Source organism: Argopecten irradians, chromosome 5 (assembly GCF_041381155.1).
Source record: "Argopecten irradians isolate NY chromosome 5, Ai_NY, whole genome shotgun sequence".
Classification (NCBI taxonomy): Eukaryota; Metazoa; Mollusca; class Bivalvia; order Pectinida; family Pectinidae; genus Argopecten; species Argopecten irradians.
The window spans coordinates 38,731,850-38,876,028 of record NC_091138.1 but is presented as its reverse complement, the minus strand read 5'-3'; the positions used below and the strand labels follow the sequence as shown (position 1 = coordinate 38,876,028).

The 144,179-nt window shown below is 35.3% G+C and overlaps 7 protein-coding genes across 11 annotated transcripts in view; 5 read left to right on the top strand and 2 right to left on the bottom strand.

The window, feature by feature from the left end:
- Window positions 1-7,343: 7,343 nt before the first annotated feature.
- Window positions 7,344-18,094, bottom strand: LOC138323795 (transcription factor SOX-9-like). The gene is made up of 3 exons (XM_069268643.1): window positions 17,565-18,094; window positions 9,693-10,036; window positions 7,344-9,148 (listed from the first exon to the last, which is right to left on the bottom strand). The coding sequence occupies exons 1-3, from the start codon at window positions 17,945-17,947 to the stop codon at window positions 8,466-8,468; spliced, it is 1,410 nt and encodes a 469-aa protein (XP_069124744.1). The 5' UTR covers window positions 17,948-18,094; the 3' UTR covers window positions 7,344-8,465.
- Window positions 18,095-48,987: 30,893 nt separating this feature from the next.
- LOC138323794 (Golgi apparatus membrane protein TVP23 homolog B-like) lies at window positions 48,988-54,191 on the top strand. Its single transcript, XM_069268642.1, has 6 exons — window positions 48,988-49,155; window positions 50,654-50,808; window positions 51,346-51,425; window positions 51,693-51,818; window positions 52,192-52,320; window positions 52,644-54,191. The coding sequence occupies exons 1-6, from the start codon at window positions 49,052-49,054 to the stop codon at window positions 52,683-52,685; spliced, it is 636 nt and encodes a 211-aa protein (XP_069124743.1). The 5' UTR covers window positions 48,988-49,051; the 3' UTR covers window positions 52,686-54,191.
- Window positions 54,192-54,657: 466 nt separating this feature from the next.
- LOC138323793 (pentatricopeptide repeat-containing protein 1, mitochondrial-like) lies at window positions 54,658-65,352 on the bottom strand. The gene is made up of 10 exons (XM_069268641.1): window positions 64,603-65,352; window positions 62,517-62,631; window positions 60,723-60,863; window positions 59,927-60,247; window positions 58,261-58,421; window positions 57,851-57,970; window positions 57,063-57,480; window positions 56,261-56,377; window positions 55,475-55,660; window positions 54,658-55,141 (listed from the first exon to the last, which is right to left on the bottom strand). Exons 1-10 carry the CDS (start codon window positions 65,070-65,072, stop codon window positions 54,992-54,994), a joined length of 2,199 nt encoding a protein of 732 aa, XP_069124742.1. The 5' UTR covers window positions 65,073-65,352; the 3' UTR covers window positions 54,658-54,991.
- A 2,512-nt stretch (window positions 65,353-67,864) lies between these two features.
- Window positions 67,865-75,119, top strand: LOC138323792 (proline-rich protein HaeIII subfamily 1-like). The gene is made up of 5 exons (XM_069268640.1): window positions 67,865-68,311; window positions 70,342-70,412; window positions 70,615-70,672; window positions 71,791-72,308; window positions 72,789-75,119. The coding sequence occupies exons 1-5, from the start codon at window positions 67,976-67,978 to the stop codon at window positions 72,892-72,894; spliced, it is 1,089 nt and encodes a 362-aa protein (XP_069124741.1). The 5' UTR covers window positions 67,865-67,975; the 3' UTR covers window positions 72,895-75,119.
- A 1,023-nt stretch (window positions 75,120-76,142) lies between these two features.
- On the top strand, window positions 76,143-108,152 carry LOC138323791 (WD repeat-containing protein 90-like). 4 transcript variants are annotated; one of them, XM_069268638.1, is made up of 43 exons: window positions 76,143-76,295; window positions 76,944-77,035; window positions 77,549-77,861; window positions 78,175-78,345; window positions 79,138-79,261; window positions 79,742-79,812; window positions 80,062-80,171; window positions 80,623-80,772; window positions 86,141-86,194; window positions 86,325-86,393; window positions 86,548-86,658; window positions 86,897-87,042; window positions 87,473-87,530; window positions 87,675-87,793; window positions 88,190-88,351; window positions 88,988-89,112; window positions 89,412-89,528; window positions 89,795-89,865; window positions 90,322-90,486; window positions 90,802-90,941; window positions 92,086-92,347; window positions 92,811-92,981; window positions 93,594-93,722; window positions 94,176-94,303; window positions 94,607-94,659; window positions 95,245-95,427; window positions 95,913-96,013; window positions 96,359-96,550; window positions 97,256-97,358; window positions 97,766-97,887; window positions 98,202-98,358; window positions 99,181-99,422; window positions 99,864-100,008; window positions 100,334-100,533; window positions 102,776-102,865; window positions 103,117-103,236; window positions 103,483-103,723; window positions 104,465-104,557; window positions 104,756-104,793; window positions 105,233-105,406; window positions 105,529-105,651; window positions 105,950-106,031; window positions 106,314-108,152. In XM_069268638.1, the coding sequence occupies exons 1-43, from the start codon at window positions 76,286-76,288 to the stop codon at window positions 106,466-106,468; spliced, it is 5,682 nt and encodes a 1,893-aa protein (XP_069124739.1). In that variant the 5' UTR covers window positions 76,143-76,285; the 3' UTR covers window positions 106,469-108,152. The 4 variants fall into 4 exon arrangements, with proteins under 4 accessions (XP_069124739.1, XP_069124740.1, XP_069124737.1 ...); XM_069268639.1 differs by lacking the exon at window positions 104,756-104,793 and adding an exon at window positions 104,662-104,699; XM_069268636.1 differs by lacking the exon at window positions 104,756-104,793 and having other exon boundaries at window positions 104,465-104,595.
- A 1,137-nt stretch (window positions 108,153-109,289) lies between these two features.
- Window positions 109,290-131,188, top strand: LOC138323789 (SEC14-like protein 1). Of its 2 annotated transcripts, none has more exons than XM_069268634.1 (14): window positions 109,290-109,448; window positions 118,047-118,196; window positions 119,537-119,668; window positions 120,201-120,329; window positions 120,926-121,166; window positions 121,546-121,679; window positions 121,920-122,109; window positions 122,308-122,396; window positions 122,704-123,081; window positions 123,347-123,484; window positions 123,805-124,053; window positions 124,451-124,596; window positions 125,045-125,149; window positions 125,533-131,188. In XM_069268634.1, the coding sequence occupies exons 1-14, from the start codon at window positions 109,386-109,388 to the stop codon at window positions 125,543-125,545; spliced, it is 2,157 nt and encodes a 718-aa protein (XP_069124735.1). In that variant the 5' UTR covers window positions 109,290-109,385; the 3' UTR covers window positions 125,546-131,188. The 2 variants fall into 2 exon arrangements, with proteins under 2 accessions (XP_069124735.1, XP_069124736.1); XM_069268635.1 differs by having other exon boundaries at window positions 125,045-125,163.
- A 9,222-nt stretch (window positions 131,189-140,410) lies between these two features.
- The window catches only part of LOC138324413 (zinc finger CCHC domain-containing protein 24-like), a 22,621-nt gene continuing 18,852 nt past the window's right edge, over window positions 140,411-144,179 (top strand). Inside the window, exon 1 of the mRNA XM_069269478.1 lies at window positions 140,411-141,149. Coding sequence (XP_069125579.1) covers window positions 140,889-141,149 — 261 coding nt within the window. The 5' untranslated portion in view covers window positions 140,411-140,888. The remainder of the gene's footprint in view (window positions 141,150-144,179) is intronic.

The window sequence follows — 144,179 nt, the reverse complement described above, 5'->3', positions numbered from 1 at the left end:
CCTCCGAATGTATATGAAAATTTATTCTCAATGAACGGCGTCAAAATAGACATGAAACATTGCCTCTCAAAGGACGTGAAATTGTACATCAACATTGACTCGATAGACGGCGTTAAAATGTACGTCAAACAATATTATTAAAATCATATCTTGATTTCTATACTCGGTCCGAAAACTACTTTCTAATTGCGAAACAGAGACAAATTCACGGAGCGACATGGAGAACAAGATTATTTCAAGTATTGACCCTCGATGGACGGCGTCAAACTAGTCATCAAACATTGAGCCTCTATGGACATCGTAAACATTGACCCATCGGACGTCGCCTGTTTGTCCAGACGTTCTTCAGGACGTCTCATGATACAGACCTTGGACACTCTTTAGTTGTCCGTCGGAGAGATGACAGACACCGGACATCCTGACGTCAGTTTCTGATATCGCGTCAGAGTCCTTAAAATGTCGTGTTACTGTCAAATGTTCAGTAGAGCACAGACAAAATAGACATTAAATAGCACATGTATAATTAATGACTTTCAAGGATTCAAAGGATTTATTACAATTGATACGTAATGTGGCAAGGAAATTACTTCCACAACAGAAATCTGTGTCATTCAAAATTAATCGATATGAAGTCAAATTTACAGATTAATATATTTGATTTATATGTTAAAACACAGTGATGTTCTCAATAGATGTGCTCTCTCCCTAGGTTAATGTATGCGGCATTACAAACGAGACGGAGAATAACAATTAGCGAGCTCGTGTGTACAAAATGTGACGTCACTGAGTTCAAAGACAGTCTTTATGATAATGTGCATTTCTAAATCATCAAAACCTGATTGATTTAAGTCATAATTGTCAGAAAATTGACAAGCATAAACGGAAAGTTTATGTTGCTTTCAACCTCAGACATAGTAATGTATAATATATGCAAGTACCGTATATGACGGATGAAAGGACTCGCTATACAGCGTGTAGACTCGGCACTCTCTATTACCAAACACACATGGACAAACATGTGAAACATATGAAATCAATTGTGGGGTCAGTCGGTGTGATTCGGCGTATTAATTGTAATTGATTAGATACGTTCTAATTAACAAGGTATAAAGAGTTTACTATGGACACGCCATCTACGGTACTCGATTCAAACTTAACATGGCACAGTCACGTGGTAATATGGTTTTGGGCAAAGTCACTTGGTAATAGGCAAAGACGCATAGTATTGGACATAATAACATGGTATTGAGCAAAGTAACATGGTATTGGACAAAATCACATGGTATTAGGAAAAATCACGTGGTATTGGGCAAAGACACGTGGTATAGGATAAAGTCAAAAGATAAAGGACGAGAATCACGACAAATGATATTTTGGCAAAGATGTGTTTGTTTGATTATATTAACGTCCTATTAACAGCCTGGGTCATTTCAGGACAGCAAAGACATATTGTATTTAACATGGCACGTGGTATAGGACAAAGTCGCATGGTTTTGTGCAAAGGACGCCTGTTCATCTCACCAACACATTTTGCTTGCACTGGATAAAGACACGTCATATATATAAAATATACAAGACAAAGAATACCATTGAGGGACTATACGTCTATTACACCAAGAAGAAAACAAATTGCAGAACACTACTAGCTTTATCATATACGTGGTTATGCAAACCATAACGGCTGATTTCAACCATGTCGCTCTGCCACATTGGCATCGCAGAAAAACGAAAAACAACTGTACCATGCAGCAAAAGGAATGTGTCAGTTATAGTGCTATTTCACTAAAGTATGCCACCAACGCCACACGGAGGACTAAGAATAGCACCTGCTGTCCCTTTTGCATGATCGTATAAGGCGACTAAATTTAGAATATCTTTTCTACCTTGACACCGCCTCACTTTTGACCTTTATTTGGTCATTCGCCATTGTAAGAAATGTTTATCTGGCCGGGGCACACCATAGTCTGTGTAAGTAGAAGTGACGGAAACTACCACTTTTATAGACAATGGTATCTCGGTCAGGTAACAAACCCCCATAGCCTCCCTCAAATTGGCGAACGCTTAATTCAAGTGAAGCAGTACGAAAGGAGATAATTCAAAAGGATATTAAGAATAGACGTCATAATCTAATATCCCTTTAGTCGCCATGTATGCCCGGTAAGATCATAAAGGCGACTAAATTTAGGATCTTATATTTTCTCTTCGTCCTAACGTCTGCTTTGACACCGGCCGAGACACTCAGCACATAGAGTCTACTGGTTCCTCATTGTTAATTTACTGTGACCGGTGGATGTGCTGTCCAGTGGCTTTGGCCGCATGCTTCAGTATGATAGCGCTATAAAAAGGGCAAGCGTCTTACTATAACAAAGACAACCAAACAAACATACTGCAGTCTCCCAAAACACACAAGCAACGCATTGTGTATATGGGAAGTCGTCCTTCAATGATCAACCAAACGAGGGCTTTGATGAGAGACATATGGGTAAGAGTCCCACTTTTACAAGGAAACACAATATCAGACCACTGGCTCCAGAAGAACACACGCAAGGACTGCACATAAGTTGAGGATCTAGGCCGTCCTAAATGAGCAATATGAATCAAACAAAAGTGACAGTCATCCGCACTGTTGCAATTCGAGTAGCACTTTATGTAGTATCATGCACAGCCTTACTGTTGTCTTTAAATATGAAGGATACCAATGTCTAAATATGAAATCTGCCATATACTTTGTCGACAGATCTATAAAGACTGGAATTGCAAACGCGTGCTTAACAGATATCATCCGATTATGTTACTCTAGTGTTCATAATCCGATGTCTCTGCTCTCGATTTATCTGGAGACTGAAAACTTGGATTAAGAATATATATGTTACACCTAACCCAAAGCTGTAGAATTCGATAGGGCTGGTGAAACCGTTAGCCGAAACACGAGTAACGCTGTCACCGTGTCGGTATTTACAAGTCGTGGGAACTCTGTCTTTGATGTGAATGTCCATGTAATAGTATCGTCTGGTTTGTTACGGAGTACTACCCCGTATTTCTTGGGCCTGTGTGGGGTAGATGTGATGGCTGGTTTAATGGGTACATTATCTTTTAATGCGTTCATTTACATTTAATTTAATTTCTAGTTCTGTAAGTGTACATATTTTATAGCCGTGATCTTATTTTGGTGCGCTTTTATTTCTGCGCAAGAAGAAATGTTGCGTTAAAATAGCATTACTCTTATTGAATTTTTTGTTTTTCTTTAAAAGTATACCAAGTAATTTCCATTGCTTATCAATTGGGGGCAAAGCTTATAGTGTGCCAAAATAAAAATGTGTTGTATCCAATGGGCAGACTGACCACCAGTCTCTAAAATATTTAAAAAAAACATGTTGTCAAGATGTCACGACATATTACCACAAGCCCTCTACCTCTGGGTCGCGAGTTCGAATCCCAAGTGGGGCAGTTGCCAGGTACTGACCGCCGTTCAGTGGTTTTTCTCCGGGTACTCCGGCTTTCCTTCAACAACAAACCTGACACGTCCTTAAATGACCCTGGCTGTTAATAAGACGTTAAACTAATAAACCAAAAATCATTAAAAAAAAACATCATTTAAATTTGGCTTGATATTTTTTGTCTCTGCATCATGCCTGATTCTTATTTCTAGCTTGGGAGATATAATCTAGTATTATGGTTCTACTGAGAAAATCCTTTCAATAACTTAAGGTCTGGTGGCCAGTCTAAAATGTAGCATACCTTCTTAAGTCTGTATGGTGACGCGTTACACTATCTATGACGTCTAGTGTTTTGCAATGGTCCTCCATCAGGTGAATGCGAATTAACTGCACTTTGCACATGTATGTTCGAGTGAGCATAACATGGAATTAAGAGCAGATCAATATCTAACTTCAGACATCCGAGAGTATCCCGTCTAAAGAGGCTAAAAGTGTTTGATATAAATATTGGCTATATGAAATATGAAAGTTATTCCGTCCTCGCACGAGTTGTGGTGATTAAACCAAACTTGTTTCAAAAAATGTGCAGTCGAGACAAAACAAATGCAAACAGTTAAATTGATATCCATGTATGCTGTTAAGATTAAATTGTATTTGGAGGAATTTCCTTCAGATTACACGAGCTATCTGGGCTGAAATACTTGATACTCGTATCAATCTCAAAGTGTATAAGTTATTTAATGCACACATGTTGAGTAGGGACTTGTATTTATTTAGATTTAACTCTGATATTCGACCTCTGCTGGTCCCGATTCCCGTGTTATATCACGAGCTAAAATCGATCGCCTTTTCTTATACGAAGACATTACGCAAGATACAGAAGAAGTGCGCAAGTTGCAAGCACTGCGCAAAGTGCCGGAAATGTGCTCATTCAAATATAGACATAGCGAGTAGGATATTACTGTATATAATGTAATAAGCCCCACGAATGAATTCCGATCACTCTGTCTAAGGTGCCACGATGGATACACGTAGTAGATTATGTGAAATTTATGAGGACTAAAAGGGAAAAACAACTTACAGATTATACGCAAGAAAGAGACGAGAATTGTTAGCAAGAGGTAATGACTGTTAATACGAGACATTTGTTTCTTGCTACCAATTCTGCTTTTTAACTAACAGACTTGTCACTTTCTAACAACCATTGTCTGCTAACAGTTGTCTCTTGTCAACAATTCTTGGTAAATGTCATTGTAACTTGCTAACATTGTTTTCAAATTTGTTAGCACTGCTGTGTTTTAGCCCTGCAGGTAGGACATTAAAAAGTGCTTGCTGCTGTCTATATTGCATAATCTTAAAAGGCAACAAAATTTGGGATCTTATCTTTTCTCTTCCTCCTAAATAACTTTCATCTTTATACTTTTTGCATTCTGTTGAGCGCCCCACTGTGAGGTAAGGCTCTGGGTTCGATCCCCTGGCCGAAACACACCACAGTCTATAAAAGTGGTAGTTTCTACTCCTGCTTAGCGCTCAGCATACAGGGAGTAGGACGACTGGTTCGCTCGTTGTCAGTATAATTTGACCGGGTGGGAATATGTTGCTTGGTGTCTTCGGCGGCATTCTTCATTGATATTGCACTATAAAAATGGCAAGTTCCACTTTACAAGCAGACACAATACGAGTATACCGCAGTCTTCCAAAATACGCACTGTACACTACATACATAGGAGTCCGTCCTTACATGATCCTGCCTTACATAGCATGTCGTAAAAGGCGACTAAATTTAGGATATTAGATTTTCACTTCCTAACTTTCGTTGTTCTTCCTAACGTCTCCCTTGACACCAGCACACTTTTAGCCTTCTGTTGAGCGCTCGTCTCTATGAGGTAGACTGTGGGTTCTGTCCCCTGGCCGAGACACACCATAGTTTTTGAAAGTGGTATTTTCTGCTCCTACTTAGCGGTCTGCATTAAGGAAGGTGGACGACTGGTTCGCCCGTTGTCAGTATAATGTGACGGGTGTGCGTGTTGCTTGGTGTCTTCGACGGCATGCTTCGGTGATATAGCACTATAAAAACGGAAAGAGTTCCACTATACAAAAAGACACACACGAATATACCAGCCTCCCAAACCACGCACCTGGCACATACGGGAGGCCCTTGTTGTTAATAGGACGTAACCGTGATCAATCACACCTAGCTAACTGAGCTATTCTCTTGCAAATTGCGAGTTGCCCTTGTCTCTTGCTTTCAGTTCTTTTATTTTGCTTACTTACACAATATGCAACACCACACAAACAGCAGTGGTAAAGGGATGGTTTCTCCCTCCGACGTTTCTGCCTTTAAAACCTGGCTTATCATTTTGGCTTCTCATAGGTAGAATAATTTGAACCAAACTTAATAACTTAGACTTTGTGATAGCTCAAACTCAGTAGCTGACGTCATAGGTAGAATAAAATGAACCAAACTTAATAACTTAGACTTTGTGATAGCTCAAACTCAGTAGCTGACGTCATAGGTAGAATAAAATGAACCAAACTTAATAACTTAGACTTTGTGATAGCTCAAACTCAGTAGCTGACGTCATAGGTAGAATAAAATGAACCAAACTTAACTTAGACTTTGTGATAGCTAAACTCAGTATGACTTAGGTAGATGAATATAGCTCAAACTCAGTAGCTGACGTCATAGGTAGAATAAAATGAACCAAACTTAATAACTCAGACTTGTGATAGCTCAAACTCAGTAGCTGACGTCATAGGTAGAATAAAATGAACCAAACTTAATAACTTAGACTTTGTGATAGCTCAAACTCAGTAGCTGACGTCATAGGTAGAATAAAATGAACCAAACTTAATAACTTAGACTTTGTGATAGCTCAAACTCAGTAGCTGACGAATCCGTATCACTTGGTGGTGACTCATAACCTGGTAACATTAAAACAGCGGTTAATTGGTGGAAACCTTTATAAACTAGACAGTTGAACACCGATACCGTTACAGTTCGAGCTAAGAAAGCATGTCAGATATCAATCCCACATCAACTCGAACGAAAATGTCATTTACCGTTTAAGCCGACTGGGAGAAGGGTACCAAGGTCAGGGGTATCATCCATCCATCAGACTCTACACACAAAAGACTACGGCAACAGTGTTCATACGGGAGTGATACACACCGTTAGTCGTCAATATAATTACAGGTGTCAGATCAAGGCCTCCTCGCCAAGTGATATCGGGTGAGCGCCGGGCCGGGATCCTGTGTGGCCCGGGACACGGACCACTGCGCCCTAAAGGGGACAGGCTATCGCCTTACATTGTGACAATGTTGAAGCAGACTTGCACCCTACGCCACACATAAGAGGTTCGAGTGCTTGGTGACGTCATATTTACATGTTATATGCACATAACAGATGTGTATCGGGTGTTCTGCTGATAAGATTTTAAATACAATGTCTGAGATTCAACCGAATTTCTTTTCCTCAAATGACAATAGCTGTCAATAAGACGTCAAAGATAGGCAAATTACCTCCCATAGTTTTTCGTACAGGTATATATATGCTATGTAGCCTTAGAAGATTCGCTTTTGTGGATGGCCATCATGCATATTTTAACCAATTTTGCTGTAATTTGGGGACAGTGGATGTAGGTTAAATAACGTTTCCTCCGACCCTATATTGATGTTTCCGTGTCCCCCATTTGTTGTCGACCAATCTGTCCTACTTAAGATAGGGGTTTCCCGTGTACACTTCCTAATGACGTCATACGCATGTTACCTGATGTGTGATGACGTCACGCCTTTTATCTGCCATCTCGAGTGGTCATCGACAGATAAGACATCAACATCACAGGGTCATACAGATAGCCTTCCAACCTCTTTCTTGCTTATCCATAAATAAATCAAACACACGTGTCAATTTATCAAAAGAATTTAATGCATACATCAATATATGTACAAATTATTTACAAACATTTTATAATGTTATGCATAAAATTGCATAAAAGGTGTACATGTCATGTAATTATGTAATTCTAAAATAAACAACCATTAGGTTTTCTTAGTTATTGCTGTAAAAGGGATAAAGACAAAATTTATTTCATTGTCCTAGGCTGGACATGTTTATAAAGTTTTAATTAACCAAATAATTAAAAAAAAAAATTAAAAAAAAAATAAACTTTTTTTTTATTCCTATTAGATCTCTACCAGGATATAACCCGGATACAAAAAGAAAACTGTGGCATTAGCTTATGTATTAATGGTTAATCTTAGGCCAACTTCTCTCTAAATAACAATATAAAACTACTTTGGTCAAAGGCACATTGTGAAATACAGAGACAGTTTATCAAAGTCCGCAGATAATTAAAAATAAATCTAAAACTACATCACTAAAGTCATTGTAATGATGATGAGTATATGTAATATAAATAACAATGCAAAAATGATTTTCTGAAGAAGGCACCCAGTGCTATAGACTTTCGCCATCTTGTAGCACGTGATAGGTAAGCACCAATCATGTAAATTAACATTGAAGGATGACGAAAACAACAAAATATGATGACGTAACATGTCAACACCGGTTACGAATGCTTCCATCAGAACGGGACTGTGTTTGGATACGCCATACTGTGAGTATATATAAGACAAAGACTGCTCACATACATACATACTTCTCTTTGAGACCTTCATATATATAGATAATAAATAGAGACATACAATGAGAAATGTTTGTAGAATATTTTCGTTGTGCAAATCATACACCCATCCATCTGACCTACTTTCACTTTGGACATCAGCAGGTTGATTGTAATCTAATGGTAGCACAAACCCATCGGGAACCTGTCTCTCCGACATTCATGTATTTCTGTCTGGTCGGTAGAAAAGAGTTATTGTGCATATTCCAAAACGAAAACGATGTCCAGTTTGTATAAAGTTTGCTCAACACGAGATCACATAGTCAAGTCACATACACAAGAGTTCAGACACGCAAAACCAGTGACGTCAGGAGCTAGCTGCACGTTCAAATGATGTCACTAGTTATGTGAAGCGATTCCACGTCTGATCAGTTGGGACGGCGGCAGGGATTGGGTTGAACATTTGGCGGGATACGCCCATGTACTGGTATGGCTGGGCGGTGGTGCTAGCCGGAAGGAAGCCATGTTGAGAGGTGAACTGGCTCCCATGGTGGTTACTGTCGTATCGTGGGGGAGGGGAAATGTTGTAAGTGTCAAATTGTCCCTGTGAAGAAGCCTGGGATTGACGTGGGGCTGATCTGGCACCCAAGGGCTCTAGCTTGACAGTTGCCTGGTCCTCCTCACCAATGTACTTACATGTCCCTGTACTTCCGGTTGAATTTGGTTGGTATGAAGGACTATGCATGGGAGGAGACTGGGATGAAGCATTGGTGGCCGACTGTGGCGAATGGTTAGACAGATCGTATGGGGACGAAACGTCATTGTTTTGTGGCAATGGGTAGGAGGGTAGGCACATGCCGGAAGATGATACGCGATAGTTGGACGTCCATGAAGACGATGTGGTTGTCGATGAAGAAGCTGTCCCGTAACAGGAAGTGTACTGTTCTGGAGCATGCGTACCAGGCATGTGGGATGCTGTTGTTGGTAAATATTGATCCAATTCGTGGTCGTCGAAGTTGTCGATGGGAAGGACCATTTCTGAAGGATATGTATGTAAGTCCACACTCCGGAAGTCGATCGGATGACCTGCCAGACAAAAGACAACAGATTAGATATCTTTACAAGTCTACAAATGTTCTCAGACGTGCACATTAAGTAATCTTTAATGAGAATTTGTTTGGAAACATGATATACCACAACTGACTAGCATTGCCACCAGCCCAAACTAATGGGCCTGAATATGACCTTTTTAAAGGTCACGCGCTAACAGAGACAATTAAATTCCCAAACCCTTACATCTGTCAGGGACCTAGACGTGAAAATAGTTTGAAGAGGGGAACCGCTATCTCGACACTCTATCTGTATGTTGTGTAACAAACTATAGATTTTGTGATAGTGGGTTACGGTAGCACGACACTAGGTATGTATCATCCGTGGTATCAAACCGGATTACAGACTACCGAAAGGTATGGGATCACCTGTCTAGATTTGTCACGCAGAAATTCATGAAGGAATTTTAAAAACTGAATTACTCTAACTTAGGCCTAATCCACGTATAATGAGTTTAGTTGTGATAAAATATCATAACGGGTTTAGTGGCGTAAGATTCAGAACACAGGAAGTGACGTACCAGGCATGTGTGGGCGATGGCGTAAACGGTCGGGCATGCACTTGAGAGTGATGAGGTCGTGTTGGTTGGGTGTGGTTGGGGGAGTTGGTGGACCGTTAGGGTTGTGGTTGGAGCAGTCGCTGCCCGAGTCTCCGTCACTTATGGCGGAGGGCGAGTGTTCGTTGAGACCTTTGAACATGAGACCTGGAGGGACCTGTCCCCCTTCCGTCTGTCCACCACTGGCACTCTTTAAGGGCTTTCTGCGTCTCGGTTGGTACTTGTAATCTGGGTAGTCCTTCTTGTGCTGAACACGCAAGCGCTCTGCTTCGTCAACAAATGGACGTTTCTCTTCCTCGTTTAGAAGTCTGTAAAAGACATAATGAGAGAATGATAAGTATTTTTATTGCAAGGCAAAATTATTTAAATTGCCCTTTGAAGAGCAAATTTGTGAGAAAGGTGTATTGTGATATCAATTATGTTATGATTTAATTGGTATCGTCGGCCGAAGGACAGCAACAATGAATTCAAGTACGGGTAGGGACGATATGATAGTTCCTTACACCAAATTAGACATACCATACAAATGCTTTATTTCCAATATTTAGCCCCGAGGTTTAGTATTCTAAAGTATATATCCTGTTTTATCGGGGTACTTGTAATCCGCACTGATACCCGTGTATTAAGGTTAAGCAGGAGCGTGAGCACGCTATCACGAGATACCACAAAACCCAAAATACTTTAATAGGTTTACGAACAATTAAAACCGTGATTTTGAGGTGTGCACTCCGAGTAGCAGACAGGTGCTCGGGTTCTGTAACTTTCGTTCTTTGTATGGGACAAATGACAGCTAGTTTTCGGTTATTTTGACATATTAATTTATCTGCGTCCATTGTCGCTGGAACATTTAACTATCGTGTAAATAAATCCTGATTTCCCTCAGACATGAAAGCAGCGTTTTTACGAAACGTTACATTTCTTTAGGTGACGTGTTAACGGGTTTGAACTTGTCGTTTAAGAGTTGTCATTTAACGGGATTTATGTTCATGAAATACCTCAAACCAATTACAATGAAATAAATTGCTTTCCATCACGGACTGTTAAATCAGCCATTTGCCTAACGTCATATATACATAATGCCCGAGTAATGCTTCATCAGTCATTTCAAAACAAAAATACAAAACTACTCGAGTAATGCTTCATCAATCATTTGAAAATAAAAATACGAAACTAAATATTTGAATTGAATTCATATAATTAGTAATGGTTTTAAAAACATCCTAATTTATTACGAGGAATTGGAACGTCGGTAGAAAAAATAAAGTTTATATCGACTGGCTCAAAGGTACAAAACCCTGCCACAAATAATCATGAATGTGAATGATGAGAAATTCAGCAGAGGTGTAATGTTGTGTATTTAAGCGTTAAGCGGATCACCTGTGGTATGAATTATTCCTGTGATTCCAAAATATGATGTGACCTCTTTATCTTGTCACGTCAGGGTTACGTAATGATTTGTCGTTTGGTAAAGTCTAAAGAAGACATCGATCCGTGTCTCTGTATCTACACGCCTTTCTGACATGTGTCAAATGATGACGTCACGACATATATTTTACGTAGCGGGATACTGTTCTGGTGTCGACTGTTAAGAACCTATCGATATATTTTTGACCAGGAAATAATGGAGGAGAAGCGAACTTTTATGACAAGGAAGGGAGAGAGTTCAACTAGTCTCGCCCTACCCTAAGTAATAATCTCCCCTGGTTGTTTGCACTCTACTATAAATCGTTACATTACACAGGGACTTACACGAGAAAAATAAGTTTATTTACGATATTCAACATTCCGCCGACTAGTGGCTAATTTTGAGCGATACCAAAAGTACAAGTAATAAAAGATATTTGCTAAATATAAAATTAACCCCGCGACGTCTTTTACTGTTGCACGCTGTGCCACCAAACATCGGTAACTCTCCGTGACCTCCCCAATACATTGTCTCAGTGCATGCCATACAACTCTGATTTTATAAGAATTGTCAGATATGTGTTTTTCGGAGTAAATATGAATGGAGTAGCGCGAATGACCGTGTGACTGACAATAGGACGAACGCTACACAGTTTTGTGTGTACACACCAATTCTTATCCGAGATTAATTAACACTTTCAGATTTACACACAAGACTTAAAGTTCAAAAATTCTAAAAGTGGTAAAAAGCAAATATGGAGAATGGTTGTGGTAAGGGGTTAATGAGGCCATTATCATGCTGTACTCGTCAACCTTCGATTTACAATCAGAAACATGTAGAGTCAGGGACACAGAAGGTCTCCCTGGCTAAGCCCTCTAAAGTTTATGTCTCTGGCAGAAGTGCTGTCATTGTGATCAAATTATAAACAGTTGATATTTACGGAAGTGACTCGAGAATATAGTCGTCAGAAAGTGCTCTAAAGTACTGACCGATGTCCATGGCTGGTCATTTTCACACGGTCATCACAACTGTGTGAATTACCTTGACAGTTCCCCATCAATCCTGTCGATACTTTGATGGATTGAGTGCCGGTAACAACACAATGTATAACAGCCCCTCAAGCCATTGGCTTACTCCAGGGCTCTGCATCCCTGGCCCTTATATTTTTTTTTTATTTTTATGACAATGATTCCCTACCCAACCCCTTGAAGTCCCTCCCCCGGGTTCAGCCCCCCCCCCCCCCACATCCCATTTTTGTACCTCGAGATCCCTATACGTTACCCAAAGCAGACTGATAGGTATGGAACACAGAGATAAAGCAGATCTCGAAGCTTTGTTTACATTTCCATTCGCGGTATGCAATAAAGTTCCCAGTGCAGTGAAACTTTCCCAAATTCTTATCTTATTTCTCTCACCAATTTAGTGCTATTTTCTCCGATAAAAATTCATTTCTTTCTTTAAGAAAAAAGGTTGACGTTTTTCCGTGTTACGTGCGGGAATATAAACAATGCAGATGGTAATGTCAGGATGACTTTGTTCACAAGGAAGGAGAAACATGGACCAACGTGACGTACGCCGTGACGTTGATAAGCGGCGTGGTGATTCACACGAGCGGCCGAACTAATGGCCGACCCGAGGCGATCAGACAGCCCGCGAGGACACCTGTCAAAGTACGGGACACGCTGGTTTCGTCAATGAAAAATACCTGCTCTTCAGCAGAAAAAAAGCTATTTAGCAGAAATAATCCAATGACAATATGAAGTAATGTTAACGACTACGATTTCCCGTTATGATTTGTCGTGACGAGAAAGGTTTGTGTGCCGGTAGGGGTAATTAGCCCACCTATTCCATGTGATTGGTGTCGAGTCTTTGCTAATGAGTACCACCACTTACGGTGTGAGGGCACTCTTCTGAATGGAAGTTTAGCCCCCATACATTTAAGGCTATACTGACGTTGTGACCGAAAGTTTTTCCGACACGCCTTCTCCCCAATTAGCTTCAAAACATAATTGAAAATTTGTCACTTTTGGGAAAAATAATTCGATAATTATATTTAAATGTTTGACTTCATTTCCTCAGTAAATATTATCCATTTGAGCTATTGTTCTGCCCGCCTCTTTACGATTTCTCTCTATTCTTCCTTACTCACGAGACCAGGTATTGTAACGAGACACCATGGCCGATCGTTTGCTGTACTTGTTGAGCTAGCTTTGCCTTTCTGGCACCGGGTGTCCTATGTCCTGAATGCACATTTTGAGGACCACTTGTCAACAGTCGATAATCTTTAATTAAGAGATGGTTTGGACCAGATTGTACTAATCTGATGCCCATCATAGTCAGTTTTAGGGTTCTGAGATAAGACTCGGTCTAATTTGAGAGTGCGGTACCCGGGCCATTCGGGGTAGTGGAGTGTCCTCGCTCACCCCGCGTGCAGCCAGTCACCCGTCCGTCACGGTGATCTCACTGATAGCTCACCTAATCACTTAAATCACCGCCAGGACTTACACGCAGTTTACACACCTTATCGTCCATGAAATGATTTTAACACTTTTCACAGAAAAAACGAAAGTAACTAAATACTCTGAGTTTCAATGTCAATAAAGCCAACAGTTCCCTTTAGCCATCCCTAAAACGGTTTTGAACTTATTTTTTTAATTATTGAAATTACAACTAATGATGGATATTTCTATTATTATATTTTTCTGTTATGGTTTAAAATTTTAGGCTTTCGAATGTTAGCATTTGTGCTCAATTTCTAAATTGTCAGTAATATGCCTTAATATTACGACAGAAGCTGGCGACAGACGAGTGTCAAAAATTATCGCTCAGGAAATGGGTATTGTACTATGCGGACACACTTTCAACAAGGATATGAAATGGCGAACAGGAATGTCCTCTAACTCGGGGCTTATCGGCTGCTCTCGAGAGAATTAGCTGTACATCGGAAACCCAGCTCCGAGAGCACCCAACGGCATGTACTAGGACACTTAAAACACTGGCGGCCTAAGTAGGACAACCGCATGTGTCCACAATATTTAATTCACTTTATAATTAATGCACAACAATTTAGGCTTCACGAATGTGATATCTACATTAATCCTGTATTATATCATAATAATGTAGATAATGGTTATGTTTTTATGAACTGGATAATAATACTACATTGGTTTTTATATCAATTATGAAACTAGCATGCATCAAATTAGTATTTTTCAAGTGGTTTTTAACTATGAATAAAATTAAAAATTATATTTAGTGAATCGATGAAACTAAATGAAGCGTCACATAGTCATCTCGGTGTTTTAACAGGACACTCGGAATGTTACCAGGGAATATATAATGTTGTCCATCATACAATTAAATTAATGATTAATGGTTTTAATTAAAAAAGTAAATTTACATAGAATTGAGTCCCTGGAGATTTACAGCCTCGTCTAGTGTAACCACCGCCATACACGATCTGGTTCACGCTATACCAGACACCTGTTAGATTTTAGACGCAAAAAAAATTAAGAAATGGAACGTGCAGCAGTCGACAAGTATCCCAGCATATCACCCCTCCTCCCCCTCCCCCGGGACCCCCTCCTCTGTATCAGTCTCCATATATCGACCGTCTGGGATTTACGAGATTACACGACCAGTAATCCATAGTGTGAGGAATTCCTCCCCCTCCCTGCCGTCTACCCCTTCCGGTTCTCAGGTCACCCCGACATGCACGGCCCGACCTTGGGAGCAAACGGCGAAGTCGTCCTATGGGAAATATGTGTTATGGTGCCAGATTACGTATAGGTCTGATGTTGACATCGGGCGATAGAACTGAAACCTCACACGGAAATAGTGCTGAAATAGTACTGAAACCTCACAGGGAAATAGTGCTGAAATAGTACTGAAACCTCACAGGGAAATAGCACTGAAACCTCACAGGGAAATAGTGCTGAAATAGTACTGAAACTTCACATGGAAATAGTGCTGAAATAGTACTGAAACTTCACAAGAAAATAGTACTGAAACCTCACACTAAAATAGTGCTGAAACTTCACAAGAAATAGTACTGAAACCTCACACTAAAATAGTGCTGAAATAGTACTGAAACCTCACTGGGAAATAGTGCTGAAATAGTACTGAAACCTCACACGAAACTTGTGCTGAAAAAGTACAGAAACCCCATTCGAAAATAGTGCTAAACACGTCAATAGTATTGAATGAACCTTTACATGAAATTCCACCGAATCTTCAAACGAAAAAGTATTTAGTTTCTTTACATGAAAAGTATTGAATCTCTTCACATAAAATAGCACAGAACCTTTTTATACGAAATAGTGCTAAAATGGAAATACATGTAGTATTGAATATTGATGAACACAAAATAGTGCTTAGTAATACAGATGTTCCTCAATATATAGTACCGAATATTTACATGAAAGAGTTCTTTACATGGGTACGGAATCATTCCAAAATGTTGCGACTACAAGATGTAGCTAATGTTGGACAAGAAATCGTACCGAAATCGCTAACGCAATAGTACTAATAAACGAAAAAGTATATATAACGCGAATATCATTGAAGCCTCAATTGAAAAACACTTCACATGAATCATAAAATACGGTATTGAAATCTCACAAGATTTAATAAAAAATAATAGGAAATTATAAAATCACCAGATAAAGAACTTGCTGGTGTTTTAATGTTTTCTTAAGTACTTTCTACATTTATGTCATTTTTCTACAAGTTAGTAATCAAATATTGAATTAAAGAAAAGACAAGTTGATACCTATAATACTAGAGAAATCTCTGATTGTGTTATTTAAATAAATCATAATGTTGTTACATGCTTAAATTGTTTTTCTTCTTCTATAATTTATAATCTCCAGGACTTATTTAGTATATATCTCTGTAATTTTATGCAAGCATATGTTTTAAAGGAAGTTTTCTTTTTTTAATTGGTAAATTATGTTAACTAATTTGTAATTTCATACTATTTTATGTGATGTTTTTTACGCCTATATTTCTATACATTTCTATAAAAACTAATTATGAACGCGACAAAAATTATGAACGATAAGTTTAATTTCGATATTATTGCATGAAGAACTTATCGAATCTTATTTTAAAAATTATGAGCGAACGCTTGAACTACAGTAATTATGAATTGAACCGTCATATTTGAATTTCAAATGAAGAAAAAAATCATATCCAATTGGTATAAAAACATGTTATGAAATATGGAAATATATTAGTGTAGTGGTCCATGAACTGTGATGAAATGAAATAAATATCTATATATGTCGCCCCGGGCTGGCAATCAGAGTTATCAGTAATATATATTACACTACAGAGGAAAATGTCTGTAAAATACCTCAATAAATACGAAACTAAGAGATACCCATCATCACCATTGCCATTATCATAGGTATTATTATTCGCAATTTATATTCCGTATACTATAATATATTGAATCATGCATGAAAGGACACAGAATTAGGCAGGTAACAATATGATGGTAGTAAAGTAAGATGGTGTAAGATAGTAATATCATCGTCACGGTCTGTTAAACATTTAGGTAAGAGAGGCATACCCTCTTAAGGGACAACATCCCTTTCTCTCAAAAACACATCTGTCATTTGTTTCATTGAAATCATATAGTAAACTTCGCTAAATTACATCCGTAAAAGTTTTCTCGATTTTCATGCGAGTCAATTAACATTTTCATTATATCTAATAATGCTCATAGTTTCCTTTATAGACGATGCCGCGATATCAAGACATGCATATTAGGCAAGCTAATTAATTAAATGCATTTGAGTACCAAACTAAGGGACGGTAGGGTATTGAATCTATATGCGACCCCTCGGAGGGGCTGATTGGCGATTTTTGACGAGAGCTGGACCCGTTTGACGGGCTGATACCTTAGGGACCTGGGCGCAAATTAAGTACATCTACAAATTAATTGTTGCAATGATGCTGACATGGGTTAGACATTGGTGATTTTCGCTTTCTCTTAATAGGTGTAACTTATGGAATACAAATTCGATTTGATTTGAAATTCTTTTTCTGACTTAAATCTAGATTTACAAATGTATTCTGATATCGTCGCTTTATACCACATATATCATATTGATTTTTCTATCGCTTCTAAAGTTTGCCCATCTCGAATAAGTGTTTACATGGAATCTTTGCAGTCCCTTTAAAGGTTAACCCTGACATTATAACAGTTGATATATAAAGGACTTTGTTCTGGCCCCGCGTATCGGTTTTTATCAATTTTCAATCGTTACTTTACCTGCAAAAGTGAAAACTTCAACATTTGCATTTGATTAAAAGGTGTTTTACAAGAAAATTTCCGTACTTGGATGAATGCATATTTAGGTGTTTAGATAATCAAGCAGGTGATTTGATAGTTCAATATCCCCCAATATCAGGTGAAAACCTACCTCCATAGCTTGCCAAGGGTTTTGCTAAGTTCAGCGTTGTGAAGATGCGGATACTGATCGGCCAACTTCCTACGGGCGGCCTGGGCCCAAACCATGAAGGCGTTCATTGGTCTTTTAATATGGGGCTTCCTCTTCTCGCCATTTGGGCCCCTTTGAGGCATTGGTACTAGGGACCAGTCATAACCCTTTAGTACTTGAGACACAGCATCCTGAATTTGTTTGGGGAATTTATCAACATTAAGTCCCTGTGCGCTAAGTTCCGCCGGACTGAGTTTGTCATCTTGATGGAGAAGTCCGGCTCCGGCCCCTCGGACAGCGTCCAGTAACTGTTCTGTGGATGGTTGTTCCAGAGGGGATCCCCTGCTCTCATCAGAGTCACTCATTGTATTAAAGTAATTAATCCGAGATAATCCTATGCAATGTCTAACGTGGTAATAACACTATCAAGTCTCACACTGTATATTTATGAAGCTTGTTATAATATTGTCCCGTTCCTTGTCATTCCACAAACACAGTAATTGTTTGAAAGGTTTTACGTACGATATAAGCACACCGTCGTGGACTTGACATGCCGGCTCAAGTGACAGACCACGCCCCCTCCGCTCGAGACGTGACGCACAGAGCAGGCCCACAGCCAATCGATGTGCGCGACAGCGAATCATAAAACACTCTTGCTAATTCTGACATCACAATTAACGTAGCTCACTTATGCTGTTTTTATTTCAAAACAAAAGAACACTTCGCAGTTTTCATTGGCCGCTGAAACATTTTGCTCCTAGTTTTGTTTATGATAATTCCTTTAGACTTGTAATAACATGATCTAACTCTCAGGAAATGTAAACTTTGATTTCAATTCATACTTTAAAATGCATCTATTTACTCATATCATGATTCATTTTTGTTATTGTATTTTTGATGAGTTTTATTAATAAATAGTGAAATTTAATTAGCTGTACCATCCCTATATGATAATTCCTTCTCTGTTTTACTGTATATAAAAGACGGCCCTGTTTTGTATGTACAAATTCGAAAGTATCCTCATACGATTTGTAGCATGAAGAAGAGGGTGCATTTTTCCATACACCAGTTTCTGTCGTAAAGAGGGTCGGGCTTTTGGAGAGATGCTCCGTCTCTCAGACGGTATCGGACATATTGAAAAATGTTTCCCGTGAAAACTAACGAAAAATTGAATGGTGCTTACTGACGTCACAGTGGACAGTCTACATAGAGGTTGTATGACGTCATCCGGAATGGACATTCTCCTATGTCCAGTCGGAGGGTCCGTCTGGAACTTCCTCTTATGGTGGAGGCAAGTGTTGTAAATCTGTCTTTTAGCGTAATTCCGATGTTTAACACTTTAAAACTGTCTTATATTAGTTTAAATGTTTTTAATAAATTTATAAGTAATTCAGCTGAAACGATACATGTGATTTCGATACAGTAAGATATCTAGTCCTAATTTATACTACAACGCTGATAATAATGATATTATGATGAAATTATTATGATGAATATGAGAAAAACTTGAAGCACATTTTCACTACCCCTCTTGTATGATGTCGAAAACATAACCGCTACAAACTTTGATAGTCCTGAGTCAATCACTTAAGTGAAAACGTCTCAAGCTTAAGAATATTATTTACTCTAATATCTGAGTATTCTAAAAAGAAAAAAAACACACAATCGTATGAATCTGTTTATAAAACAGATATCCTGATAAATGTTATTCAATCTGTATTATACTTTATACTGAGTTGGTATCATACACGCACATATTTTAGTTTCAAATGTGTAATTTTTGATAATGTTTGACTTTTGTTAATCCTTCTGTTAATTAATGCGAACAAGATTAAATAGTAGAAAATAAAAGTCAGCAGGTTTCTAGAAAACCTTAACGCGGGTTAAAATGATAGAGAGTACCGAGACGGAACAGACAAATGTAAGAACACATTTAATATATTTTTTAAATTTCTGTTAGTCACAAAGATATACTATAATACAGAATGCAATTAAAAAATCAAAGGATAGGCGAAAATGATAGATTGGGGAATATTAAACGGAAGTAATTTCCAGTTAAAATAATGAATGTATACAGTCATGTGTATGTATGAATTTAAATGAAATATAAAAGTATGTCGAATAGGCATAAAAATTGGAAAGCAGTTTCAGCCATGTAGGATTCATCAGTAAAAACATTAGGACCTACAGTAAATATATTATATATATGAATTAATTTTATTATACAGCGCATACAGTAAATTTAATAAGCTCGAGATTATTCTCACTCAAGAAAATAAAACATCAAAAGTAGTACGGGAAAATAGATATTGTATTTAATTTACGCAAATATAGCTATTAGCTAGTATAAATGTAAAAAACGATTCTGGCTAATTCCTTTAGTTTTATTACATGACTTTAACCGATGAATATCCTTTTTTTCCTTACGGAAGCCGTTTTTTCACATTAACGACTTCTGTCAATAGTATTACACGACTTCGGTGCTGTACTGGGCGGAATGACAGCCAACCATTGGTTCGAAGTCACTTAAAGCAGAGGTAGTACAGGTGTTTAAGGTAGTGATTGACAGGTACCTATAGGACAGACCACGCCCATCTGTTCATTCATAAATTCTTCCACAGGTACAGCTTTACAGACAGTGTAGTATGTACACCTATACGGTAGGTCTACAATTGTATGATAACTAGGTCAAGAGGTCCGATAACGAAGTGTAAATATAAACATCACTATCTTATATTTCTTAAATGAATCATTTGTTCTCATGGGATATTTTTCGGGTACATTATGACGAGATCTAAAAACTCCTGTTTGCCACCATCCACATTGAGATTTAATATGACAGGACTCTGTGATGGCAATGCACCAAATAAATAAATAAATAAATAAATAATGCTATATACATTATCATAATGTATTATTCCATATACAGGTTTTGTAGGCTTTGCCTGATGTCAAATCCTTTTGCATATGCAATAAAATTTGTTGAAATAAAAAGGAAATAACTTCATTGCACCATTTTTTCACAACGCAGAATTTAAGTATTATCATCGGACCACATCAGGCAGAAATCTCGTCCAATTTATGTCGAGTTGAACAGCGAAACCGTTACAGCTGTTTATTGTAGGCCCAGAGCCTATATACTGTATACTAATACAGTCTCCGGGGTAAAGATGTGGCGGTGCTACCACATCACGGCCATTTAAACTTTTGATAGGTTTTGTAGATTTATTTTTTCTGAAATTTGGCTCAAATTCCAGGTACTGGGTATGTTGGTCACTTGACACCGACTAAAGGCGGGTACTGTAGGATACCCGACACCAACGGGTATGCCCGGGATATATATTCCGTTAGAAAACGAGTCGGAACAGGTTATAGTTTTTACGGAAACTTCTGATGGATTAGATTGCTTTACGTCCCGACAGGGAGCATGCAGAGAGACACACTGTTTCAGCTATAAGAAATGTTTCGATAAATGACAGATGTTGTTTAATTTTATTGTTGTGTTTTTCTGAAAATATTGCACTAGATAAAATGAAATCTTCACTTGAAGATTAAATGAAAAAAAATCGATTAACGAGTAATTAAATGAAAATCCATATGACGCATTCTTAACTTTGGTTTGATGTTATTTAAAATAAGAATTATTACACCATGTATCGTCAAGTAAAGGAACATATTCACTTCATAAATCCATTATCTTATTTCATAAAAAATTAAGTATATAGAATGAAGTGGATAACTTGCCTATCTTACATCAACTAGTGCGGTGGAACGTATGCTTGGTCTATTGTTTACAGCATTTATTTGTTTTTGTGCAACATTATAAAAATACATCAAAGTTTCAATATTTCAGAAAGTATTTATTATTTGCAATTTTTAATCAGCTGATTAAATAAATTGACAAAGTATGATAAAGTGTAATGCATGATTTCCTTCTCAGTAATCAATATTTAGAACAAAATAGATTTTTTGCAGCGCTTGCCAGGCACACGACAATTTGTATAAGTATATATTATATTTACATTATTTTATTTTTTATGGGTATGATCGAACTAACTGAAGACAATCCAGTCGACTTGGTTACTATCTGTCGTCATGGCGACACCTACAGCTAGGAAACTAAGTTGTCGTCACGTTAACTACCTGTCGTCAAGGTGATAACCACGGTCTAGAGATAATTCAGTCGTCACGGGGACTACATGTCGTCATGGTGATAACCACGGCCTAGAGATAATTCAGTCGTCACGGGGAGTACCTGTCGTCATGGTGATAACCACGGCCTAGAGATAATCCAGTCGTCACGGGGACTACCTGTCGTCATGGTGATAACCACGGCCTAGAGATAGCCCAGTCATCACGGGGACTACCTGTCGTCATGGTGATAACCACGGCCTAGAGATAGCCCAGTCGTCACGGGGACTACCTGTCGTCATGGTGATAACAACGACCTAGAGATGATCCAGTCGTCACGGTGATTACACCTATCGTCATGGTTATAACCACGGCCTAGAGATAATTCAGTCGTCACGGGGACTACCTGTCGTCATGGTGATAACCACGGCCTAGAGATAATCCAGTCGTCACGGGGACTACCTGTCGTCATGGTGATAACCACGGCCTAGAGATAGCCCAGTCGTCACGGGGACTACCTGTCGTCATGGTGATAACCACGACCTAGAGATGATCCAGTCGTCACGGTGATTATACCTATCGTCATGGTTATAACCACGGCCGAGAGATAATCCAGTCGTCACGGTGACTACCTTTTGGCATGGTTCTAGTTAGTCCATCGTTTGATCTTGTAAGGACATATACAACACTATGGCGTTAATGGGGTCGTTGGCCTGATAATGTATGCGGACAATGGCGACAAAAACACCGGCCGCAACATCTCTAGTAGGTGTAAACTGTCTTACAACAATTCGAATACATGATGCAGCCAACCTTGTCAAATAAGTCATATACCGTGACAGTTATTACAGAAGAACAGGTTACATCGATCTGGGACAGCCATTTTACATCCAGTCAAAATATTTTTATGGACCAGGGATTGTGTTTCTAGTTGGTATAGTCCGAAGTAACAGTTCTTTATCGCTCTGATAATGGCGCACTAGTTGAAAAGATCCACATAGTTACTTACATCTGTTTTCTACGTATATATTTCGCCAAATGTCAATTTATATCCAAATATAGATAAATAATTGAAGTTTGATTAGTTTAAACGTTCAAAGTAACGGACCATCAGAATTATCTATATACAAACCGAATCTTTGCTGAGATAAGATTTAATCTTTTTCCGTGTTTGAGGGGACAACATTAGTCTACGAATCCTTCAAAATCGGCCAAGTATCGAAATACCCGTATCCGATATCCTTTTACTCTCTTTTATAACAAAAAGAGCAATTGGCCTAAAATTCTACACTCGAGACACCACGGCCTTAGTTTTATCATGAATTCTGTGAATTCAATATAGCATAATGTTTCTTATATATTGGGTTTTCGTTATTATAGTCAAACTTATTAGTAAACAATTATTAATAACCTTATATCGTTATAATAGTCAAAGTTACAATGCATTAGTAAACAATTATTAATTTACCTAAATTATTGTTCTTGTAGATACGCAGCGAAGTTGGTGGATATGTAAGGAAAAAAAATTTCAGAAAATTAAAGAGAAGTTTAATGTGTGACGTCAAATGCTTTGAAAATATAGATCTTCACGTAGGCTTTCTTTCTATATTTCTATAGCACTCTCTGGCCCCAAACGGTAAAATGTAAATACGATATTAATTATGATAAACATATACACAGGATATGTGTAACAAAGTTTGAACTATGAGTGTCCATAGTGTGGTTATTTTTGTTTACAATTTATTTATAACGCAAATGTATTATTTTGGTCCGTGAAAATAATCTGCCATTGTTGAGACCTTCTAAATTTAGACATTGTATACATTACAGCCATTTATACAAGCATTCCTTAAAACTGCTCACCGAACCTGTTGGTGTTACTACTAAATTCCTGTGTGGTAGACATGATTACATTTCGATCAAAGCCGAACACAAAACTTCGGACATTTCCGGCCACAATACTAAATCACGTGACATCAAAGACTCCGACGTCACGGCGATGTGGGAGAAAGTTTGTGTCTCATATCTTGTTCAACACTAAGATATGCGGTCCTTAGCGCCATACGGAAGTCAGACGGAAAACGGGACTTAATTTCTACCGCGCATCTACTTAATAAACATCAAACTTTAAAGCGGCATGCACCAGCGCCACCTAGCGGGAGTCGAGCCCGATCCGGTGACGAACAGGTTGGAGCGTACGCCTGGCATGCTGTGACGGTCCCCAGCTCCCAAAGGGCCAGCGGTCTGGATATTTACTGGTTACTTGTCATAAAAGGGTTTGACATGTCCATACTAAAATTGTTAAAGGGCCTGGAACTAACTTTGAAATGTTTCTAGACTTGCAAGCGTTTGACGGAATTAAACACAATTAACAAATTGGTTCGACAAATTATCTTGGTCCATAGGTTTCCATCACACTACAATCAACGCCCACAATTAGCAGCTCCATACTATCTACGTGTAATATAAATACTGTAACTTCGCACAGTTGTAAATTCCAGTATTACTATCAGAGAACTTTGTATCATCAACGACTTTAAACAAATTGAAATGAAACATGAACAATCAAAATCCAACCTGAATGCTACCAAAACTTTACCAGAACCAGAAAAAAACTAATGCGCCAAAGTAGTGTGAACCGATAAAAAAATTGTCGACGAACGGCAACAGGAAGAGTGGTATTTTTACAATAATGATTTGGTTTGATGCCCTCATTTTATGATTTCCTTTACGTGTAACCAGTTCGTTTGAAACATCCCAACCTTGGTTTTTACAAATAGACAAATGAACAGTAAATAAAGAAAACATTTTCATGACTTATTGTTAAATAACCCGTTAACAGGAAACCAAAATCCTCTTGTTTCATAACCGTTATAGTATAGGGCGACACCTGGTTTTGGTTGATATAGTCTAACTCGATATGCTGTAGTTCTGATACGCTTCTGGAAAATCTTCAAGGGAAAATTTCTCTTCTTAGAAGAATGCAAATCAAGTTGGCATCGATCAAAAATTTGAGAAGAAAAAAAAAGACAATTCGTTTTCAGTATCATAGGACCATAGAACTAATCTAATAAATTATATACATCCATGACAGGGCAGAATTAGAATATTGTTACTAAAATGCCTAAGCGGAATCAGATATAATGTACACGAAGAGATTGACTTACTAAAATTAAAATTTTACGATTTGTATGAAATTATTTTGGAGTCTTTATATGTGTGCCTGTTTCTTACTATGGTGTATAATGTTTAAAACAGAAAATAAAACGGATATAAGTATGAAGATGTAAGCGTTAGAAATACGATATCCTGTGATGGTGGTTTGTAATCTCGCGGGTGTACTTCCGGTAAATAAACCACAAGTACTAAAACATCGCCACATTCTACAACAAAGCCACGACACTGATATACTCACAGTAAATGGCCATAATATACGGTTAAAAGTCACCTGAATTAGGCTGTCATGCTAATTGTTGACGAGGTACAATTTGTAGGTACAATGTTTTGGTCGAGTTAACAAAACTCCCACCTCAACCCAAAACAACCACAGTCAGCTACTTCCCACGGCCGGGTCACGGTATATTTGGGAAGTTCATTGGTACCTATTGGCGAGTCCAAGACAATACACACGGCCGACATCTTTGATTTCCCTACCTTTCCTGTCTCGTTAGCAAAACGATTATATTTTTTACGCTGATTGGTTCGGTCGGAAGTTACTAACATCCATGGAAATCACCAATATCCCTACGCCTACACTTAAAACTGTGACAAGCAGAATCCCTCCCTGACCAAACCTTAAACTCAGGTGACCAGCACTCCGGATCAATATTCATAATTAATACATCTATGTGGCTGTTTTGTTTTTACCCGATACAATAGATGCATTGTGATTATGTAACTTGTTTACGTTCGGAACATCTCCATTGTTCCCGGAGTCCATCAGTCACCAGCCACATGAGCCATGTGTAGGTGGACCGATGACACGCACCTTCGAAAAAAAATCCAGATTTTCTCAGAGTTCATAATTTTTTCGAAAAACAAATAGTTTTAGAATAAAAAAATACTCAGAAGTGTGTTCAGACCTTCGTTAGTAAAGTAAATTAAGTTGACCCATGTTTAGTCCTGTAGTTTTGAGGTATTTACATTATGTGTACAATGCTTATATGTAAATCTATATATATTTTTTTTAAAGTTAATGTTAAAGAAACACAAAAGTATGAAAAGTATATATCGTTGTGTGTTGAATGAATCTCCTATATATTATGATTTTTTTTATAAAATTTGATTTTGGTCCCATGGATGTTGTTCTGTTCAAGTAATTTCTTAAATTTATGGAACATTGAGAACCTATATGAAATTTCAATTATCATTTGTACGAAGCACATTGTGTACACTTTCGGTGGAACGCCATCAGGACATGGATATGATAACGTTGGTGGTATAGGTTATTCTAATTTTGATTCTTGCGTTCAGCAAAACAATGTTATGGTACGCATTGTGAATTGATTTCCTTTGGGAAAAAACTATTGTAACAAATACTTCAATGTGGCATTTTTAAACCAACAGTTTACTTCTATTTGCCAAAGCGTTGTCTTAGTTTCCGGGGACACGAGAAGTAAGAACAATGGGACGGAGGCGAGTATGACATCTTTTGTTTTTGACGAGAATCAATTTATTACAAACAGATAACAAAGAATAAGTATTAAATATTACACCATAAGAGGGATTGACGTTTTAGTTTCGAATATTAGTCACCGAATCCCATTCAATATTCAAGAAAAACAGTTAACAATACACATGTATTGTAACACTACGACAACAAATTGTGACTCGGTAAATTAATCCAACGAACTTAAAAATATAACAACATTGTAAATCCAAAACCGGTCGTAGATTAAACTGAATGAAGTCGTTGACTTTATAACGACGAAAAAAACCTGTAGCTTAGTTTCTGAAGCCTTCTCTAATACAGTTACATGTATATTTATACGCCAACCTGCGATCTAGTTTATAAATAATTAGACTTGGTGTTATAATTACATTCATACACTGTATGCTGGTATATATCACTATAGAATGAAATCTTAGTAAGCATTTTTTTTTTCATTTTATCTGCTTTTCTTTTTATTTATTTATTTCTTTATTTACTTTCTTTTCATTTTTTATTCCACTATGTTCCATACTTTCAATTTTTTGTTAGTTTAAATTTCGATTTCCATGTTTGAAAACTTCAATTTTGCGTTTCATCATTTTTATGAATTCGTTTGTTTCGATATTTCTTTTATCCTTATTAAATAATTATTTTCTGTTTGAACAATTCATTTAAACCATATTTATTTCGGTTGTGGTTAGAGGCAATATAACAAACTTAATGCCGAATCCTCTCTCCGTATTTTTTTCTATTTCTTTGCTTTGGCATTCCTAGTTTTGTGTTTCTATTTTTTCTTTTTTTTCTCCCTGAATATATTTATTTACTTGATTCTGTTTTCATGTTTAAGTAACTTTTCCTGTTTGTTTTTAATACTTTAATAAAACTATTTTAGACTTATTTCAGCTGCCGCATTTATCCATCTACAATGTATCTGCTATATAGAGTACAAAAGAGGAATTGTCTAACACAGTCTTTATTGCAGAATTTTAGATATGGTGTAATCTTGCTTTTACAGAAAATATTACCAGTAATACAGTAACTTTGATAACTTCATTCCTGATAAGTCACATAATCCTGTAATTCTATCTGAATATAACTTCGTCTATCCCTTGATTTAGGTAAAACTCGCTCGCACTCAAGCCAAAGTCCGAATTCCACCAGTGTCCGAGAATAAAGTTCCCTTTAAACTAATTAGGTTTTTTTGTCTACTTACATCAACAGGACTATAAACGAAAGATCAACATTTGGTCAATAAAACACACAAATCTCGTGCGGTCACTGTATAGAACACCTACTGGTACCCACAAATTCAATATATCACCGTGACGTACAGATGACGTCACACCACGTGCATCTATTCGGTGGTCAGTTTAGTTCCGCGTGTCGCTGTAATAGACATTTGATTGGATGTTAATTGGAACAGAGGAGAATGTGAGGGAGGGGGTCAGTGTCAGTAATGTCCACCATATGCCGTATGTCGGGGTAATCGTCCGGACACAGGCTTACATTAAATTATCTGCTTTATCATTCAGGTTCCATCAATTAATAATACGAACTAAGCATCATCTCCGAAATATATAAGTATTTCAAAATTTATTTTGTTTTTAAACTATTAATAAAATGATGTGATAGCTGAAATAAGGAAAGCATTTAAAGTTCGTTTGTTTTTGAGTAAGTGGAATCAGGGAACTCAGATATTTAGATGGTAGTGTTTTAGTATCTTAAATATCTAGAGATCTTAAATATCTAGAGAAATCTGAACATTTTGAAAGTATGTCTTCTGATAATCAACTTATCTTTTTAATGAATTGTGATGTTTTACAAGTTAGTCTTGCTAAATATATCTTTTTAGCGATGAGGAGAAGGCGATCTCTATAATAGTAATTTTGACTTATTATAACTTTAACTGATAATGTTGTTTTATTCACATATGTTGTCCATAATTTTAGTGTAAGCCAATTAATGGCTGGGCATTTTTACTAATGAAGTATATTTTTTAATTGTAAATGTTGTGTAAAAATGTGTGACACGTTAATAAAATATATTATTATTATTAGTATATGATGTCATAATTTATTTCGTATTATTGAATCACTAAATTAATCAATATATATGTTAAAATGTCTGGAAATGCACGCATTTTGTAAGGTGTTTTTTTGCCCAAAATATGATTCGATATACTGATTCGTTTGGTTTATTGGTATACGCTTTTTGTGTGAAAATATTATAGAATTCAGACTTTACTTGTCCATATTTACCATTGTCCATATACATAATAAGTTTCTGGAGACCAAGCATGCGATATTATCTGTTCACTTAACTTTAGTTCTTGAACTACTTTACTTTCTTTCCCTATATAGGAATGTAGCAGTCGTAATTCCGTGGAGGTTGAGGAAAATTACTTCTTGGTGGGTAATACGGTTAAATTACAATTTCATATTGATTACCTATATAATTATAGATACGTCTATTAGTTTACGATTAACCAACATAAAAGTGACAAACATCAGAAATACAGAAGTAAAGATATTGGTCTATTTGTTGGATGACAGCTAGAAATACTGCCAAAAGAACATTTACTGGAAATATGATCCATCAATTAAAAACACATCGACATTTGTTTTCAAAGAAAATTACGTCTTGTTTATGAAGCAAATTGATAAAACGTTCTTGTCATGTGAGTTAAAGTGAACATGCAGTTATATACATTAACGAAAGTGAGTGAGGATACACATATGGAAATATCATGAAAGAAACCAGACAGATTTATCAGAGAAAATTATCAAATGCAATCAAAACAGGTTCATGTTTATATAAAACTTGCACCAATCCCTCGCCACTTGATTACAAAAACAAAAAGAAAAAGTATATGGATTGATCTTTTTCTCTGAATTTTCATCTAAATACCATGACCTATTTTTATTAAAGAAAAAGCTCCTTTGCTATAGGTTTTCCTAGAATCAAAAACGCATGTATGCTGCATATGATATTGTTTCTGCCACATATATAATGAGCTCTCTCTGTGGAAACCTATGACACTTGATTTATCAGAGTTACTTCCCTTCGGAAGGGAAGTAACTCTAATAGATGGAAATCAATATTTACTCCAAGCACTAGACAGACTCTTTACATTTTCTTGTTACTCTAGAAGAAACGTTTACATGCAGTTTGTTAAAGAACTCCATTCTATATTTTTACAGTGGACTTGTTTAGCTATGCTTTTCACACATAATTGGAGTTCAATTTTGACATCTGTTAGTTCTTTGGATAGTGGTGAAATACGATATAGGAGCGTGTAATTTAGATTATCCTGGACTTATTTAATGTTGATCTATGTTAATAAGAGGCTGCTAATTAATAAGACAATGATATAGTGCCTGAATAATGATAACGTATTGTACACAGGTTTGTTAACTTCCACGGTCATTCAAGCCTTCAAGCAAAGCTAAAATGCCCGAGAGCTAAGAACATTTGAGCTAAGAACATTTGAACAACGAGAGCACCTTACATAGCATGCAACTAATCTTTGGTAGATTCAACTTGTATGGACAGTATAAGTTAAAGGACATTTTTTGCTGATGAAGTATATAAAATGGCACTGTATGTACGTGTATTATGATTTGTATTACGAATGATTTATTTACATAAAATATTTTTCGTGTAAGCAATAACCAAGGGCGTAGTTTTCAAGAAAATAAATGGAGTCAACGAATCGATGGTCTTTTAATTTTTAATATTTAACTTTTAATTTCTATATCAAATAAGAGGTTTGATTAAAAAATGTCAATTGTATCATTTGATACGCATGATCATTACAAGAAGATGGCCGGGTGGCTCGAGGACAGCACCCTCAGGAACTCCACGCTGGAGAACTGTGATGCCACAGTAATAATACTGTATTTTACAATGGAAACAGGTGAAGATGTATTATTTGTCGGTTATAACACAGTGAACTTGAAAATAAATCGGAGTATATCTGATACATTCTATTTGAATATTAAAGATATTGCATCAATGATACAAAAAAAAAAAAAAATCGGCAGATACGTTACAGTTTTAAACATGTGCGTGCTTTATCTTTTTTTTAATCTGGATAATATATACATTCAAATTTATTAAATTGCCTGTGAATTATGTACATGCTTTGTGAATAGAAATAAGAATTAATAAAAAGGAATAAGAACATATAGTATTAAGTTACCATGAAAACGATCATAACTTAACGGGCTAGATTTTGTACCTCAACTTTGTGTGTAAGTAACGCATTTTCATTTTCTCTCGCATTAAACTATGTAACGCATACTTTATCATGATTTCTAGGAAGTGAAATCAACGGATTTAAGTTAGAAAAAGAAGGTGAAGAAAAGGAGAGGAAGAAAAGTAGATAAAAAGTAAAACTCGTTTCTTGTTCTTGATCATAATTGAGTTATTTATTTATAATGGACACAGGATCTTTTAATTTGTGGGCTTAGTGGAAAACTAGTCCTCCATATCAACATTTGTTTTAGTTTCTGTGTTTACTATAAAATCTCACCATCGTCTACAATACAATTTAAAAAAAATGAAAACTGTTAAATTGTGGCCTATAGAGTCCATTTTAGCTATACATTTGTACCTCCTGATCAAGATTTGTTTTTTAGTTTCTTTGCGTTACATACTAAAACCTCACAATTGTCTACAATACAAGATGGGAGTTACACACATGTAATTTGTCGATCTATCTCCGATATGATTTATCATAACAAACAGATCAAAACTAATCAACACGAAACAGAATCAATTACGTCACACGACCTATTTTTTTATGTGAGGCGCAAAAACTGAATTGTTCCTGTTCCGCATACATGTAAATGAGGAAGATAGTGACCAATCAGCGCGATTCTGCAGTACGTATATCTCACCTGTTATTGTATACTGAGTCACAGGTAATCTCAGGTGTATTGTTTTGTCTGTATATGTGTGACAATTAATTACGTTTGTTTTGATTAAAGTGTTTCTATCACATGACACGGAAAAAATAGTGTTTTATGAATACACACAATATATACATTTAATTAAGTACATATATGTAGTTCTTGTGATTTATACAGGTAGATACACATAATATGTACCTCTAAGTAAATAATATATTTAGATTTCGTGATTTATAAAGGTAGATTTGTTCCCTACATTCATGTATTTATCTTTTGGAAAATTATATATAATGTACATGATATTTATATTTCAGTTAGTGTCACGGCTACACAGATACACAGACTTACAAGTACATCTAAGATATTAAATGTTTAGTGCCATAGCATTCTTATCTATAATAGGCACTTATATATCTATTTCAGATAACACTTAAAGATAGCTTATATATGATATATAGATATACTGAATATATCTTACAATATTACATGTACACACAGAAGTATCATAGATAACATATTTGAATAAATTAGATGAAAAATATGTATTTGTCACATGTTTCAGCGGTAGACAACTTATTAAAACTGTTGTATTTATGTCAAAATTCCTTTCTTGAATTAGTTGAATTTAAACTTTCCAGTGATAAATCCATAATAGTTTAAAATTTTAACTGCTCTATTTAGAGTTCCACATTTGGTCGCCTTTCATCATACTACTTTCCACTTCTTGCAGGTTGGACGTTAGAATTGTACTTACTTTCCATACCTTGTATGATTACAAATGGCGACTAAATTTAGGATACATTTTCTCATTTTCCTTCCTAACGTCTCCCTTGACACCAACTAACTTTTGGACTCGAGTTGAGCGTTCGCTCCTAGGGCCCCTGAGCATACCATCAGAGATAGGGGACAGTACGCCACATCCGGCCATATTCACAGGAATCCAAGAATTAGTTACATTTTATATAATTATAGACCCACCAGAATGTCCATAGTCCATTTTAGATGTTTTATGGGTCTAGATCAAATATCGGTAAAAATCATATTCTACATTGTACATTGGCGGTATGCTTCATTGAGATAGCACTTTAAATTGGACAATAGTTTCCGAAAGACCGTCAAGCGTTTATGGGAAAATGTGTATATTATTTTACACTGAGGATAATTATAAATATAATTAGATTATGACATTCTCGGTCCATAGTCTGGAATGCTAATGGAGCCAAACGAAGGGAAGTAACTCTGATGAATTAACATTGAGTGTCTGTGAGGGAGAAGTGACGTTGACGTTTTACTAGAAGAGTTTTTATCAGGACTGAATTGGTCAAATGTGTAGAAAATGGTTCTTCTTTCGGAGTACTCAGTATCTTTGTGGTAAAATGCGAGGGATACCTAACGAGCGATGTAAGCGTAACCTCAGTTGTTAACATACATCCCCACAATTATACTATAAATCATTGTTTTGTCGTTACAAGGTTCATTGACCAGCTTAATGTGTACTGGACTGGTAGCCATGGCAACTAGTGTTCATTTCACGGTAGCATGGAGGTCCATGCGGTCTCTAGCTCGCGAGCAGTACCCGTCACCCGATATCATGTCCGTAAATAACGGGGTAGTGCTCAATCATCTGGACCACCAGGCGTGAAATTTCGTCCATCACCTCAAAAAGCCATATAATGGGCAAAGGTTAACTGTCTATCTACCGTTAACTGTCTATCTACCGTGAAATGATAGGTCGGCTTGGCGATAAACACAGTTGTTTCCCTTTATGAGTTTTAGGGTTACTTCCCTTGGTTTCCGCAGTATCCTGTACATAGCTTAAAAAATTACCAAACTATCCCGTGTCCCTACTATCCGACTATCATCTGTTCCTACTACCCGACTTGCCCATGACCCCTCTACTCGACTATTTTGTGTCCCTACTACCCGGCTACCCCGTGTCCCTACTACCCAACTATACCCTGTCCCTCTACCCGACTATCCCGTGTCCCCACTACCCGACTTTCCCGTGTCCCTACTACCCAACTATACCCTGTCCCTCTACCCGACTATCCCGTGTCCCCACTACCCGACTTTCCTCTGCTTCTACTACCATTCACAGCACATTGGAGCATCTTTATATTTCTAATCACTAAGTTTAGTAAGGGGACATGTCTCCCAACCTTCTTGCGTATCGTACATTACCGAACTCACGACAAACACTCAGTAGGGGACTTTCTTTTAACCAAAAACATGCCTTCTCAATTACTCTGTAACAAATTGTAATTGTTTCCTAAATCAAACGGCACCTTATGTGTTCCGTAATTAGTCGTTTAGTGGATGCATTCATCAGGTACAGAGGAGACGGCTTGACCTCTGACCTCCAGCAACAACGAACGAGCAATGTAACATGTCGCCATAATTACAATCATCTCATATCGATGTTCGCCCTGCACGGCCGCTGGGGAGACCTATAGAATTTTAGTTCATTCTAATTCCAAAATGTCTGTATATGGGACTTGAGATTATAGTTTTTCTGATGGCGCCGGGGTCAACGACGAGTAGAGTTAGATTTTGAGATACGTCATGTTAAAATCGTAACAACATTTATTATGCAATAACTTTCATGGATGCAGTCTGTATGTACATTAAATAAAAATTAATACCTTAAATTGGTTTATGCTGCTAATTATGCATTTGATTGGAGCTCGACTTTTATCAGCGCCCCCTGGTGTGTGGCTGTTCGTAGTCACGGCGATCAGTGGTGATTAGGCCGACACGCATGCGGGCCGGCCGATGTCGGTGGTACGACGTTCCCGACGGCCCCGTATGTCTGGTGGGGGGCGACACTTACCGGGGCGGGCGTGGTTGCTATGTCAGACTCGGGACCAGGGTTATAGCCACTTACGCTGTTTATTATCACGTATCTACGAACTTTATCACCATAATTGCCCCGATAGTTATACGAACCGTGAGGAGGCAAATCGACATTTGTCAACTCCCTATATATGAGAATCAGTGGACAGGATTTTTTTCTTGAATGTTAAATTATTTCTGTTTTTATGCTCACGCGAGTTTGAAGAGCATGTCAAATCTTTAGCTACATACGTAAAAAAAAGACCCAACATAATCAGTTACACTCAAAACTCATTGCCAATAGTTAGATAAATGCATTCCGAAACACGCCATCCAATTTACAAAGATTTTCTGTAGAATCTAATATCGCCATACCACTGTGTGCGTTACGTACACATCACGCAGACGACATGTTTGTCAGTAGTTACTTTCCCTACCTGATAAGGTATCCAACTTTGGCGAAATTACAAGACCCGATCCCGTCTGTCTCCTGGTGTCTTGGTAACGTGTATGGGGGACTACGCCCAGCCAGTAGTCAGTTTAACATATCGATAGGTTAATGAAATTTACATCTGGTGAAATTGTATCATTCGTAATGCGCAATAAATATATAAGTCTAGCGAAAATTTGTAATTGTTTGGGTTTTCCACGATTCGAGATATGGTTTACATTCATTAAGCGATATTTTAATAATTTGGGTTTTCCAAAATTGCACTAAAGCCACGCACAGGGCATCGATGCGATATTACAAGAGCTACGACACACAACACAACAATTGAAGACAATGCTCACTGCCAATTGCTGCAATACAAAAGTGGAAGAAACGCCAAACTGCAATAGAGCGGCAATACCCATTACCAAAATAGTCAAAACAGCATTCAAAGAGCAACTATACCCAATACCAAGAGCGGCGATCAAACATTCAAAGAGCAACGATTCTTAATGTCAAGAGCAGCAATACCACAAAAAGGAAGAATATCGATGGTCAATGGCACATCTGAAGAGCGGCAATACGTATTGCCAAGGTCGACAAAACAACATTCAAAGAGGAACAATATCAATTGCCAAGAACGGTAAAAAGCAGCAATGGCCAATACAAAGAGCAGCTAGCTATTAAATAACTACCGACAATGCTCAATACATAGAGTAACAATGTAATGTATGCAGACTAGTAGAGTTTAATGCCAAGAGTGACAATACAGTGAAGAGCAGTAATTGGTATTGCCAACAATGACGATGTAGCGTGTCAAGAACGGCAATGGTAAGAATGACGCATTTGACCAACTATGAGCCGCACAAGAGCGGACAATATAATATACAAATATCGAAAATACATGATGCACAGCACAAAGGATGACACCTTTTTATGTAAAGTGATTCAGTATGGCAAGTGAAGAGTGGCAATACAGACGTGAAGGCGCGCAGAAGGGCGATACGAAGATCGAAAACGGTCAACGCAAAGAGTGACGATGGACCATGCAAAAAACTCAACCAGCTTCAGTTCAAGCGTATATGGTCGTTTAGTTATGCTGTCTTCTTTACATGGCAAATTTGTGCTACGGTGATGGAATCACCAAGCTATCACAATTTTTCAAGGAAACAAGACATCCATTTTCAAATTTAACTATTAAGTTGTAACATGTTTTATACTTTCCCCAAAGTAAATTTATAAGTGGAAGTAGACTAATATACTGAAAGAGTTTACCAGTTAATTAACACTATTTAAGTTACGGTTGATGGGACAACAATGAACTGCAAATGCCCTCGTATTGTTAAAGGTTTAAACGAAACACCACGTCTATTACTTTATCGTGTTACCAGTTACCAAGATACAATAATATGCAAACCGAACTTTATAGATAATTTCTAACTCAAATTCAAAGATTGACTTAAAATAATGTAGAGAGATCAACGTTTTACTTTTTATCATTACAGTATTTTTGTAGATGTTTCTATAGTTACATTTTTCATACAGTGGGTTATGTCTATATGACCTATAATCCGTCAAAAGATAGAATAAACCCTGGATAAGTGTACGGTATGGAATAAACAGTAAAATTAATTATATAATACTTAGGATATAAATCTACACACTCTCGATCATACAAACATTTAATAACATTGTAGTTTATTTTAACTAACTCCACTCGATCGAAATTGACCTTTAGTAAAAACTTCCCATTAGGAATCGGCCGAATTAGAAATGTGATATATGTAAAAATAAGTTATAGATTTGCTGAAAGTTAGAAAATGATTTCACTCCATGACTTGTTTTAGTAGGTTTGTCAAAAAATAAACCATTTTACCTGTAGCCCTTGACCCCCTCCACATAACACCATTTTTTACATTTGTGTGTACGGTGTCAAACGTCATCAAGAAAGTCATCATACTATATTGGATAAGTTAGGAGGGAGTTAACGAAAAATAGATAAACAAATATTTCTAAAATATTTCTATATCTACCCGGCTGTCATTTTTTTCATTTTCATGGCTTCTTCTGATTTGCAAAATCCCTTTTTTTCATCTACATTTGTAATTTATTGTATTTTTTTTCTAAATTGAATGAGAAATAAATTAATAATACACAAGTTTAAAAACTTGTATTTATTTCTATTGCTGTATAATATTACATCAGAAACAAATGAAACAATGTTAATTAATCAAATAATTGTTCAATCAATTCAAAGTACCAAATCAAGGTCAGGAAATACTTCAAAACAAACATGTCCAGGAACGTATAGAGAATACGCAATATTGTTAGAGGACCCATGCATTGGCTTCATATTAGTTGATCAGACCACAAAAACGATTTTTTTTTTCAAATTTAAAACTTTCACTTAAATTCAAATTTAAAAATGGGAGACAGTTTGAAAAGGAGTATGTATGTTACATGTTAGAGTTTTTAATTAGAGTTTTTTTTTTTTTTTTTTGTTAATTGTATTGACGTGGTATTAAGATGTATTATAAATATCATTTGGTTTAATATTTTTATAGACATATACTATCTTAGTTTCACTTTAATGTTAATGCTAGACTTCAGTAAATGCTGCTATTGTACTCCGGCTGCTCTTGACAGAGAAATTTGAAGAAAATTATTTTCCTCAAATTGATATTAAAAATCATACACTGGTGTTAAATGGATTAAATGACAAGTATTTTCTATAATTTTTAAAGATGCTCCACCGCAAACAAATGTTATTTTTTCTCTATCAAAAACAGGAGCAGACGAGCAGTATTTTTCTTCAGTTACAAAAGTTACTTACTTTACACAATTAACACCATTGAAAAGTTTGAGCTTCTAATTTTACTTCAAGTTAAAAATATGAAAAATTGCATCCCAAAAACATTCTGTGGCACTATATTCTGTATGGAATGAAGTACTGATTGCGCATGCACCAAAGGCTATTAATAACATAAGCAAATTTATACTGATTGTCTTAGATGAGGTTACAACACCAACACATACGTAATCTATGATAATAGTGAATGATAATAGTGAAGATATATTTGCTGTTTTGCCTGCGCTGCAATTTGAACGACGACAGGAAACATTTAAAGACCTGTGTTTTGAAAATTAACATTCAATTTATTTTCATTATATTTGTTCAAAAGGTGATGATACGTATAATATTAACGGTAAGCTAATAAATAACTTTCACGACTTTACAAGATTGCTAATCTCGTTTTACATTCCCATTTAAAAAAGGACGTTTCAGAAAGGTAGTGGTAAGTGGAAATTGGATAATAAATTACAGTTGAAGTATTATGGTTACATCTGTCGCTCTATTCAAATGGCTTCATAACTTTAGCCTTTGCGACAAGTCGCAATTAATTTTCAAACTATGAGAAGATAATCTAGTTTTATAATTCTGCTGAGAAAATCTAATCAACAACCGATCAGTCTTAGTCTTTGGTTTAGTTCATTTATATTTACGTCCATCAGTAGCAAGTGGTCATTTCCGCCGTGTCACGGCCTCCCGGAAAGCTTCGTATCTACGACCAGTAGGTGATTAAAGAGATTATTTTTCCAGAGAAATTATCCTGTCAAAGTAGAATTGCTAAGTAAATTTGGGACTCGCATTTTGGCCATATTCTTACTACAAATTGTACTGAATATCTTCTTTTTATGAATAATGAAAAGATATTCAGCAAAATTTGCAGCAAGAATGGGACCAAAATTCGGATCACGAATTCACTCTCAATTTTACTATGACAGGATTATTATTTCCTTTATTCCCTCCAATATTGAAGAGTTCACAGAGAACAATAAATTGATAGATAAAGAAACATACACGCGTTACACACACATATATACATATCAATACAAGAAAATGTAATTACACACACATATATACATATCAATACAAGAAAATGTAATCGGTAGAAAGGAATATATTCAACTACATTTCGCCATTATCTAATAGTGAAGAATGCTTATAATTATTAGTTACAAATATACGAAGATGGAGTTGAGGTTCAAACAGACAGACTACCACTTGATTTACAAATTGTTATGTGTTACTGTCCAATGTATAGTCCATATACCAGTGAATTCATAATATACCTAAAGCATGTAGTAGACAATCTGTATCAGGAAAATAGATATAAGACATACGCAAATATAGCTTACATGTAATCATTATTATTGATTAACTAAGGTCATCCGCCATTTTGTCAATTGCCTTTGTAATATGTACAGAGTAAGTGTTGTTATGAATTTATGTATTTCGGAAATAAAATGAAAATCGGGGAAAATAGTCCTGAGCAAATAATGAGACAGAGAGAGGGGGTATTTTTGTTATGGATGGACAAAAAATACATACATGTATATATGTAATGTGCAAAATAATACAAGCAACACTAGTATATATTCAATAAAGCATATACTGTGTAACAAACAAAGGTAAATATTCTATTTGGCATGTCACAATGGTTACAATATGAATTTCTTAAAACGCTTTGCTGCCCTTTATAAAATGTTGAACACATATGAATAGTTCCGAATTGGTATTTGAAGATAGTTTTTGACTACTAAATAGCAGTAAGTCAAGATCTAAGGGAATATTCAAATTTAAATTATTTAATTTCTGAACTAAAATGTTTCTTTCTATATCAAAAAGGACACACTCAAAGAAAAAATGATAAGCATTCTCACAGAAATGTCCACACAAACAGCTCGGAGTCTCTGCAAGGTTCACTCCTAATTAATCATAATTTAAGGAACTACACTGGTGCCTGAGCTTAGTATGAATAATATCAATTTTGCGGTCGCCGATGCCAAAGAAAGGAGGAGGAGAGATATGGTTAATAGGTTTCAGAGAATTTTTGAAAATGGTGATGGAAGCTGACGATCTGATAGAATTGTGAAGGGAGTTCCAACTACGAAGTGTTGACGGTAAAAATGAAGATGAAGTTGACTATAATCTATAATATAGAATTCTATAATTAATTACATGGATATATCTGACATTGTGTTGAACAGTAAAAGGAAGTAGGGAAGAAAGATATTCTGGAGTTTGATCGTTATGCATCTTATACAAAAGTTGAAGTTTTCTTCTCTTTATTCTATCCGATAAAGTTTCTAAACCAGTTTAAATTGTAAGGCATGAACACTTGCATTAGACGGAAGACCCATGACAAAATAATATTCGGTGAATTTAAATATTCGGAACCCTTTCTTCTTTGTTTTCAAAACTAAATGTTTTTAGAATTTATGTGATCGAAAATATCTTTGAAATTGTGTTTTTATTTACTATATATTAATAATATAATTGAAAATTGAGGAAATATTCTAACTTGATCTTCTACATGTATAAATTTAATGCATATTTTAAATACATTTTTTCTTGACATTCAAAAATCATTGATGCTGTCGTTTGGACATCAACAATGCTGTCAAACCATTTTGTTGGCAGAAATGTTTTTTTTTAAATTATGTTTTTTTTTTTTTAACATATCTAATCATTATTGTTACGACTATCTATCCGCTACAGGCAAATGTCGGGTATGCATCATATTTCATCCCACCCACTACTTACCTCTCTCAGCGGTCTGCAACCTGTCTTGAACGGTCAATATTCCGTAAAACCACCATAATTGTAAGCAAAAGAAACATACTGTAATAGTTTATCATCTCTACAAAAGAAAAGACCTGCAGACCATCAGCATGGTCTAGTGAAAGATTTATAAATGGACAGAGAAGACCAGCACGAATCTCTTCATTTTATTAGGTTCTTTTGGCAATGTGTGTTGCACAGTGAAATGCAGTGTGTTGCGGAACAATTGAACATTATACAGCTATCTGGAATCGTCTTACATATGTAGTCCTCGCCGCGGCTCCTACACTTAACATCTGTAGCTCTCACTTACAGTCAACACAGGAGAAAGTTTTATACGGATTTCATTAAATTAACGTTAAATAAAAAGCATCAAAATGAAAAACTGGGCCTGACGTAAGTCGTATCCATGTTAAGTGGATTTGGGGAGAGTTTATTGATATAAGATAAGCGACGAGTGTAATAAAGTGTTCTGAAGCAGGCGACGGTGCAAAACTCGAGGTCATGTCCCGAAAACGGAAAGATTTGGAAATGGCCGGTTAAGGTACGAAATCATTCGATCATGGCTGTCCCAAATGCAACGTCATTAGTTTCAGCTGACACATTTTTTGTAAAAATAAATATTAGTTTTATCAACTGGTGTCATGCTGAATCTACCATTTCTGGTAATTGAATGTGACATGACAATTACAGCTAATGTCGTAAAACAAATGTAATAACGCACTTGACGGGATGAAACTAAGGGAAGTAACTCTGGTATTGAATGAAAAAGTCTAATTTTAAACATGTACACACGTATATCCTACGCCATCATAACAACCAAGAGCATCTTAAGATAGAGCGTAATTTAAGTATTGTTATAACTATACGTAGGATGACTTTATAGTGCCGTCATAATGAAATGACAAATAAGGGCAATAAAAGTACCACGACACCACAAGTTTCATAATCTCAAATGTAACAGAATCATCGACATTCTACCACCGACTGAGATATGATTCCTGTACATTGGCCTGATATATGATGTGGGGGTGTAAGAGTACAAGTGCACGTGACAATTGGTGCTGAGACTGGTCCGACGATTTATTCAATGAGAGGTGACACGTTGTTTACGCGTGACGTCAAAACTGAGCACGTTTTGGCCGATAATCCGCGCGCGCTGTCTGTGACGGCTGGCTCGCCTGTCGTCAATGGTATATCTCGGAATCACTGCTCTGTTGAAAGTTAATGGCATTTGTTGACTATCTACTTCTTGGTATGATTTACTGCTCGTCCCTTTATCACCGCCACTTAACAGTAAGCAGAAAGAAATACGTATCTTGTTTTTTAAAGAAAATTGTGTCTCTTTTCTCGCCACTGATCCATGCGACGGCGATGAAAGCTTCAACCATAAAATTAAGCGACATCATATTAAGATAACTCTTTGCATTTGTGTCGCTGCACATTTTTTTTCATCTTACCATTAATTTCGCTTACTGCAAGAGAGAGAGTCACGTGATTTGTATAATTGAAAGGGTGCTCGAATTTCTACAATAGTGAATCCTGATTCACTTGCAAATTTACAAAACGTCATTGAAAGTTTTTTTAAGATATGAAATTACGTGTGTGGCTAATTTGTTATGGAAAAGTGGAATAAAGTTTTATTCAAAACTTACCACACGTACAAATATTTCACGCAAAAAATGACGAAAATGGCGTGATTGCCGTCTTTGATGACACCGATACCTCCTTGCCAAATACCACAATAAATCCAATCCAGCATTTTACAATGTACATTCATATCTGTTACTCATTCATGATTGCGATAGTTAAGATGTTTTACTATTCTGTTTTAGTGAAGATCGGGTTGCGATTGAAATTGTCTTAAAGGGCTTTATCTCATGATTGGTATTAAGTTTATTAAAGATAAACATTTTGGTTTTTATAGTATCAAGGTATTCGGCGAAATTAACTTATATTATTCGCGATTTCTAGAATAATACGGTTTTAATGAAACCATCACTATGCGGTTAGGAAATCATCCTAAAATGTTCTGAGACATAGATAAGCACGTGCTAGTAAGAAGTGTGCCGGCTAGTGACCGTGAGAGATCGAAACGTGCGCGAGACTGGTCACAGGATCTATTTATAGATTTATTGAAAGAAGATATGTTAAACTATGATTTCATCAATGACATTTGTGTGGCTGTGAGATTGGTGTCATGGAGTCAATTCCTACAAGCGTTTACTTATCGTGAGAAACTAGTCACTTCGTCAAGCGTCTGAATGAGACCTACTCCCAAACCGATTCAAAGGTTACGACACAGTTCCCAGCCGCATGCGTCACGTTCGCGACTCACCACGTGGTCTAGTTGCATACTTCTGCAGATCACGGCAGGATTTATTTTTAGACAGATTGTAAACAAAAATAATATTTATTCAACAGAAAAAAATGAGTTATAAATCTCGAGTTAATTTGATTGCAAGCCGGGTGTCGGGTGATGCATGGGGCTCTCACGGGAAGTTCACGGGCAGGCGGGGCCACTTTCAAGGGTTAGACATGCTGTTTGTTAATTCACTTTATATACCTAAAAAATAACCACATATATCTATAATTCCAATATTGAACTGTGCTAAAATAGAGCGTAATTTCCCACGTGCTGGATAGACGATATGCACCGTATCCGTATATCAGAGAGCGTGCAGTGCACGTGTGAAGTTTTACAGAACCGTGCAGACATTCGGGGACGTGCAAACTTGAGTTTGTGATGACTTTTACATTTTACGAAGTCACGATTTGCTATCCTGGCCGAGAAAACCCTAGGCGCCATTACTGTTTATTGAAAGAGAGAGGCGTTTACCTAGAATTGTTAATTCGACATTTCGTCTTCATCAGATAGAGGTTGTGAACGAACACTATATGCCCGGGAATAATCACGCGTTTGTCTTTCCATCAGATACAATCCATTTTATTCTAACATTTATTTCCGGTTGAAATTTTCATAATCTTGTGATATCAAAATTGAGTTATTCTTGGAGTCTTGATTTATTTCTTAGGCTTATCTTGTAGACGGGAGCAATGTGGTCAAAAGATTAAACCATTTAATACGATTTAATTAAATCAACACATGGTGATGACTTCCGCTTCAATTTTCACAAACTTGGTGCTCTATCCCACCGCGGAACTTTTATCATATTTATAACTTCCTACCCCCCACCACATCCCACCCCTCCGTCCAATTTCCAATTTTCAGGTACACGATTTTGGCATATACAATAATTGCAATATGAATGCAGTCAAACCAGAGAACTTTTAGTCAAACGGTATTTATACAAGAGTTTAATTGTGTTTTAGATCCAAACAATGAGGTCTTATAAAGCAAGTGGTCATTATACGAAGGTGGTCGCTATGACAGGTTATACGTTCGTTCATTTTTATAGTGATTCGGGGAGAAGGATAAAGCATTCGATAATGGTATTCTTTCGAAACTACATGTATGTCTATATTGTACCAAATACAGATAAATAATGATCATCACGGGGATTTGAAAATTAATTATCAATTTGGACCCACCAGAGTAAAAGACCATTTTAGAAGGTTAATACAATGTATGTAAACGACTGAAAAGTGTGTAAGGGCACTTAACATGGTGGGCAACACAAATTGATACCAATTGTAACTAATACTCGAACCCACTGTACATTCATATCCAATGGTCATTTACAAAAAAATATTTACCATTCAGCGTCATTTCAAAATACATTCAAGAGGATTTGATTTCATTGCTTATTATAATTCTATATCAGTATGCTCTTAGTAGTGTTTGTGGGGTGTCGTATGTGTACCTTTTTGGCGACTAAATCTTACTTGCAACAGTACGGGTGTAACATTTCCCCCCAAATAGCGGTAACCCCTACCTGGGTCAGGAGAGCACTGTAGTTACCTGCACTCTTTATTGAAATTTATTGCTCTGTCGTTAGTTTGTGTGTCGCGTCTCATCAGTCGCCGACTCAAGACTTGCGACCTATATAAGATTAATGGAAATAAAACTATCTATTTTTTCAGAGAGTTAGGTTTCCTGAATGGAGGTAGTAATTTTATGGCCATAGTTGGTACACCCGAATGACTTCATACTAGCTGTATCCGTGGTGTAAACCGAGCATTGTAATTAACTAAAGTGGGGTCGGAGGGCCGATCTGTCTAACGTCCTAACGTAGTAGCACAGGCGTTTGGCTTTATAGATATTTTCTCTATATAGCTACATGCAGAGAAAAAAATATCTAGAGAGACAAACGCCTGTGGTTTCACAATAGTATTTAATCATTGCAATTATTGAATTTCCGTTTGGGTCCATGTTATAAAAACTGTAGCGTACGTAATCCCGACACCACTGCGACATTCCACGACAAACGACCCGCACATGACGTTTTGTTTGTGTACAATTCGTTGCATGCTCCTTCAGTACCGGAAGTGTATCTGACGTCAACAATAACACTGAGTCGTCCACAAGTGCTTCGTGGTTTGGTGTAAAAGTTTTACTCAACTACTTATAAATTAAATCAAAGAAAGTAGATCTGGTCTAAGTTCATTATAGAATGTAGTTCCGGTGCCAATCGAAGCTCTTCAAATTCATGAATGATACTGAAGAGTTAGATCACGCGCGGGAGTTTGTCGTACCAGCTTGGTCCAGCGTCTGGACAGTGTCATCAACCAAGAATTCCGTGTTACTAAATTTAGCCCACTCCTATGGGAAGTGCTGGATGCTTATTAATTGCTTACTTACTTACTTCTCACGATGTAAACAGAAAACCACAGATCTGAGTGGGATGGCAGACATTTCTGTACATAATATATAAGTACTGCTAAGTTCAAGGTCATGTGACTCAGGCCAAAGGAGTTCGGACACTGCCAAAGCACTAGCGAGTAAGTTAGACACCAGGGCCGTTTTCGTTTATTCGGAACAACCGGTTCGACCGTTTGTAAAAGTTTTCAAGTATATATCCTGACCGACCTGCAGTTTATGATACAGGCCTGCGAAGGCTTTGTCAAAGCTCAATTGAAAACAATAGAAAATCACCAGGTCCGTCTTTAATTCATAAACAAACAACTAGGTCCAACAAGTCTAACCGCATAATCGAAAACGGCCCTAATCATAAAAGTTCGCCTTCATGACTCTGCCTATTGCTAAGTTTCGTCTTATTAAAGGGCCACTACCTTTCCGAAACGGCTTTTAATTTTTGAAATAGGAATGTAAAACGAGATCAATAATTTTGTAGAGTCGGAGGATTTATTAACTATATGTTTACTAGCACACTTATCAAGTTATCATCACCTTCAGAACTGTTTAATTGGAATAAATAAAATGTTAATTTTCATAACGCGGGTCGTTTTATGTTTCCCACCGTCGTCCTAAATGCCACGCGGTAGTTGATTATCACTGCGCTAGACGGCAAAACAGCGAAATGAATCTCCACTGTTATCGTACATTAGACAGGAAATCTTGCATATGTTTCGTGTTGTAACCTCATCTTAAGCCATCGATATATATTTTCTTTTGTTATTAATGTTTTTAAGAAACCTTTAAATTTTGCTCCGGAAAGGTAGTGGGCCTTTAACCGAGCGTTCTGTCGCCATTGATTGGAAATTGTATTAACGCATAACTGTCACAGGGTTCTGGCGATCGGTCAAATAGTTACAGACTTACAGTCTATAAATATTTGGACCATCCGACAGAGTGTTCATAGATCATCTCAGATGTTTTAGGGTCTATAAAAACCGGTAATAATGGTATTCTACAACGTGTGTAATAGGAGACAGCATGGTAGAGTATTATTTTACCGATTATCTAGAAAAATGGTCTATGGATACTCTATGGTTCAAATATTTATAGTTTATTTATGAACTATAATTGATTCTCAATCCATGTAGCAACTTTTACATGTATGAGGGTAGCAATACGTAATCCACGTCCATTTTTACTAAAGCTTAGCCATAACTCTATATAATTTCATTTTTGTCCCCACTCTCCTTTTTTATTTCTGTTATCATTTCATTCCATAGCTAAAAATGTTAAAATGTAAGTAGCGTACATTTCGTATTACACATGTTTAGATAAAGACATAGCAACTAAAACATAAAAATTGAAAGTGGACTTTGCACAGGGACATGGATTTTGTTTACGAAAAACAATATGATGAATGTATTCGTTATTCTCTGTCCCATAGTATTACCAAAACAGCTGTCAGATTATATTTTTTTATAATTCAAAATAAAATTTTTGCTTGTAATTCCATTGGCCTAAAAATTTACTTTATTAGCCCATAAATAAAAAATGATGTCGCCGTTTGTAACGTCGCTTCTGATTTGGCAGCTGTAACGGCGTAATGATTTCATACAAAAAAATAGTCCCAAAATTATTTCGAAATTTTGAATAGATTTCTTTATTAAATTGAATTATAAGGATTAATTTGAATATATTTTATATTATGGAGATATAACTCAAAAATCTGAGTGTACACTAAATAACCCGCGAAGCTTTACTTATTAAAACACATAATATATGTTGTAGCTTAAGTAATCTGTCTAAAAAAAAGTCTTACCATTCTCCGTATTAAATAAAATAATCAATCCAAGAACTTATATGTTAAGCTATATTTCCTTTTATTGTGGTTTTATCTACTCTGTGTCGTATTGTACAACGGACAATTTATAGAATTATAACCTTTAAATTATAATTACAACATTTTTTAATGGATTAAGTCGAGTATATAATACCTTTGAATTTTACGGAATATTTCCATTATCAATACAAAAAAAAAATATGTTTCAGTTTCATTTGAAAATTATGTATGGTTTGATATAAAATTGCACCTTAATAATATATAAACAACAAGGGACTTACTGCTTTATCAATACAATAATATTTCCCTTTTTTACAAGATAGCAACTATAACTATAAAAATACCTGCTAAATATTGTGATGTAAAATTATATTGGTGTAATAATCCTCCCATTATCACTGTTTCTCTCTCTATAAAAACAACAATTTGTATTTTTTAACGGAAAGACGTCTAATGATGTATATAGAGTTATATAAAAATAATTGTAGTATACACGTATAATCTTCTTACCATTTTCAAAAAACTCTATGAGGATTATAAAAAAAAAACTTTACAGAATAAAACCAAATGTTGTTAATTTATAATTCAACACGTTTTTATTTCTTTCCGTAGACAGTAATGAGGGGGGGGGGGGAGAAAACTAAATATAACCTGCAGTCAATGTCGTCTTGGCAAGCTTTTATAAATAGGAATGATTTACAACTTGAAGATGTAATATTATATGACATTTACAGAATGTACATTGCTTTAAGAAAAATTGGAATATTGTCTTTTAATACACGAAAATACTGGTTAAAATCTATCCACGAATAAAGATAAAACGATTCATTACAAAAGTTGAAAATTCAAAGATTATACAGTATAGCAAATTTTAGCATTGCGAACTCATTTTTGTCACACAATTTTATATTCAATGTATTGTTATGGAGAAAGCGTTTTTAATGCTAGATTGAACTGTTGCACTATCTATGGCAAATGTATTTTCAAACTAAACTTTTATTGTGAATACCAAATGAAAAGCCGATATCTATTGATTCAGTCACTTTTTCATATCATTTTTAATTGAATTTCAAGTTACTACCGTACTAGACTGATCATGTAGTTTTTATGAGATGGTTTACATTCCATTGTATTCTAACTTACTAAATTAATAGTGCATTGTATAGAAACGCGAAGAGTTACTACGTATTTGAACAGGACCTACAGTATCTCTGCAGGTGAGATATATTCCCTAATGGTTTGTACAGTCCATAAAACTTGAGATTTTTTCTAAGTGTGTTTGTTGTTTGCTTGTATACAACCATCTTGAATGTAGATAGACATAGTAGGCCTATACATGTATATCTAAGCTCTGATACAATGTAAACAACCTATTTGGTAAACAACAAATAGTGTGTTGGGTCAGCGGTGAAAATCGATAAAAAGATCTCGACATTAAGGGAATTTATTCTCACTCTCTGTTTCAAATTACCATATCAACGATAATTTAGTCTTACTAAGAGACGTTTTATGTAGTTTGGTGCGTCACCCTCGATACTCCAGGGGTTCCGATCACAAACGATATCTACACCCCTGGACTATCTCATAGTAAAACTGGAGACAACAGAACAGAACATGTAATATATTTAGTCATTGATGTACATCAAAAGAGCCATATCACTTTACACTGCGGTTGACTGTATGGTTTTAAAGTTGGGCGTCGCTCTCTCTGTAGTCCCCAAAGAAAAAAAATGCAAGCCTGTGATTGGTTCAGATTTGTTCCCCTGAGCTGCCTTCAATCTTACTCTGAGATAGTCGAAGGATGTAGAGATCTTATTAATCCGCTAAATCTGCCTATATTCTTATGATTTATTATTACTTATTTTTTGCCTTATGTGTATATATTTAGTTTTTTTTAAAAGCCTAATGATATAGACAGGTAAATCTTATGTGATCGGAACCCCTGGAGTATCGAAGATGGGCTTGGGTGAGCGTATGAAGAAGCGATCACAGACTTTTTTTGTTTTGAATTTTAATTTTTACATGTAGAATACATTCATTATTATACAATTAGTTAAGAAAACTATATTTCTTTTTAAACGTTTAAAGTTTAATTATATACATAGGCCTATATAAAGGCGTGTCATTCTTATAACATGTCGATGTAAGGGAGGTAACTTCAATTGTAACTACCTTTTTCTATGTTTCGTTTCCGCATTTCGTTCCGCGGTTTAGTAACGACACAAACACTTGTGTGACCCGGAGTCTCCACGCATGCATCCTTCCGCTTCCAACAAGACAGATTTGGATGTGGAAAACAACACAAACTATTTCTTCTACAATGGATGCTTCAGAGGATGTTACGCTTGATTTTGGCGAAGAAGATGAAATTGACAGAAGGCGGCATTTAAAGTGGGTTTCATTTCAGTAACGTGTTTAATTCATAGACCCTATTCAAGTATTGACCTAACAAAATGTCAAAAGTTTTCATTAATGTGTCGCCAGCCTGACTCGAACCCGTGACCCCTGACTTACTGGTTCGCTGCTCTACCGTCTGAGCAAAAGGGAGATTTCCCCTAGCCCGAAGCTAGAAGGCGACCTTATCAATATGTACAATTAAAACCTGCTACACTACCCCCCCCCTTTCAAGAGTCCGCCTTTCAAACGTGTTCGCCCAACACAGATCAACCGAGGTTCTGTCTCTCCAACGAAGCCTCTCAATCTCGTATAGCTTTCGCTTTGAGTGGTCTACGACACCCACACCGTTTTCGATTATGCGGTTTGACTGGTTGGACCCAGTTGTTCGTTTATTAATTGAAGACGGACCTGGTGTTTTTATATTGTTTTCAGACGAGCTTTGACAAAGCCCTCTCAGGCCTGTATAAAAATTGCAGGTCCGTCAGGATTTATACTTGAAAAAACTTTTAACCAACGTCGAACACGGTTGTTCCTAATAAACGAAAACGTCCCAAATGTAACAGGGCGAGAGTAGTGTGCCGCCAGACGGGCTTGAACCCATGACCACGGACTTACTGGTCCACTGCTCATCCTCTACCAACTGATCTGAGCGAAATTTTCCCTTAGCAAACGAACTCGAGGGCCGATATGTATCACTGTTCAGCGACAATTTTAACCTGCTAACACTTCTTATTAAAATGCATAGTCTAGTGTAACCACTGCAGATACAAATGGCAAGAGCGAGACCCTCTGCTGCAAGGAAATTTCCCTTAGCACGAAGCTCGAGGGCAATTTTCAACCAAAATAGTTTTATTTATAATTGAATGTATCACTATGTACAATTATAACCTGCTACACTTCTTATAAAAATGCATAGTCTAGTGTACGCTGCAGATAAAATATGCATGAGCGAGACCTCTGCTGCAATCTCATTGGCTGGCTATAAAAATCTCTCTTCTCTAGACGCAAAAGGAATAGTTATCAGAAGAGCTTTTGTACTGCTGAGATGGTTCAGACATCACTAGTTATTAAACATATTTGATATGATGGACAAAATTACATCTCTAATTGTCACCAAATAGTTATTTATAATTCCTACAGTTGTATATCGCAGTTTATCTCTGGCCTTAACTACACACCAGAGACGCATCAAAAATGGGGAATTTTTTATATCTATATATGGGTTTTGCCATCAGTATTCGAACACATACACACTGTTCATGTAGAAGAGAGACTTTTTATAGCCAGCCAATGAGATTGTTATATAGGCAATGCATCATGGGTTGGATGCCCAAAGGATATACAAGTTGTTGTACTTTGTTCTCTTTCTTGAGGATCTATACACTACATATCTTGTGATATAAAGATAATTATGATGAAATGGATTTGTCACAGATGCCACATCACTCAAATACAAAGAAATTATTTCATCTTTCTGTTTTTGTCCTTGCAGACATCCTGTAGCTGTATTTTTCCATGTGATGTTCCGGACTTCAGCTATCCTTGCCTATTTATTCTGTGGCTGGTTCAGTAGTAGCTTTATCACCAACTTCGTCCTTATTGTCATTCTTCTATCCATGGACTTCTGGACAGTCAAAAACATCACAGGTAGGCAAATCTGGACAGTCAAAAACATCACAGGTAGGCAAATCTGGACAGTCAAAAACATCATAGGTAGGCAAATTTGGACAGTCAAAAACATCACAGTTAGGCGAATCTGGACAGTCAAAAACATCACAGGTAGGCAAATCTGGACAGTCAAAAACATCACGGGTAGGCAAATCTGGACAGTCAAAAACATCACAGGTAGGCAAATCTGAACAGTCAAAAACATCACAGGTAGCCAAATCTGGACAGTCAAAAACATCACAGGTACGTGTATGCAAATTTTGACAGTCAAAAACATCACAGGTACATGTAGGTAAATTTGGACAGTCAAAACATCACAGGTAGGCAAATTTGGACAGTCAAAAACATCACAGGTAGGTAAATGTGCTCTGAACATTCCTAAATTATTTATCAGCGACCTGAACCAACTCATTGTAAATTCACATCCTTGTGTTGATATCATAAATACCTGGTACATATACATTTCATTTTGTCTGCACACTTTCTTTTTATACAAATTTATTACTTATTTTACAGGAAGGTTACTTGTGGGCCTAAGATGGTGGAACTATGTAGATGATGATGGTGTTAGTCATTGGGTTTACGAGTCCAGGAAAGTAAGTTTTCTGTAACATTTCCAGTATAATGAAATAGTCACAAATTGTATCAAAAGTTCATAACTGGCAAAAATTCCTCTGAAAGTTTAAAATGACAACTTGTATACTCAATAAATATTGAAACATTTACTTTACTGTTTTAAGCCTAGAATAAGTACTGTTATATTGTAGGCCCTAACTGGCCTTGTTAACAAATTACTATACTGTATGTATTATCATAATTAAGTGAATTAACAACAGAATTAATGATGTATATTTTTTTTCCAGGGAGCCCATCAGAAGAAAATAACAGCTGCCGAGGCTAGAATATTTTGGCTTTCACTGGTGGCGTGTCAAGTTATTTGGATAGTTTTCTTTTTTGGAACATTATTTACTCTAAATTTTAAATGGTTTGTAAGTATCCAAAAGCTTTGATGGAGTTTTTAATTCTATCTTAATTTGTGAACTTGATTTTCATATACCTCAGTAAACAAAATCTGCAAGAAGCACTTAGATCTATTAATACCTGTATGGTTCTGAAGTATTTTCAGTGTTGTCTGTCGTTGTGGGTATATGTAGTTGTTGATTGTTGCATTGATTCATGTGTTTGTGAGCATTTTTATGAGAAATTGAGAAAATGAGGTAATTTTCACACAAAAACTATGAAAATGTCACAATTGATACCTATACGCAAGGGCAGATAACTGTGATATAAGACCAAGCAGGAGTAGGAACAGTTTGTACTATGAGTTTGTTAATAAATTTCTGTGATTTCTTTCATTTGTAGATGGTGGTGCTAGTCGGGACTATAATGAATGGAGCTAATGTGTATGGTTACATTAGATGTAAATATGGATCAAAGAAGAAATTGACCTCAGTTGCAACAGGATTCCTAGGACGGCAGCTATGGAAATCGGTTGGTATTACTATATCAATCATTTTTCGATTGACTACATAATATATGTACCTATCCTTCTTATTAGGAAATCACCATTTGATACTTTTGTAACTATAAGCTAATCCTGAAATATTCTTTGGTATACATGCTGTAATTTGTTACAGTATACTCCTGTAATTTCCCTTTTGATATCTGTTACTTTATTTGTTACATGGTTCTACTGTATATGTTTTGCTGCAATCTATCATGATACTTGATATACTTCAGAATCACTCAGTCTCATTGCTCCCACAAATATAACCAATATCTCTCATATAACTGATGTTTCTCTGTTTTTACAGATGACCACACCAGAGCCCGAAGAACAGAGTAGCCAAAAATAAGAGACTTCTTATTATATAATGACTTGATCTACAAAGAAAGTTACAAATAGCCAAAAAGATAGCCCAATACTGTGGATCGTGCTGGCACTGGTTACTGTGTTACCAATGGACACTGGATATGTTGATAGCAGGTCTGACATTGGACGGAACTGTTTAAATGCATTGGAATACATGTTGAAAAATATATGTATACTTAGCATTTACATTGGGCAGTGTAAATACCAATAATGCAATGTTTCTTGAAGCTGTTTAAATGGGGTTGTGAGAGAGTCATTTCAATGTTTAATATATATGTGTCATTGGGTGGTAATGTTCTTGACTTAAATCCAATTTTGGGGGAAATGTACTTTGTAATTAAGACCCTTTTAACTTATTCTTTTCATATATACACTTGTCTTGTATGTATATAATGTAGATAATAATATATCATTCCATATTGAATCTTTAACATACTTTGTAAATTGCCAATTTTCCATTATGTTACCTACATGAGATTTTGGGTAGATGTGTTATACATATAAGATTGGTAGTGAGTGGTTTTCGGTAGTGTGATTGTATAGACACAAGTGAGTTACGTATATTATACAATGTAGATATGCAATGTACATTAATGCAATGCAGATATGCAATGTACATTATGTATACATGATTTAAAACTAGGAAGGAGTAATTAATTCCATGCATGTCCCTAACTATAACTTATCATATTTTCCGTGATAAGCTCCCCTCCTCTCTTCTAGGGGAGTTGAGTTTATAAAGACGTCCCCATCTCATGGATTACAAAATATTTTACAACTAGTGATGCCTGTATCATCAGCATTGTATCCCATATTATGTGAAATTCATGTTTTAGCATGCAGAATTTGCATATGAATTGCAAGGTAATTATGTGTCTTAAAAGAAGAAAGCATATGCATGTTTTACTGCGACAGTTAAAATATGGCCAAATTTTTTAATGTCCATAACTTACATAAGGGTAACAAATTCTAGATAACTTACCAATAATATCAGCTTTATAGGGAATTTCCCACCTGCTGAAGCTAGTAAGACATTTTTACTGTAGGATTTTTACGTATTTGTGTTTCGTACATTATTGACATGGCAGGAGGGATTTGACAGCACACAAGGTACTGTGGTCAGTGTGAGGGTGAATTTCTCTAGAAATTGGTAGTCATTGTATCTATATGTTTGGTTATATTTTTGGGTCATAGATTTTGTGATTTTGACATTATTTGAGAAATAGCAATTTTTACGAATTAGAAAAAAAAATCACATTGTGGCAATAAATAGTACATATTATTTCCCCACTACTTTATTTTTGCAACCTCGTTAATATCCCTCGAAAATTACCACTACATGTATATGGTATGCATATTTGAGTACAGCAAAACATGATTTTAATGAACCTCTGAGAATTAGCAAAATCAATTTGTTATAAGTATGGTTCATATTACAACATTGGTGGGAAACTTTGTTATCACCATGGATTTGTTGTTAGTGTATTTATTTAAACATTTTTAATGTACATGTTATGAAAATGAGTGTTATGAGAGATAGGTGTTTAGATCTTTTAAATCTTTTGAGTTAGTACTGCTATTGACGGATGATGTGTATGCAAGTTTGTGATTCATGGTATATTTTATTTGACAGAGACTTGTATGTGTAAATGAGTGTATCATTCAGAAGATTTATGGAAGATAAATGTGGATTTTTTTTTAGTTTAAGAGTATGTATGAGTGTTATAATTGTGGTGATTATTTCATTAGGAAGAATTTACATTCAGACAAATTTATGTTGCTGATGTTGGTTGTAAAGATAAAAGTGTGTTGAGAGTTAGTAGATCTGGGATATTTGTGCAAGTCGTGTGTGGAAGTCTCTTGACTGCAGTTGTAAGGGTATGAGCATTCCTTATGAGTTTTATTGTTTGATGAATTTAGAAAAGAAAGAAAATATAATACAAATACATTCTACAAAAGTTTCTTGTTCATTTTATTTTCTCATATAAATATACTGCTACAATTCATAAACACGACTATCGATATTCTTGAGCTCACTCAAATAGAAAAATGTGAAAAAACGCACAGGTACATAGAATGTATAACTACAAGAATGAGGATATATGTATCAAACTGTAGTTATTATGAAACACCTTTCTTTATTAGCAAGATCAGTAAATGCCTTTCTGCTTCTGGGTGAATTTTGAAAAAAAAAAGAGAAAAGATTATTGAAAGCTGCTCATTGAATACCAATGTTCCTTTAAGTTGACCTGGTCTGATTATTTTAGACAGCAGTTCACTACTGTAAGTCTATTTAACTAAGGGTTTCTTCAGTCGGTAATTTTCTAATTGGTGACGTTCCTTAGCCATCTCAGTCCTATGCAGCCATTCTTTGTAGAACTTGTTGAAATCCTCCAATTCTTCTTCTAAAACAAATGATGTGTTTGTTCTGTATTTGCGCTGAAATAAATAGATATGAAAGAGATGTATTACTCCCCTTGTAACTTCTCATTATCTCAAAATTTAAAGGACCATCGAAAATATTTCGGTTCATATGAAATTGAACTCGAAGAAATTGTCAAAATTATGTTGACTATAATATATTGCATGAGTGGAAAAAAAAAATGAATGCATTTATTATTATGATAGAAAGTGTTATTTATTTTCATTTTACATACTATAAATCATAATTTTTTGTAAATAACATTGTTAAATGTATTGTTTTGCTTTATTTCATATACAATGTACATTGTACACAATACTAGGTCCTCTATACAACAAATCTTGACTCACCTTTTCTGCTAATATCTGATTCCTTATATATTCAAGGTGTCTATCTATTGTTTTTAAGAAATGCAAATCTGGTTTGATATTCAGCCTTTCCATTTTTTCGATAAGTCTCTTTTTATAATGAAAAGCCCTTGGTGCGTTTCCAATCAGTAACCCAAAGGTTTTGATGTCTGGAACTAAGCCTGCATTCTACAAGTATAGACGAAACAAAATACGTTATTAAGATTTGGTAAGGTTTGATTTTATTGTTTAACATCCTTACATCCAGCCAGGGACATGCAAGGTATATTGCTGGAGAAAAGACGGAGTACCTGAAGAAAAACCACCAACCAGCAGTCAGTACCTGGTAACTGTGGGTATGCCCCCATGGATTCCACACATGCAATCCAGAGGTGGAGGTCTTGTGGTTATATGTCGGACATTGTTGAGACATCGTAACCACTCTGCTACTATGATAATCAGCTGATTGAGGATCATTTATATAAAACTTTTATAGTTAGGTAAATTCTGCGAAATTTGACCAGCATTTACTGACGGAATGTGGTATTTATGTTGACATGCATTATATAAGCTGCTATATATCAAACAATGTTGGGTTTTTGATGATGAAAAGCTTTGGTAGCATCAAAACAAAACACACAGTATTCAATAATATATATCCAATATGCCTGAGAATGGTATATCCATCAAAAGTAAAAGAATTTTACAAATATCTAATGTTTACTTTCAAGGAATTAAAACTGAACAGATATCTATATACAATGTACATATATAGAAATGAAAAAATACCTCCATAGAATGAAGAATTTCCATGCAATCCTTAGGGGCTCGTGTACAGAACAACAAACTCCCATACGTCTGCTTGTTGGGCACAACATTGTATTTACTGAACAGTTTTAAAACAGCCTGAAAGCAATTGAATTATTCTCAGTAAATAATCAGTTACTAATAATATCATTTTCATGCATTTCATTGATTGATGGTTTCTTCACTGAGTATAAACAAACTTGTTCTTACATGCAATGCATTAAATTTGCGTAACTTGTAGAAGTAAAAACAAAAGTGAAAATTAATAGGAAGTAAAAATATATCAAACATATATAGGTAATGAAATGAAATAAGGCATGAAAATGCGAAATTAAGCTGTTAACAGTATACATGCTAGTTACGAGTACTAACTGACATGGAATAAGACTTTGAACCAGTAAAATCATTGATCAATAGCTCAATGTATCAAACTCAATATCTACTCTTTGCCCCTTAGTTTTAGACTACCATACTTTTACATGCAACAAACATACCCATGTACATGTATATATTATTTTGCTCATCATTGTTCAAGTTCAGGTTCAAAGTTATAAGCATTCTCATCCATCAGAGTTACTTCCCTTCCTTTCACTCTGTCAGTTGGTATAGCGATAGCTTGACAGACGATGGGGGTCGAGAATGAGTTATAAGTAGCTTAAGGAGAAAACAAACAAATTAAGTAAGCTGTCTGGTTTTGGCTCTATATACAATGCATTAATGAGTTTAAATCTCTTTTTTTGTATCTATTGAGAACAAGGAAATGAAAAAAAATAAGCACTAGTACCTTTGCTTCATCGTAACTCTCCTTTGATTTTTTGCGTATAAGTGCATTAAGAAATGTGGAATCTGCCTTTGTGTGTCCATCCTCAAGAGCTGCAAGAATGATTTCTTCATCTTCCTTCCCTCGCATCATTTCTACCAACCACGTCAGCACAGTGATGTCTGGTTTAATGTTGTCCACTGCCATCCTACGTAGGAAACCGCTGACACCCCCCATCAACATAAGTCTATCCTCAATGTCTGTCATATCACCAAGAGAAACTACCTCAGAGAAATTCTCTTTCGGTTCCAACAAGTCAGGAAACTTTGCCACTGTACTGGACCGTTCATGTAACGGGACCACTGTATGAGAGGACTGAGGCGACAGAGAGACTGTGTCAGGATCTGTTTGTAAATTTTGTGGTGGCTCTTCGTGGTTGTTCCTGCAAGAGTTTAAATGTTTCAATTGTAGAAATTTTTATCAGAATCAGTAGCTTATATTAAATTACACACATTTCAAGATTTAGCCAATGACTAAATATAAGTTTTTGGATCATGAATCTGATAAAATATTATTTATGATATCCCCTTCGTAGCAGTTACTCTGTACATCGATATTGCCCAAAAGTGAAAAAAGACATCACAAAACAAGACAAGACTAACTATTGTTATTCAAACTCACAGCAGCTGTGTTTAATCCTGAAAACTGAACGCTTTTACAAATTCATCTGTCATTTTTGCCATGTTTGGAATCTACATGTACCGGTATGTCTTTGCTTGATGTTTTAAACAGAGAAATCAAAATCTACATACTTCCTTTGTACATTAAATTTGTACATCTGAGATTGTTCTTCATTTACATCACTATAATGTCCCTGTTTCAGATGCTGTGAACAGATCTGCTTTTGTTCCACTTCTGTCATGGATGTAGTCCTGAAATATCAAAATAAAAGTTCAACTAGAATCCAACATTCTGATCTTCTTCGATAATCAGATGATATGTATAACATACATCTTTCAGAAAGTTCAAGTGTCTCACCATGTTTGGTCTTCATTTCTCATCTTTGTTTTATTTATATCAGATCACGATGATTGTGGTAACACTTTTTCTATCAAAGGATTCAGCATCATTGATTCTTTAATGTTACATTTGAGAAGAACTTCAGAAATATTGGAGACTTCAAAATACCACAAATCAACACCATCGTTTCTGTCCTACTTACTGCTGGTGTTTGATTGTGAGCTTTTTGTGAGACATCCAAGGCTGTAAGAGAATCCTTTGTTGCTCCTCACTGCCCAGTTTACAATCTCTGATGGCGTGTAACAACAATTTATAATGGAATATATCAGGCTTAATCCTCATTATCTTCATCCGTCTCCATACCTAAAACAACAATTACAGATACCACAGCATGTTTTATGAACAAATTTTCTCAACATGGAATTTGATTACAAGCCTTAGAACTATTCATATTACAGCATCACATTTGTTTTTTTCTCAAAATGAACATATATAGTGCAAGACAAGTTTCTCAAATACATACTGTTCTTAATTGTGTAGTCCTGTGGCTGCTAAGAAAAATATAATGATATTTGAAAGAGGTTATTGAAATAGCTAACACACACTAACAGACACTTCAATGGAATACAGAAGCATAAATATCATATTAATAGCCAGCATTATTCAAGGGTATACCAGGTTTAGGAGATGGAGAAAAGCCAGAATACCCACAAGCGATCTGCAGTCTGAGTCAGTGCCCAACAATTGCCCGACATAAGTTTAAAAGTTACCACCAAGAGGTGGAGGTCATATGTTGGGACATCTTTAACCACTCCGCCACTGCGGCCCATAAATGGAATACAGCATCGTAACTACTAAATTTAAGAAAAGAAATAAGAATACACTTTTAATGGCAAACAGAACTTTAGCTGCTAAATCAAAGTGAAAAAAGCGAACTAACCTCTATAGCAGACAGAAGTGTAGCTACTAAATCAAAGAGGAGAAATAAGCAACTACTAACCTCTATGGCAGACAGAAATGTAGCTACTAGTCCAAAGAGGAAAAATAAGGGGACACTCACCGCTATGGCAGACAGAAATGTAACTACTAAATCAAAGAGGAGAAATAAGCGAACACTCACCTCTATGGCATACAGAAATGTAGCTACTAACTCAAAGGGGAGAAATAAGCGAACACTCACATCTATGGCATACGGAAATGTAGCTACTAACTCAAAGAGGTGAAATAAGCAAACACTAAGCTCTATGGCAGACGGAAGTGTAACTACTAGTCCAAAGAGGAGAAATAAGCGAACACTAACTTCTCTGGCATACAGAAGTGTAACTACTAAATCAAATCATAAATAAGCAAACACTACGTAACTACTAGTCCAAAGAGGAGAAATAAGCGAACACTCACCTCTATGGCAAACAGATATGTTGCTTCTTAATCAAAGAGGAGAAATAACGACTACTAACCTCTATGGCATACAGAAGTGTAACTACTAGCCCAAAGAGGAGATATAAGCAAACCCTAACCTCTATGGCAGACAGAAATGTAGATACTAAATCAAAGATGAAAAATATGCGAACACTCACCTCTATGGCAGACAGAATGTAGCTACTAAATCAAAGGATAAATAAGCGACTACTAACCTCTATGGCAGACAGAAATGTAGTTACTAAATCAAAGAGGAGAAATAAGCGACTTCTAACCTCTATGGCAGACAGAAGTGTAACTACTGAATCAAAGGAGAAATAAGCGAACACTCACCTCTATGGCATACAGAAATGTAGCTACTAACTCAAAGGAGAAATAAGCGAACACTCACCTCTATGGCAGACAGAAGTGTAGCTACTATATCAAAGGAGAAATAAGCGAACACTAACCTCTATGGCATACAGAAGACCCTCCTCCTTGTCACTAATGGCTGCTGACAATAAGCTTCCGATAAAGAATTTGTCTGCTGCTCGTCTATTTGACATGGCTTCGTCTGCTACCAGGAAGGCATTTGGAAGATCTCCTAACCTCGCATACATCTTTATGATTGCATTATAGGTGATCATTTGGGGTATAATCTCTAATTGGTGCATGTATTTTCTGAGAAAATATCCTTTTTTCTGGGCTTTTATCTTATCTGGACAATTGGCACAAGCATTGAACAGAGCTGTAAACGTAGCATCATTTGGCCTCAGACCATAATTTCTCATCTGGAAACACAGAATCAGCAATACAATATAAATGACATAGAAATTATATGCAATAGAGTGAAAAGTTTGCACTTAAAGTATTATTTTTGCTTTGGTCATTTGTAGTTTTTCAGGTTATAGATAGTATAAGATAGGGACTTAATTAAGTCCAAAATGTCATATGAACAGATTTTAAGGGGTTTTTTTCTGAAAAATTATACTAAATACTCAAGTTATCAAGTTTAGTCAAATCTCCTTAAGTCAGAGTTGTTGGTTCTATAAAACCACTTTGAGTGTTTTGAGCACTCAAGTTAAAATCATTTAAACGTAAATGTATACTATAGTAAAATGTTTTAGTGAGAATCAAAAAAAAATAATTCAAATTAAACAGTGTACATATGTTTGAGTTTATAGACACTATGTAACATATATAAGTCCAAGTTAATAACATTTCCACTGAATCTGTTTTCAATGCATCCAGCCTAGTTGTACACACCTTTTTGAAGTACTTGAAAGCCAGCTTGACGTTTCCAGTTCGACCAATGATACCAATGACAGCTGTAAAAATATCTTCATTGGGCATGACTCGGTCACGAACCAGCATCCAATCATCTAGCACTGCAATAGCCTTCAGTACCTAAACACAGACACAAAAACCTGTTACACGTATTCTATCTATGCAGATTGTGGAGTTACCTCCCCTGCCGAAACAGTCAGATTGGTGTCTATTGTGACCTCATTATTTTATGAGCAAAACACAGTTTTTTTCTAAAAAGTATATTGTTATACCCCTATAAAATAGTTACTATATAAACTCTATTGACAACAAGAGCTGTTGGAGAACAGCAAAGCTCGCCTATTCAGAAGAAGTTGATGTTCAAGTATTTATTATTTAAACATGGAAATATGACAAATTAACAGACTCAAAAACCCCCTAAAGGGCCCCAAATTGGTTGTATTATCACGTTCAGCATCCATACACATTAGGAAAATAAAATCATAAACATTTATGATGACTTAAGCTTAAACAATAGACAAAATAGAAACTTGCTCAAAAACTTTAACATGGAAATATGACAAATTAACAGACTCAAAAAAAACCTAAAGGGCAAAAAATTGGCATGGTTTTATTATCAAGTTCAGCATCCATACACAATAGGAAAATAAAATCTTAAACATTTATGATGACTTGAGCTTAAACAATAGACAAAATAGAAACTTGCTCAAAAACTTTAACATGGAATTATGACAAATTAACAGACTCAAAAAACCCCTACAGGGCCCCAAATTGGTTGTATTATCACGTTCAGCATCCATACACATTAGGAAAATAAAATCATAAACATTTATGATGACTTAAGCTCAAACAATTGACGAAACAGAAACTTGCTCAAAAACTTTAATGTGAAATGGGACGCCAAATGGGACGCCAACGCTGACGCCGACGCCGACGCCGGGGTGACAACATTAGCTCCCCCTATTCTTCGAATGAACTGTTCCGTCGAGCGGTCCAAAGAACTGTTAAAATAGACTGTTAAAATTTGCTGTTGGACCGGAATGACATCACAATGGAGTATAACAAAACAGTTATCGACTGGGTTCTCGGGCAACAGATGATTTGTTGGATCCTCACACAAACTGTTGCCCTCGGCCTTTGGCCTTGGGCAACAGTTTGTCTTCGGGTCCAACAAATCATCTGTTGCCCCAAACTCAAGTCACCAACTGTATAATGTTACGTTTGCAAACATATGACGTCATAATCAATACCTACCTGCAAGGGAAATACATGATTTTTATAGGCTACCTAATGAGATGACATATTGCATCATAAGAAGTACATTTATAGATAAATATTGAGGCATTACATGAAAACATTTTAGTCAAAAAGAAGACTTAAAACTTCATCAAGAAAAGATAATTTGAGGTGTATTTCTGATATTTATAGCCTTTCACAACCCCAAATATCTCAATACATATTGCAGTTTCAAGATACATTTGTACATGTAGTAAAATGATGTTGTTAAAGTATGATTATCGTAATTTCCTCCATATTGTCAGCTGGCTGTATGATTGTTTACATAAGATGATGCTTAATGCAAGCTATCTGCCAATGTGGTTCATCTGTGGAAACTGTTTCCAAGAGGCCAACTTATACTCAACCTTGTAACAAAGGGGCATAACTCTGATGAAGGTATCTTGGTTCATATCAATATTCTCCGACATATTAGGTATTTAGATTTAGTCATCATACTAAATCTTTATTTGCTCATCTGATCAGCTAATTACATACCTTGCCTTCTTTCCCCATAGCTACAATCTGGTCAAAGTACCACTCCTGTGGATGACGTCGATCTTCTACAGAAAGTCTACGGTGAGGTTTTTCATGGTCAAGAGGTGCATCAAAACTATAAATGAATTTAGAAACAAGAAATGTAATTATGTATCTCATATTTCAAAACAATTTTGCGTCCAATATGATATAACCCTAGCACATCAATACTGTACAATACAACAATATTAATATACATGTATATAATCTATATAACTAAGAAAATATTCTTTCTTTTCAGTATCACTTAAAATAAATAGAATTTTTCATTTATGTACTGCTATTTAGTAAAATATCACAAACAATTACTATCCCCTTATAAATACACAAATTTACAAATATGGCACAGACTCGTTTAAGCCATTTTATGAATATATATATACCAGTACATGTAATTCATCTGTATGTATATGTATATGACATGTGATATTGAATGATCATCAAAATTATTGATTTCCACAATAGAGTAGCTATAAAGCCCTATCTGTACCACACATGCTAAATATGAACTATTTATGGGTCCTTTTCACTATTGTTATATAAAGACGTATTATTGGACCTTCAGTGAAGGCCAAGGTCATTCCTTAAAAAAAACTTGACAGTCAGTAGTCAAACTTCTACAAGCTAGAAATTTAGGGGCTCTTAGTTATCAAGAAGTGAATTAAAACTGTTATAGATTGTTTACTTGGTCCTGAACACATTGACTGAACAAGAGAGTCATTTTTGGCAAACAACATAAAACAATTTTGGTAGCCCTTCATTCAAGTATGTTTAAAGTGAATAGTCGGGCAAAGAAAACCAGTCTAAATGCGTTTATTGGCTTTCCAAAAGTTCTCACATATTAATACGACGGTCAAGTCCTGCTTACGTTTCCCAGTTCTGACCATTGAAATAAAAAAAGTTGAAAGCATTGAAAGCGAGGCTGCGTGGAAATGTAACCACGGACATAGTCAGCCGGGAGGACGTTTTAGAATTGCTATAGATTAAATAAATTTCTTTGTATGCAGACAGATTTTGATGAGATTTTATTTTTCAATTTCATAAGAAATTATACTGGATACATTCACATCATTTTTACCGACTTTAGCCATCCTTGCCCGACTGTTCACTTTAAAGGGACAATTCAGTCTAAGAGAACATTAAAATGTGTACATATATCGGAAAAAACCAGTTCTAATGGAAATTAGATCGGTCGGTTTTACTGTGATATGCCTGAAAAGCCCATGGTTGTGACATGTGTGTAGATGTTCAAACTCGCTCGCTGTCCGCCATTACACATTGTGGTCGAACTTCTTGTATGCCGTACCCTGTCCCTTGCTCGTAGAGTAATGCAACTTTTGTCTAGAACTGCTCAAATCGCTCTGACAGTGGTGTGTTTACCTTATTAGGTGAATTGTCTTGCCTAAAAATCATTTTTTCACCTTTGCAGTGGTTATGTAATTTATTTGTTAAACGTGCGTGACTTTGGCTCGGGTATGGGTACAGCGTCCATATTGTACCTGCTTAATCGTATTGATCAACGATTTGATATTTCAACGATATTAATTAAAATATTACACAATGACGTGGAATTTGTCAATATTTTATATATATGTTTCATAAGAAACGTAGAACAATACATTTATGCCATATTTTGCTTCTTGTTATGTAAAAGAATTAGCCAGAGTGAATTGTCCCTTTAAGTATTTATGTTTAAGTCCAATACTAAATATTGGAGCATCTTGGTTTTTGGATGAAGTTGTCCAACTGAGAAAGCTGATCTTTCAGCTCAGCATGTTAATAATTCTAGGGCCAGGTCATATAGGCAACATTTTGTTTCTACATCAGATCTAATATCTATAATATACATTAACGACTTTTTCATCCCCTTTGGGCTGTCAAACACATGGCAAAGTCTGGTGTTTGCTGTTGGTGACTGAAAATCCCTCAGGTTGAGATTTTCGTGTCTTACCCCAAAAGGGGTGACAAATTTTGTTGGTCTGAAACATGGCTTTGGTTTCACAGTGATATCAGCCCTATTTGTCATACTTCTCCATATCAAACATACTTTTCATCCTGTAACCAGTAAGGCTCCATATTGAGATCTTTTGAAAGGTCACCAAAGTTATCTCCTGGTTCGGCCTGATTTTGAGAGGACAGAGAAAATTCTTCTTGGTCAAAGTCATCTTTGTCATACTTTTGAGTATTATGAAATTCAGTTTTCCTTGCATTTAATTCATCCTCATAAAGTTCATAGGAATCTTCTCCCCTCCTGGCGCGTGGCTTTCTGTTGTGATGCAGTTCATCATTCCGGCCAGTGACGTATGTACATGTGCTACTGATGTTAAGTGGGGTTTGAAAGTAATTTTTCCTTTCTGATCTGACCTTGTGACCACAAGTTGGCAAAGTGTAAATTTGTGTACTTTTTGACAGATACAGACCAAAAGACCTGGTTATATGGCAAGTCCTGTAAATATTATTGCATTTTAATCCAGAGACGATACCCCGAATTAAGGGGGATAGCACCAATCGGTGCATTGCTTTAATACTCAAGCACAGGAGAAGTTGACTGGTACACTGTAGATATTCATAATCAGATATTGAGATACAATGTTGTGAAATAATCGGTCACACGGATTATGTCACATAACATACGATTTAAAGTTAACATTCCATTCGTTATGAGTATGAAGAGATGCTGAAAGAAAGCTTCAAAGTTAATTCCTTTTCACTACAACACAAATGAGGTAAAGGTGACTGAAGTTGTCAGGTTGTTTTCACATGTGTCTGCCATTTTAAGCGTCTGTGTGATACAGAAGACGACGCTAATTTTTGGCCCTGCTCCCGGTCCGGAACTATAATTATATAGTGATTCATCTGTACATATAATACTCGTGCCCCGAAACGTTATAGCGTCACGGCACGTAAAACTCTTCACTTCTTCTACATATAATTATGTCCATGGAAATCCATGGGTTGTAGATTTATCAGAGAAAAAAAACCATTTTATATTGGGTACAGTAATTATTCAATATATGTTTCATATTTATACATCATTATGTCTACTGGGACGCTACCAATAAAGAAACACTAGATCTATTCGTGATTTGGGATATAATATTGTTTGCATCTCATGAAACACATTATCTACCCATTCGATCGTGAGCAGCTCCAGACATTCGGAAAAAATCTGGACACACAGTAGAATATGCAAACATACTGGTTGGTTTCCAGAAAAATCATCTTTTTGACAACGGATTTTTTTGACTCAAATGTTGATAAGGATGGTGATGATGATTTCATGAAGATTAAATGATGATGAGGATATGATGGTTATGGTGATGATGATATGATGAAGATTATGGTAACATGTTTGATGGTTTTTGAAGATATGATCATTATGATGATGAAAATGATGATGATATTGATGTTGTAGTCTTGCATACCCCAGACTCTCGCCACTGAATGAGATGATGATGAAAATAATGACAGTGATGATGTCAGATGATGATGTGATCATTGATTGATGCATTTGTACACACAGGGATCTGAAAATTAGTTACAGATTATATAATCTTGGACCCACCAGAGTGCCCTAAGACCATTTTAAACGTTTTAGAGGTCTAGATAAAAAAACGATAAAAATCATACTCTACATACTCGTATAAAGTACCATGTATAGTATGATTTTTATCGGTTTTTTTTATACAGAGCTCTTAAACGTTTAAAAATGGTCTTAGGGCACTCTGGTGGGTCCATGATTATATAATCTGTAACTAATTCTCAGATCCCTGTGTTTGTACATACTAAAATAAATGTAATTCAGAACACCCCCAATAAATACAATTTTTATTAATAAAATCACGTCGGTCATGTGGAAAAATATAAGGAACCGCATTGGATCTCCAGTCCAGATCCCATCATGATGTTCAGGGTCCCTATCCAATTTTCAAGAAAATTTTAAATAAATCGGTTTCGAAAAGTCATTATATGGCTTGTCGCCTTGTCATGCAAGGCCAAAAATTATGTCTGTTTAGGGTTGCATTGGGAAAAAATAGAGTCTTTCATTCTAAAGTATTGACAGGAACCGGAGTCTGAGATGAACATCCCGACTTCTGTTTCTTTTCTTTTTTTTCGTAGAAAAGTGGGAAAAAATAGGGTCGGTGGTAAAAAATTAGGGTCGGATAACCCTAAATAGACATTTTTTTGCTTAAACTTTTTCGGTTTTAATTAAACGTCAATTAGAATTAACTGATAATTATGCACAAAGCCATCAGTGAAGAATAAAGGCGTGTGAAATCATATACACTTAAAAATAACCTACATAAAACTGCACCCTGATGTACGCCAACATCTTCACCGGTCAGAAGACAAATATTAGTTATATTTATTCCGATAAATAATTTTTAACATACATTGGCAGAAACTTAGATTGCATATTATCCTTTAGTCCTTACTGATGCACTAAGAATATACAAATTGCTTTCAGAAATGAAACACTGAATCTCAGAATCAGAATTGATGGAAGGACTCCAAGCCGACACGTGAACATGATGTTCCGATATCTCAGAAATCGCAATACTGCAGAAAGGATGGTCCAAACACACTAGAATTTATAGAACAATTTGACTACAAATTTTTGTAATGTGCTTAATAATTTCAAAACTAAGCACTCAGAGGAGTATCTATTCTTTTCATGCAGCGAAATTTCTTTCCGTGACGATTTTTTACAACCTATGTCTTTTAAATCAATAATTAAAAAAGATTAAAGTTTATTTAAAATAATACATTTTGTGAATGGCTTTTCGACAAAACTCTTTTTGTCCAAAATACCATTGTTTATACTGAATACGTTCGTTTTTTTATGATGTTGACGATTTGTTCCGTTTATTACATTACCAGACCATTTATCATGACATCTTGTTTGTAAACTCGAAAATGATTTTACATATTATGTACATGCAAGACGCAGATGAGATTACTTGATACATGATATGCAGAAACAGAAACATATCTAAGAGATATATGTTTCTGGTACATGTAACATATATGTCTTCCAAATGTCTCTTATGTACATGTATATCAATTTAAAAGTTCTCAGCAAAATATTTAAGACTTTGATATAAAAAGTGAAGTCGTTTCAGTACCAACTAAAATGATTTTACATAATTCTTTTTTTTTATGTTTAATTTGATTTCTGATTAAACCTTTATCAGTCCTATACACGTCTGTAAACATGTGCGTCCCAAATAAGAAGTCAAGTGGAGCTATACAATTTATGGTGTTCCAGGTATGTAATCACTGCGCATGTCACAGGTGAGTCAGGTAAATACAGGTGCATTGTGGGATAGTGATTAACGGAAGTAAAAGAGCAGTTACAAAAATACAGTTCCTGATGAGGGAAAACATTTCGTAAATCATAATAATTTCGACTTATAACGATGTCTAAAAGTCGCCATGACATCGACAAAGATACGGTGGTGGCCTACCACGACTTTATACAGGGCCAGATTAAAGGGGAGCTGAATGGCGTGAACCTAGGCCCCGGACGGCCCTGCTGCCTGGTGGCGGGGATAGTGTTTGTTTTCGGATTGGTACTTGGTATAGTTGGAATCCTTGTGGTCACTTTGAGGACGCGCCATATCTACCTGTGGGACTGGAATGACCAATTCCTTGGACCAGCCTTCATCGTGCTAATGATCCTATGTGTGGGGCTGGCCGTGTTCCTGGTGGTGGAGGGCAAGCGGAGGGCCAACGCCTACAGGAGGGACCTAGTGGTAAGGGGCTGTGGTAAAGGAGTCGGGGGAGGGTAACGCCTACAAGTGGGACCTTGTGGTAAGGGGCTGTAGTAAAGGGATCGGGGAGGTGGGATAACGCCTACAGGTGGGATCTAGTGATAAAGGGCTTGTAGTGAAGGGGTCGGGGAGGTGGGGTAATGCCTACAGGAGGGACCTAGTGATAAGTGGCTTGTAGTGAAGGGGTCGGGTCGGGGGAGGAATAACAATTTCAGGAGGGACCTAGTGGTAAGGGGCTGTAGTAAAGGGGGCTAATACTTACAGGAGGGACCTAGTGTTAAGGGGCTGTAGTAAAGGGGGCTAAAACTTACAGGAGGGACCTAGTGTTAAGGGGCTGTAGTAAAGGGGGCTAAAACTTACAGGAGGGACCTAGTGGTAAGAAGCTGTAGTAAATGGGGATAACACATACAGGAGGGACCTAGTGGTAAGGGGCTGTAGTAAAGGGGGCTAATACTTACAGGAGGGACCTAGTGTTAAGGGGCTGTAGTAAAGGGGGCTAAAACTTACAGGAGGGACCTAGTGGTAAGGGGCTGTAGTAAAGAGGGGATAACACGTTCAGGAGGGACCTAGTGGTAAGGGGCTGTAGTAAAGGGGGCTAATACTTACAGGAGGGACCTAGTGGTAAGGGGCTGTAGTAAAGGGGGCTAATACTTACAGGAGGGACCTAGTGGTAAGGAGCTGTAGTAAAGGGGGATAACACGTTCAGGAGGGACCTAGTGGTAAGGGGCTGTAGTAAAGGGGGCTAATACTTACAGGAGGGACCTAGTGGTAAGAGGCTGTAGTAAAGGGGGCTAATACTTACAGGAGGGACCTATTGGGGGCTGTAGTAAAGGGGGCTAATACTTACTGGAGGGACCTAGTGGTAAGGGGCTGTAGTAAAGGGGGCTAATACTTACAGGAGGGACTTGGTGCTAAGGGGCTGTAGTAAAGGGGGCTAATACTTACAAGAGGGACCTAGTGGGGGCTGTAGTAAATAGGGGGGGGGGTAACACTTTCAGGAGGGACCTAGTGGTAAGGGGCTGTAGAAAAAGGGGCTAATACTTACAGGAGGGACTTGGTGTTAAGGGGCTGTAGTAAAGGGGGCTAATACTTACAATAGGGACCTAGTGGGGGCTGTAGTAAATGGGGGGGTAACACTTTCAGGAGGGACCTAGTGGTAAGAAGCTGTAGTAAAGGGGTCAGGCTACAAGCTACTAGAGGTACCTAATGTTACCTGTGGGAGTGTTATGTCTACAGGAGGGACCTAGTGGGGCTAAGGAAGGGGTCGTGATACATTATCTGCTACAGGCCTGTTTGTGTGTGTGGGTGGGTGGGGGGCTGTCTACAGGAGGTGCGTAGAGGTAAGGGGCTAGTAAAAGTGTTAGCTTATGTTAGCTATAAATGTGAGGTAGGTACAATAACTAGTAAGAGGAACAGTCTGTGACATTAACTTTTTTCACTGCTAGTCCTTATTTTACTAGCCCGACAATTTAAACACTAGTCCAAAATAAATATACAGCTGTTTTGCTTCACCACTTAGGTCATCATTAGTTTACAATTTTTGACACAAAGTGCAGTCTGGATACATTCGTGAACGTAAATTTGAACAAAATGACACATCCGGACTGAAATAATCACATACAGAATACACTCAAAATGTGTTGAAAATGCAATTGACCACTGCAGATATAGTATTTTATAATGATTTTAATTGGGTGGGAAGTCACTAGTTCAATCAGACTAGTTGATTACAGTTAACACTTGTCCAGCCATAAAATTACTAGTCGTGGGCATCAGACTGGAGGAACCTAATGGTAGTGTTACCTTTGAATGTGAGGTGGGAGGGATGGGTTAACCTCTAAAGGGGGGCACGGTGGTAATAAAGGGGCTACTTCTATGATGACCCTCTCCCTCCCTTCATTTTTAATTTTAATTCATTAAAACACAAATGCTACCTATGATTCTCTGTCAGAAAGATCAAAAGCAGAATATTGATATAAATTTTATGCTAATAATTTTTTGTTTGGTTGCAGTTCCGGCCCATTGGTGACTATGGTGTAGCCGTTGTCCACAAGAGTAGACTCAATTATGAAGAGAAAACAAGGTATATAATATAAGTCAACATATCTGCCATATGAAATTACATAATATGAAATCTTGGTAATTCATACAGTGTTTTTTGTAATATTCCGTATGTATAATTAATATTGATATACACATTGTTAATCTTAACTGAACAAATTATGTTGAATTAAAAGTACAAGTACCTTTGATCAGGTAATTAAATGTTGTTTTAATATTTACAGAGATAACTTGAAATCAGGAACAACACCACATCAACCTATTCAGCCCAAACCTTATCAGGTAAGTACCTCTACAAGAAGGCTGTAACGATACACCGATAATATCGTTTTTTATTCCCCGACCACAATATGTGAAATTAGTATCGCGATACCTATAAAAATAATTCAACGAGAGTTGTCGCCCTTCACATGCTCCTCAATGTTCCTACAACAGCAACATAATGGTGGCGAACTTGAATAACCTGTCAGAGGCGCCATTTTGATCACCCGTGTGGCGACATTTTGATTGAGGAGACATATTTGTGGTCGATCCTGTGTATTTTAATTTATTGCACATCCAGAGTCAACACGGTACTGGATGTTTGTTCACAGTTTCGTTCTTGAAAGGAAATCCAAAATGTCACCACACGGATGATTTAAAAGAATCGAGATACGTATTGTATCGCAGGTTAATAATCGAGATAGATATTGTATCGTGACCCAAGTGTATCGTTACAGTCCTACTCTAAACTATGAAGGAATGCTTAGATTTAACATAGGTAGAGTTTCTGTCAGAGGGTAATTGGTCTCTCATTATCTCATATTGGATACTACAACGTGTATAAAAAGGCTACTAAACAAAAGGGCAAGGCAAACAACAGGGACATGAGACCTCACTGGTTTACTGTGAAACATTTTTTCACAGTGACAATTTCATATTTCATGCTTTGCCACATTTTCGCTGTAATCTGGTGTGATTGCCTTGTCCATTGTATACTAATCTTTGTAACAAGACTGCTGAGGTAAAGATGTATTAAAGGATAAGATTTTAAAACCTAGACACGTAAATACCTTTCACTGAATGTTTGCTATGGATATCTTCTTTTAACTCTCTCTATGCAGAAATGCTGAACTTCGTGTTATTTCCATGTAACCAAACAATGTGCGATTATCTCCCCTTAACTTACTGTCTGTCATTACATGAACAAAACAATCAATCTGTTCTGCAGTTATTTCCCCTTATCCCAGGAGGCAGGTGTGAAATTTCAAAATACTATCTCTATTACTAAATAATACCATTATTGAAACGAAAACTTTAGATATGTAAATTATTGATTTGTGTATGTCCTGTTCAATGTGAGAGAAACAATCACTATGATATTTGTGCACTTAGTCTTATTTCATATATTATCTTTACAGCCCATTACATATGATCATGAGGGCCGTCCCAGAAAAGCTGGATACGAGAATCGGGCATATGGTGGCAATGACCCAAGAGGCCCACCTCCAAGGTATGAGGAGAAGAGTCGGCATCCTGATGATCGCAGGCCTCGCGGCCCAGACAGACGAGGGCCGGATGGTAGGAGAGGCCCTGACGACCGTAGAGGCCCTGACGACAGACGTAGACCCCCAGGTGATCGACCAAGGGGACCACCCGATGACAGGAATAGACCTGACCGTCCACGCATGCCACATCCACGCCGTGGTCCCCCTGGGGGACCAGATGACCGTCCTAGGAGGCCGCCTGGTGGCCCAGACGATCGACGAAGAGGTCCTCCTCCAGGTGATAGGAGGAGAGGACCCCCGGGACCAGATGATAGGAGACGCCCACTTGGACCTCCAGGGGATAGATATAGGGATGATAGAAGGCGAATGGAAGATGATCGACGCCGTGAAGAAAAAAGAAGAGAAGCAGAGGGTGAACCACAAAGAGAGCCGTAAGTAAAAAAGCTTTCTGTGTATCAAGAAATCTATAAACAGTTATGATGTATACTAAAACTTGAGTCATGGAAACGTTTTTGAAATTTAGAAGATAGGAGACGAGTCTTTTATGCAGAAGTAAATTTTTGGATACCCTACCTAAAATCAGGTGTTTAAGGTGTTGGCTTGTGATCTTTTAAAAAAAAAGTTTTCGCACTATTGCTTTACAAGTATGGCAATTGTCTGTCGTGTTTTTGATAACATTACTTTTAAATGTAATTTTAATTTGAGAATTGTGAATTAGGCTTCACATCATGCTTGACATTCCAGGGGTTACTATTACTGACGTTATATATCCACTCCTGGAATAGTACAACTATGTTGATAAAAACCCCTGGAGTAACGAGGATGGCTTCACATTAGTAAAGTAATTTGTTGTTAAGGTAAGATACAAATTAGATCCCAATAACGTTGATATCATCTTTTTTTTCCAACAGTATGCAGCAGCCACCCGATGCTGATTTCATACCACCAAGAGGGGGAGACGACTCTAATCGTGTCATACTCAACAGGGATGGTCGTGTCGAGGAGTCCGAGTTTTAAAGTCTATGGGTCAGCTAGGAGAAATACAAGTTTAGGCCAAAGTGAAATATTTGATAGGAAATCCTTTGAATGTTTTAAGTCTAGTCTTGGAATCATATTCAGCAAACTGGTTGCATTTTTTATTTGAAGATGAAAGACACTTTCGTTTAAGATAATTAAAAAATGTTTATGTCACATATCAGTCGTGCAAAATCTTTGTACCATTGTGATCAAAATTACCATCATAGATAAGATTTCTAATTTACAAATATAAATTAAAACCATGGCAACGGAGGCAGCTGTATGATACTGATAGTTGTTGATTTAAATGAAAGCAACATGAAGGATGACCTTTGGATTTAGTAACTGTCGGTAACCTAGGACTCTCTAGGTCACTATTATATGAAAGACGCAAATTAGTCTATCATACCTCAAACTTGAAAGAATAAGAATTTATTAATACATGTATCTTAAACTAGTACAATGTATTATGAATTAATATCCTAAAATAGTACAATGTATTATGAATTATTATCCTAAAATAGTACAATGTATTATGAATTAATATCCTAAAATAGTACAATGTATTATGAATTTTCACAATTGGCTTTAAACTGTCATGTGTTAAATTGCCAAACAAATCAAGCCTGAACCCCTCGACTTGAACATCAGGAATACGTCCAAAATATTTTAATTGAAAACATGAGAATTAGTATAAGAAAAACAATATTGGTTTGTTTCTTTAAATACAATGTGGATGTCTTATATAGCAATTAATTCTTGCATTTCAAAATATTTCTTTTAAATAATTTCACTGCAGTTTAAGTTGTTTAAAAGTTGAAAAATGTTCGGGCAAGATGTCTGAATTTAAAGTGTTACATTAATTTTTATTTAAATTCTGGTAGTTTAATAACTTTTTACTAGCTCACTGTATGAAAATTGAGAATATGTGATGTGTGTAAGGTTTACTTGTATCACCCAGTCAGCAATTTTAATTTGACCAATTCTTCCCCAGATTATAGGAGTCATCCATGGATGGAGAGCTACTGGACACATTCTATTATCTTAAAACATTTTTATTGTATGATAGTGAATCTCTTATAAATGTGGAGACTGGACCATAATATTCATACCTTAATCATGAAGAACATATATTTTACTTTTGTCAATCAAGAAAAAGAAAACAGTCATTAAGTTTACTCAAATCATTATTACCAATTTCCATCTCTATGATTTCTATTTCCAGTTGTTTTTTTTACTTGTACATGTACATTATAAAGGACTAAGTTTATCTTAGCTTTTTCCATTAAAACATCAGTCATATAAACACTGATTTGAGTAGTGGAATATTTCATTGTAAGTGCTAAGAGTTTAGGAACATGCAAATATACTGCTTTTAGAAGTTTTTTAAATTACATGTACATGTATATCCAAAATTGACAATTTTGGGTTGATAATTCAAACTCTTTATCAATTATTTTGTTGCCAGAGAACAATAGCAATACTGTAAAATCTTGTAATAAATGTATATATTTGATGGATAAATATAAATAACTTTTTCAAGTGTTGAAGTTTTAGCCATTTTGTAAAATAATTGTAACTTTTAGATAATTGTTTCCTAAAATCAATATGAGCAGATTTATAAAAAAATATTCCATTATCAGTCTAATTTAGACAGGAAATGGTTACCTACTTTATGTAGAAATGTACATGTATTATGTCATTACATTCCAAAAATAATTGGTCAGAAATACGAATTTTTTTATATATATTATAGATGACAGTTAAATGTCATTAGGTTTCTATAGTTATAGGTCACTATAACCTGACCTGAAGGACACAAAGTTATGACCTTGTCACCTTGAAGTTAGGGGTCATCATGACATGACCTTCATGTTGTTTTAATGTGTTCTTTCTATATGAATGTTGTGAAAACATGACGTCATTAGAATACATTAAATAATGTCAGAAAAGATCTTTAATATGAAGGAGTGTAGGTGGATAAATCATTTGGTTATTTGATGATAAACATCAATTTATTGGTTCATATTTGATTGAAATTTAGAAATTACATTTGTATTTTTCTAGTTCTATTTTTGTACATTGTACATTTTGTAAATAATAACGTCATTGAATCATCATACATTAAGTGCCATTGTAAATTAGTATCAACATTGTAACAATAATTCCTTTGTATAATCAAAGATCTTCTCAATAAAATTTTATACTAATTGGTATATGTTGTATATTGGTGTATTGTTGCTATTTAACTACTGTACCTTTGGTATCACAGAGCCTAAATATGTTAAACCGTCATGGTCAGTTAAGGAAGTGTCTGGTTTAGATAGATCGTGGAGGAAAGCACGAGTGAGTACTCCGAGAAAAAACCAGACCAGTCACCAGTACCTGGCAGCTGCCCCACATGGGATTCAAAATCGCAACCCAGAGGTAGTAGGTTTGTGGTACCGTATTCGCCATAATTATTGCCACTCCCCCTATAAGTGCCCCTCCAGTTACAAACGTCTGACAGCATCAGGTTACTCTCTTCATTAGTCATACTTCTGATGAAAGAAAAAAAACACACTTTTAAGATATCTTTACGAAATAACCTGGTTATTTTGTTAAGGCCAAAAAAAAACCTGTCTGTTTAGGGTTACCCGACCGACCCTAACATTTTACCCTAGACCCTAATTTGTTTTCCACTTTTCTCATGATTTCGATCTCAGACTCCTGTTCCGGCCATTATTTTAGAGCGAAAGACACTAAGAAAAAAATCCTCCTGACCTACCGACCTTTTTTTTTGCCAATGTAACCCTAAACAGACATATACTTTTTTTAGCCTAAATCCCATTTACTGATAATTTTGATAGAAACACAAATTGTTATAGACACATGTAAATTAGTTCTATAGATTATCAGAAGATATTGTCTTTAAGTAGGTCTGATCCAACAGTTTTTAAACATCCCATCGGAAATTCACTCTAAATTTTTGTAACGTTAGCATTTCTTTGGATGAGCCAGCGCATTTGGAGGAAGTTCATTGTTACTTTATATTATCATAGGACCGTATTTGGAATAAATATTAATACAGAGCTACTACCATATGCATAGATTTCCTGTCTATTGTTTCAAAACAACAGTATAAACATGGTTTAACAAATAAATAAGTAAATTCTGTCTTTTCATTGCGTTCGGTCCATAGCGTTATAATCGAATGCGCCTTTTAGTAACCGGAAGTTGATATATTATGCGTAGAAGTAATGCGCATACAAATCAAAACATGGCGGTAAACCCAAAAGTGACACGAGAAGACGAAGCGGCATGTGGTATTTAGCGATCTAAACATCGCTGGATTTGGCGTATATTGACTTCAACACTTTAACAATATATTCAAGAAACCTATCCATCCAAAATGTCGCAATGTGAGTCGCATGTATTCAAAACCGCTTGTTTACCGTACGAGGACGTGATGGAACATGCTCAAAAGCGATTGTCGCAAACCTCAAAATGTTGTAATTATTCATTTAGACTTTTGAAAAAACAATTAAATATTGGTTAAAGCCTGATTGATGGTAATTGAAACTCGTTCAGACTGTTGTAGTGTCATTTACTATGAATATCTGCCGATATATGTTCTTGACATGAGCTTTCAAATATTGCATTGGGCCACATTTTAAGTGCCCATAACACCGGGTCTTTTAAATCTATCTTTTAATTAAAATTAAATTCATCAAATTTCCTTTTCAAGAAACTTATCAGTGTAACTAGCCATCATATAGCCAGCAATTAAAAGTAACTACAGCTACAGGTAATAAGATAATGGGTACTGATCAATAGGCCGATATTCAATATCAATTGATATTCTCACGAATGTAACAATCCAAGAAAAAAATGTGGTAACTAGCTATACGCTGTGATTCAAATTAACCATGGTCATCCTCAAACTTGTGTTAGATGCTCTAGAAATTGTGCTCCCTAGTCCCTATATAACCCGATAATTGTAATCGAGAGTCCTGCTTTATGATCTCTAGATCTCGATCCGTTATGTTGATTTTGTATATATTGAACAGTGTGGCAGCACCCATATGTGAATGTTTTCAAGCACTTCAACCTTACGTCATGGAAGAAGTCGACAAAGGAAGGAGAGGTGGCTGGAGTAATGGTGAGATACGAAAAAACTAAAATGATACACACTTGAAAAGATCAATATTGCTTTATTCTTAAATTAATTTCTGTCTCTTTGACGAGCAAGTCATGGTGAATATGGGAGTTTTGAGATACCATAATGATGTTGGTGAAGAACATTTTATCTTCGATTAGTCTCACCTTCATGTAGTTGAGAATTTACACAAAATAAATCAAAATAGTACCTCGCAAACACTGGAATATGGAACTAAACAATGGTTTAATTGAACTTCACCCATGTCATTTTGGAATCCCAGTATCCCCATATTGAAAGAGAATATGTGTCTGGGCTGATTCAATTTGATTTAAACTCGTCTTCTGTCATTGATATTAAAGTTATTAGATATTTTGGCATATCTGTCAGACTATCCAAGTCTTGTATACTGTTTAATGTCTAGAAGAAGCTTTGACACGTAATGTATGTCACAATCAAAGTTGTATGTGACACAAAAGTAAGTTTTTTCATTATTTCTCTATTTTCTCTCCACAGGACAAAACCATGAAATGTACAGTCTACAAGATAACAGGTTCAATTCCTGCAGGGAATTACATCCAACTCCCAAAGGCCCAGACCCAGTCGCTGGGGTTAACAGGGCGATACATGTATCTCCTGTTTAAGCCAGTCCCCACCAAATACTTTGTGGTACACATTGACTTAGCTACACAGGATAACCTGATAGTGAGAGTATCCTTCTCTAACTTATTTAAGGAGTTCAAGTCTACATCTACGTGGCTACAGTTTCCGTTTTTATGTAATGCTTCCAAAGGCTCTGTTCATGCATTTGCTGCTGTGGGCGGAAAAGGTGGGTTAGACAGAAGTTGAAACAAAGGATTCAGAAACTAAACTTAAGATGTTGGTACCGGTAATTAAAAAAAAAAAAAAATAAACAATAAAATGGATGATGAAATCAACAGTGAGTAAAAAAAAACACATTGATAAACATTTTTGATCTTAAAAAAAGTTGAACAAATACTTGTACATGACATCATACGAAAAACATATGGTTTCATTTGCTGGAAATACTGTACATTTTATATGTCGACCACATGTGAGAAGAGGGCTTGACCAATGTGTTGTAAAATGAAAATAAAGTCCATTTATGTTATTATTTACAGATCATAGCGGTCCAGCTCCCCACGCGACACGATGGACAGTTTTGTGTTTAGACTTCAACTATATCCTATCCATGTACCTCAACAGAAAATTCTCCTACATGAAGACGATAAGGTTGTGTGCCAATATGGTGGTCAAGAATATATTTACTAGTGACACCTTGTATGATCCAGGTAAATCACCCAAATCTCTTTATCTTTGTAACTAGTGGTCACCCAAATCTCTTATCTTTGTAACTAGTGGTCACCCAAATCTCTTATCTTTGTAACTAGTGGTCACCCAAATCTCTTATCTTTGTAACTAGTGGTAACCACTTTTATCTTTGTAACTAGTTGAACACTTTTAACCCTTGAAATTTAATTGAAAACTACAAAAGCGTTGTTACCTGACTCTCTATATAAATGTAATAAAGTAAGTTCAACTACTTTCACATAAAATTGTTAGAAGATCGTTACAAATATACAAATCCTGAGAACCTATTGGTTGGTCAATAATTTGACATTTGACAGACGAGGGACTTTTGAATGGGCTTAGTTGTCAACATCATAATTGATTTTTGACGTCATAAACACTGGTGTACCGAAGCCAAATATTCTTTTTTATGAAAGTCTTTCTCCCCAGAAGCTTTGACAAGTTTTAGATTGTGGTTCAGTGTTGGGGCCAACCCTATAAACTGTTACCCTCAGCCTGCGGCCTCAGGAAACAGTTCAACGGGCTGGTCCCAACACCTTGTAAAAAGAGTTTTGAGCATAAAACAACTGTATATTGTTTGCCATGCTGTTACTGGATGTGCAGCCATGGACAACTCACAAATAATCTGAGGAAGAGCCAGTGAAATAAACATTGCTGATTGGATGGGTGCCATCAATAGATACATGATAAGTATCATTCTATGGTCATAAAATAACATAGGGGAATATTTTGAATTCATTGCTAGAAACAAAACTATATTTTACCTTTGACAGGTATAACCCTTGACCAAGCCAAGAAGGCGGGATTATTGGACCAGGGTGTGGCACCAATGCCAAGAGAGATGGGATTCCCTGTTCTAAAGGGAGACTACTGGCACGACCACTACGATCTCATCAGGTAGCACACCAATAATATTGTCAAAATATTGTAATACAGATATTGATATCCATGTCAAGCAGTTATTTTCTTACTCAATAATTTCAACTGGCCTGTACCTTTCGAAATGGGGAAAAACCTACATTTCATCTTTCTTAAAACATGTATATTTTTGAGTTTTTTTTTTTTTATTTGGGAAAATATTTACATAAAATTGGGAAAATACAATCAAGTATCTCTGCAGAACCAGGCCTTTATTCGGCACCAAATGTACCAAAAAGAAATCACTGTCAAGGGTTACATAAAACCAAAGTTTAAAACCATGAACTTCAATACATGTTTAATTTAAAATTTACGATGAATATAACCTTCAGATTAATGATACACGAATTTCATTTAGTTATATGTCAATAGCACAGGACAAAAATTGGAATAAGTATTAGAATTATAGTCTTGCCTGTCAGCTATAAAGCTATATATGTCCACATGTTTTGTGTACAGATTTCCATCTGATGGTGGTAAGAAGCCATTCGACTCCATGCAGTACAGCAGTCCCACAGGAAAAAATACAAGTTAGTGAAATACATCAAATAAATTATCTCCTTCCATTTTTATGCAATATGAGGGATGTGAAAAATTTTCAAATTGTGTTCATTTATTGTTTGGTGTGTTCAATTGTAGATGATTTTTAAACTTTTATTATTGTTACTTATGTTGAAACAGAACCAGTCATTATATATCTAAATATTTGTATGTGGTAAGAAAGGATACATGTCTCTTTACAAAAGCCAGTTGTTGTATTGATGATGCTAATTTTACAGACAATCATCGGTCAGGAAGCCCCAAAAGAGTGTCCACACGATCTGTTGATGTCAGCAAATGTGTGTCTGACAGAGTAGCCATGATCCACAAACTCACAGAACCCAAACAGGTAAAAATTGTTCACAGAACCCAAACAGGTAAAAATTTGTCACCGACTCAAACAGGTAAAAATTGGTCACAGAACCTAAACAGGTAAAAATTGGTTACAGAACCTAAACAGGTAAAAATTGGTCATAGAACCTAAGCAGGTAAAAATTGGTCACAGAACCTAAGCAGATACAAACAGGTTACAGTTTTCACAGAATTTAAAAAAAAAAAAGATAAAAATCTTGTGACATCCTATCAACGTGTATAAAAATCTATTGAGGGTTGATAATGAAGGAAAATTTGAATTCTCATGGAAAATATTTTTTCTCTAGCAAACTGTTTGGAGTCTTCTATAAAAGTTTTTTTTTCTTTTTTCAAAGTTTAAAATGACGCTGATAGTTCTTGTTAATACCAATAGATTACACCTTACAAATTCCCATATAACTATCATCTTTTATCCTCTTTGTATATAGAAAATGAAGCGACGTCAGGTTACGTCACAGTTACCATCAGTGGGAGTAGACGATATGACAGTAGCGACAGATACCCAGGGCGAAGTACATGTGTTTGCCCACCCAGAGGATGAGATATTGGTCCACCAAGAGGGGCAGACTAGTGAGCAGGTAAAATTTATTTTCAGTTTGATACTTCATCATCTAGTGAACAGATGAGATTCATTATCATTTTTAGCTCACCTGCCCGAAGGGCAAGTAGTGCAGCGTCCGTCGTCCGTCCGGCGTCAACTTTTCCATTTAAACAACTTCTTCTCCAAAACTTGGAGAACTTACTTGGAGTCTTACAGTCCTGAAATTTGACTTTAAGCATACTGGGATGAAGGGCTACCAAGTTTGTTCAAATGAATGACCTTGACCTTCATTCAAGGTCACAGGGGTCAAATAGGTGAAAATCTTTAACAGACTTCTTCTAAATAACCAAGAGGCCTAGAGACCTGAAATTGGACCTGTGACATGCTTGGATGAAGGGCTACCAAGTTTGTTCAAATGAATGACCTTGACCTTCATTCAAGGTCACAGGGGTCAAATTGGCAGAAATATCTTGTTCAGACTTCTGCTTCATAACCAAGAGGCCTAGAGATCTGATATTTGGCATGTAACATGCTGGGATGAAGGGCTATCAAGTTTGTTCAAATGAAGGACCTTGACATTCATTCAAGATCACAGGGGCCATATAGACTAAAATCTTTAAACGACTTCTTCTTAATAACCAAGAAGCAAAGGGGCCTCTAACGTGCTTAGGAATGATATAAATTCTTATTTAATCTCCTATATGTTAAGTATGAACCATGCATGATTACCAGATAGCAGGTGAGCGATTTGGGCCCTTGTTATATTTCATCATCTAGTGAACAGGTGAGATTCATTATCAGTTTATACTTCATCATCTAGTGAACAGGTGAGATTCATTATCAGTTTATACTTCATCATCTAGTGAACAGGTGAGATTCATTATCAGTTTATACTTCATCATCTAGTGAACAGGTGAGATTCATTATCAGTTTATACTTCATCATCTAGTGAACAGGTGAGATTCATTATCAGTTTTATACTTCATCATCTAGTGAACAGGTGAGATTCATAATCAGTTTTATACTTCATCATCTAGTGAACAGGTGAGATTCATTATCAGTTTATACTTCATCATCTAGTGAACAGGTGAGATTCATTATCAGTTTATACTTCATCATCTAGTGAACAGGTGAGATTCATTATCAGTTTATACTTCATCATCTAGTGAACAGGTGAGATTCATAATCAGTTTATACTTCATCATCTAGTGAACAGGTGAGATTCATAATCAGTTTATACTTCATCATCTAGTGAACAGGTGAGATTCATTATCAGTTTATACTTCAACATCAAGTGAACAGGTGAGATTCATAATCAGTTTATACTTCAACATCTAGTGAACAGGTGAGATTCATTATCAGTATATTATTTTAAATCAAAGTACTTCTATATGTATTTTCATTTATTAAATGTGCAATCTTCATTTTACATATAGGTTTCAAAACTTTCTGTTCCTGGCAGTCTCGGACCAAGAAAAATAGCCAGCAAGGTAAGCACACAATTCAAGTATCTTATGTCAATGTACTTAAAGTGGAAAACACTAAGAAAAACTGTAACTTTGTGTACAACACCCTAATTAATCTGATGACTTCTAACATTTAATTTGTTGTACATTTCAGACCCTGGAGCCAGATCCCATTATGAAGCTAAAGAGGATTATAGGATTTGGTGGAGCTTCTTTTAGAGATGTAAGTCTCGGCTTAATTTTCTAACCTGACACCCAGAATTTCATTTAAATTCATGATAAACGCATCACATTTTAAGGTAAAGTGTATTATTATAACTTACAAATGATTCATAACATTATCTGTGTGATAAAGTTTTTCTGTTCCTCTATTCCAGGTACTTTGGTCAGTCGATGCAGCTAATGTAGTCTATCCGTGCCATGCTGTTGTTATTGCTATGAAGATCAGCAATGGTCATCAGCGTTTCTTCATCGGCCATACAGATAAGGTATGAGTCTGTTTATCTTAAAGCTAATACTAAAACTGAAATGTATGATAATTTGATATTCACTGCGACCATACCCAAGTTTTTGTGGTATAAAATTTCATTGGTATCCATTTAACAACTTGTTATTGTTTTAAAATGTCCAACAATTAATTAGATATGAATATTTAGCCACTACTTGGTATGTGATATTTGTTCAGACTACATTCTTAAACAGTAGTATAACAATTTTGGTTAAAATAGAGATCTGATATTTTGGCATGTAACATGCTGGGATGAAGGGAAGTTTGTTCAAATGAAGGACCTTGACATTCATTCAAGATCACAGGGGCCATAAAGGCTAAAATCTTTAAACGACTTCTTCTTAATAACCAAGAGGCAAAGGGGCCTCTAACGTGCTTAGGCACGAAATAAATTCTTATTCAATCTCTTATTTGTTAAGTATGAACCATGCATGATTACCAGATAGCAGGTGAGCGATTTGGGCCCTTGTTATATTTCATCATCATCTAGTGAACAGGTGAGATTCATTATCAGTTTATAACTTCATCATCTAGTGAACAGGTGAGATTCATTATCAGTTTATATACTTCATCATCTAGTGAACAGGTGAGATTCATTATCAATTTATACTTCATCATCTAGTGAACAGGTGAGATTCATTATCAGTTTATACTTCATCATCATATCTTCAGTGAACAGGTGAGATACATAATCAGTTTATACTTCATCATCTAGTGAACAGGTGAGATACATTATCAATTTATACTTCATCATCTAGTGAACAGGTGAGATTCATTATCAGTTTATACTTCATCATCTAGTGAACAGGTGAGATTCATAATCAGTTTATACTTCATCATCTAGTGAACAGGTGAGATTCATAATCAGTTTATACTTCAACATCTAGTGAACAGGTGAGATTCATAATCAGTTTATACTTCATCATCTAGTGAACAGGTGAGATTCATTATCAGTTTATACTTCATCATCTAGTGAACAGGTGAGATTCATAATCAGTTTATACTTCATCATCTAGTGAACAGGTGAGATTCATTATCAGTTTATACTTCATCATCTAGTGAACAGGTGAGATTCATAATCAGTTTATACTTCATCATCTAGTGAACAGGTGAGATTCATTATCAGTTTATACTTCATCATCTAGTGAACAGGTGAGATTCATTATCAGTTTATACTTCATCATCTAGTGAACAGGTGAGATTCATAATCAGTTTATACTTCATCATCTAGTGAACAGGTGAGATTCATTATCAATTTATACTTCATCATCTAGTGAACAGGTGAGATTCATTATCAGTTTATACTTCAACATCTAGTGAACAGGTGAGATTCATTATCAGTTTATACTTAATCATCTAGTGAACAGGTGAGATTCATACCGGTAATCAGTTTATACTTCAACATCTAGTGAACAGGTGAGATTCATTATCAATTTATACTTCATCATCTAGTGAACAGGTGAGATTCATTTCATTATCAGTTTTCATACTTCATCATCTAGTGAACAGGTGAGATTCATTATCAATTTATACTTCATCATCTAGTGAACAGGTGAGATTCATAATCAGTTTATACTTCATCATCTAGTGAACAGGTGAGATTCATAATCAGTTTTATACTTCATCATCTAGTGAACAGGTGAGATTCATTATCAATTTATACTTCATCATCTAGTGAACAGGTGAGATTCATTATCAGTTTATACTTCATCATCTAGTGAACAGGTGAGATTCATTATCAGTTTATACTTCATCATCTAGTGAACAGGTGAGATTCATTATCAGTTTATACTTCATCATCTAGTGAAACAGGTGAGATTCATTATCAGTTTATACTTCATCATCTAGTGAACAGGTGAGATTCATTATCAGTTTATACTTCATCATCTAGTGAACAGGTGAGATTCATTATCAGTTTATACTTCATCATCTAGTGAACAGGTGAGATTCATTATCAGTTTTATACTTCATCATCATCTAGTGAACAGGTGAGATTCATAATCAGTTTATACTTCATCATCTAGTGAACAGGTGAGATTCATTATCAGTTTATACTTCATCATCTAGTGAACAGGTGAGATTCATTATCAGTTTATACTTCAACATCTAGTGAACAGGTGAGATTCATAATCAGTTTATACTTCATCATCTAGTGAACAGGTGAGATTCATTATCAGTTTATACTTCAACATCTAGTGAACAGGTGAGATTCATTATCAGTTTATACTTCATCATCTAGTGTGAACAGGTGAGATTCATTATCAGTTTATACTTCATCATCTAGTGAACAGGTGAGATTCATAATCAGTTTTATACTTCATCATCTAGTGAACAGGTGAGATTCATTATCAGTTTATACTTCATCATCTAGTGAACAGGTGAGATTCATTATCAGTTTATACTTCATCATCTAGTGAACAGGTGAGATTCATAATCAGTTTATACTTCATCATCTAGTGAACAGGTGAGATTCATTCATCAGTTTATACTTCATCATCTAGTGAACAGGTGAGATTCATAATCAGTTTATACTTCATCATCTAGTGAACAGGTGAGATTCATTATCAGTTTATACTTCATCATCTAGTGAACAGGTGAGATTCATAATCAGTTTATACTTCATCATCTAGTGAACAGGTGAGATTCATTATCAGTTTATACTTCATCATCTAGTGAACAGGTGAGATTCATAATCAGTTTATACTTCATCATCTAGTGAACAGGTGAGATTCATTATCAGTTTATACTTCAACATCTAGTGAACAGGTGAGATTCATAATCAGTTTATACTTCATCATCTAGTGAACAGGTGAGATTCATAATCAGTTTATACTTCATCATCTAGTGAACAGGTGAGATTCATAATCAGTTTATACTTCATCATCTAGTGAACAGGTGAGATTCATAATCAGTTTATACTTCATCATCTAGTGAACAGGTGAGATTCATAATCAGTTTATACTTCATCATCTAGTGAACAGGTGAGATTCATAATCAGTTTATACTTCATCATCTAGTGAACAGGTGAGATTCATAATCAGTTTATACTTCATCATCTAGTGAACAGGTGAGATACATAATCAGTTTATACTTTATCATTTAGTGAACAGGTGAGATTCATTACCGATTCATACTTCATCTCAATCAGCAGTACATTATTGAATTTATTGTGATCAAATAGATAAAATAGTGACGTTATTTAAGCCAATTTACAACATTTTTTTTATAGCAATATGTATAGAGTGTTTTTAGAAGTAATGTCAATTATTAAAATTAAATAATTTAATAGCATGTGCAAACTACACACAATTTTTCTTTTTTTTTCACAAATTATTCTATTCCAAAATAATGTTTTTAGATATTATTTTAAATCAAAGTACTTCTATATGTATTTTCATTTATTAAATGTGTAATCTTCATTTTACAAATAGGTTTCAAAACTTTCCGTTCCTGGCAGTCTTGGACCAAGAAAAATAGCCAGCAAGGTAAGCACACAATTCAAGTATCTTATGTCAATGTACTTAAAGTGGAAAACACTAAGAAAAAGTGTTACTTTGTGTACAACAGCCTTGTGAATCTGATGGCTTCTAATATTTAATTTGTTGTACATTTCAGACCCTGGAGCCAGATCCTATTATGAAGCTAAAGAGGATTATAGGATTTGGTGGAGCTTCTTTTAGAGATGTAAGTCTCGGCTTAATTTTCTAACCTGACACCCAGAATTTCATTTAAATTCATGATAAACGCATCACATTTTAAGGTAAAGTGTATTATTATAACTTACAAATGATTCATAACATTATCTGTGTTATGAAGTTTTTCTGTTCCTCAATTCCAGGTACTTTGGTCAGTCGATGCATCTAATGTAGTCTATCCGTGCCATGCTGTAGTTATTGCTATGAAGATCAGCAATGGTCATCAGCGTTTCTTCATCGGCCATACAGATAAGGTACGAGTCTGTTTATCTTAAAGCGAATACTAAAACAGAAATGTATGATAATTTGATATTCACTGCAACCATACCCAAGTTTTTGTCGTATAAATTTCATTGTAACAACTTGTTTTTGTTTTAAAATGTCCAACAATTAATTAGATATGAATATTAAGCTACTACTTGGTATGTGATATTAGACTACATTCTTAAAAAGTAGTATAACAATTTTGGTTAAAATTCTGTTTGTAATTAGGTATCGTGTATCAGTTTGACTGGTAACTCGTCCCTGTTGGCCTCTGGACAGACAGGATCCCTCAGTGCCGTCCGTATCTGGAAGTTCCAGACAGGAGAATGTCTGGCTATGTGTAAAACACATGTCCACTCACTCCACAGCCTCAGGTAAACGTCACAAACAACAGATACATGGAGATGTTAAATATAAAAGCAAAATATCATTAGTGTGTGAATTTATAACAGAAGGTTCTGCATTTTGCAAAAACTAAAAGATTCTCTATATATGTAACAAGCTCAGTATACAGTATAACTAGTCAAAACATGTCCTTGTCTAATAATCCAGATTCCTTTCTATTCCAGCATAATTACCTTCTTAATGCAAAGTAATTAAAATATGTATTATAATTAGGAAACCTGTCTATACCGACCAAATGTACTGGTCCACTGACCTCCAGTTATGACAAGTTTCACTAATTCTGTGAATACACTGTCAACAACTTTTACAACTTACTGAGGCAGTGAATACATTCAGTTTGACATTTGTTTTGAAATGGTTTTGCATTGCAGTTAAACCAACAATCTGTTTTTCTTGCAGCTTTTCTCACAAGGGGAATGTTCTGTGTGGTGTTGGCAAAGATGGACATGGTAAAAATGTAAGTTCAGATTTTATGTCAGTCTTAGGTTACAATGCAAAAGTCCTTATGATCCAAAATAATCAGTTATTGTGTAAAAAAGACTTGTAGTAGTAAAGTTCTGTTACTACAGAGTGCACACAGTAAATATTGTTTCTGTTTCAGATGGTTGTAATCTGGGACACATCTAAAGTGGCCAAGTCTCGAGAGGTGTCGGTGATGGCCAAAGCTCATACCGATGTAGAAATAGTCCGCATGAAAGTGGCTGCCTTTGATGATACCAGGTATTGTATTATAGAGGAATTAATATTACAAAATATTTATGTAGTGAAAGGCTCTCCAAAGGTGGGTATTGTAATTGCTATACAGTAGACCCTCGATAATTACGGACACCGATAGTCCAGAAATTTTACAATCATGATGGATATATTAGAAAACAAATTTTGTTATGGATTAAGTAAATGGACTCTTTACAGTCTGAAAAATTTGCAATCCAGACAGTTTGGACTGTGGACAGATTATAAAGGGTCCACTGTATAAGACATCAGAACATTTTACCATTAGTTTTATATCTTCTTTCTGTTTTAAATAAACTGAACTCACTGATGATTTCATCTCATAAAATATGAGAAATATTATTTGTTTATTTTAAACATTATGACTGATATTTTGTGTCCTAGAATGGTGTCATGTGGACGTGACAACATACGACTGTGGCGAGTCAAAGACGGACACTTGAGGTCAGCCCCGGTCAATCTAGGAGAACATCATACTGTGGAGTTTACAGATGTGTGCTTCGAGGCAGGGTACCACGCTGATAAAGATCCTACCGATAGATTAGTGTGAGTAGCCATTACATCCACTCCGACATTTTAGCATTAAGTAGCAGCGTACAGTAGATATCACTCATGCTTAGTGATATACTCGTGTAACCCGCTATCACCATAAATGATGTGATTTATATCCACAATCACAATGTAACAGAGAGAACAAAAAAAAATAAAAAATAAAAATCAATAATAACAATGGCAGCTTTGGTCCAGAATAACTGACAAAACAAATAAGTAAAAGAGCGAGACCCAATGGATTGATTGTTGTTCTGAGGACGGTTCCCTTGAGTCGAAACGTGTCAACAACTATCTGATTAAAAAATCAGCTTACTGGAAGGAACTACCGTGTTGGACTCGCTCTTTTACTTATTTACCTGGATTATTAGTGAGGCCTCTGTATTCTTTTGGATCACGGCCGGTTCCATCAAGAATTTCTACATTTTCCATAACCCAGTAGTGTAGTGTTAAATAAAGAGTCACTTACATTCACTTGGAAATTTTTGAAGTATTTTCATAGACAATGTTATGTATAATTTACAATATTGTGGCTGTTTGTACATTGTATTACTATTACAAGTATGCTTGTTTTACACTTTTTGATAGACTATGAATATAATTCATTATATCTGTTTAAATGTACATGTACAGGTATGCCTGCAGTAGATCGGGTCACATATTTGAGATAGAGCTCCAGAAAGTTTCTATACAAAATGTCCGTCGACTACTGCCAACAGATACAAAACCTGTCAAAGAGAAACAGACATTTCGATCAGGTAACGTCTTTAACTGTCATACATCTATCCTGTATTTGCATATTACAGAGTTATCTGCACTTGCGGGTAGGTATTGATTGTGAAGTCATGTGTTTGGTAGCGTAACGCCATACGTTTCGGAGAAAACGACGTGAATTGTGCTCACAAAATAATGACGTAACAATCGATACCTACCCGCAAGGGAGCTAACTGTGTAATATGCAAAGACGGAATAATGAATGTCGGATAGACACTGTGATTATAGTCAGACTGTTACATATCTCAACTTTTGTTTTACACTAAATAATATTTGTATTTAGGATCTGGTATTGGGATCAACTGTATGACGGTGAACGAGACCTTCTGTGTGACAGGATCAGACGATGGATTTCTCCGTCTGTGGCCTCTAGACTTCGCTCATGTTTATCTTGAGGCTGGTAAGAATTACTTTTGCAAATTCTTCTTTTCATAATAACTCTCTGTGAAATAATCAAAGTAAAATTGTTCAAAATTTATGACTTTAGCATGTGAAAAAAAGTAGTAATTTCACTTCTATTTACCTGCAGAAAATGTAAGCTGATACTGAGAGTAAGATTTATTTAGTAAAGAATTCAATTAAGATTTCTGGTACCCTAATTATTTTTAGACCATTTGTGTATAGGTCTGTTAAGAAAAGTAACAATGTTTATTGGTGTTTGTACAGAACATGAAGGTCCAGTCACGGCTATAGATCTTACCTCTGATGGACTCCAGATATTGGCAGGAACAGCGATGGTGGGTCATTATTGATAATACAGTTATACAAGTTTGTCCTATTTAATAACAGTCGGTAATGTAAACCACTTTATATTTGAAAGATACAAATGTTCCCATCATTCTTTGAAAGATCTCAAACATGAAAATATTTCTTATTACATATAACAGGAATACATAATAATCAGTAAGAGCCCTTGATACCAAATTTATGTATTCATGAATTATGTTGAAGATAATGAAGATGCGAAATATTGTATACAAAATAAAGTTATTTACAGAAGTCAGTGACTCTGATGCTAATGTTATACAGCAATAAATCTTGATAGTAAGGTTTTCAATGGCTTTTAATTTTATGAAATATTCATTTATAGTGAAACTTGCTTCTTTGTTTTGTTTCACAAAATTTCAAATTCAATATCACTTGTTGCATTATACAGTATGGGATGTAATATGTATATGTTTCCATGGTTACAGGGCACCTTAGGAACATTAGACATCTCCACTCGAGCCTATACTACAGTGATGAGGTCACACACAGCACGTATTGCTGATGTGGCTGTGGATCCGTATAGGAAACACATGGCTACAGTATCTGAGGACCACTCTATCCGTGTGTGGGACTCGGAAACACTACAACAGGTAGGACCAGCAAATCTGTCCATTGGTTTTCAGTCAATTTATATGTAATTTCATATTGCTGTTTTGAAGTTACTTTTCATGCTTTCCCCCACAAAACAGGAGCCAATGTCAATGCGTTACCAATGTTGGTTTTGTCCAATACCTTTTTGTCCTCTTTCAATATCAGGTGACTTCAGGCAAAAACATTTTGACAGAATGTTTGTAAACAAATTGACTGAGGAAAGCAGTACATAGTCTAATGAGTACTTCTTGTGCAATTTTACCTGTTTATAAGAATCACTGTAGGACTTTGGTAACTGTGAATTTTGTTTACAGCTGTATGACTTCAGTGCACCAGACGAGTGTCCCTGTATCATAGACTACCACCCGTCCAGACAGGTGTTTGCCTGTGGCTTTGAGAGTGGGGTAGTTCGAGTGTTTAACGTACAGACCACAACTATGATGGCAGAACACAAGTAAGATTTTCAGAGACATACTTTTATATCATATACAGTGGAACCTCCCGAAACCGATCATGGTCGGTGCACATAATTTCGGCCGGTTAAGAGAGGGTTCGGTTTGGAGAAGTGAACCGAATACCGATCATTACGATCCTGACTTAATCGATCGGAAGTCGTTTTTTTACACTAGTGTACCGCATGTATGCCTAGTGTTCGTTAAAACCGACCGATATTGATTGTTAATGTGAATGTTATCACAAACGTTTAAAAGGAATGGATTACAACTATCTTGATTTTGTTACTGCTTATAAACGTAGTTTAGTTAGTTAGTTGCGTGAATGTTCTTGTGGATGTTCTCGTCTGCACTAACCTACATACGGCCGATCGCTTCCGGTTACGTCAAGAATCAAATTATATGGTCTAATTACACGATGATCAGTCGATGCCGGTCATTATATGACATAGTCATTTTCTAAAACAATACATGGCTTCGGCTTCTTCATACAGATAATTTACAACATATGTAAATAAAAAAAACCCGTGTGATTTGAATACGACTATCTCTTTATTACTAGCTCTGCTTGTTTTCATATAGTAAACAAACCGCGTGCACGTGGTAGACCTTCGTTAAATATCTAAACAATAGACATGATTAAATAATTTCACCACTATCTTGGGTATAATTACCGTGTACCTATAGCCTTCACATCTGTATACATGCCCCAGGACATGGCATGCGACAACTATATGGTACATGTACGTGTGTATTTCACGGTCGGTTGATCAGACCTCAATGCAATCTATCGGTGTCGCTCAGGTAAGGCCGGTTTTCAGAAGTGTATTTTAGTTACATTTGACTATTCCGATCTCAAAATCGGTCCGGTATTCGGAATTGGGAGGGATCGGTTTTGGGAAGTTTTATATACTATTAATAAAGAGGAATTCATTCCGTACATGACATCCATGTTCGGTTTCTAGAGGTGATCGGTTTTGAGAAGGTTCGGTTTCGGGAGGTTCCACTGTATATATTCCTAGATCAATTAACCTTTTGTCTGGAAGAACAAAGATTATATTGATTGTTAATTAACACTTAGCTTCCCAAAATATCATAATTAGAAATTTCCCAGAAACTAAATGAAATCATTTTGTGTGACTACAGGCAGCACCGAGGGAAGATCACAGGACTGGTTTTCTCCCCCACTGGAGACTATCTGTACAGCGCCTGTTCCAGCGGCTCACTAGCACATTATGATGCTATGACAGAGAAGTATGAACTCCTGCGTCTCCTTGGTAACACAGTGGCACGAGGCATCAGACATATGCCAGATATTCTGGCAATTAGTGCTGATGGAAGAAGAATGGCGTTTATAGGACCATCAGAGTACACAGTCTGTGTGGTGGATGCCAAATCTTTAGACGAGGTTTGTATTGCAGTCAAACCTGTAATAGACGACACCTTTATACAGTGGAAACCTATCTCTAACTGACACTGTTAGGAATCCTTAATGTGAAATACTCTAAATAGTGGACACATTTATAATATGGACAGTGGATAAAATTGTTTGAGCAAAACAGATGGTTCAGTATGAATACTCAGGTGTCTGTCATTAGCTTTTGTATATAAAATCTCATTTCTTCTCTACTTCAACATCGTTTTATCTTAAGCCGATACCAGTACCTTAGATGCAAAGTGTGCTGTTATTTTGCATGAAATGAGGCCAAAATAGTTTTACTAAACTGATTTAATTTTGCCAAAGTAATTTTAAAGAGATTATTTTATGAGTATTCCAATGTGATGGTTTAACTCTTAATTTACCTTATCGTCTATTAAAACATCTTGGCCCTAAAATTGTATTTGTTTTATAAATGCTTTGTGTATTGTAGGTGGTTCGTATAGACGTGACGACCTTTGACGTATCAAACGTTTGTCGGTCAGCATTAGATGCTGCTGTCAGACTCTATTTCGCCCCACTCAACGTGGGACACCTTATAGTGATCACATCCAGTCACAAACTACTCAAGTTCGATGCCAGGAATGGACGCATAGAATCAGAGGTATGGACAGTGCATGTAGGGTTTACTTAGAATGAGGAAGACCTTACTATAAAGTGACTGGAGTCATTTTCTGTATTAATATCAGTTATGGAGAATGTATCACCAAGGATATTCTTGTTACTGTAATGTAAGAGAATAACTGTCATGGATGGCAAACCATTTTGATCACTTTTACAGAGAAATCCTAATTTTGTTGGTAATATTTGTTATATTGGTATGAACTGTAACCCAATCAAATTACTCACACATTGGGCTGCCATCAATTGCTATGTTAAATTTGTTTGAAAGCAAAAGGGTTCACAACAGCTTTTGAAATTCTGTTGTCAAAATTTTGGTTGAAGTGAAATGTCAATATGTCTGTTTAGGGTTACCCGATCGACCCTAATTTTTTACTCCCGACCCTACTGTTTTTTCCCACTTTTATATGAAAAGAAATTAAAGTCTGGATTTTGATCTCAGTCTCTGGTTCCGACCATTATTTTAGAGTGAAAGACACAAAAAAAAAAACTCCCGACAAATATTTAATGGGTTCTATGAAAAAATGCTTCTTGTTTAATCCTTTATCATGTTTTAAATATCAATGTCATATATTCTGTCTGATTTGTATGACAGGTGGGAAACATTCATCGGACAGGCTGTTCTACTCTGGCTGTCACAAGTAGTGGCCGTCATCTAGCAACAGGAGGGGACAAAGTGATTAAGATCTGGGACTATAACATGAAGCTGGACATCAACTTCCAGGTAAACTTTTACTCCACTCACTACTTTAACACGTCCCCACAAAGTGAGTGAGCTCTGTTCTGCTGTGGGAGCATAATTTACCAAATAGTCTCAGACTCTGTAAATGAAAGAAATGAGTATTAATGCTAGGATGTTGGTTTTGGGTTTTTTTTGGTTTTTTTTACAAATTTTAGGGAATTCTTTGGGGTAAAAAATCAGACAACAGACTTACAAACCAAAGGGATTAAAGGGTTAGTTGCATTGTTCTTTAAGTTTGATATTCTAGAATTATTAGTTGACTGACATAATCTTCAGTTGTTTATGATTGATTTACCATATCGGGAATCTTCTTGATAAATTATTAAAATATCTCTACAGTCAAGTTATTGAATGGCCTGTATTCTGTCTACTGCTATTAGTATTTTAGATATCAGTGCTATTGTACTGTGCTTATATCTGTTGTTTTATCCTCAGGTCTTTATCGGACACTCAGAGAATGTGAGTAAGATTCTCTTCACCCCGGATGGCCAGGGTCTGCTGAGTGTTGGAGAGGCAATCTATGTGTGGGATTTCTTAGCATCCAAGCCCCCCTCTCCAACTGAGTAAGTAACGCTCCTATGCTAACACAGAGAGCCATTATCCCTCAATGACTTGTGACTTCTTATCTTACGCTAAGCTTTGGATCTCTGTTCACATGTGAATGGGTTTGTCTTAACTTGTCTGAATTTTTCTCTGGCTTTTCCACTTTCCTAAAACATTTCTATCTGGGCTTACACAAGTAATGTATCATAAACTATTTTACAATTGCTTTAAAGAAATAAAGTTTTATAAAGAGTCACGACCTAATCAGCCTAGTTATATCCATGAGCTACACACTTTAAATCATGAGATGTTTTGTTTTTCAGGGGTCGTGAATACAGAGAGAAAGACTACATGCAATTACAAAGGAACAGGTCAAGTGAGTACAGAAATATCACAGACAATGGTTACCACAAAGTACTGGTGTATTACACTGTAAACAGGTCAGAGGTCAATGACAATGGTTACAACAAAGTACTGGTCAGAGGTCAATGACAATGGTTACAACAAAGTACTGGTGTGTTACACTGTAAACAGGTCAGAGGTCAATGACAATGGTTACAACAAAGTACTGGTGTGTTACACTGTAAACAGGTCAGAGGTCAATGACAATGGTTACAACAAAGTACTGGTGTGTTACACTGTAAACAGGTCAGAGGTCAATGACAATGATTACCACAAAGTACTGGTGTATTACAATGTAAACAGGTCAGAGGTCAATGACAATTGTTACTATAGCTACCTACATCTATTATTGTGTATCATATTATTAATATGATAGGCAAATGATAAATTTATCCCATTTCATATTTCCCTAACTGTACAAGAATGAACCCCAAATATATCAACATTTATATTGATATATTTGCTTTGAGACTAGAGTTTTGAAGAATCTTTTTGGAAAAAAATGTCTGCTACATAGTTTACATATTTCCATTCTGATATAACTTTGCTTGTGTTATAGACAACAGTTTAGATGAACTTCTGGAGAGAAGTGTTGAAGATACAGGTTACCTTGAGCTACCAAGAAGAACCCCACCACGGCCAATAAGTTATAACTCTCATAGTCGTATAGATAGTCGCCTAGATACTCGTATGGATAGTTGTATAGAGGATCTTAGCTCCATACACAAAGTCTCCAATGAAGGTTAGCATTGAATGACATATAAATGAAAAACACAATTTATACATTACACTTGATGAAAATGAAATCCTATGGATATTGTTTTATAACACTATTTATTCACACGGGTGTTCTCTTTTTAAAATGCCTTTGCATTCCTATCTCAACAAAACAGTATTACTGTCAGCCAATCTATTAAATTTTGCGATTTCCATTTCAAAACAAATTTGCGAAAGATAACTTTTGCAGATTTTAAAAATTTAATGGAAATGAGATAAACTTTTACAAATTTACTTTGATTGCAAAATTTGTGAATGTAAATCGCATGCGAAAGAAAGTTGGTTTAGCCTACAGAATACAATTTCATCCAAATCTAACACACTTGTACATTGTAAGTTCATGATTCTGTAGGTGTAATCACATAAATACGCCCCCTGTAGTGATGAGAGTGTAATATGTCTCTTTTATATTTACCAGACGATTGTAATATGTCTCTTTATATTTACCAGACGATGATTTAGTGACTGGGACAACTGAGAGAGAAGCAATTTTAGTCGGTCCTGAACTGAAGACAAGATTCTCAGAGAAACATGAAGAAAGTCAGGATTCTGTATGTATCTCACCAATATTTACAATCTATAGTTTAAAGTTTATCAAAAAGTAAACTTTAGAGCATGGTCATGATTAGCTTTCAGTAAGTAGTTTTTAAGCTTTGTGAAATCCAAGTAGTTTTTTTAAGCATTGTGAAATCCAATGTAACTTGTCAAAACTGAATGTCACTTGGACCTGCATATCTGGATTATACAGGTTTTATTTACAATAAGTTAACACTGAACATATGCTGGAATACACATAGATCTGGTTTAAATGAGAGTCAGTTTTGACAGGTTATACTGTATGTATTTATGAAGACTTATCTAGAAAACCTGGTTGATTAGCTGTGGTGTATTTATAGGAGGAGGATGATGATGGAGTTGAACCTCTTGCTCCCAGTCCTCAGCGTCAGAAGCACAAACAGTTTGGTGCCAGAAAGCCAGGGAAGAAAGCTCCTGTAGTTAGTCCTGGAGCCAAAAGAGAGGGCGAGACAGTGAAACCGTCCTCACATAAACACTTCCAACAACGGGAGCAGACCTATGGCATGGCACAGGTAGAAAGTTGATGTTGTTTATATCTTTACAAAATATTTCTCTGTCTTCATCCAGTATTTATGGTTGATTATGATGTCAGAAGTTTGCAGACAAAATATAGTGCACTTTTTAGGATATCCAAATACTGGATAAGTTTACTCAATTTAGTTGACAGCAATATATTTGTATATATACATTTACAAATCCCTTCTACGATAGAAAGGCAAAGTGAAGTATATGATGGTATAACTGACACCCAAAACGTGACCATCATGACGTCACTAATGTTAATGTGGTGACGTCATCTGATCACCGTCAAAATGGCTGTTCCATCTTGTTGATTAAATCGCTGTTGATAATCGGTTTTCCCGGTCTAGCTTAAACAATGCTAATGCAGATTCCCTAAAATGAGTTGATAATGTAAATATAGGCATTAAACTGTCTTCCTATGGCATCTTTGGTCTATCTCAGAATGTGTGCTAACACGCATTATGAAGATTGTCTTTAAAGCTCTGGCGTCTATATAGACCATAGATGCCCTAGAAAGATAGTTTAATGCTTAAATAAGTGTACCAACAATGAAATATTTGTTGTCATTTACTTTGTAATTTGAAAAGTTTGTTATGATAGAAAATTTTGTTGTTTTCGTGGTTTTTGTGTAATCACATATATAACATCTTGACCTTCAACCTTTCAAAGGCTCGTTATTTTGTCTATCGTTACAGAGACGCTACACGGCCCCTCCTAACCAGGCTGGTCTGAAACTGAAGTCTGTGATTGGTTATAATGGGAATGGTAGAGGCAACATGGTGTGGCACCCAGACACAGGTACAGCACACATCTGTCTACAGAGATAAGAAATTTTCTCTAAAAATCGTAACTTTTGTTTTCCTTTACACATTAATGTGCACTGAACTAATTGTCAACAATTATAATTTGTTTGAAACCTCATATCTATACTTAAATGTTAACCTCTATTTATCTGTGCAGACCTGTTTGCTTTCACTTCTTTTAAATAAAATGTTCTCAAATTATCTGTTAAGATCTGTTTGCTTCCATTTTTCTGTACAGTCCTGCATGCCTACACTTCTCTGAACTAAATGCTTGCCTCCATTTATCTGTACAGGTCTGTTTGCCAATATTTCCCTGTACTGGAATGCTTGCCTCTATTTATCTGTTCAGGCCTGTTTACCTACATTTTTTAACTAAATGCGTGCCTCTATTTATCTGTCAAGGTCTGTTTGCCTACACTTGTGGCTGTATGGTTGTGGTGGAGGACCTTAACACAGGAGAGCAGAGACATCTCACTGGACATGTGGAGGAGATCTCCACTATGGCCTTACAGAATGATTGTCAGGTAAATACATGTTCTGTAGGGAGTAAAACTGAGCAGTGACATGACATGCCTTGGCTTCAACCCAGCATGACAATGTATCATACAACCATTGTCTGTTGTACTGTACTATCCAGGACTAACTGTCACAACAATGAAGCTTCCAGGGATTTATTACTTTGTGCATAATTATTTCCAAAAAAATGAATCCTGTAAAATGATGGGAAGAATATTTAATGAAAATTTACAAAACAATGGTGAACTGTACTCAGTCATACTTTGCACAGATTTAAGTTAAGTGAAAATCTATTTCAGACATTGTTTATTCTTAATTCCAGATTCTGGCGTCTGCCAGTGGTTCCTTTGGTCTATCTGCCAGTCAGATCTGTTTATGGAACCTACAGGAAATGACGTGTCACAAAGTTCTACAGCACCACGAACACGACATTGTATCCCTGGCCTACTCCAGGGACGATCGCTTCCTTATATCAGTCGGTGTGTATACCATCGGTTAATACAAACTCTAAGGGACCGAGATAAACTTCGAGTTATCCGAGTGTTCCAATTAAGCGAGTTCTCAATTAAGTCTACTGACGAGAGCAACTGTTTTTTATCATGTCACCATTTGAGACGGGTGATGTTTATGAACAAGTAATGAACATGTACTTTAGCTTTACAATTGATTATCGCTGATGATTGTTGATACAATATAACTTAAGTTCATTGCTAAACATTGACATTTACGGCATATTTATGAAAAAGAAATTGACATCTCAGTGTCCAAAAAATCTCAATTCCAGTTATATGAACATTATGTATGATTTAGGTCATTCGGACCGGAGAATTACTTTGTATTATCCAAGTTTTTCGAGTTTTCCGAATTCAAATTTTTCTGAGTTTGTTCAACAAAGATAAAGAAGGAATTCGGCTGAGACCAGCAAAGTACGTCGTATTAAGCCAGTTTGTCGAATTATCCGAGTTCAAGCAAGTTCCACTGTAATTTTTATTAGAGATTACAAAGTTTCAGTCATTTAGAGCATCAGCTATATCAGCAATAGCATCAGCAGTATTGATCAGATAACAAATTTATGGTTCCCAGTGCCAATTGTAATTTGAATGCGACAAGCTGAGCAATGAATTGATCTGTGCTTAAATGGTTGTCCATTACCTTTGAACAATAAAAGCTAGCCCTCCTATATGATTTTCAGTAGTAAACCACTAGCATCTACCACAAGACTTTCCTCTACATGGCCTTGGTTCCAAACTCAACAAAGTCTTGAATATGTATGATGTATTTTAACTTTATATGTGTTGTAGGTGACTATAGAGACTGTTGTGTCGTAGTATGGAGTACCTATGACTACGAGATCCTAACAAGCTCCCGAGTGACCAGCCCAATCCATGAGCTGAAGTGGGACCCCTACACTGTGAATGAGTTTGCCTCGGTCGGGGAGAACGGCACTGTGTTGTTTTGGCTGTTGGACGAGACTACCAGTGAAGTGTGTCTAAACGTCCACGAGGCTGAAGTCCCCGAGGATCTATTACAGACTCACCACATGGTAACTATTTATTGTTTACTTGTCTCATATCATATTTAGGTTATGAAGTTCGAGTGATTCAAGCTTTGACTGACATGAAAGAAAAAAAAAATTTGTCTCTTAATGTTTAGGTTTAGGGTCCACTTTGATGCCCAAGTGTGTCATCAAAAGTTTAGTCCATATATCTAAGATTTAGAGACAACACTGTCGTAGTATGAAGAAGATCAAAAATTTTGAATTTTACATTCGTTGAAATATATAGTTTGTCCAGGTCTTCTGATGTGTGTTTGTTCTTCCTTGATAGGGGTCTAGAATTTGAAAATTGTTCTCTTTTCAACAGACTTAAAAGAGCATGACAACATGATGAATGCTGTAGTTTATCAATTGTTATAGTTGTTTCATAGATAAAGCTTGATCTTTTAAGTTCTTGTATAAACCATATTACATTTACTGTCGATAAAGGGGAGCGGGGCTATAGACTTCACGTCGATGGTGTACGCCGGAGACAGCACACTCTACGCGTCAACAAACAATGGCAAGGTGTCTGCCTGGGACACACGTCACAACACCTGCTTCATGCACTGGGAGGCAGACAACTGTGAGATAGGTAAGGATAGCTACATCTGACTGGTGAATGATCTTGTTCTTAAGAAAGTGGTACTTATTAAAATGAAGACATCATTGTGATGGAAAGGGAATTGATTTGGAGCTTCATTCAAATTTGACAGTGGGTTAGAATGAAGACGATTTAAAAAATTAAAAAAAAAACAAAAAAAACAGACTACCTGTTGAAAGTGGCCTAAAGTTCATTGTCCAGGGGCTTACAGAAAAAATTTGTGTATTGAACTTGTCGCCTTCCTTTTCTCATTCTTAATATACTCTTCCATGTTTGTTTCTTGAAACTAAATGTTGTATACCTAAATATTTTGCAGGTGCCTTAGTGTGTCGTGGCGGCCGACTGCTAACAGGAAGTACGGGGCGTAATCTAAGAATGTGGTCTGTCGTTGGTGTAGGAGAGATGAGGTTACCCGGGGAACACAATAACATGAGGGGTGGTGGCCTCACTATGGAAGACGAAATGAATGTGGATGGAGAGGTGGTGTCTCTGGCATTTGATGAGGCACTAGATATGGTAAGGCTTCAGACATAATATGTGTTTGATGAGGCACTAGATATGGAAAGGCTTAAATGTGTTTGATGAGGCAATTAAAATGTTTAAAGAGTTATATTTGAATATGCTGAAGACTTTAATGTATTTCACTAGATATTGTGTTTGATGAGGCACTAGATATGGTAAGACAATGTGTTTGATGAGGCACAGATATGGTAAGACTTTAATGTGTTTGATGACACTGATATCTTAAATGTATTTGATGAGGCACTAGTATGGACTTTAATGTGTTTGATGAGACACTAGATATGGTAAGAACTTTAATGTGTTTGATGAGGCACTAGATATGGTAAGACTTTAATGTGTTTGATGATGCACTAGATATGGTAAGACTTTAATGTGTTTGATGAGGCACTAGATATGGTAAGACATAAATATGTTTGATGAGGCACTAGATATGGGAAGGTCTCTAGATATGGTAAGGCTAAAATGTGTTTGATGAGGCACTAGATATGGTAAGACTTAAATATGTTTGATGAGGCACTAGATATGGGAAGGTCTATAGATATGGTAAGGCTAAAATATGTTTGATGAGACACTAGAGATGGTAAGACTTTAATGTATTTGATGAGGCACTAGATATGGTAAGACTTTAATGTGTTTGATGAGGCACTAGATATGATATGTAAGACTTTAATGTGTTTGATGAGGCACTAGATATGGTAAGACTTTAATGTGTTTGATGAGGCACTAGATATGGTAAGGCTTAAATGTATTTGATGAGGCACTAGATATGGTAAGACTTTAATGTGTTTGATGAGACACTAGATATGGTAAGACTTTAATGTGTTTGATGAGGCACTAGATATGGTAAGACTTTAATGTGTTTGATGATGCACTAGATATGGTAAGACTTTAATGTGTTTGATGAGGCACTAGATATGGTAAGACATAAATATGTTTGATGAGGCACTAGATATGGGAAGGTCTCTAGATATGGTAAGGCTAAAATGTGTTTGATGAGGCACTAGATATGGTAAGACTTAAATATGTTTGATGAGGCACTAGATATGGTAAGGCTTAAATGTATTTGATGAAGCACTAGATATGGTAAGGCTTAAATGTATTTGATGAGGCACTAGATATGGTAAGGCTTAAATGTGTTTGATGGGGCACTAGATATGGTAAGGCTTAAATGTGTTTGATGAGGCACTAGATATGGTAAAACTTAAATATGTTTGATGAGGCACTAGATATGGTAAGACTTAAATATGTTTGATGAGGCACTAGATATGGTAAGGCTTAAATGTATTTGATGAGACACTAGAGATGGTAAGACTTTAATGTATTTGATGAGGCACTAGATATGGTAAGACTTTAATGTGTTTGATGAGGCACTAGATATGGTAAGGCTTAAATGTATTTGATGAGGCACTAGATATGGTAAGACTTTAATGTGTTTGATGAGGCACTAGATATGGTAAGGCTTAAATGTATTTGATGAGGCACTAGATATGGTAAGACTTTAATGTGTTTGATGAGGCACTAGATATGGTAAGGCTTAAATGTATTTGATGAGGCACTAGATATGGTAAGACTTTAATGTGTTTGATGAGATACTAGATATGGTAAGACTTTAATGTGTTTGATGAGGCACTAGATATGGTAAGACTTTAATGTGTTTGATGAGGCACTAGATATGGTAAGACTTTTATGTGTTTGATGAGGCACTAGATATGGTAAAGACTTAAATATGTTTGATGAGGCACTAGATATGGGAAGGTCTCTAGATATGGTAAGGCTAAAATGTGTTTGATGAGGCACTAGATATGGTAAGACTTAAATATGTTTGATGAGGCACTAGATATGGTAAGGCTTAAATGTATTTGATGAGGCACTAGATATGGTAAGGCTTAAATGTATTTGATGAGGCACTAGATATGGTAAGGCTTAAATGTGTTTGATGAGGCACTAGATATGGTAAGGCTTAAATGTGTTTGATGAGGCACTTGAAAGGCTTAAATGTGTTTGATGAGGCATAGATTATGGTATAGATATGGTAAGGCATATGTATGCTTCATGAATAAATGTAATTTCTGTGAAATAAAGTATTGCATGTTTCAGCGTTGATGCAACAAATTTACCATGATATCAGAAAACGGGATAAAAAAAACTTTATATCGATAACTCATGTGAATGAAAAACAAATGCTGTCAAATCTTAAAATTTACCATGATATCAGAAAACTCTTTTGTTATTTCAGGGAATTGTAGGTACAAGTTCAGGAACACTTTGGTACATTAACTGGCCAGAGAGAACAAGTATACGACTGGTATCAAGTCACATGTCCAGGGTAGGTATTCATTGAGAAATTCTAAACATACAGTTGTGGAATTAGAAATGAAATATACAACACAAAATTCAAATGCATACTGTTTACTTCCTTGATTTTCAAAGTAGAAATATACCTTTATGTATGGATAATACATGTGCATCAAACAAGTTGTATGGTTGCTATTAAGTCTATCTGTTCTAAATCTAGGGTGATTACTGGTTGTGTGAGTATATGTGATGTAAATGTATATATGTGATTTGATTGACCAGGTAAATGGCCTGTCGTCCTGTAACAGTTCCCACGTGGCCTCCTGTGCTAATGATGGAAGTTTACGTGTCTGGTCCGTGGAGGATCGGGAACAGCTGCTACAGTTCCAAGTCAGAGATCAGGTCAGTTTGTTTTTTCTTCGATTTGTTAACTCATCTCTTTAATCCACTCTAACGAAAAGGGTCAAAAGTTACATGTATATTAATCCAAAGATAAAGAGAGAGAGAGAGAGACAATGTTTGCAATCGTTTTCCCTAGTCATTGTGCCAGATTAACATAGAATTTTTCACTTATAAAAAAAAAAAAAAAAAATATGTAATACTTCAAAATTTTGAAATTCCATCACAATTTTGATTTTCTGTTTTCAGTCCTGTACCTGTGTAGCGTTTGCTCCGTCGGGTCCAGACACAGTTACTATGACGACCGTTAGTAACCTCGAGGAAGCTCCTGTGGTCGCCCATCAACACCTAGAGAACAAACAGCTGCCCCAACTTGTGGCTGGGTACAGTGACGGTACTGTACGGCTGTTTGACCCTAACAAGGTGGAGATGGTCCTAAAGATGCATCCTCATGCTGTATCTGTTACTGCCATTACTTTCTCCTCCGATGGTAGGTTCAGATAGCTGTTTATGAAAATCTTTTGGATACTGGTACTTGATACCGATAAATAATCGTTACTCATTTTAAAAAAAACACCCAGTACATACCCATTTTAAAAAGTACCAAAACTCTTATCGGTATAGGGTAAAGATAACTACATGATTTTCTAAGGAAATCCACATGTAAAAAGTGACTAAATGAAGGAGGTAGGCAGTGTGAGTAAGAACATGATATTTAAAAGTCTTATAATTCTGTTTTATAATCAACGATACATTGTTTGCACAACAACTCGTGTATTTTTTTTTTTTTGTAATTACAATGTTAAAGCAAATGAAATCTATCTGCAGTTAAATAACCATTGTATTTTTTTGAAAGTATCGTTATTGTTTTGATTGATATTGGTATGGTAAAATACCATTTTATGTGATGAACTAAACTTTTAAATAATAATCGAGAAACAGTCCTCGGTTCCCCATCATGTGGTTTAACAAAATTTACAATGGAAATATGGAGTCTTGAATAAATTCAAAGAAAATATTGGGTGATTTCCTCTTCAGTTCAAACATATATCAACTGCTATCCATTTCGAAATGTTGTCCTGATTTTATTATTCACTGCATTTATGATTAATATAGTTTTGCCCATATACATTTTACATTTAATGTGTGTTTTGTACAAGGTGTATTATAGCAGTAAGGCCATTTCAAACTTGCCTTTACCCCTAAACCATACCTTAATTTAATTATCCAGGTCGTATGATAATCTCTGGAGGAAGTGACGGTCTGATCGCAGTCAGTAGTCCCACCACAGGAATGACGGTCAGAGTCATCAACGACCATAAAGGTGCTCCCATCACCAACATCGATGTCACAGACAAACAGGTAAATAACCAAAAAATAAACAGATAAATAACCAAAAATAGACAGGTACCTAAAAGGTGCTTAAAGGTGCTCCCATCACCAACATTGATGTCACAGACAAACAGGTAAATAACCCAAAAATAAACAGGTACATAACCAAAAATAGACAGGTAACAAAAAGGTGCTCCCATCACCAACATTGATGTCACAGACAAACAGGTAAATAACCCAAAAATAAACAGGTACATAACCAAAAATAGACAGGTACCTAAAAGGTGCTTAAAGGTGCTCCCATCACCAACATTGATGTCACAGACAAAAAGGTAAATAACCAAAAATAAGCAGGTTAACGAAGCAAAGATACACAGGTAGAAAAATCAAAAGTAAACTGGGAAACAAACCAAAATTAGCAGGTAAACAAATTAAAATCAGTAGAAGCCTTCAGGACGAAGCCTTAGTATTTAAAAATAAGTACTCTAAGAACAGAGAAAACAGAATGTTTACTTGGATGATACTAAATGTTTGTTCTCAATATTGATTACAATTAATCTTCATCATAATATACCATAATTTGGTTAAAATTTTATAATCCTGACTGTATTTTGATATTTAAATGTGCTTTGATTTCATAACTGACCGTTTTATTTTATACCACTAGGACCAGGATGTTGGTATCACTGCCCCACTACTGTGGCTGGCCACCAGTGCTGACCGCCGGGTCAGTGTGTGGTCAGCTGATTGGTCAAAGGATTTCTGTGAGCTTGTTGATTGGCTGACTTTCCCTGCCCCAGCATTCACACCAGATGGAGCTGTCATCTCCAAACAAGATCAGGTAAGTTATAGTAAATAAATGTTACCGAGTAGGCCAAACAAATTAATGTTATCAGATAGACCAAGCTAAATTAATGCTGTGAAATTAAGTTATATCAATTTTCCTTTTCTCTGTATTTCCAGGGTTTATATGGTAACCTGCCTCCAAGTCTTGCCAAATTTTCTCCTGAGGAGCAAGATATCATAGTGTACACAGGCTATGGCAATCAGAAACATGTGCAGTTTTACAGTCTGTCTCAGCGCAAGGTAAATAAATACTCATTGTTCTTAATAAGGAACTTTTCATAGTGTTACAGAAAATTAAAATCTAGAAAAATATTCAAAAAGATTATGGAAGTTATACAGAGGTTTTTGTTTAATTTACTCAATTTTGCTTTGATAAATTCTTATCCTAACATTTAAACCTGGTTATAACCTTTGATATTTTCAATATTTGAGGTAAGATAATGTTTTGTCATTTTGGAGCTGAATTTTACTTGACATGAAGGTTTTGTCTTCAGAGTATCAGTTAGAATGTATATTGTTCTTTGAATGTTTTGTACAGGTGGTGAGGACGTCGGCCCTGACACATTGGTCAACCTGTATGGATATGAGCCCCAACTCCTTAATCACTCTGGGTGCTAATGGTAAGTCTGACAACGACTTAATTATTATCCAAATCACTGCTCTTTTGGATAAAGTTGTCAATTATGTATGACCCATAAGGTTAATGTTAAATCACTAATCAGTAAGAAATTTATTGATTCATTAAAAGTCAGTTAAATTTTAATGGGAAATCACTGATCAGTCAGGAATTTGTAATGATCTGTTCTGAATACTGACATAAATGCAAACTTTTGATTTGTATTTCTAAAGCAATCCTGCTATTAAAATGAGTTCTATTACAGAGAGTTTGTTTAACTTTTCAGAGCGTCTAATGAAGTTGATGGATTATTATGAAGGAAGTTTCCAGGATTTTACTGGCCACAATGACTCTGTGACAGTTGTAAAGTTCTCTCCAGATAGTAAATACCTGTTCTCAGTGGCTCACGCAGAAATACTCATATGGGAAGTTAATGTTTAACCATGGTCATCAGTATCCTGTCATAGAAAATAGTGTTTTACCCTTTCAAAAGGCTTTGTTTCAGGGAAAACAAACTGTTTGAAAAGTGTTATCTGTATATGAACTGAGTGTAAATGACAAAGTTATGCATACAGCAGCATTCTAAATGCTAAATCTCTATTCTGTATTTACACATTGTAGAGTGAATGTGTGTTTGGATTATCATATCACTACCGATAGGTTGCATGCAAAAAATTAGGTTGTTTTCTCTGAACACTTGCAAAACCTACCTTGTAGGGGAGATAACTCTGTAACATACAAACACAGAATTTCAGAAGGCTGTATCAAAATCATTCCAAACCAAGGAATCTCTGCAAGATGTGATATGTTGAATGAGAGATTCTTACAATGAGAGATCTGAGGAAAATTTATTGAATTGTATATATCTATAAATATTGGTATATTATAATGGTCATTTTATATATACAAACATTTTTATTTATATGAAAAGCAAATTCACTATCTGTCTCTATATCTTAGTGCTGTAGAAAGCTTTATAATTTAATTCTTTAATGTGTTGTTGTGTACTAATCATGATTTTATAATACATGTACATATCAAATTACAGTAACAGATATGTAAAGCAAAAACAAATGATGAAAGATGTTCAATTACTTGTATGAAACATTTTGTGAAATCATATAACGTGATTGTAAATGAAAGAGTAGATGACTATGTATGTATGTATGATTGTTTCTTTGATTCCAAGATTTGTAGGTAAATGTGTCTGGTTTAAAAGACTAAAGGATGGATGCTTTTAAAATAGGTAAATAGATGTGTATTAATAGTTTATAAATCTAAGATCTATGGATGTATGTATCTAGGCATATATATTTATCTAAAACCTATGAATGGACTCTATGGTATACAAATATATTACTGTCAGGTATGTGTAGATGTAAGGTGTTTGGATCAATATGTTAAAAAAAAGGAGTCCACAAACCGGCATAAATATTGTTCTATTACAAGCATTTGAATAGATGTATAAATATTATATGTTTATCATTGATTAACAAATTTGTTCACAAGCTTTTTAGACCAAATTTGTTCACAAGCTTTTTAGACCAAATTTGTTCACAAGCTTTTTAGAGCAGCAAATTTTGATCACAAAGTAAGAATCTACATCGTGTAATGCTAATAAGTATATTTATTAACCATGATATTCCATACTGTAAAACTTATACCATTTATCCAATTGGATGACTGACTGTGATATGGCTGTGGAGGAGAAACAGTATAAATATGAAAGTTTGAAAAGTAGTCGTATGTCTCCAGAATATGATGTATTGAGTACAGTGTAAGCTGTCAACTTAAACTTTATAATACACGGACTTGGCACAATTTTCCAACTAACTGTCTATATATAATAAAGTTTATATGATTTACATATACGATAGGGTGATAATCTGTTCAAGTCTCGATGCTTTATAATATGGTACTATTTAGTATAATTAATAAGAATTTATATGCTGTTTAATACTTTTAGTAAAATACTGGGTGGACAGACTCATACTTATGTGATAATGAAATGTTATGATGAATGTTCACCTTGTTTGTAAACATGAGCTAGTTGTAGTGTGATTAAAAAAGTATATCTATAACTGTAGCTTTGTGTTTAATAAATTTGACAATAGATCTGAAACTATCATGATTTTTTGTTGTTTTTATCAGGACATATTCCTGTGGACATACCGGGTACACACGTGAAATTTGTTAAAGATGCTTCACGGCCGACAGAGCATAAATGATATTCATCAAATGGTGTTTAATCGTGTATATATATGTCTAATTAACAAAACAAAAAAATATAATTTATTTTGCCTTTGGTACATGCACAATCAGTACTTCTTTCCGTATAGGATATAGTGCCACAAAAAATTTTCGTGATGCAATTAATTATTTTTTTATATTTTTAACTTATAAAGTAAAATTAGAAGCTCAAACTTTTCAATGGTGGCAATGGTGTAAAGTAAGTAACTTTTGTGACTGAAAAAAATAAAACTTAATCGTCTGCTCCTGTTTTTGATAGTAGCTTCAATGGTATATTGGTCAATAAAAAAGTCAACTAAAGCTAGGCTACTTGAGTTTCAAAAGCTGATAGAAATCTTGAATTTACAACAATATTTGAGTATTCAAAACGACATATTTTCGTGAAAGTGAATTAGATGAACTGAATATTTAGAATTGTGTAAGATTTAGTTGCAAAACATCAAATTCATTAATTTGAAAAACGAACAAGTTTGATTATATTTTAGCAGGATTGGACACGGGGGTTCATACTATCGGTGACCATGTAGCTCCATCTGTTGAGCATCCACATCATGTCTACAATTTCTCCTAAGTTCAGAGCTGCAAACAGTTTAACATTGTTAGTTAGACCTCCTGCATCAGCTCATTGGATTTCACAAAAGACATTACAAATGGAATTGTTATGAAAATCAACACCATTACATCCATGTAACAAAGTCTGTATAAGATATTACTTTATGTGAAAAAAAATAATGAAATGATTACTCATTTGAAGATATTTTAAGGGTAGCTATATACTATATACTTACTAGTGCGATACCTTATATAAAGTTATTGTAAGAGTTATTTCCCTTGAACGCGGACGAATTTTTCAAAGAAATATGAAAATAAGACAAAAAATAATTTGAGCTATTGTGTATTGACAACACTTTACCTAAATATTTTTGTTAATTATGATTAACGTCTTTTTAGGATTTAGCAGTTACAAGAATAATACTTATAATTTATCAACTCAAAGTGACGGACTATATTCTATGATAACAAAGCCGTAAATGTGTTGTTAGGCCCGAGATGCGACTGGAGTGTTGATAGGTTTTCGAGTGGGTAGGATAATATTCTGAAATCAGTGATGGTGCAGACGTACCAGTCACCCGTAAGGGTGTATAAATACCCTTTCGAGCTTGTCATGGCGGTGAGTACATATACTATCATTTATACAATTCCATGTCTTGTGTATGCATTCATTCTTATCAGAGAACTTGTCTTGAACTCGACCTGTCAAATCTGGTGTGTCATTCATGTCACTGGGCTTTGTGTACTCGGTGACCAAGATTACGTACACTCTTATGAATAAACAAACTCGATAGTTTCAGATCGTCACGATATTTTGAATATTTGTCAATATATTGGATTTGTGTTTTCCTTTTTTCCCAAATAAACATAATCAGCCGATAATACGAATTTCAACAAGGAATGACAATCAGCTGTATTTCAGTACACGTGCTAACGTTAAATTTTGACAGCTGTCTGTGTTGACGAGTAAAGTCACTTTTGATTTCAGGGTCATGGGAAAGTGGATTAAGGTTATGTAAGATCTTACTAACCAACATCTCCACAAACGCAAAAAGTCTTTGGAGATCATTTACAAATAAAATATAATCGAAAAATAAATTAAAGATGAAATATTTAAAAGAGAATTAACGACTTGAACCTGTCCAAAAATACAACAGTGTCAATGACGCATAAATGTTTTATTAATTTTCTGATATCAATTAATCATGTTCAGTATAAGTTCTACTACGTACTTTGTTTATTTTAGAATTATGCACAGCATCGCATATTAATCATAATATGTGCTAAAATACAGTATTACAAAGAGTAACAGCATGAACATTCTCTAGTCTCCTATGATACACATGCAACTCGCCGCATGAATGGTAAACTTCTTCTTTGGTTTATCACCAGCCGTCAATAGTGACGATTTTAGGTGAGTGATCGGCTCAGTGGCGTGGGGGAAGGGGTTATATACAGTGCAATTAAAAAATATATTAGAATTAGAAAACAGTAGCCATGATTGTTATGTTTTTGTGATAAGGAAGTGTCAATGCATTCAGTCTACACCACAAATGCTGTTGATTGTTTAATTATTGTAATAAATTGCATACGTCTAACACTGTTACAGTTATCTAAATGGTTCTGTTTTGACCTGCTATTTGTCATTTAGTAGCTTAATTATTATAAGGAAATAATATAAACAAAATTTATCTATTGAAAGACTGAATGGCAGAACTGTGCAAATCAGTTCTTCTTAGTACTAGGATTATTCATTAGATCTATATAATATTGTGTTAAAAATATGCAATCACAAATGAATGGTAAATGGATATATGCTAGGACCTGCATGAGTGTTATACATGATTGCCTTTTTAAATTAACTGTCTCTGGGCAATTAAATATCAGAACTGGACCCATGCAGATCTTAACAACAAACTTATTTTCCGTAATGACAGGTCCAAACATTTTGATTGCGTTCCTTTTAACCTCATTTAAATAGTGAGTATCTAAACTTGCAAAATTGTATTGTAACAACATATATTAAGAAAAGCTAAAGACGCATATATATACCACATGTGTTTTTCTGCCCAACAATTCTTTACATTTTGGATAATATATCATCCATGCAAATTCTTTTTGCTTATCACTACAGTATATGATCATAAGTTATGGGTTGATTTAATATATATCCGTTACTTGTAAAATAGTCATTTAAGTTGGATATAAGCTATAACAATGCATTCAAGGCTTTGACTGGGAGTAAATCATATACGAGGTACCATATTCACTCTAATTAGTGTTCTTCCCCTCCACTTTTCTGGAGAAGTTGTATAAACACCCCCTTGCCATGGATTTAACAATGTTTTACAACTTTCGATGCCTCTTACATCAGTATTGTGTCCCATATTACAATACAACAATACAATACAATGTTTTATTTATTAGGGTGTCACACATTTTTACAACAGGGTAAAAAACAGCCATGATAAACAATTTACCAATTAGAATAAAAATGCCCAGCCAGATCTGACTTACGAGACACTTAAAAGAATATATATATATATATATATTTAAAAAGTATCAAATTATCCAGTTGAAAAATTCGTCACATGTTAAGAGCACAGCTTCACTTATCTAAAATCATAAAATGGTGTTAATTCTATCGTATATCGGTAAGGAGATACATGATCAGTATTATTATCTAGGTTAGGATTCTTAAAAGCATGTACTAGTACATATTATTATTGAACAAAATCAAAACATAATCTTCGTCTGTACATGTTATATAATGTTGACGCTAACGTGGATTGAAGGTTCGTATTCTGCATAAGAAATTGTAATTTAAGAGAAGAATCAAGGTTTATGAAGTTTGGTAAATAAAAAGATGCTTTGTTACACATAAATCATGACACAATAATGTGTCTCGAAGGATAAAAGGCATATGCATGTTTACTGTAACAGATTAATGTACCATGAGTACAGAAAGACTTCAAATATGGCTGACTTTTTTTGTCCATGACTTGTATTTTGGTTCATTAATAAGCGCCCCTCTTTGTTACAATTATTTAAGCGACCTGAGCGCTAATTAAGGCGAATACGGTAACAAAAATAAAACCAAAGTGAAAACATAAATGTCTGATATGTAACTACAGAAAACTTCTACCTCTGAAGCCAAAGAATATAGTTCCATTGCAACATTTTGCTAACATGCAGGTTAATATATATGACTTCACTAGATCTGTGTTAATTCTTGTGCATAATTCTTTGGTATATTTACTGTTATTTTATTTGTTAATATAAGTCTGATTATTGCCTTAGTCTATAGATTTTATGATTATAGTTGTTATTGGAAATAACGTAAATATAAAGTAAATGCCTCCTGTTGCCTATTTATAGTATGAAATTGCAATTAACTAAATTGAAGAGTTCTGTCTCAAGATTTTTTATGTATTCTACATTCCACAATGCAGTAATAGGTACTTTAAATTCTACATTGTTGGTGAGGATAGCTATAAAAATAGATAACATTGAAGAGATATATTGTACGAATGTGAGTTTTATTACTAGCTAGCAACAGGCAGCTTTGAATCCTATCTATAAGAGGAGGATTAGGCTTATGTTACAGTAATAAAATCAAATATTTCATTGATTTCAAGGGTGTATATATATATAAGAACATAGTAATTCAATCTTATTATAAGCTCTGCTTGTGTATATTGGGCACAGGTTGTGTAATATATGTCTGAGCCAGACTGAGGTCTAATATTGTTATGTTTACCGGTATGGAATATGATAGGGAAGTATCCACTTCAGGTTTAAGTCAAAATACTCATTTCCGAGATGAATTGCTCCATTTAGTACAAAGTTTGTGTAATCTTGATTACGTTGAGTTGCTGTTATACGGACACTTTCACTTACTTAATCATTTTCTTACTGATTAATCAGCATTAATTTGTCCTTTTTGGGTGCTATCTGACGTTGAAAGCAAACTTAAGAATTAGGTACATATATAGCTCTTAGGTCTCCTAGCTACCAGTACTAGATGGGATAAACTTTAACTAGTTTGTGTTGTGTTAGATAGTCATTCTGTCTATTTATCATCTACCATAATTTTTTTCAAACCTTTAATTTGGTTAACTATCAATAGAAGAACACGTAAGCTTACCATTACTATCCATATGGTTCATCACGTCATTGTTTCCTGTATCAAGTAGTTCTATACCTAAAATAGGTCAATTATATGTATACCCTGACCTTCATTTTGACCTTTGATGTGTATTTTATAAAAGCTTGATGTAGACTAAATTTCAAACTTCATAAGTTGTGGTGCTGAAATCTAAGGTACAAAAGGCCAATCACAACTGATACAGATCGTCTAATACTAAATGTGGAATTTATTTAAATCACATCTGTGAACAGGTATTTAGGGTGTACTGATAACTGTACTATAGATAGCATATTAAAATTGTGATATAGCTACACTAGTTCATCAGATGTGTTTTGGGGCCCTATATCATCATATAATTTTTGTGAACCTTGAACCTTTAGTGAAGCTGGAAGTTAAAATGTACTTGTACATGTCTCCAAAAAGACCTCTTATCCATAACTTGCGTGATTTGTACTTGACTATAGGTTAGCATCGTAGTTGTGTTAGCATTGAACTTGGTAAGTGAACATACAATGGTTTAAATGGAAACTAAAAAAAAAAGTACATGGTATATATCCTAAAGTTTGTGTTGGTGACCCAATACAAATAGAGACGTCAAGGTACATGAAAACTATAATATATACGCGAGTCTTTATTGTATAGGTTAGATATATTTACATATATATGAAAGCTAATTTATTTATCATTTGATCACAACAAACAGTTTCATTAAAAATCATTTTTGGTCTGGTAAGGTATATAATTAAGTTTTCTTTATGTAGAACTAGTCTTTAGATATAAACATGCAAAAATCTTGTTTCAGAAAATCATTTAGAGTAATTTTTAAGAGGGAAAACAGTTTTGGTTATGCATGTATAGCACAAGATACCGGTATGCTTGCTTAGACATGTTACAAGGTTACAAAATAATCGAAGGTATATTATATCTGTAAATTCTAAAACCTATGGTATAAACACCGAAATTTTAAAGGTATACATACAAATGTATTATTTATATATCACAACCTTGGCCCAAGTTTTTAAATTCTGGCTAGTCATGTTTGGGCACACCTATCCTAAAACTACTTCCTACATAAAAAAGACTTATATGACATGTATTACAACATAAGCTAACATTTTCCTTTTGTTAAGGTCAATGTTTGAACTTAGCTTGAGAGTTTTGTAGATATTTTCACACAAGAAACTAGACATCTGTTTATCAGTATCATGTCAGCCTTGGGTGCTAGGGGCAGAGGAAAACTTGGACAGTACTGGTATATAAATTATACACTATTTGCTATATAAATGTAAACTTCCTTTATGAGCATTCCATATTCTTTCCTTCACTCTTTCAAAAGCAAGCCATGACCACAACTTTTCATACCATCTTTTTTTCTTCAAAACAATAACAGTACATGTATCTGTCTGAGTCTGGAAGTGATTCATTGAAGCAAACCCTTTCAGCTGTATAGAATTAGTGACTTCATTGTACTGCATGGATTTTGGTAATATTAGCACAGTTACAAACTGCTAGTTGTCAATACTGTAAAGCAAAGCATATGGCTGCCTCATGTAGCTATGGGGATGGTACAACAAGAGGACACATTCCAGACATGTAATAGTGACTGAGGGGAGAATGTTTTCTGTAGCTGAAGTGTAGGATTCCCTTAGTCCTACAACTGAGGTGGTCTATCAGGTTCATTAGTGGGGCAGCAGTGATAACATACATATTACTACAATCCCTCAACCTCTGGGTTGAAAGTTAGAATCCCATGTGCATGATGTGGGGGCAGTTGAATTTCTATGTATTACTGACTGTAGCTAGCTAGGCTGGTGTTTTCTTCTGGGGTACTCCAGCTTTCCTGACCTCCATCTCCATCCTTAAATGACCCTGGCTGTTAACTATTATAGGATGTTAAAGCAAATTTACCAATCAAACCAAAGTTCATATAAGAGACAGCAGTAGCCTAAAGACATTTAAAAAATGTTAAGAAAAAAATCACTGAATAAATAAATTTTTCGGATTGTGATTTGTGCATTGTGTTTTATTGTAAATTTACTCATACATTGGGAGTTGCCTAAACCTATATGTACATTAAGGATTAACAGATTGTTAGTACTTGGCACTTACTAATGTACGTACATTGATATGTGCCAAAAGGGAGAAGGCTTTAAGTAGTTATGGTCAGTGACTATATAAAATGTATACGTACATCACAATACAAGGGACATTACTGTGAGGATCAGTGACATCAAGGATATATAGATACATGAACATAATTTATTTATGTATGTAGGATAGTTTAAAATCAACAACTATTATAAAAGTAAACGATTATCAAGAGTAATGTCTAGAATAACTTACATGATATATACCAGTGAATAGAACTTACATTCTCATGTGAATCACAACGTAACAAAAAACATCATCTGATTTTGGTTTTTTCATCCATGTATAAGTCACACTGGTGTATAGGTCGATTTTCAGGGGGGAAAAATCGTAACTTATACTCTGGAAAATGCTTTATACTTTTGCGTGTATAATGCTTGTTGTATCTAATAAAATTATTTTTGTAATGCTTTAAAATAACTTAAATATTTGATATTTTAAAAATATGAATATTAGTGAAAATGATTTGGTTAACAGCAGCTATAACTTCACAATTTACTGTTATCATGAAATACATGTGAGTCAGTGAATCATAAATTTCTTTATACATCTTTGCATGATTAAAATTCAAGTAATTTTCTATAAGTGTAATATATAATTGTGATAGGATTTGATTTGATCCTGCATTAATATTATAAACAATAGAAGTTTATAATTAATTTGGGTGACTGGTAATATTATATTTCTGTCTGTAGGTCATTTGTCATGCTCTGATGACCAAATAAAAAACCCACAATCTTAAATTAGATATAGATTTAATAACTGTTATAAACAGTGGGTGTGGAATGAGTCGGTAGATAAAAGGGTCCCTCGACAATGGACATAAAACACGCTGACAGAACAGATCCTGCTGATCTCTTGGGGTGGGACTAGTGATCCACGACCACTACAAAACCCAAAAATATACCTTAAACCTGTTATGGAACACTGCTATGACGCAAGTCCTACGTAAAACTTCTTGTCAACCATTGTCTTGTGTTGAAGTACAAGTCGGTGGAGGTAGAAATAGATAGGCTTTGATGTAATTACATGTATATATACACACAACGGAACCATGGCACCATAGCATGGTGATATAATGGAGCCTAACACTTACTGAGAAGTGTACACAGAGACGTTTACATTTGTCATACAGATCATATGATACAGAAAAATAATATTAATATAATAAAAAAAAAAAATCTAATATTTTATGATGGTTTATTTTATCTAACATTATCATATGCTCACGTACCTTCATTTATATCAAGTTAAACTATTAAATTAGTCGAAATCAGTCGCTACAGAGACGGAAAATTAACCATTCCTGTTCAAAGTGCCGTACATCATTGATAATTATATAAGTTGATAGCGTGCCTCAAGGTTGTTTGTCGCAGTTGTCCCTCTGGCCTGTGTAAATAATGGGAAAGTCTCTTACAATTGTGATATTGTACATATTACAACTTGTGTATTTGTATACACTCTATGATACAAAACATGATTTTGTGTGTAGTTATTAATTATCAACATTTTCAAAACAAGTTATTAATTACTTTTCTAGCTGTACTATATCATATAGGTGAAGGACTGTTACATATATACTTCCAACTTTGACTAAATACAGCTAGTCTATTGATTTGGATAATATTTTTCACTTTTGATCTGTCAACTATAACCATTACTTATACATTGTACATATAATGTTGTGATCTATGTACCTTGACCGTGAAACAGCGATGAATGACTCATGTGCGTCATGATATATATCTACATATTAGTGTTCAATAAACATCATAGCTGTTTGTTAAGATGATACCATATAGATTTGGCTTATTTTCAAACCACAAATGCACCAAGTGTATCAAGTTGTGCTTGTTTAAAGAAAGGATATAGTTTTTATGAGATGTATATAAATCATCATGCTTAATTTAAAAGATCAGATTTGGCTTCGGTCCAGTTCTAGATAATAATTGATATCATAATTTTTTCACACAATTGATCGCTAAATGATTTGTACTTGGCCAACATCAGAATAAGTTACCAGCTATTATACTTGACAATTTCTGTAAAATTCTTTGTTGCTGCTGAAATAATGGCCTGTATATATGCCAGGTCTACTTACAAGTAATTGTACCAATTTGGACTAATCAGTGCCTATTTAGAACAGCTTGTTACACTGTTGACATTTTTGTAGCAAATTGATACTAGGAATATTGATCATTTGGCTTTGATAATAAGTCAATAGAGTAATTCTAGAATTGTCTGGAAAATGTTTTAGTTTGTGTTTGTTGCCCCAAATGTTAAAAAAGGGGCTGCGGGGCAGTGAGTTGTCACACATTTTCAGGAATTTTTCTCTGATGATACAATCTTATTAAAATGTTACATTTAGATAATGACAGATCATGACACATTATATATCACTGTGTAGCCAGTTTTCATGGCGAGATATTGCTTTGATAGCAAAAATTTGATTCATAAAATATTCAGATATGGTTGAATCATATATATAGTGAAGCATGTTTATAAAGAACATTCTTACGACAAATTCATGGCTATTAGTTATTAGCATAACGCTTTTCATTCTACACCAATGTTCCTATAGGAAGACTATCCATAATTTGTGTATAACAAACTGTTTATAATGAAGTAATTTTGTTGGTTTTCAGAGTTTCGTTAAAACCCTGTTTTATTGTACACCCTTAAGTCAGATCTTGAAAATAACCGTTTGAATTTAATTTTCCCTTTTTTGATTAATCACAAAAATGTTGACCTCCAAAAATAAGTGGCTAGGTTTATGCATACAGTATTTCAAGCATTAGGCACTGTATTGAATTTATGGTTGCCTCATCATGAAATGAAGGGCATTCCTATATCAATATCTGTCAAATCTTACATTAAAAAAAATGTTGATAATTTGAATGATATTATTGTGTGTTGTAGGCCTATGAGAAGAGATTTCCCACATGTAAAATGATTCCTGTTTTCCTTGGCTGTGAGATCACTTCCGAACACAAGTCGGAGGACGAAGCTGAACATGTGGTGGAACGTAGATGTAAACTCAACGTGGACGCTCCCTACATACTGAAAAAGGTAATAACTATACTACACTAACCATAAAAGTAAACTCTACAGGCTTATGATTTATCTTATATATATAGGCTGGGGTTAACTTAATATCTTTACAACCCCTAAAGGATATAATAGAGATTCAGAAGAAGATAAAAACATATGGTTTTGTTTGTGTAGTTAGCAAATTATTACATTTGAGCATCTGTTTGTTTCTGATGTATAAAGTTATTGTTTTACAATAGATATTCCCTGTGTGTCTGCCCTTAATCCGGTAACAGCTGGTTGTCGTCTGGTAGCTATGTATAGGCTGAACCTTTGTTGTAATCTGTCAGAATTAACAATATCAACTCATCAGGACACGATAGCATTTCTTAGTTATTGATAGTTCAGGTTTACTTGAATACATAGTGAACATTTAAGTCAGGGCTAGCAAAGTTAATCCAATTAAACAAGGTCTTCAAGTTAACAGGATTCAATTGTATTGTAAATTTTTAATGAACCTAAACACCAAAGGCACAACTGATAAATGAGTGTGAAGATGATATGGCTGCTGCAAATGTTAAGGCCCATACATCTATCAATACATGTACTTGTTTTAAGACATTTCTAAAAAAAAAAAATTAAAAAAAATGAGAGAGAAACATGAGTACATGTAGATATGGTGTTACCGAAATGGTCTACAAGGTTTATTAATTAGCTTGGGAGAAAATCTTTATGATTGTACATACTTGACCTTTGGAATGGGACAGCAATTTCCAGCCCAATTCATGTACTCATCAGTGCCTGCTTCTTCAGGAGAGAAAAATCTATACAGTAGTAATTAAGTTTATAGATTTACTATTCCATCATCTGCTAATTGATCAGGGGGTATTTTTGGAGGTTACTGGGACAGATTGTTCTGACTTCTCCATTGATTTTACAGGATTAAGTGACATTTACACCTGCGTTCAATCTAGGACTTTATCGAGCATATCAGATCTGTTAATCAATTGTTAATCCGCTACCTCAATCAACTTTAAACTTCTTATACTACCAGGTACATAGTCATTTACACATTAGCTCTTGTTAGGGTGATATATCATAGCTATTTAACTGTTACCATGGTTAATAGAAAACTTCGATGTGACATTAAAAAACGCTTTAGAATACCTACCTGTCATAAATTTGTAAATGGATTAGAATTCAGAAACGATAGACTTGAATATGGTGATTATATGTATAATACAATCTTCTATTGCGGTATCATCATTTTAAAATATTTACAATTCCCTGTGTATAATTAGTAAATGGACATGAAAGGGCCCTCAGGGTCCACTATCTCGTATCTCGATTTAGATTTAAATATATTTGTATAATTTCAGATCATGGGAGTGGACCATGTGTTCTTCATTCAGAAGAATGCCCTAGATAGACGTAACCGAACTCTAAAAATAGATGCTCATAATGAGAGTTTCGCCTCGAGGATCATCATCAACGAACATTGTCAATATTCTGTGAGTTCAGCAGCTGTAGCCAGATGGCCATGTAAACATTTACATAAGTTTGGATTGTCATAGTTACATACAAATTTACCCCTTTGTCTCTGACAAATTCTGTAAGATTGTTGTGAAATAAGTATTACATGAATTATTTCATGTACATTTCTTTTCTTTGTATTTTATCTACATGCCACTTTCCTTCTAAAAACAGTCACTACTTTGAAACTAAACAAAGCTATAAACTATATGCAGGTGTAACCAATACAAAACCCCAGCTTCATTAACTCAAGAGTATCTGTAACTTAACGGCCAATTTCCATAATTTAGAAAGATTGAAGAAATCAGGATTTAAGAAATGTTAAAAGGGATAAAACAAATCCCACGCTTATTTTTATGTGTTTTTATGATTGAGGAAATCAGCATTTAGAAAATTTTATAACAGATAGAAATTTTAAATTCTCAACTTGACGCCTAGCTGTCACTTGTGCTTTGTTAATGTCATAAATCACACACACTATGATCTGAATCAAATCTTGATTTTGTACAGGTACACTCAGAGAACCCCGACTGGACTTGTTTTGAACAGAGCGCAAGCTTAGACATCAAACATTTCTTCAATTTTGAAAGTATGGTGGAAAAGATAGCAATGAAACAGTATGCTGCCAACATAAAGAAGGTTAGTGAGAAGGACTTGTACTGACAGGGCCGCATGTGGTCCCTTGTTCAGTAAAACAAGTCTGGATAATTGTAAGAGAGTTACACACCTTAAACACAGATGATAGGATGCTTGTCTGTCTGTTTTAAGGCGTATTTACAAGCATGTTAAACTGTTAACTATTATTTACTATAATGTTATAATTTTGATACAAGGTATGACTCATAATACTTTTTACCTATGTAATGCAACAGAATTAGGTGTATTACTATTTTGTACTTTCATATGTATTGCTAATTTGTGACTTTCATCTCTGCAATCTGTTTGTTGATATACCGGTACATTTCATGATAAGTTTATGAAAGGTAGTAAACAATGATAGAAAAAAAAGTAACATATTGTATAATGTATTACTACATATTATATTAAGGAATGTACATAAAAATAAATGTAACATATTGTATAATGTATTACCACATATTATGTAAAGGAATGTACATAAAAATATGACAAACCAATAATGAATACACAAAGAATATTACATGTCATACATTATGATCTGTTAGAATATCCATAATAAAATGTAATTCTGTACAAGTTTTTTGATTGACATACAGGGTAAGGAGGTCATCGAGTACTACATCAATGAGATCCTGACGTCGGGAGTACCCTACACTCCAAGATGGCAGCCTCCAGAGACAGCAGCCATCGACATCAAGACAGACGATACACCATCCCAGGATAGTGGCCTGAGGAGTCGCTCCAATAGTGCCCACAGTCACAGCAGTCAGTCAAGTCTGGTACTGGGGGCTACAGCAGCCACGATATGTACAAACAAACCCTCGACAGATCTGGAAGGTAAGGGGACACAACTGTCTCATAACAATGCAAACCAAAAGTATAAAACTGGGTTAATTAATGGTGTCTCAGTCCTAAAATGCTTTAACAGCTCTAAACTAAGGGAAGGGAACCCAAACTTACACTGACAAGATTTAGCACATGCCGGGATTTTCAAGAAAACACTTTACAAATGTGAGGAAGGGCCGGATCAGAATTTTAAGTGTTCAATTCAATCAATGCAATGGAGAAAATACTTATGGTGAATGTAACATACTGCACGACAGAATAGCTGAACATATGTTACAATTAAACTGACAAACAAAATCTATTAGATTTGTCCTGATTATGTCCCAAGTTTAATTTCATTATCAATTGTTCAAATGTTTTGTGTTTGTAGGTATGTCTCCTCCAGACAAGAGTGGTAAACTTGAGGATGTATACATAGAACGATTTCTTGGCTCCCTCACTCCTGTACAGGAGAGTAGACTTGTACAGCTACGACAGTGGCTTCAGGAAACACATAAAGGAAAGGTAAGTAAGCTAACCTATTATAAGTCTATCTCAATACTTGGAAATAATTTAGATGATGTTTTGTAAAGGTTTTTATTTGCCTCATTACTAAGACGAACTGCATAAAATCACATTAAATCTATATAACTTCTACAACTGATCTTTGTAAATTTTGCACACACACCATAATATTACATTGTTAATTTCTTAACCAAACATGGTGCTATGAGAGTATCTCAATCCCATGTTTCACTGTTATAGATACCAAGAGATGCTCACATTCTACGATTTCTTCGAGCACGCGAGTTCATTGTAGACAAGTCACGTGACATGCTGGTACATTCTCTGGCGTGGAGGAAGCTACACAACATCGACCATCTCCTGGAATCATATCAGCCTGGGGATATCATGAACCAGTACTACAGTGGTGGCTGGCACTACAACGACAAAGGTACGCTTAAATCGTGGAAATGTTGACCCACAAAAATAACCTGATATGCGATAGTATTTAATTATTATAAGCAAACTAAGCGTTGCTTTTGTAGAAAATGAAAGAAAGAATATTGTTTATAATAAATTTCTGTCAAACAAACTAATATACTTTGTAATTGGTGTCTTGACTTTAAAAGAGTTGATGTTTCTGTTGTAGATGGACGGCCATTGTATGTCCTCAAACTTGGACAAATGGATGTGAAAGGTTTAATGAAATCTGTTGGGGAGGAAGTACTCCTAAAACATGTACGTAAAAACTTCTGTATGTCTGCTCAATGTTTTCTCCTGATACACTCACTCACTGCAATGTTAATGACAATTTAAAACATGAACATATTTTAAGTGTTGAAAGTAAACAAATAAATAAAGCAGAGCTGTGAATTTTAAATGTCAGTAATTTCATATATAAACAGTAGAATGTTGTAGTTTGTGTCCCATGGTATGCATACTGTCTTGGATTCTCTATGTAATAACTAAGGTGTTGTGGATCATTTACTTTTACATGGCTATGTATTTATGTTTTTAACTAAACATATGTATTTAAATGTTATAGGTTTTGTATGTAAATGAGGAAGGACTGAGGAGAGCTGGTGATGCGACACGACTGCGAGGTTTCCCTGTGAGTGCGTGTACCTGTATTGTGGACCTTGATGGCCTGAGTATGAGACACCTGTGGCGGCCAGGTATACGTGCCCTACTCCGGATCATAGAGATGGTCGAGGCTAACTACCCAGAGACAATGGGACGTCTACTCATTGTCCGTGCTCCCCGAGTGTTTCCCGTTCTCTGGACTCTTGTTAGCCCCTTTATCGATGAAGACACCAGACAGAAATTCATGATCTACGGCGGAAACGACTACCAGGGACCCGGAGGGCTGATAGAATTCATAGACAAGAAATATATACCAGATTTCCTCGGTGGAGATTGTTTTGTAAGTAACATTTAAGTCTAATATTTCTTATTTTAGATCTTTGATGTTTCAATTTGACACCTTTCTGCAGGTAGTTTTCATCAAATCGATATTTCAACTGTAACATATATGTAGTAGTATAATTTCAATAGTGTTTTGGTCACAAAATAGCTATTCTATCATTATGAAATATTTTTTTTGATGATTTAGTTGGTAGGACTTTTGAATGAAAACATTTGTAGAATAAGTATACCTGTTGATTGACTTTAAATTTCTTTATCACCAGTGTGATGTACCTGAAGGGGGTCTTGTGCCAAAGTCTCTCTATAAAGAGGAGTTTACGGAAAAGGCCCCTGAGGGCCCGCCCCTCAGTACTGACAGTTTATATCAGACCTGCCACATTGTCAAGGATTTCCCTCATGAGGTAACAGTTTTTCAGCTTGTTATATATAATCATATTGATATTTCATTTACATCAAAAGAGATGTAAAAAAATTGGTTGGAAATAAAAAATATGTTAAGTAGATCTTACCACAAATGTCATTGCATATCATTTATAATTTACAGTGTTGTAAGAAGGCTTAATGGTACATGTATATGCTTATATTTCCCCTGGAATGTGCATGATCACTTTAGTTTCTTCCTACAGTAAGACCTGGCACATTTAGGTTACCACCAAGTTTATTTGACAATATTATGAAATTATCAAAAGGAGAAACAATGATGTCTAATTTGTCATTGTAGGTGATGATATCGATTCCTCAGAAGGGATCTGTGATTACGTGGGACTTTGACATTCTGAAGGGCGACGTCACATTCACCGTTTTACGATGTAAACATGAAATGTCTGGAGACCCTCTACACCAACACCACATCAGTGGTGCCGTCGGTGGTATTGGCTCTACGCAATACGTCGACAAGAACATGCAAGTAGGCATGGACCTGAGCATCGTAGAGCCACCACATATATGCAGGGATGGAGATAGTGTTCAAGTGAGTGTTCAAATGTCCAAGCATCATTATCAATTATCATCTTTCCAGTTTTTCATCTTAAGTCTCCAAACCACTCAATAAAGAAATAATATAAACCAACTCATTTTTGCTAAAATTTGTGCATATTATAGGCAAGAAGAATCCATGAAAATATTTACCACGGTAGATGTAACACATATTCAGTATAAGAATGTTTTAAATGTAATTCACGAAATTAAGTAACTGTGAAAAAGTGTTTAGACATGAAAACATGAAATTAAGATGATGAGAAAATATGTTTATTTACTGTAAATTCTCTTTTATAGTAAAGAGAGATCTCTTTAATATATGTGTATTTGTGTTTTCTATTTTGGTTCCCTTCTGTAAATTGGACTAATTTGCCCCGTTGTCCTGTCAGGGATCTCACGTGACTAGTCAGACAGGAAGTTACATACTACAGTGGAAGTACTTTGATGCTGGGAAAGCTGTGTTTGATTTTCCCCTGGCTACACACAAATCTAAAGTCATGTTCTACACGGAGATACTGGAGTCAGCAGCCTTCAGGTAAATACCAATACAACAGGTACCGTGGGGTCAGTTCATTCAAGGGAACTGTTGTCAGAGGTCAAAGGGCGACAACTCCCTAAATCATCCCTGCTACTTAGGGTCAATATTTTACAGAAGTACTGATGAAACAAATGATTAATTACCTGACTCTATTTAAACACACTAATATCATCAAGTGATTTTCATGAAAATAGTCATATATGCTTACTTTATGCTCAAATAGAGAGTGAAACAGTAAAACTTGTTGTTCTAGTTTGATATATATGTCTTTCATATAGTATCGTTGCCAAAAAAACCACAACAAAATAGAAGCAACAAAACAACCATAAACAAAACTTAAAAGCATGCAAAAATTCAAACTTTCAGCAAGATTTTAAGTGATTCAAATTATTAAGAGATCAGTTAGTGTGAATCTCCATTGAATTTCTACCAACTGTTTGTACAGGGGATCAATGACAAGCTTGCAGTCCAGTCATAGTGCTTTCTCATCCCTAAGTATCGGTACATCACAGAGTAGTCTGTCCACGGTCCCGCCGGACGGTATCCACAGGTAAAGACTATATGGTTTGTGTACTGATCTCTTAACCTTTTTGAAGTTGATTATTGCTTGATAGACTTCATATTACTTATTTATTTATCATAAAATGCTTGAAGCAAAGCAGAAAGAGAGGAATAGCAAAGAAAATATCGATCTTACAGATTAAACGGTGCTGGGTGCTAATATTGAAAGTTTTCTCTTCTGGAGCAATAGTAAGTTTTTGATTATGGGTGTGTTTTATATGTCTGTCTATATTGCATCAATGATCTAGAAGAGCCTTTTCAAACTGCTAAAAGTTAAGTTAGTTTTTTTTGGATTAGTATACAGAAATAAAGCTTCATTAATATTTGTAAACTTCAGTAAATTATATCTGCATTGTTGTGTAATTATTTCAGGCTAAAAAGGTGACAGATGCTTGAGGATATTGACGGAGAATAAACCTTTTCCCAGGCACTTGTCCTGGAGCTCTGAACGAGTAACAACATATCGTGAGAGAAAGCTGTCTCAGCGATTCTGGAGCTGGATCTCACTACCTCTTCACACGACCAGCTGGCTAGGCTGTGTACAGAAACACTCGCATTGCTGTGTTTGTTTCTAGTCGATTCGTGATTGATGGACTTGCCAAAGTTGCAAAATTGCCATATCTCATCTCAACATCACCTACACGGCATTGTTTTCTCTGCATTTTCGATTGACAAAGTCATTATTGGCATTTCTCTACATGGTTAGGTAGTTTAATGACATTGAATACAGCAGATTAATTCATACCTCACCTAATACCAAATTTTGTAATTTACTTATCTCACCCCATACCAAATTTTGTAATTGACATATCTCACTTTTACCTAATTTGACAAATTACATAACTTTCTACATACTTTATTTAATATGTAACACAACTTGCTCCATTAGTAATTTTTGCTAATAGCATAGTTTAATACATATGTAGTTTCACAAATTTACACTATTCTTTATATACTACCTAAAAAGCAGGGCTACATTACACCACATACCTTATACAACTCTACAGCATATTTTTAACACTTTTCGCCCCATACCTTTTAAAGAAAAATCATTACACTAGCATCACCCGACTAGATTTAGGTAACTGTGTAACAATGCGTTGTTGTAGGTATGCTCAGACATGTAAGTCGAGACTCCTGTCTAGAATATAGTGAGTTATCTCCCATTGCCCATGTGATAAAATATGTATATCTGTGATATGTCTACCGGATATGATTTGATATAGGTTGTTTGTCGGTTTCATAAGATATTTTTATAGTCAGATCCTTATAATGCCTTCCTTTGGTACTTAATTGAAATCTTTTGCTAGATACTAATTCAAGTATTGGGAATGATCATGCTAAACAGTACTGAATGATTCAAATTTCAAAGCTATCATCATAAAGGCTTGGGTATTTGGCGTGAAGAGACAAAAGACTACCAGGTAAAGAAATGTTGGTTATAATGACAGTACTTATACAAAACTACATAATCATTTTTGGAGATTATTAAATGTAGTGCATTATTTAAAAAGTGAAGATTATCATATCAAATGGGAATTCATAATATTTCAGTTATAAAACGATTTACGTGTCAATTCCAATTATTATTGAGAATTATCTACCCTTTGTAGCAGGTATCATAACATTGCTACATTTATTGAAAAAAAATCACGTGGATATCACCCCAGAGTGAGAAAAAACTTTGAATTGTCCTAAAGAAATTGACCAAAAGACAGTATATTATCCTCATAATATTAAACGGTTTTCAAAATCAAAATAGAAGTGAATTTTCAGGTCATCTTAGTTAGAGTATTAAATTGAAATGAATTATTGTTTTTTCACTTGATTGCAGTGATGACTATATTGTTAGATGTTTAACGATCGTTGTGGTTGTACTGCGACTCCACATGACATTTCTTATATTTCTCAATCACCAGTCGTTCTAGTCATTATGTGCTATATACACTGCAGATTGTTTTATCTTTAGGATTTATGATCTAATGTTTTGAAGAGTTTTGTCATCCATTGTATATCTACATGACTGAGCCTCATGGTGTGCAAAACCATAATTTCAGTTCTTCCTGTACCAGTCATATTGTTTTTAGATTATTTATGAAGATTTTGTTAGAATATTGTGAGTTTGGTGGGAGTGAGGTAAGAATCTGAATACAATGAGAATGTGGATGAGTTGATACCAGGGTATATGATCTGAATATTATTTATTAACGTTTTAAAACCATTGTGATGGTTATATTTTATCAATCATATTTGTAAAGAATTTTCTTTTCTAACAATATCATAAACATTTTGTTAACACATTTTTGTAATATTTTATTCATTTGTTATTGACTGATGTATAGCTCTATTAGAACTCACTAAATACAAATACTGTTTTGTAACAACTGTTGAGTATCAAGAAAGGAGGGAAACTTAATGTTACTGTTTTTATGACTTCCGTCTATACTTCAGACTAAACAGTTCTATGTAGCTTTGTACTGCAACTAGTATACATATGTTGTTATTTTACAGTCAGTAATTGCTCTTCCGTGTGTTTTCTGAAGAATCTGTAATTTCTCTTATTGATCGTGTTTGTCCTTATGTTTATATGAAGAAACACATTGGTTCTCATGTAATATAGTTTGTTATGAAAATCATTTGCATGATTTGTGGATTGGTCTCCATGTGGAACTATTGCACACATTTTGAGTTGTCTCCCTTGAGAAATGAATTGAATACTTCTTCAGTTGTAATTCTCCCCTCTCCCCTATCATTCTTGTCTGCTTTTTAGAATTCTCCTAGGGGAGAAAGTTTCTGAGTTAACTCCCTCACCCCTTTAGACTTGTTTGAACTCTTCCAAATATGATACTTGAATAGTTCAATATAGAATTCAGGGTAAATTAGAGGAAAATACATTGTTAAACAAATAGTGTCAAAACATTTGTTAACTGGAGGCAGTTACTTTAATTAAGTTTGATTCATGTTATTCTCCAAGAAATGTTAATTAATATAGAAAAGGTAGCTACAATATTGATGTTAGTAAAGTGATGTGAAAATCCCATCGCCTATACCTCAGAAGCGGAGTGCTTGGTTGAGTGCTTGGTCCTATCAAGAGTGCTTGGTAGAGTGCTCGGTCCTGTTTAGTTCAACTGCTACACAAAGTGCAGAGGACTGTTCTGGTAGCATTGTTATAATATCAATTGGTATTTATTTATTATATTTTTATTGACAAACTGCTTTTTTGAAGAAATTGTTGACAACAGAAGAATGTTAAAGGTACAGAATCAAATACACTGTACATGTATAGTCAATAGATGTTGTTTATCTAACTGCCAATATGGATTGATTACATTACGGAATGTGAAAATAAATCTATGTACTGCTATCTTCGTTAATCAGATTACCGTAATCTTAAGGAATAAGTGACAATTCCTCGCCAGGCTAATTTTGAAAATTTCTGATTACAGTGCAATAAACCAGTAGGAATATAAGGGAACTATAGAAAACATAGAAACTAAATAACTCCCTGGTGAATTTATCTATAGCCAGATAGTATGTTGTTATACCTCATGCTCGCACACACTTCTGTATCTTTTCAATGTCAGAGCAATGTCGGAGCGTAAAGTATACTAAATGCAAAGTCATGTGCAGTACATGGGCGGTTTGAACTGTCAACTTTATTGCTAAATTATGACATCATTAGGATAATATATAAGTGTAAACTGGCTGCCGGCAGTGTGGCTATTCCAAACATATCTATTGTACAGTGGTATTTGTTGAGTTGTGTTTACAGATGTGTTTGATTTTAGTGCCAAATGTCTACTTAATGAGACTACTTATGGAACTAATAGTCTTCAATTATCAGGTGTATTTTGAACTTAATGGCTTGAAGAAAAATATTTACATAATTGATATTTTGCCAAAATAATATAATAAACGTTATTGACAACTATGAAGTAATATGATCTAAGCTGATACATGATTTTAATTGGAATGGCACCAAGACGTATAAAATGTGTTGATAGCAGATTCATCAAAGGCAGTGATCAATTTAGAATTAATTTTTATGGCTCATTATCATCTGTATTGTCAAAAACATTGTGTTTTCTGTTAAACTGAACCATTTCCAGAAATGAAATTATTTTTTGGGCTGTTTCTAAATCATACATGTACAGTTTTTGGGATACATATACAGATTTTTTCATTAGAGATTATTTCTTAATCATATACTTTATTTCTTGTTAAACCATAGAAGTCTTCAAACCGTCATACACTGTATGATAATAATCGTTGGTGATAGTTAAATAAGGCACATGAATCCAAAGTGTTACAGTTGTAATATGATATAGTTGTCTTTTAGCTGTTTATTAAAAACACTATACTGTCAAAACTTACAAGAAGGAATCATGGTCACCACTATCTTGTGTCAAATCCTATTTGTTTTGTTAAGAAAGTTGTGTGTATGTGACGTGGAAAAAAGGGTATCATGACCAACTATTGTCTCCTGGAGAAAATGCCATCAACATCATCTGTGTTACCAACTTAAGTTTATAGTCATTCATGTATCATCATTGTATATTATCGTAAATTGGGATATTTTGGTGTCGGGGGAAATTTGGCATTTTTGTAGCAAAATAGGGTGGTTAAATTTTGGTGCGTTTAAATTTGGCGTTTCCCTAAGTCTTGTACATTTTTAGCGCATAACCTGATTTGATGAAAAGAAAAAAATCTGAAGATTTACTTTGTTTATACGCAATCACGCCACAACTAAAAACTGACATTAGTTTTGAAGCCTTATCGTTATAAAGAGAACCCTGAAATACTGGTCTTCATTAAAAGTGATTAATAGTCACACATTTGATTATATACATGTTTGCACAAAAGAAAGACTCACACAGGTAACACATTATTTCCAGTTGACAACACATACCTGAAATGTATGTTTTTGTTATGCGATCAAGTAATTTACCTGAGAGTATGTGTTCACATACCTAATAAATGGCATCTAAATATATCAATAGTTATACAAATAAATAAATTGGTCTGTTAACTTTTGGCACTTTTATGCCAAACGCCAATTAAGTCAAAATATGGCCACATCCAAAATATCCCAATTTACAGTCATTTGACATCTGTTTTTATACTTGTACAAAGGACTGATTTGTAGGACTAAATCAGAAGACAAATTCAAAGGAATCTGATTAGTTATGTGTATTCTGTCCTTGATTATTGCAGAGTTACTTCCCTTGTTGATAGGTCTCTTTATGACAGCATTATTTTATGAGTAAGTTGGAGTTTACACCTCACACATGTGACGTCACATTCAATACCTACCCACATGGGCAGATAACTCTATAATGGTAAGAGCTTAAAGGGAAAACAGATTAAATGCCCTGTGTTACTTTAATATACAATTGACTGTATCCTAATAGTTGTCAGCTCCATTATAATTCTGATCTGTGTGAAAGTCTTATAAATGAGCATGTGTGTGTAAGTGTTAACCTGATTGTCCATGTCCATCATTGTAGACGCGTATACAGTACTAAACCGACGGCTAAGGTTTTGGATAATTGATTTACTATATAGCTCATTGTTTGTGTGGGGTCAATACTTAATTGATATTTTGTAGAAAGTTAGAATTTTGAATTTTAACTGATAAAATGATATTTTGTGGACAGGGTAGATATCTCTTCAGAATTGAGAAATTGACAGGACCAGTCTTTCATGTTGTTATAAGAATGTCCCAGAATCTAAATTCCTTCAAATTGTTAAATGAAGATCAAATTTTTTTTACCCTCAAAATAATTGCCTGTATGATATGACCTACATATGTTTATGTAACACTGGTGTCAGTTTCTCAGTGACATACAGGTTTTGTGTAGAGTTGTGTGTAAGTTTGTTGTACGAGGAGTTTTCATCATCATATATGGTACAATTACATGTAATGTGTGTACAAGAAAGGAATGTTATCAAAATCATCCATTTGTTTACCTATATGTAACCATTTTGCAATACATTTTGAATTGTTAGCAATAAAGATTAAACCTTATCATTTGTGTTTGTTTTTGTTCAAAATTAAAATAACTTTATTATACTGGGTTATACATGTACTGGAATTAATATCTGTCTGTTGTCCATTTATCTGGACACTGGACAACTCTTTTCTGGACAACTCCTAAAAGAATCCCACAAATTTCTACTGTAACTAGTAGATGTGTAAGAAGGCTTTATTTTCTGACAATGTTGATTGTCATGTCAAGTGAGGTGACATATGAATGCCTATTGTTTCACACATCACATGGTTTAAAAACAGAAACCAAAGTGACCAACAAAATTAACACCAACCAAATTGGTGTGTAGATCATTGGTGAACACACTTGGTCTTATTATCAGCTCACCTGGTCTGAAGGACACCGTTGCCTACCTTGTCAGCCCATCAACAATCAATTTCTTCATAACTACTTGTCAGAATTTAACTGGTAGCATCCATATGGGATGGGAACTGAAAATTGTACAAATGATCATGCTGACCAACTGGGGCCAAAAGGGGTCAATTTAGCTATTTCCATATTTGTTTGAGTTTTACGGAACATCGCCAACTTAGGTCATTTAGAGGTAATAAACAACTTCTCACCTAAAACTAAGCATAGGATAGCAATCTTATTACAATGGTAGCATCCTTATAAGGTGGGGATTCAAAATTGTACAAATAGTGGGGCTGACCTGAGGGGTGTGGTTAAAGGGGTCAAGTGGCAAATTTCCATATAAATGACTATCTCTAAAATCTAAGATATGGGAAAACAACCCATATTGCAATGGTAGCATCCTATGTGGTGGGGATTTAAAATTGTTTAATTGGTGGGCGACTGAGATAAAAAACAAAAGTTTTTTTTTCTACACATTGTATCGTTTTTTCATTTAAACATGTAAACTAAAGACTTTACAATAGGGATTTAATAATTGTGAATATCAAGTACAATTCAAGAGCAAAAAATTGGCTTTAACAAGATGAAACTTTTGATACTATAGTCATAGAGATCAATGAGAAAAATAAATGACAAGGGGCCAGGCTACCCTCAGGTACCTTGAGTGGACTGGCAACCAGTCTCTAGAATATTGAAAAACATCAATGATTTTAAATGGCTTGATTATTTTTGTCTGATTTTATGTTGAGTGTAGACTTTGTATCTCAAAACATTCACTTTCATGTACTTATTTTTTATTCAGGATTTGAACCAAAGGGGGAATATTGGGTCAAAGGGGGATAATCTTGTATCACAATTGGTACAATCATACAAGCTGTACTGAAGTTTTTGATGCCCTATTCTCTTTCTTTACCTTGAGAGATTCATGTCATTTATGCTATATTTACCCACAGGCACTTCAGATTATGATATAAAGTAGCTGTAAAAAGTATAACGAAATAGAGCTACAGCTGGTAAGTTGATTAAAGGTCTATACAGTTGACCAGTAGCCATATTCCGTTATGTAGGGATGGATTCAGTTGGATATTATACTACAAAAAACAATGGATGACATCACAACTGTGGAAACCTACCGAAATCCGCGGTCTTCAAATCTTCAAATTTCAAACTTTATTTCGTCTCTTTACAAAATACAGTGTATAGAGAACAACATTTAATAAATGCAACATATAAGGAAGACAAATTATACATTTTTTATAAAAAAATAGAATTTTGATGTTAGATAATAATCTGCAAGTGTCTGTGTATTTCCCTATAGTGCCTCCTCCTCCCCTTAATGCCATTTTAAAAGATGGAGAGATTAGACTGTAAATATTTAAAGATGCTCTTGAGATGAGGTTACACACCCAAAAAAACTATTCGCCGTCTAATGTTACAGAGCATTAAGTCAACATACACGCGCGGCATTTAGGACGAGCGGCGGGAAGGAAACATTAAAACGACCCCGCGTTATGAAAATTAACATTTTTATTATATTCTAAATTAAATAGTTATGAAGGCGATTGATAAGTTTGCTAGTAAATCGTATAGTTAAATAACTTCCTGCGGACTTTACAAAATGATTGATTGTCGTTTTACATTCCTATTTTACAAAATTATAAGCTCCGTTTCGGAACAGGCTAGTGGGCACTTTAATGACATCATTCATCATTAGATCATTAATTGGTCTGCTGTTTAATCATGTAGTGTATATATTTATGGTCTAATTAACCACAATAAAATATTATTAAACAATTATTTATCTTGCCGTTGGTGCATGCGCAATCAGTACTTCATTCCATATAGGATATAGTTCTATAGGATTTTTTCGGGATGCAATTAATTATTTTTTATATTTTTAACTTGAAGTAAAATTAGATCCTTTATGGATTGAAGTACTGATTGCGCATGCACCAAAGGCGAAATAAATTATTTTACATTCGGCCTATATTTTGTGTTAATTAGGCATATATATACACGATTCAACACCAATTATTGTTCAAATGATGAATATTATTTATACTCTGTCGGCGGTGGAGCAGCTTTAACCTTTTGTTTTAACAGTAGAAGAGATTTTTCTTCTGTTGTTAACTTTTTCACGTAATTTTGTGAGAAAAGTCGAAGCTAACTCAAATGTCGTTAATACAGTCAAACCTATCTCTAAAGACCACTCTAGTGACCAAGAAAAAAATGTTATTATAGCCAAGCGGTCTTTATTCCGAATTTGTATATTGTAGAGTTATCTGCACTTGCGGGTAGGTATTGATTGTGAGGTCATGTGCTTGCGAGCGTAACGTAATATGTTTCGGAGAAAACGACGTGAATTGCACTCACAAAATAATGACGTAACAATCGATACCTTCCTGCAAGGGAACTAACTCTGTAATATGCAAAGACGGAATACGTAGGGCAAATTGTGTTGAAAGTGGTCATTTGGTCTTATTACGCAGTTGGTCTTTATCCAGAGGTGTCACTTCTGCAGGTTTGACTGAATGTGCTTCCAGTTAAGCGAGCGCCAAGTGATCTAGTTAAGGAAAGAAAATTAAACACTTCATGTAATAGTGAAAAAAGTATATCGAAAATTGATTTCAATATTGGTTAATATAGTGAAAAAATAGTCGATATCTTATAATGTTGTATGATAAGAATTTGTTTTCAACTGCATGACCTTATGACCACAATTTCAGAATAAAATACTGAAAACAAAATGATATTAGGGTGTCGCCCACCGGAGAAATTTAGCTATCAAAATTCAGCATGTTGATTGTAGTTTTTTTTTATTTACAGCGTGTATTACTTTTTTAGGAACTATGGTTGTTTTAATTAAAATTTATACAAATAATGTCCAGATAAGTGCTTACAGTCCTGAGAGAACACTAATTAGTTTTGCACAGTAACAGTTACCTATAGCAAAACATGGGATTGTATTCCCGTTGTGTAATATTTTTTTGTAATAGATAAAAAGAAATCGCATAGTAACAATAGCAAAAAAAAATCCATTCTCCCATCTAGTCAATAATTATACCCCAAAAGAAAAATTGTGGATTGAAACGTACCACAAGGTCATTTTTTATTTATATTCAAATATTAACAAGCCAGGCCCATAACGCATCTGACTCATGGCACAAAACCAACAAAGTCACAGTATAAAGTATTGGTTGCTTCAAAGATTAATAACAAAAATGTCTGGATAGTGCTTAAACAGTCTGGAAAAATTTAGTTTGCACAGTAAAATCATTCTCCCTATAGCAAAACCTATTTAGTTTCCCTTCAAGGAAATATTTTTTTAATAGATTAAAGAAATCGCATAGTAACAAAAGAAAAAAAAATCATTCTCCAATCTATCAATATTTACCCCAAAAAGAAATGATTGTGGATTGAAACGTACCACAAGGTCATTTTTTTATTTATATCAAATTTAACAAGAGGCCCATAGGCCTTAACGGTCATCTCTGACTCATGGCACAAAACAACAAAGTCACAGTATAAAGTATTGGTTAAAGATTAATATAAGCAATACAAGGAACTCCTTAGTTGAATATGTAAGTTTCTGAAATAGGTAAATGTCATTTGTTGAACAAACTTGGTAGCCTTTCATCCATATTTGTTTATAACCAATTCAAGGATTAATATAAAGGAGTCAGATTTTAAAGCCAAATTTCAGCAAAGCTCCCATTTTGGACCTCCGCCGTACTATCCCCATTGTCTTAGCTCGGTCCTTTATAAAATATGATTATCCTCACCTAAAGTCCCCCCCCTTCTGAATCAATTAAAACCCTTATAGACAATTTTTTTCATTGAGATCGGAGACTGAACCCGAAAACAGGAAGTGGGCCAGCGGCCATCTTGGAATACCAAAATCTTTACGAAAATGTTTGCACGTTGTTCGGGCATCAATTAAAACCCCTATAGACCAATTTTCATTGAGATCGGAGACTGATACCTTAAAACAGGAAGTGGGCAAGCGGCCATCTTGGAATACCAAAATCTTTACGAAAATGTTTGCATGTTGTTCGGCATCAATTTAAACCCCTATAGACAAATTTCCATTGATATCGGAGATCGAAACCTGAAAACAGTTAAAATTTAAAAAATTTCCCCATTTGGGGCCCTCACCCTCAGCCCCTTGGGGTCGGACCAGACTCATTTATATAAAATATGATTTTCCTTCCCCAATGATGTTTCACACACCAAATATGGATGAAATTGATCCAATGATGAAGGAGGAGTAGGATTTTAAAAGCCAAATTTAAGAAAATTTGCCCTTTTGGGCCCCACCCCTCAGCCCCTAGGGGGTTCGGACCATGCTCATTTATATAAAATATGATTGTCCTTACCCAATGATGTTTCACACAAAATATGGATGAAAGTCATCCAAGGATGAAGGAGGAGTAGGATTTTAAAGCTAAATTTAAGAAAAATTTGCCCTTTTGGGGCCCCACCCCTCAGCCCCCTAGGGGTCGGACCAGGCTCATTTATATAAAATATGATTGTCCTTCCCGAATGATGTTTCACACAAAATATGGATGAAATTCATCCAAGGATGAAGGAGGAGTAGGATTTTAAAGCTAAATTTAAGAAAATTTGCCCTTTTGGGACCCCACACCTCAGCCCCTAGGGGTCGGACCAGGCTCATTTATATAAAAATATGATTGTCCTTACCCAATGATGTTTCACACAAAATATGGATGAAATTCATCCAAGGATGAAGGAGGAGTAGGATTTTAAAGCTAAATTTAAGAAAATTTGCCCTTTTGGGGCCCCACCCCTCAGCCCCTAGGGGTCGGACCAGGCTCATTTATATAAAATATGATTGTCCTTACCCAATGATGTTTCACACAAAATATGGATGAAATTCATCCAAGGATGAAGGAGGAGTAGGATTTTAAAGCTAAATTTAAGAAAATTTTCTCTTTGGGGCCCCACCCCTCAGCCCCTAGGGGTCGAGACCATGCTCATTTATATAAAATATGATTGTCCTTCCCGAATGATGTTTAACACCAAATATAGATGAAATCCATCCAAGGATGAAGGAGGAGTAGGATTTTAAAAGCTAAGATTAAGAAAATTTTCTCTTTCGGGGGCCCCACCCCTCAGCCCCTAGGGGTGTGACCAGGCTCATTTATATAAAATACAATTGCCCTTCCCCAATGATGTTTCACACCAAATATGGATGTAATCCGCTCAAGGGTTAAGGAGGAGTAGGCTTTTGTATAAATAGTCTTACGCACGACGACGGACGAAACACGATGACAATAGGTCTTCCTGACCTTTGGTCAGATGACCTAAAAAGGAGTACGAAAAAAAGACTTTTAAAACATAGCAACAATCCAAAAAATAACATTACCTCCCTTAAATTTTCATAAAAGGTACACCTTTCTGTTTCAGATAATTTAGCCTTCATCAATTAAAGATGCTCCACCGCTGACAAATGGTATTTTTTTCACCATCAAAAACAGGAGAAGACTATTTAGTATTTTTCTTCAGTTACAAAAGTTACTTACTTTAACCATTGAAAAGTTTGAGCTTCTAATTTTACTTCAAGTTAAAATATGAAAAATAATTAATTGCATCCCGAAAAAATTCCGTGTCACTATATCCTATATGGAATGAAGTACTGATTGCGCATGCACCAAAAGCGAAATAAATTATTTAACATTATTTTTGTGTTAATTAGACATATATATACACGATTAAATACCTATTATTGTTTCAAATTATGAATATCATTTATGCTCTGTCGGCGGTGGAGCATCTTTAAACACTAGTATAAAGAATATTATTTAATATTTTAAACTGGGAATCCTGAAGCATAGTATCACCAGTAATAAGTCTAGGAGATATGTGATAAGTGTGTCATGTTTTATCAACTATATTCAATTGTAAAACGTCGTTCCACTTTCCTTGACTAGTTGGTTTTGTTTAATATTTGTCTAATAATAATTAGTTTTAATATTTTGTTACTTTGTCGTTATTTTAATGTAGTTTATCACTTTACTTGACTAAATTTCGGTTGGTACATTATTTTGCTCTTTGAGAATTTGTTTCTAGTCCCTTGGTATGGAATTTATGATATTCTAAAAAAGTTATATCATTATCATATTTTTCACCAAAACTTTCGAAAGATAAATTTTTGATCTTTTAAGAGATCATTAATTAAAAAAAAATCCTTTTGCACACAAATGTCTACAAAAGACTGACTTTCTATCTACTTTAACACCGTCATTATACCAGATCGGTTGAGAAATAATCACATTTGGGTTGTGGGCACTTTATATTCGACAACAGTAGACAAAATAAGTAAAATTTATTTCCAAAAAGTATTTAAAAACTTTTGAAATTCTCACAAGTCCCTCTTTTGTCATCCTAATTTTTTTTATCTCTAACTTATCTAATACTTATGTTTTCCAAGGTGAGCAATGTAAAGGATTCATGGGCTTACTTATCCAGGAACATTTCAATGCATGACAAAATGACTCAACATGAGGGACAGTAATCCCCCTTCACTATAATCGCCATACATGTACATAACATTTTGTTTAACTTTATCAATTTTGCCTTTCCATATAAAATTGAAGAATGTTTAATGAATCTCTTTACTAAAACCTATTTTTTTTCTGGTGAATTTTGAAGTACAGTCAAAGTTTGTATAAAATATTTTACTACTGTGACCCTGCCTACGTAGGAAAGATTTATAACCGAAAATATTTCAATTTGATTTTAGATTTTTATTAAAAGTATCTTCATATATATTTTCTTTGTGAAAATTATATGTAACGCCAAGTAATTGAAATTATCCTCGATGATCCAATGTAGATTTCTATGTGGAAGAATTTCAAGCCTATAGCCCCTTCTAGAGTCAATCCTTGCAACTATTTTTTTTCCATATACATTTTAAGACCAGAAACTTTTGCAAAATCCGATGCTTGTGGATCATATGAAAGTGTAAAGGAAGTATAATCCGACATACATTTATTCCCATTATAACAGGGCTGTATTTAATCGCTGCATTCAATAATGCGACACACAAAATGAAAATATAAGGACTAATAGGGTCACCTTGTCTGACACCTCTTTGTATTTAAAAAACCCATTTAGACGGCGATGACAATTTTTTTTGCAACACAGCAGGTACTGTTGTTATAAAAGGTTTCAATCCATCTATGTTGGTTGGGCCAAAGTTATAAAAAACTAAGTGTTTAAAAAATAAAGTTCCTTTCTAAAGAATCGAACGCTTTCTCAAAATCTATAAAAGAAGCAAACCTAGAATACTTTCTGTTTTCAGTGTATTATAAGGAATATCCTATTAGTCTGGTGTATTCTCCAATAAACCTTCCTCTAATGAAACCTTTTTTTGAGTTTTACTTCATTAATCTACGTGATATTACAGAAGACATTATTTTATAATCAACATTTATTGTGTAATGGGTCTCCATTAAAAAAAAAATATGATTTTGATTTCCGCTCTTTCGAATGCAAGCAATAATTCCTTTGAAGTTGCGTACATGATAGATGTTCGTTTCATATTTACCTCCACACTTCAAATATTCTTAAAATAATATAAATGTATCTCAACGCGCAAGCAATTCTACGAAGTACAATTCACTACAGAAATCGAGTAGTTTTATATTCCACTGTGCACGGACTTCCCATGGGTTTACCGTGAGTAACGGTACCTTGTCGCCGGAGTGTTTGATACACTGATTGGCCAATGATCAAAGGGACCGACCGGTGTTCTTCTTGTGTACGGACATACATTGTAGCAGGTACGAGAAAGTCTTTTATACAATAGTGTTATATAAAAAGCCACAAAATAATATTGAGATTTGGCTCAGTTTCGTCCGTCTTATATTTGTTTTGCTTTGCTTGCTACCGAGGTTTTTTTTCAATAAATAATTTTAGAATAATTTCCACAAAACATGTATACATTAAACTCTTTAAAATAGTTCAAGTCTGATTTGTGACATTTCCGTTATTTCTATTTTGGTCCCGACAAACTCCAAATAAAATCGTCTCCATAGCATTATTAAGAGCTGAGTTATAATACAAAACAATACCATAGTATACTATAGCTTATGATTGATTCAATCGAATTATTTAATTGTATACATCCTAAAATATACATTGGGTTATTCTCTTTACGTCAATATATTTTTCAACATGTTTCATTAAATAGTCTGTTTTTATCCGTAAGTCACATAGATTAGGCTGCATTTCACTCTTTATTATACTGGTGACATTGTTGGTTTAAAAAAAAAAAATTAATCGCATTAATTCATTAACTCCATACCTTTTTACTAGACAAAGAACTTCTAGATGAGTGTGCAGAGGTAAGATAAAAAAAAACCAACAACAACTAAAAATCAGTTATCTCGCGATTTTTAATGTCTCAGAAAGCCAGACCCCAAGCGTTGTTTTTTTTCCAGTAAAGAAGATCAGTTGAGTTCTAATACCGTATTATTCAAATACATGTAGTTCAACTGTTCTCTAGAAACCATATTTTCAGTTTTCAACCTTGTTCTTTGAAACGCTGATTTCTAAAGTTTTTTTCCCCCCTAATTTGACGGTTTCTTATTTTTTAGCGTTGTGTACATGTATTTGGAATCGTAGTGCATTTCACCAAAACCTTTATTCAGATGGTTAAGTTTTCACGGAGAAAATTGCTGAAAATAAAAACAATATGTAACGAAAAAGAGTATTTATTTTATTCTATGTTTAATAACAAATCCGTTTGGTGGGTTTTTTGTTTTGTTTAGAATTTTGTTTAATGATTAAATAATATAGCTTGAAAGTTTGATTTGAATATTTTGTCGTAAGGTGAAATAAAACATCTTTTTGTACCTTGCAATTGTTAGCGTAAGAAGTTAAAACCTTTGTTATTTCGATAAAATGACAATATTTTGAGCAATGAAGGAGACATTCTTTGCGCCCCGCTATCTGATATGTATGTACATTCGCTATTTCGAAATCAGCGCAAAATTCCTGTAAATAATTAACTCGGAGGATAGCAATTAATTTATTTACATTACATTTTTCATGTGCAAATTATTGATAAGGATATCACGTGGAGCTGTCATCACCACAGGTGCGCGCAACATCCGTAGCCGCATGCTGTGTGAGCCAATGGGGTTGCTGCAATCTCCGCCCCCTTACCTAATACGATCGACACATATAGTGCCAAGGGGAGTTGAATGGCAGACCGACCCGCCTTCATCAACTTTACGTGAAGTTGGCCAAGTTTTCGGCATTTAGAACATCTTTCCGGTGGGGTGTGGAACTGTGAACATGACCTCCTTGGCCACCATGGACAGCGCTGGGTCTCTCCAGTACCAACCTACTCAGCTTCTCATGAACTGGGGGGTCTACCTTACCCTCGCGGACGGCCAGGGAGGGGTACAAGGGGGTCAGTCTCTCTACAGTGATCCGTGGTCCAGCCCTGTCTCAACGGTCAACTCCGTCAATACCGTAACTTCTTTGTTAAAAAATGGCCAAAACATTTACGGTCCGGACGGCTGGTCCCCAGTGTCGCTGAATGGCCTCAACGCAGTGAGTATTAAAAAGTAGAATTCTTGTCGATTCCAGCATCAGTAGCCAATATGTGGCGACAGCCATAGCAAAGATGGCAGATCATGAATCGTCTTTTTGACAAACAAATATTTATTTTGACTCCATATTGGCTATTTTAAGTAACTTATTTCATGTTTTCTAAGTTGTTTTCTTTGTGACTGCGTGTATCTTGTCGTCAGAATGATGGGGAGATACTTATCGGCCATATACTATATTATTACAAGACTGAGAAAAACTCCTAGAGAACAAGTAGTGTTTAGGCACGTGCTGTTCTGGGCTAATTATCATCAGATGTACTTGGAAGCAAATGACCCATTTCCTTACAGCGTGAGGAGAACGTCTATATTTAAACATAATATAAAATATAAAAGTCATTTTAGGAATTCAGTATCCCTCAAATTGGACGGCCCAAAATATAACCTACTTCGGAGATGCTAAACACTTCACACAGGGGTCTGGTGGGGACGGTATCGTCTGCCTCGCGACGGGGCACTTTGTTTAGGAGCTCCGTATCTCTCTTATCTAGCCCCTCAGACACATGGCATACCGACAGATGTTTCTGCTAGAGTCACGGTATTCGAAAATGATGCCATTTTCGCAAAATTATATATGAAATTCGAGATATTCTGTGTGAAAAATGTGCTGTCAAACGGCCAAGATTTTCTTGCTCATGTCTTTAAAGTGCTATTGATAATTGATCCGTCTTTTTATTTGGCCTATTTTATTTTTATTTTCATTTGCAGTTTTTAGCATAATGTTATTAAGTACTTTGGAGTTAGAAAAAAAAGTTTCTTTATAGAAGTGTAGATCTGTGACTGTATGTTAGTTGCAATATTTCCACTCATAAGAACTAGATCTAGAGAATGAAGAACCAAGAAATAGGGTTTGTTTAGATTTGAGGTTTGTTTTGGTGAACTGATGAATCAGCAGGGGTGAAGGTCTACTGGAACCTGGCATGTTTCTGGGGGCCCTCAACAGCTGTGGCCACTTAAGTCTGTGGTATGTAGGAGGACTGTGGAGAACTGTGGGGCCACTTCTGTTGACAGCATGGAAGTCTGAGGGAGACCGACAAAACTGTTCCTCTAGATGTGAATGGACCTCCGTAGTTCATAGAACTGTGAAATAACAGTTTTAGTTCAATTTCTTTTGCAAGGAAAAATAATTTGATTGTTTGAATAAAATATTCTTAAAATATTTTCTTATATCACTAATTTGTCAATTTGTATTGACCTTTCTTATTTGCACAAGGATATGCTTCTACAGATTTTGCAAAAACCAATGTGTTCAAAGGGCTCAATGACATGTTTTCCCGTTTCTATAGGGAGTCGGGGACACATTTCTGTACTCTTTCTGTCACTTGTAGGACCACTTGTCTACCTTATTTCCATAAGGACTACTTGTGTCTAACTTAATTCCACAAGAACCACTTTACCTTGTTTCCATAGATATCTGTGTCCATCTTATTTCTAAATAGATCTATATCTTCTGACTTTTTTATAGATACCAGATAACAACTGACTCCAGTACACAGCATTCTAACTTGCTCCACAGCAAAATGTCTTTTACTTTAAAACTGTCTTTTGAAGGCATCATTTTGAATATGTTAGATGAATAGTATGATATATATACCATTGCCCATAGCTGTAAAGTGAAAAAGAAGAGACATTGCTACAGCTGCCCCTGTTCTTTAGTCTTTACCTTTCAGAATATGTTCTAAAGCACATTACCAAGATCTCTTTACAGTCTTTACACTCCAGAATGTGTTCTAAAGCACATTACCAAGATCTTTACAGTCTTTACCCTCCAGGATGTGTTCTAAAGCACATTTCCAAGATCTTTACAGTCTTTACCCTCCAGAATGTGTTCTAAAGCACATTACCAAGATCTTTACAGTCTTTACCCTCCAGGATGTGTTCTAAAGTACATTACCAAGATCTTTACAATCTTTACCTTCCAGAATGTGTTCTAAAGCACATTACCAAGATCTTTACAGTCTTTACCCTCCAGGATGTGTTCTAAAGCACATTACCAAGATCTTTACAGTCTTTACCCTCCAGGATGTGTTCTAAAGCACATTACCAAGATCTTTACAGTCTTTACCTCCAGGAATGTGTTCTAAAGCACATTACCAAGATCTTTACAATCTTTACCCTCCAGAATGTGTTCTAAAGCACATTACCAAGATCTTTACAGTCTTTACCCTCCAGGATGTGTTCTAAAGCACATTACCAAGATCTTTACAGTCTTTACCCTCCAGGATGTGTTCTAAAGCACATTACCAAGATCTTTACAGTCTTTACCCTCCAGGATGTGTTCTAAAGCACATTACCAAGATCTTCTAAAGTCACTACAATTTTTACCCCCTCCAGGATGTGTTCTAAAGCACATTACCAAGATCTTTACAATCTTTACTCTCTCCAGAATGTGTTCTAAAGTTTTACATTACCTCAAGATCTTTTTACAGTCTTTACCTTTACCTCCAGAATGTGTTCTAAAGCACATTACCAAGATCTCTTTACAATTTACCCTCCAGAATGTGTTCTAAAGCACATTACCAAGATCTCTTACAGTCTTTCACCCTCCAGGATGTGTTCTAAAGCACATTACCAAGATCTTTACAGTCTTTACCTTCCAGGATGTGTGTTCTAAAGCACATTACCAAGATCTCTTACAGTCTTTACCCTCCAGGATGTGTTCTAAAGCACATTACCAAGATCTCTTTACAGTCTTTACCTCCAGATGTGTTCTAAAGCACATTACCAAGATCTTTACAGTCTTTACCCTCCAGGATGTGTTCTAAAGCACATTACCAAGATCTTTACAGTCTTTACCCTCCAGGATGTGTTCTTAAAGCACATTACCAAGATCTTTACAGTCTTTATACCCTCCAGGATGTGTTCTAAAGCACATTACCAAGATCTTTACAGTCTTTACCCTCCAGGATGTGTTCTAAAGCACATTACCAAGATCTTTTACAGTCTTTACCCTCCAGGATGTGTTCTAAAGCAC

Excerpts from the sequence above, each read along its gene's own strand:
- LOC138323795 (XM_069268643.1), bottom strand. The coding sequence starts at position 17,947 with ATGAGTGACTCTGATGAGAGCAGGGGATCCCCTCTGGAACAACCATCC. Across the intron at positions 10,037-17,564 it reads ACCCTTGGCAAGCTATGGAG|ACTTCTAAACGAGGAAGAGA; the intron begins GTAGGTTTTCAC and ends TGTCTTTTACAG. Across the intron at positions 9,149-9,692 it reads CCATCGCCCACACATGCCTG|GTCATCCGATCGACTTCCGG; the intron begins GTACGTCACTTC and ends TTTGTCTGGCAG.
- LOC138323794 (XM_069268642.1), top strand. The coding sequence starts at position 49,052 with ATGTGGAAAACAACACAAACTATTTCTTCTACAATGGATGCTTCAGAG. Across the intron at positions 51,426-51,692 it reads GGGTTTACGAGTCCAGGAAA|GGAGCCCATCAGAAGAAAAT; the intron begins GTAAGTTTTCTG and ends TTTTTTTTCCAG. Across the intron at positions 52,321-52,643 it reads GACGGCAGCTATGGAAATCG|ATGACCACACCAGAGCCCGA; the intron begins GTTGGTATTACT and ends CTGTTTTTACAG.
- LOC138323793 (XM_069268641.1), bottom strand. The coding sequence starts at position 65,072 with ATGCACCGATTGGTGCTATCCCCCTTAATTCGGGGTATCGTCTCTGGA. Across the intron at positions 56,378-57,062 it reads AGAGTTACGATGAAGCAAAG|GCTGTTTTAAAACTGTTCAG; the intron begins GTACTAGTGCTT and ends AATTGCTTTCAG. Across the intron at positions 55,142-55,474 it reads ATCAGATATTAGCAGAAAAG|CGCAAATACAGAACAAACAC; the intron begins GTGAGTCAAGAT and ends TATTTATTTCAG.
- LOC138323792 (XM_069268640.1), top strand. The coding sequence starts at position 67,976 with ATGTCTAAAAGTCGCCATGACATCGACAAAGATACGGTGGTGGCCTAC. Across the intron at positions 70,413-70,614 it reads AATTATGAAGAGAAAACAAG|AGATAACTTGAAATCAGGAA; the intron begins GTATATAATATA and ends TAATATTTACAG. Across the intron at positions 72,309-72,788 it reads GGTGAACCACAAAGAGAGCC|TATGCAGCAGCCACCCGATG; the intron begins GTAAGTAAAAAA and ends TTTTTCCAACAG.
- LOC138323791 (XM_069268638.1), top strand. Across the intron at positions 79,262-79,741 it reads GACCACTACGATCTCATCAG|ATTTCCATCTGATGGTGGTA; the intron begins GTAGCACACCAA and ends TTTTGTGTACAG. Across the intron at positions 86,394-86,547 it reads GTGGAGCTTCTTTTAGAGAT|GTACTTTGGTCAGTCGATGC; the intron begins GTAAGTCTCGGC and ends CCTCAATTCCAG.
- LOC138323789 (XM_069268634.1), top strand. The coding sequence starts at position 109,386 with ATGGTGCAGACGTACCAGTCACCCGTAAGGGTGTATAAATACCCTTTC. Across the intron at positions 123,485-123,804 it reads TCAAGGATTTCCCTCATGAG|GTGATGATATCGATTCCTCA; the intron begins GTAACAGTTTTT and ends TTGTCATTGTAG. Across the intron at positions 124,054-124,450 it reads GGGATGGAGATAGTGTTCAA|GGATCTCACGTGACTAGTCA; the intron begins GTGAGTGTTCAA and ends TTGTCCTGTCAG.